At 41.6% G+C, this 125,205-nt stretch overlaps 4 protein-coding genes across 20 annotated transcripts; 2 read left to right on the top strand and 2 right to left on the bottom strand.

Moving 5' to 3' along the window:
• Positions 1 to 5,423: 5,423 nt before the first annotated feature.
• Positions 5,424 to 14,268, bottom strand: spata2l (spermatogenesis associated 2-like). 10 transcript variants are annotated; one of them, XM_034227092.1, is made up of 6 exons: positions 14,011 to 14,268; positions 13,086 to 13,197; positions 12,342 to 12,797; positions 11,075 to 11,431; positions 7,745 to 8,029; positions 5,424 to 6,849 (listed from the first exon to the last, which is right to left on the bottom strand). In XM_034227092.1, exons 4-6 carry the CDS (start codon positions 11,417 to 11,419, stop codon positions 5,869 to 5,871), a joined length of 1,611 nt encoding a protein of 536 aa, XP_034082983.1. In that variant the 5' UTR covers positions 11,420 to 11,431; positions 12,342 to 12,797; positions 13,086 to 13,197; positions 14,011 to 14,268; the 3' UTR covers positions 5,424 to 5,868. The 10 variants fall into 10 exon arrangements, with proteins under 10 accessions (XP_034082983.1, XP_034082984.1, XP_034082985.1 ...); XM_034227093.1 differs by having other exon boundaries at positions 12,342 to 12,630; XM_034227094.1 differs by lacking the exon at positions 14,011 to 14,268 and adding an exon at positions 13,590 to 13,986.
• A 212-nt stretch (positions 14,269 to 14,480) lies between these two features.
• si:dkey-238o13.4 (uncharacterized protein LOC560780 homolog) lies at positions 14,481 to 19,462 on the top strand. Its single transcript, XM_034227098.1, has 6 exons — positions 14,481 to 14,780; positions 15,773 to 15,880; positions 17,089 to 17,228; positions 17,316 to 17,412; positions 18,196 to 18,320; positions 19,020 to 19,462. Exons 1-6 carry the CDS (start codon positions 14,696 to 14,698, stop codon positions 19,194 to 19,196), a joined length of 732 nt encoding a protein of 243 aa, XP_034082989.1. The 5' UTR covers positions 14,481 to 14,695; the 3' UTR covers positions 19,197 to 19,462.
• A 9,222-nt stretch (positions 19,463 to 28,684) lies between these two features.
• On the bottom strand, positions 28,685 to 90,148 carry vps9d1 (VPS9 domain containing 1). 7 transcript variants are annotated; one of them, XM_034227050.1, is made up of 18 exons: positions 90,064 to 90,108; positions 89,494 to 89,646; positions 78,007 to 78,079; positions 73,217 to 73,408; positions 72,878 to 73,049; positions 72,246 to 72,357; positions 64,838 to 64,900; positions 64,670 to 64,722; positions 64,191 to 64,273; positions 61,520 to 61,598; positions 56,719 to 56,864; positions 55,088 to 55,432; positions 51,820 to 51,949; positions 46,845 to 47,050; positions 42,075 to 42,159; positions 38,717 to 38,821; positions 30,891 to 31,001; positions 28,685 to 30,422 (listed from the first exon to the last, which is right to left on the bottom strand). In XM_034227050.1, the coding sequence occupies exons 2-17, from the start codon at positions 89,638 to 89,640 to the stop codon at positions 30,896 to 30,898; spliced, it is 2,097 nt and encodes a 698-aa protein (XP_034082941.1). In that variant the 5' UTR covers positions 89,641 to 89,646; positions 90,064 to 90,108; the 3' UTR covers positions 28,685 to 30,422; positions 30,891 to 30,895. The 7 variants fall into 7 exon arrangements, 6 of the variants coding, with proteins under 6 accessions (XP_034082941.1, XP_034082940.1, XP_034082945.1 ...); XM_034227049.1 differs by lacking the exon at positions 64,191 to 64,273 and adding an exon at positions 61,158 to 61,243 and having other exon boundaries at positions 90,064 to 90,102; XR_004570093.1 differs by lacking the exons at positions 28,685 to 30,422; positions 64,191 to 64,273 and adding exons at positions 44,989 to 45,043; positions 61,158 to 61,243 and having other exon boundaries at positions 30,969 to 31,001; positions 90,064 to 90,107.
• LOC117553214 (probable global transcription activator SNF2L1) lies at positions 79,583 to 83,369 on the top strand. Of its 2 annotated transcripts, XM_034227056.1 has the most exons (8): positions 79,583 to 79,771; positions 80,229 to 80,298; positions 80,380 to 80,492; positions 80,677 to 80,775; positions 81,281 to 81,381; positions 81,564 to 81,696; positions 81,834 to 81,988; positions 83,168 to 83,369. In XM_034227056.1, the coding sequence occupies exons 5-8, from the start codon at positions 81,289 to 81,291 to the stop codon at positions 83,330 to 83,332; spliced, it is 546 nt and encodes a 181-aa protein (XP_034082947.1). In that variant the 5' UTR covers positions 79,583 to 79,771; positions 80,229 to 80,298; positions 80,380 to 80,492; positions 80,677 to 80,775; positions 81,281 to 81,288; the 3' UTR covers positions 83,333 to 83,369. The 2 variants fall into 2 exon arrangements, with proteins under 2 accessions (XP_034082947.1, XP_034082948.1); XM_034227057.1 differs by lacking the exon at positions 80,677 to 80,775.
• Positions 90,149 to 125,205: the final 35,057 nt, after the last annotated feature.

The following is a 125,205-nucleotide window of genomic DNA, read 5'->3' as shown; positions in this document are numbered from 1 at the left end:
ACTAACATAAAATACACATTCTGGTACTCTCTTGAGAAGATAAATAAATAAATCTATTACAACACGACATATTTAAAAAAATGAATGCCATTTTAGTTTTTTGTTACTTTGTTCTGAAAGCTGAACCTGCTGCTCCTCACAGAGAAGAGGGAAGAGGCTGTGTGAATAAAGACAGCCCACACACCTATCAATCATCAAACCGTGTGGTCTTATTTCATTACGTGTTGATTTCTATCAACACGTAATGTTGTATCGATGTATATATAGATGTACACACTACAGCAAAAGTATTCTCCGTGGGGTTAACAACACACCACGCCGTTATCGTGATTCTGATTGGCCAGAAGACATTATCAAAGATGTGCTATTGCGAAGACGATCACTATGTGACAAAAGTTTTCAAAACCGTTTCTAGTCTTCGGTATTTCCAGACAAGTGGCTACTGAAATCAATCTGAGTAACTGCTGTCTGTGCAATTTACTCCGCGCGAGTTGGCGGACTTTATTTTTCTTACTTTAAAGGTCCCATGTCATGCTTTTCCGGTTATTACCCGTCCCCTTGTGTGTTATGAAGGTTTTTATGCATGTAAACGGTGTGCACAGTCAAACCCCTCAAAGTACACCCTGTAGCGAGTACAACTCTAACACAGAAAATACCTCCCCAAAACGCCTCGTTGGAGATACGTCATTGTCCATTTGATTCTTCCGGGTACGCATGATGTCATCCGTACCCGGAACGAAATGGACCAATCCGTGGAGCCGTTACGTTACGTCCGCGGAGCCGTTACGTTAAGCCCCCGCTGATTGGTCCAAATTGACCAATCCACGGACTTCCTCACACACTCAGTGCAGGCAGCTCTGCTGATTTCTCCTCCCTGGCTGCAGGCTGATAACAGACAGTTGGGATCGCGGCGAAATTCTCTCTGCAGACCCATTCTCTCTGCAGACCCGTTCTCTCTGCAGACCCATTCTCTCTGCAGACCCATTCTCACAGCGTTTATCAACCTTTTTCTTACTCAATATCAAGCCACACTTATTGTTTTTACTTCGGCTGTGACTTTGTGTGTGCTCAGGATGAGTTTGGCTGTGTTTCGCTGTGTATCGTTAAACAAGGAAATCACACCTCCACGGAGCTCAGCGTCCCGACCAATCGGAGCACACTGGGCTCACAGGGGGGGGGGGGGGGGGCAAGAGCTGCAATGAGCCGTTTAGTGGAGAGAGTGAATACTGCTGAATACACATACTTTACAGAGATGCTGTATGCGAAACCAATGTGAGTTTGGAAAATTGCACAGAATCTATTCTAGTAGACCTCAACAATGGAATTATGATCAGTGCAAATGGCCATGACATGGGACCTTTAACATAATTTTTCATGGTGGGGCTAAGCCATTTCTTGGTATGGCTGTAGCCTACCCCAGCCATAACCTGGCGCCGCCACTGGCAGCGGTGCAACTCTCCCGTCATCGATACATACAAGATGTTTGTGGAAAATTAATGCAACTCTGGACAGAAATTAATGTTGTAACATTGCAGAAGCTTATCGAAATGATGCCACGCCGACTGCGTGCCGTACTCAAAGCTAAAGGCGGTCCAACATAAGAAGGGCAGTGTACAGGCCCGGCTCCAGGATGAAATTAGTGAGGGGGCTGTTAAAAAATCAGAGGGGGTGATTTTTTTTCACAACCACGAAAAATACTGGCAATGTAATGAATTGACACACCGAGCTTTTTTCCTTCTCACTGCTCTACAATCTCTTTTCTTCTTTATTTTTATTCTGGATTTACCCCTCTCGTTCTGTTCTTTTCCTCTGATCTTTAATAATAGATAGTAGATAGTTGATAGATAGATGGCTGCACTTTGGTTAACAGACTAACATTGATTTCCTCAATTTATAAATTGACAGGCTCTGTAATTATACCATAACCTTTTCTCCTCTATCCCTTAACTCGTCTTCCTATACAGATTGATTTACCTCTAGTCAGGTCAGGATTAAAGAAACATTAATCTGGTTGATTTTTTATTTTCAGGATTGAATGTTCAAACCAAGGCCTAAAACCTGGCATTTCAGAATAAAGTGACTAATATATAAACCAAATGTAATATTGGATCAAATACTACACCAAATGGACAGACACAGATTAAAAATAAAAAATAAAGTCCCCTGGTTTGTCTCTAGAGTCTAACTACCATGAGAAAAATAAAATCAATGTTCCAAAATCCGTCACTAGATGTCGCTCATTGTACCAATACGGTTGATATAATACACAACATATTATTATTCTAGTAAAAGGCAGTAGCGTGGCGTGGGAAAAAAATGAGGGGAAGCCAATAATACGTCCTTTCTTTTGGGTCGGCGGGGTGTGGTGGTCAATATAATAACGTAACCAGATGAGTGATTACAGCACCCGGTATCATTTTACACACATTTGTATCATACAGATGCAGGACTTACACACCCCTGTTATCTAACCGACAGGTCCGCACGCACTCTCCAGCCCAAACTCTAATAAGCATTCATTCACAAACTAAATCAGGAGACCTTTAACGTTTTACGTCCTATTCGCTCCTTTATTCCTCGCTGTACACAGCTCCAGTTTGGGCATCGGCCTGTCATCAGATTGTATTTGTTGTTGCTGCTGTAGCGGAAGTTTAGTACAATTATTTTTGAGTAAATACTCCAAATCTTCACCCTCCATAATTGCACTTGCTTCAGTTGCTTGCTACTTTCTAACGGCGGTGAGAGTGGTGCAGTGACACTATCTATCTTCTATCGATTCGATTTATGATTCGAAACTTATAAAAGTAGGGTAGACATGTGGATATTATCCGACTGAACACAACGTGCATTTAACTAACAGGTTCGTTTTCCACTGACCTTATTTCGAGCTATTTTCCAAAATCCTATGGAGAAATCCCATTGCTTTTTTGTCGAGGGAACCTGAGCGCAGCTTACTTCCGGGTTTTAGGATGCGTCACTGCAACACTAAGTTGATGCGATTTGATTGGATTGTGAGGCAAGGGAAGCCAGCCGCCTCTGGCTTCCCTTGGCATGGCCCTGACTAATCACAGGTTGGCAGGGGCATGACGTGAGCCTCATCTGATTGGTCAATCTCTCAATTTTTTTCACCAAGGGAAGCCAATTTCGGCTAGCCTCCTCTCGCAACAGAGAGTGCAATCTACTGTTTCACCATAACATCTAGAGGGGCGCTGTTTCACTCTTTGTAAAATACTCAATGAGAATGGGGGAGAGACGGGCCGGCAGCAACACACAGCAACGAATTTCCGAAACTAAACGAAGTGTTTTTATTTATTTATTAAAATTATAACTACACTCCGAAAAAACAGGGGAAGCCTGGCTTCCCTTGGCCTCCAGGAGAAAACGCCACTGGTAAAAGGGCTCGCTTTGGCAAAAACCTGATCCATACAAGCAGCCCTAAATAATAACAAGTAACCATCATGTGTGGTGATATCTGCAGTTGTCTGTCTTATTTTTTGTTGATGTCATATTGTTTTCACCAGGGCCGGCCCTTGGCATAGGCAGTATAGGCGAATGCCAAGGGCGCATCATCCCATCGGGAGCGCCGAAAATTGGGGAGAAAAATTACATCATGTATTTTTAACTGCCCGGATTATAACAGACAAAGACTCATTCTGAAAACTGCACTGGAACAACATAACATCAAGGACATGGATTTCAAGTCAATATACGAAAGTAAATCAAGAAATGAAGTAAACGAGCTGATCTTCAAGTTCCTCAAAAACACTGGTCTGAGGGCAAGGATTTAATATAAACATTTAATAAATCAACAGTAGGTGGCGATATATGCTCCAAGTGGAAGCGATTCGCCATTAAAAAAAAAGAAGAAGAAGAAGTAGTAGAAGAAGAAATACGCTAACGCTACAAACAGGCACAACACAGTGGCCGTTTCTCAATCTCGAGGATACTGGCTTCCAAGCCAATATTTCAAAGATGCTAAGTCATCGAGTGCCGCCGAAGGACTGTTCCAATCTCCAGCATACTTCCACCGAGGCCGCATTGTGGGGATTTTAAGGACGCGAAGTCTACCCATGTGCATCCTCGAAATTTCCCCCAAACGAAGGATGCGGCCTTGGTGGAATTCCAAGTATGCTGGAGATTGGAACAGTCCTTCGGCGGCACTCGATGACGTAGCATCCTTGAAATATTGGCTTGGAAGCCAGAATCCTTGAGATTGAGAAACGGTCAGGTAGACTTTGCGTCCTTAAAATCCCCACAATGCTTTGCGCACGCACCAATTTCAAAAACCCTTGCGGAGAATGGCTGAACCGAAGCAGCACACATTTAAATGTAAGTATGTAGTGGCGTAGAACATGTGTTGGTAAATATGTTACTTTGTTACATTTGTTTGTTATCATCAAAAATGTGTTCCGTGAAAGTAAAGCAAGTTCATAATTAGATAGACATCGTGAGGTATTTATTTTCGGTACAGTTTATGTTGAAACCGTTAGAGTGGCACACTTGTTAGCCTGTTCCATTCTTCTTCATTTTCCGAAGCCGTGGCTTGGAAGCATACTTGCTTCGTTTCGGAAGGAAGTGACTTGGAAGTATGCGACAACCAAGCCAGCATCCTCGAGATTGAGAAACGACCTGTTACTCTGTTTTTACTGACATATAACATTTGATTTCACCTTGCTCTATTTTTTTTAACGCACGTTCAAAAACGGGAACATTTTCAGGAGTTTCAACCGGGTACCAGCCACGGAAAACAGGGACTTTTTGGTCACCCATCCGACTGTGTTTACAGCTAAGCACACACGCTAACATGAAGACAACAAGCTCACTTGGGGTTGAGGCTTTTTTACACGTTGCTTGACTGCTTGCCCACATATCTGATCCAAACATAGTAACGTGTATTGGGGGAAATAATTATTTAAAGTTATTTAATAATTGTGACATTTATTGTACTTTTTGATGGATGAATGATGCTCAAAGTGAGGGGGGAAAGAATACAACTGAGGGGGCAATTCCCCCTTTTGCCCCCTCGTGGCGCCGGGCCCGGCCGTGTACAAGCCTTTTAAAACAAAAATGTCCAGTGTATATCTTTATTTATCTATATATTGACTTGTGGTTAATCACAGTAAAATACAATTGTGTCCACACTTGGTACTTTACCAGAGGCAAACATCACGAGGCAAAACTCAAAGTGATAAGCCAACCTAATAAGAATGTAACCATTAAGAACTGTCTCTTGTCAACGTCTTCCAAACAGGTTGCCTGTCTCTTAACAATCTGGCGGGAATTGTAGTCTTTTGTCGCTACTTTGGGGGCAGATAGCCAAATACTCAGCAGGACTAAAATAATAAGTTTTGGGTTGTTTTCAATGTAATAAAGAAAGGGCTTGATGAGTGTATTTAATGAGTCAATACAATTACTTGAGCCAGTACTTTTTCAGAGTTTTATTGGTACATAACTCCACTTTCACCAAAGTGAGTTCCTCTTGTATCATAAAAACATCACACACAGACAACTGGCTCATTGACCTTTTTTGTGTCCTGTGCAGGAAGCATACATGTAAAAGCAGACATTCTTGTGCTTGACACTTAATTACATTAGGGGACCCAAGAGCACAAACTATATCACAACTTCATATTTGACAATATACAACACTTCCAAAATGGCGATTATGGTTCATATGGCACTAACTGGATGATCGAGTGATGAGTCTCAGAGAGAAGACCATAATACAAAAACAGACACACTCAATACTACATGTCGGTTCTGTGTCAAGGCAACATTTTGATTTGAATTCTGTTTACAGTATGCAGATTTAAGGCACTGTGATTTTGCTAATTGTGCCTGATAAGTGCAATACTTTTCAAATACAAATCACACAGAAGATGATTGGTCAAAGGTTTGGCCACAATCACAGGTTACAGGATTTCTGTACCAGCAATCGCTACAATACTCATTTCCACAATATCTGCAGAGAACCAGAGGCTTCCTGTAGCAGGTCCTCCCACAGGAGCACACGCCCAGGGGCCGCAGGTCGTGATCTCTCCGGCAATACTCTATCCCTTTGCAGGAACCAGAGTGAAAGACCCTGCAGCTGAGACACAGGAACTGGGGGTCCGGCTTGGCCATGTCGCAGCAGTCATGGTAGGTGATCCGATGAAGAGGTTGACTTATTGATTTATGCTCATCACGCAGAGCTAAGACGGACATGGCTGCGTTGCTGCTGAGAGTTAGCGATGCGCTCATATCACTCACTCTGAGGCTCTGTCCCTGGGGAGACGAAGCTCTCAATTCTTCCACTTGGTGCTTCTTCCTGATGCAGAGCTCAAGCATGTTGCAGTCAATGTCGTGCAAGGCATTGCATTCAGTGCAGACTTTAGGACAGAGATGAGCCGATTGGAGGCAGAGGCAGCTGTGGTCGGTTTCAGCCTCGCTGTGACGGTAACCACTCATGTCTAACTGCAGACTGCGGGACTGGGAGTCCACTCTGTCAAACCGGGGCTCTCTGCAGGGACGTCGGCCCTCCCTCCCGCAGGCTGAGGAGCTCCTGGGAGGGCCCGCCTCCAGGGGGGAGGTCTTGCTCAGCTGGCAGTTGAGTGTAGAGATGCAGACCTGCTCTTTGGCAGAAAGAGAGGTGGCAGACAAGGACGCCACTCCGTTGCTGTGTGTTTTGACAGCGGGGGGGGGGGCACTGCTTTGAGTCACCCAGGTTAAAGAACGGGGACTCTCTTCGTCAATGAGAACCGTCTCCCTTCGCCCCCCTTTAACGTACTCATCCGTGTAGAGATCTATCTCCCCTTCTCCATCAAACGGCTGATTGACATCCAGGGTCTTCTTGGTGTTGTCCAGGGCAACCTGTTGGGATGCATGTCAAATTAATCCTCAGTGTGAACATTTTTACTGTTTTCCAGGAATAGAACGAGATGATGGTTTAGCAAAGTATAATATCAGCACAGCTGCTCAGTAAATAAGGTTCAAAGATGTGTATATGACGCAAAAATGTAGTGTGAATGCTTAGCTCTGAAGCTAATATTACTACAATGGTGGAATTAAACTAAGTTCATTAAGTTAAATAATGTACTAAAGCATACTTTTTAAGTACTGGTAGTTTAATTATTTCCATATTATGGGACCCAAAGCACTTACTCCACTTCATCTCAGAGGGAAAAATTATACTTTCAACTCTACATTTATCTGACAGCTCCTGACCTGACCTGTTACTTGCCGATTTTGATAATCAAAACAATATATAATCAAAAAATAAATGTTGTATGTACTATTACAGATTAAGCTAGCCTGCGGTAAATACAATAATTAAAATTAGCTTCACATTAAGCAGCTGCAATATTTAAGAGATGAAAACATCAATCCATCCATAACAAATATTTAATAGTATGTGATGTGGCTTTTATTATTCATCATAACATAATTATTAATCAACTTAAAGATCACATTACTCAAATCTGTTTTTCAGCTCTTCGTTTAAACTACATGATGGCATTAAAGAGTTCTGTGGCAGCACTTGTCCATTAAAAGGAATATTTGACTACCTGAAAAAACTCAAATATGACCCATCTCTGGAAATTGGGGGAACTACTCCAACATAAATACAATGTCTGTCAGCGCAGCATGAGATTGGTTGAACAGCAAGAGAGGACAGATTCCATCTCCACCAGAGAGCTGAACGACTCCATTAGAAAATAAAGACCTCACCCCAAAAAAATATAGATTTTAGAGACAGCAAACATACCTGTAGGCTGCGTCCCCTCTGCCTCTCCCTCACCACCCCCAGCTCCCACTGGGCCTCCCCAGCGTGCCGCCCCAGAGCCGCCAGCAGGAGGCGACACTCGCAGCGGGCCAGGAAGAAGGCGCAGGACAGAGCCAGGAGGCGGTCCAGGGAGGCAGCGGAGACCCGGGCCAGGCGCAGCTGCTCTGCGCGGGGGCTGGGCTGGTACCCCAGCAGCCCGAACAGCTCCTCTATCTGAGGAAGGGACAGCACCGGCCTGATGTAGTGGGTGAACAGACCGGAATACATCTGGGACACGAGACAAGAAGAAAATTAGTTTTTTTTGCACAACTGTTATTTGATTGATATACCCGCTTATGTTTATATGTGATGTCTACATTTCTACTGCTGCAGTATATTGGTCTTTTAGAGAAGATTCTCATTTATTCAGAATATTTTATATTGTGTATTTTGTGATTCATGTCTTTTCTACTGTAGACATGGATATATTTGCTGTTTATATTTTATTTTTATTTTATTATGTTTAGACTTTATTCCATCTCTTAAATATTTTAATGCCTGAACACATTGCTGCTGTAACAAAGGAATCAATAAAGTATCTATCAATCTATCTTCATCTGGCATGCGAAAAGACGAGTGCCATTAAAGACTTTACTCTTGTCAGCGTTGAAAAGACATTGGGTCAGCGTTGAATAGAAGGGTGCAGTGATTTGTGTAGGCCATCCCAGATGTTAGCATCACAAAACCAATGGGACTTCTCCTTTGGATTTTGGAATATTGCAACATATAAGATCTTTGGCAAACACACCTTTACTATGATCCTTACACATTTTGTTCAGCAGGATAATCTCCACAAATTAAAACCACTTTATGATATTTTAGGCATAAATTACATTACATTACATTTAGCTGACGCTTTTATCCAAAGCGACTTGCAATAAGTGCGTTCGACCAACAAAATACAAACTTGAAGAAAACAGAATCATATAAGTACAACAGGTTTCAAAGAGCAAAAACATTTCAAGTGCTACTCAACTGGCTTTAGATAAGCCAGCCCTTTATTAGTATATAAGTGCTTTGTTAATACACTGAACAAAAATATAAATGCAACACTTTTGTTTTTGCTGCCATTTTTCATGAGATGAACTCAAAGATCTAAAACATTTTCTATATACACAAAATAACCATTTCTCTCAAATATTGTTCACAAATCTGAAAAAATCTGTGATAGTGAGCACTTCTCCTTTGCCGAGATAATCCATCCCACCTCACAGGTGTGGCATATCAAGATGCTGATTAGACAGCATGATTATTGCACAGGTGTGCCTTAGGCTGGCCACAATAAAAGGCCACTCTGAAATGTTCAGTTTTATCACACAGCACAATGCCACAGATGTCGCAAGTTTTGAGGGAGCGTGCAATTGGCATGCTGACAGCAGGAATGTCCACCAGAGCTGTTGCCCCTGAATTGAATGTTCATTTCTCTACCATAAGCCGTCTCCAAAGGCGTTTCAGAGAATTTGGCAGTACATCCAACCGGCCTCACAACCGCAGACCACGTGTAACCACACCAGCCCAGGACCTCCACATCCAGCATGTTCACCTCCAAGATCGTCTGAGACCAGCCACTCGGACAGCTGCTGCAACAATCGGTTTGCATAACCAAAGAATTTCTGCACAAACTGTCAGAAACCGTCTCAGGGAAGCTCATCTGCATGCTCGTCGTCCTCATCGGGGTCTCGACCTGACTCCGGTTCGTCGTCGTAACCGACTTGAGTGGGCAAATGCTCACATTCGATGGCGTCTGGCACGTTGGAGAGGTGTTCTCTTCACGGATGAATCCCGGTTTTCACTGTTCAGGGCAGATGGCAGACAGCGTGTGTGGCGTCGTGTGGGTGAGCGGTTTTCTGATGTCAATGTTGTGAATCGAGTGGCCCATGGTGGTGGTGGGGTTATGGTATGGGCAGGCGTATGTTATGGACGACGAACACAGGTGCATTTTATTGATGGCCTTGTGAATGCACAGAGATACCGTGACGAGATCCTGAGGCCCATTGTTGTGCCATTCATCCACGACCATCACCTCATGTTGCAGCATGATAATGCACGGCCCCATGTTGCAAGGATCTCTACACAATTCCTGGAGGCTGAAAACATCCCAGTTCTTGCATGGCCAGCATACTCACCGGACATGTCACCCATTGAGCATGTTTGGGATGCTCTGGATCGGCGTATACGACAGCGTGTTCCAGTTCCTGCCAATATCCAGCAACTTGGCACAGCCATTGAAGAGGAGTGGACCAACATTCCACAGGCCACAATCAACAACCTGACCAACTCTATGCCAAGGAGATGTGTTGCACTGCGTGAGGCAAATGGTGGTCACACCAGATACTGACTGGTTTTCGGACCCCCCCAGAGCCCCCCAATAAAGCAAAAATGCACGTTTCAGAGTGGCCTTTTATTGTGGCCAGCCTAAGGCACACCTGTGCAATAATCATGCTGTCTAATCAGCATCTTGATATGCCACACCTGTGAGGTGGGATGGATTATCTCGGCAAAGGAGAAGTGCTCACTATCACAGATTTTTTCAGATTTGTTTACAATATTTGAGAGAAATGGTTATTTTGTGTATATAGAAAATGTTTTAGATCTTTGAGTTCATCTCATGAAAAATGGGAGCAAAAACAAAAGTGTTGCATTTATATTTTTGTTCAGTGTAGTTCTATCGCTCGAGGTGGAGTCGAAAGAGATGAGTTTTCAGTCTGCCCCGGAAGGTGTGTAAGCTTTCTGCTTTCCTGATTTCAATGGGGAGCTCCTTCCACCATTTTGGAGCCAGGACAGCAAACCCACGTGTTTTTGCTGATGGGAACGCGGGTGCAGAAGCATATGTAAATGACATAGTCAGAAGCAAAAAGCTAACATTAGCCTATAAAAGGAACTACAGCATGGTCACATGACTTCAAAGCACAACTGCTAAAGCTAAAGGGGGCTAATGTTCAGCGTGATGGCTTATTGAGTCATTCTTTAGCAACCGTTGTTTTTAAGACATAAAAGACATTCACCACTAGGGTATTTACTGACATATTTTATGTCACAGAAAAAAACGTCAATCTCTTCAGCTTGTGTTAATCACAGACCTTATTTCAGGCATCTAAAAAAACACCTACAAATATCGGTTGAGTTCTCACACGAGGTGCTAAAATGCTTACTCATTTCATGGCTTTAGGACTCATTCCTGCACCACTGTATACATAATCAGAGTTGGTGGGACATTTTAAGAAACAAATGCAGAAATTAACTACATGACTCCATTGTTTCCTCAGATCTAACCTTGACTACTTTGTACTCGGCCCTCCAGTGACCGAGGTACAGGTTCAGGGCCGCTTGCTCCAGGACCTCGAAGGCTTTGGACAGGCCCTTCAGCCCTGCTCTGGCTCTGAGTCGTGCCGCCCCGCCTGCTGGTGCTGCTGTGAGCGACTCCTCCATCACCTTCAGCGGGTCCACCCCCAGGCAGTGTGTCTCCTGAGCCTCTCCGTCCTTCAGCAGGGCCTCCACCTGCCTCCACAGGTCCTCGTCTCCACAGGCCAGGCTGGAGCCTTGACCCACGATCTGCTGCTCCAAACTCTGATCATAGATGCTCACCAGGTCTCCGGCTCGCTGTCTGGAGAGGCTCATCTCTTTTATCAGCTGAGAGGGAGACACACAGGACATTGAAATTAAAGATGAAACTCTGGCACGTTCTCTCTTCTTAAGCAAAATAACTGTTTCTACATAATTAGCTAAAAGTGATCCAAACTATTGTTTTAAAGTGGTTTGATTTTTTAATTTATCTTTCTAAATTCTACAAGTTACCTAAAACTTTATTTCAGATTCAGAATACTTTATTATCCATTTCATTTACAAAAAATGGAAATGTGTCTTTGAACCTAGCAAATAAGATAAAATGACACACAGTACAACATATTACATTACATGTCACTTGTTAGACGCTTTTATAATCCCACAGGAGCAATTTGGGGTGAAGTGTCTCAGGGACACAACGACATGCTGACTGCAGTGGGGTTTGAACCTGTGACCATCTGATCCGAACACCAACGCACAACCCACTGAGCCACACACCTCCCGTACATACAATTCATACACACAAATAAAGCGGAGTTGCATCATAAAGTGACATGGAGGCATTCTTAATAGGAGTGGTTTGTTATTCCAGTAGCTTGGGTCCATTACAAGATCAGATGTATTACAAATGTATAATTGACTATACATTCAAAGTGGGTGATGGTGTTGGTGGCAGAATCTCCAAAGAAGGATCCTTAGGATTTAAAATCTGAATCAGAATATGCCTTAGGGGAAATGTACATTGTTACGGCACAAAGAAGATAGACAATACAAATAAAACACTATTAGATAAATGGGCATGCAGAAAAAATATGAAATGTACAATAGGAAAAATATAAAAGTCATTTGAATGTACAAGTTACAGTCAAGTAGATTCTACTAATTTACAAACTGCACATAAGTGTTATTGCACAACAGTGGCGTCGTAGTCTTGTTGTAGTCAACTTGTGTGAGTGTGTGTGGGGGGGGGGTCTACCAGGGGCCATGCTGGTTGTAAAGTCGGACCGCTGCAGGAAGCAAGGACCTGCTGTATCCGCGGTGCAGCAGCCTGTCACTGAAGGAGCTGCAGTGAGGACAGGGTGTCCTGGGGGGGTGGGGACACACATTGTCCAGCAGTCCATTCTTGTAGAGAATAGTGAAGTAAATCGTCCAGTCCAGTTTATTGTTCAGATGAACACCCAGGTACTTGTAAGATTCCACAGTCTCTGTCCACTCCCTGCTCCCTGGATGTTCACTGGTGTCGGGTGGCACCAGACTGGTCAAATCTGTTAAAGAAAATGTTCAGGTTGTTTGCCTACTGATGGTCCCCCTGGACCTGAGAGTCTGGCTCTTTGTAGCCAGAGATGGTCTTCAGGCCTCCAGACTGCTGACTCTGCTGCTCCTCCACCAGATCTACTTACTACAGACATGCTGCATCAGAGCTCTGCAGTGCCTAGAAGGATGCACCCAGTCACAACACACACATCACCTTCACACACTGCATACTACTGATGGTGTAGTAACCACAGTAGCAATATATGTTTACTACAACCATGATTAACAGCAGAAGCACCTTCAGTACAGAACGGGTTAATGACCGCCCCACCCTGAAACAATCAGGTTTGTTCAAAAGGACAAACTTCAGGATTTCAGGAAAATGTAGCATGAATGCTAACTCTCACACTTTATCTCATCATATTCATTTTCTTCTGAATGAATTCATGTGTGCCCTGATCCTCACCTGTCTTTTGGTTTGTCTCCCCGGTGTGCCATGTGTACAAGTGTGTAAACATGGAGCTCCTCTAAAATAAGAAGTATGTATTGTTCAGTGTTGGGAGGATTACTCAGTCATTCTGGAGTAAAGGAAAAATATGTCAAAAAAGTACTGAGCGAGTTTAGTTATAAGGTTAATTATTTTTAGCGTGTAAACACGTATTACAAAACCGAAAGTAAAAGTTATGACATCTTGGCCCAAGTGAAAGTGAAAAATAATGTAAACATATTTTGTTTGTAATTAACCAACTACAGTGTTGATTATCGTCGCTTAAACCTACAGAAATAGCTCGCAGACAGTACGTGGCTCCATGACAACGAGTGATAATAATCTATAATGGACTGTCAGCACGTTAGCATTAGCTCAAGCTGTTTCCACTGAGACTAGCTAGTTTGCTAAGTCACCTGTAGCTTTTGCGTTTCAGTGTTTTTTTAAATTGCGAGACAATTAAATGAATTTGTAATAAAATACCGTTTTGTTACAGAAATGCTAGCTGCTCTTCAATTCCGTTGACATACAATCCACCAAACAGCGAAAGGTCGACATTAATAAGACTGTTTCCACCGCCAACCACTGTGTTTAATGATTGGAGAAAGACCCCGGAAGTAACAGCGAAAAGTTAAATTACCATTTGAATTAGAGTTTCATCTTGTTTTAGAAATATGCCGAATTAAAGGCGTACTGTTTTTGATTTGGAAACAGTTTTGTCCATGGTTGAAAATGTATGTGTTTCTGTCAAAACGCAAGTCAACATTAAATGACTAAAATTAGGATTGACATTTCACACCGAGAGAGATACTTACTAGCGAGGAGCTAAGCTAACGTTAGCTGGCCACTGAAACCTGATCCAAGTATAAGCTTTGATTGACACATTAGATTCACACACACTCACCTGTGTCTGGTTAACAGGCTAGGTAACTAAAACATTTCCGGACTCAGCGGTCGGTGTGCAGCTGACTGTTGCTGCTGTTGATTGTATAGATAGAACAAAGTAAACATTGTCACGTGGCACGGATTTTCCCAGACGGGTGCGTCTGGTAGTATTACCGGGGCGGGCCGGCCGGGCGGGGAAGAGTAGTTCTGCAGTGGAAGGATTTCTTTGAACTTTGAGGGGTCAAAATTAAACTATTTCACAGAAAATTGACTAAAATTAAACTCTGAGCGTTGCAAAATTAAACTATAAAAAAAAATTGACTCAAATTAATTAAAAAAGTAACTAATTTAGTTGGCATGTTATATTGTAATAAGCGCATCCTCCACTAGATGGCAGCATTTCATATGTTAAGCGCCATACTGGCCTCTGCATGAACCGGTTGCCCTGTCGTTATCAACAGTGTATTTATACACAGTGGTTTTAATAAGCGAGGCACCCACACACTGTCCCGGGTGAAGTGGGGATCATCTTTTGTTTATCTGCAGGCGGGGCATCAATGACACCGATAGAAGGGCGGAACTGTGGCCCCTGTCTGTAGTTTAAAGCTACCAGGGTTGGCCAAGATGCTTTGCACAAGTCCCCAGCTTCAGTCCAGCACTCACGCAGACAGTCATCCTCCAAAGGCCCGTCAGCTGCAGCCAGCATGTCGAACTCGGAGAGGGTTGTGTTGGCTCTGGGAGGAGCGGGCACCGTGGGCTCCGGGATTGTTAAAGCCTTGCTGGACAAAGGTAAACTGGACTTGGAGAAGCAAAGAAAACCCCTGTCTCCTGCTAGGAGGATATACAGTACAGGGAATATTCTCATTATTCTCTTTGAAGAAGATGGGTATATCTCTCACATACACATGTATTTGGAGACTGTCTAAAGAGTTTTACGCGCAGATGACTGTCTCGCTGTTTTTCCGCAGGGGTAATTTCAATCCTATTAACTGCAGAGTAGATATTTTATAACAATTTTCCTACTTAATGCGCGTTTTCAGATTTGTTTAATGACTCACTATTCATTTGATGTTGAAGGCGCGTTTGCCTGTGTACAGTTGTTCATTGTGGGCAGTGCACTGCTACATCCAAACGCTGTACATTCGGGTGCGCAGTGTACAGGTCCGATAGTAACACTTTAAATAATATTCATAAATGTGTTTAATTAAGTGGGTTTCGTAAGTTTAATATAACTTGTTTTTGACTTTTCTTCTGTGCATCTCATTTCTGCTGGTGCCTCTGATCAACAGATTCCTTTCCAACGCTTTTATATTTTCTGATCTAAACTCGGAACTCTGCACTGTTTTTATTTATTTTGTATTCAATGTCATGGTTGGACGTGGTTAAGAGTTATTTCGGATCTTCCTCCTTAATTAGAGGTTGTTTATGTCCCCTACCATACTATCTGTGTTTTTATTTATTGGACCATTGAAAGAGACAGGGCAGCACTCTGTGATGAGAGTGCATTAGTTAGGGATTTACATTGCACCTCTACAGCTTTACTGTTTGGTAGTTACCATCTGCTCTGTCACCCTCTGATGGCCTTGATAAACAGATCTGCACAAACAGGCCTGCTATGTTAATGTTCCTTTTCATGTGAAAGGGATTAGTACCACTGTACGTGTTAAAGGTACTTGTGTATGTCTGTCTGAACTTAATGTAGTGTGTGTGTGTGTGTGTGTGTGTGTGTGTGTGTGTGTGTGTGTGTGTGTGTGTGTGTGTTTGTGTGTGTGTGTGAGTAGGTTTCAAAGTGGCAGTGATCTCCAGGGAAAGCAGTCGGCTGGAGAGGCTCCAATCATTCGTCTCTCCCAGCACTAAGGAGAACCTCACCACTCTGGTGGGGGATGTGGGTAAGCTGGGTTAGCAGGGCCGGTCCTAGACTCTGGGGGGTCCGCAACAAGATTCCCATGGCTTTTTTATCTTGACTTTTTTTGAGAGCGTTGCACGTATGACAGTTACAGCCGACTGTCATGTCTAATGGTATCTGGCTGTCTTACGATAGCTGTTGATGTCTATACCACATTTTATTTTAGTCCGACATTTTGATCTGAGCCACAAATGGTAACCGGCTGGTGGTGCTAGAGACAAATGGTACCCATATTTGTTTGGAGAATTTAGTTTTGATCGAAATGTGATAGACTGACCGTAAGTCACCTGTCACTGCATGGAAAAACATGACAAGGTGGAAATCAGTAGGCTCTTTGGCTGAAACGCTATGATGCTAAATCAGGGCCAAATCGTTACAGAGACAGTTAGTTGTAGTGACTATAATGCATGTATATATAATGTCTTCAGTGATCCCATTAATATATGTTCTCAAAGCATATGGAAGTAGCATATCACATGACTTGGTTAAACACGTGGAGACAAGTCATTGTGGATTGCTTGAATTTAATAAACTGAATATTATTATCGTGCTATCCTTCAACAGTGTTATTTTGTTATCAATGTTTCTTTGTTACAAAAACCAGACCTAGGGTTAGACCCTATGAACACGTCCACAGGTCTAACAGGAAACAGAATTATAGCTTTCCTGCTTTAGCGTCCTCCTGGCCGGGATTTGTTTAACCTGCAGGTCTGATTCTCAACGCTTAGATAACTTTAGATCAACATTATTTGTTGCGAATCAAATAATACGATATTTAATGCTAAAAGTTGTCATTTAGTTGTTTGTTGAAGAAAGCTTTCGGTGGCCATATTGGTAAGGCTTCATCCTCTTGGGTTCATAAATGTGCTTAAATGTTTTTGATGACCTGCTGTGAACATGTGACTGACAGTTTTCATCCTCTGTGGACCATGGAAGCTACATCCAGCTACATGTATCTTTTTCAGATGAGCTAACCTTTCATTGATTTATGAATATGTCTAGAGGAAACAGTGAACAAGGGGTTACCAAGAGTTATAAATCATACTCCAAATTTGAATGGTATGTTATAGCAGCTTCAAGCAAAAACAATCAATATCAGCCTGTGCAATCACTTGCAGTCTACATTGGTCTCAAATGTCTCCACCTGCAGGAGGGTCTCAGCTGACCTGGATCCTCTGTTCTGTGTTCCAGGCTCAGAGGGGGGGGTAGAGACGGTGAAGCAGGCGCTGCTGAAGGCGGTGGGGAAGGTGACAGATGTTGTGTCCTCTCTAGGCTTCAGCTGGTGGCAGGGAGGACCCCCCCACACACAGTCCCTCAAAGACCTGCACTGGGTATGCACACACACATAAACCTGACACCTGTTACATCCTGTCTATTCTGATTCTTGTCTGATTGTTTTTTGTTTGATCTCCCACCAGGTAGTTGAGACATTACTTTTCAGCACATTTGTGTCATGGAAGGCCTTCTTCCCCTTGGTAAGGGACGACTCCAACTCTACCTACACCTTCATCACAGGTGAATAGTCATTGGATTCACCGATAGATGATAGCAAACAACTCAAACTGGCCCTTTAGCTGATTACCTAGGGTCAGCAAGACAAATGCTATATTATTATAACATAATCAAGACGATGTGGCAAATGTGTTATTAAACTATTTTTAAAAAACCTTGATAATTCCAACGTTTACACAGTATTGTATCGAGCTGCTCATTGGAAGCAGCGGAGTGAATTAGGGCTGGAAAACAGAAACATTCAACTTAAAGATGCTAATTAGCTCAAACAAGTCGCTCAAACTATTTTTATTTTAAAATAATAATAATTGTGAAGCATTTACTTAGAAAATTAGCATATTCAAAATGTTATAACAGTTATTGCGGGTGAAGGCAGTCCAGACAGAAGGACCCGAGGGGGGCCAAACACGAGATACTTCCACAAACACAGTGCTGTTGTTAGGACCAATTGCAAATGCAATGGTGATTGCGACTGTTAGTGTTAGGGGGGGGTGAAATGCCCACCCCCCCCTTCTCTCTGTCCATGCAACAAAAAAAAGAGTTAATACAGTCAGGTAAAAACACCACTAAGCTCCAGGGAACACGCGCACCACCAATACATATTGAAATAAGAACACATGGTAAATGAAAAGAGACATCCTTACATATGATGTGGATACTACAAAATGTTCACTAACTGTTAACCAATTCAGGAGATGTTTTTAGGAGTGTGTTGTGCTCTTAGTTCCCAGCCGCACAGACCTGCCCTGGTGTCTGAGTGACTGCAGTGTGTTGATGTGTTCTCAGGGGGAGCGGGGGAGAAGCTGCTGATGCCTGGGACCGGCTTCCTGACCGTCGGCGCTGCCAGCACCCTGGCCTTCTGTCAGGTTCTGCGGGAGGAGTATCCTGAGGTGCCCTGCAAACTCAACCAGGTCAGACTCTCCCTGATCACACGCAAGACTTCTATAAAAGCTCAAAGCTAATGATATATTCACCTGACCTCCGTTTACAGTCTCAGATCTGCTGCAGCTCAGCATTGGATTGAAATGTCATCAAGTGGAGAGAGAGAGAACTATAGTCTTGTGTCACACGGGTCAATTCAATTGTTATATCAAATAACTGGCAAGTCAGCTGGTCTTAATTAAACTGACTAAGAAAAGTGTTCAGCTTTTTTATTTACATTCATTTTCTTTTATTATGTTTTGTAAAGTGGCTTAACAGCTTCAGATGCGATGTGAACTTTGAGCACTTTACATTCAGGAGAATGATTTGAATAAAGTGTGCCGTGTTGGTGTAACCTCTCTAAGGAAGGCTTATAATAAACCATCACAGCTGTGCCTGCACCCAGCTGCAGAAATTAAGCAGAATTTCGACATTCTGTAATCAGCACAGTTCCAAACGCTGTGTTTTGTGCAATGAGGAACAATTAGCCACAATGATAATATTAGCACATGAAGTCATTTTGCTTATCTGGATTACATGTGGAGTTGTTTAGAACCTGTCCTGTTGCACTTCCTGCTGCAGAGATGTCTCTGTGTCCCCATCAATTACTTAATGTCCCTCTTTCTCTCTATTCACCCATTCTCTCATGTGTCCTCCCCCCTCTCCTCACCTCTTCCTCCACCCTGCAGGTGAAGATCAATGCAGGTGTAGGCACTCCGGGGCGCATGGCCCCCGGGTTCCTGAACCACCTGGAGCTGGGCGAGGCTGTGGCCGCCCTCGTGGAAAGACGAAGCCCCTCCCACTCCGTGGTCACCGTCAACTGCCCGGCAGACCTAAAGACTGTGTGTCTGGAGAGGAGCCTTTAGACACAGAACCCCCCGTGAGATCAGCCGGTCCCCCGGTCTGAACTCTGCACCAACACAGTCACAGTGCTCCATTTCATTCCTTTCTTCAAAATCCATGCCCAGCGTTGTCTGTTGTTAGTGTATGCTGTATATTCATTTCTCTGTTCTCAGATGATGAGCATTTCCTTGCATGTGCTGTTGTGTTATGTTGGTTCAAAAAAAGCTAAGTATTTGTAATATTTACTTCTCATTCTTTCCTGCTTTTGTATAAACATTATCACACTTGTTCTGTCTTTTGCATTGTTGGAATACATGATACCCAATGTAATGCTGCCATTTCTCCATGGGTCAACAAAACATCATTTTGATATACAACTAAACCTCTTATCAACTGTTCTAAAGAGAAGAGGGTGTTAGCTTGAATTGAAGTCATTAATGATGCATGCTTTGTTCTGTATAAGCAAATAAGCAACAATCCAGGAAGAACAAGACTGTTAGCCAGTAAACATTTAGTAAATAGTGCAGGTTGTTAACCCGAGCATCAATGGCCTCTGTTTAATAAAGAGGGAAATGACATGTAACAAGGAAGCTCTTAGTGGTGCAACAAGGAAGCTCTTAGTGGTGGGTGCAACAAGGAAGCTCTTAGTGGTGTAACAAGGAAGCTCTAGTGGTGCAACAAGGAAGCTCTTAGTGGTGCAACAAGGAAGCTCTTAGTGGTGCAACAAGGAAGCTCTTAGTGGTGCAACAAGGAATCTCTTAGTGGTGTAACAAGGAAGCTCGTAGTGGTGCAACAAGGAAGCTCTTAGTGGTGCAACAAGGGGCAGCTCTTAGGTGGTGCAACAAAGGAAGCTTTAGTGGTGCAACAAGGAAGCTCTTAGTGGTGCAACAAGGAAGCTCTTAGTGGTGCAACAAGGAAGCTCTTAGTGGTGCAACAAGAAAGCTCTTAGTGGTGCAACAAGAAAGCTCTTAGTGGTGCAACAAGGAAGCTCTTAGTGGTGCAACAAGGAAGCTCTTAGTGGTGCAACAAGGAAGCTCTTAGTGGTGCAACAAGAAAGCTCTTAGTGGTGCAACAAAGGAAGCTCTTAGTGGTGCAACAAGGAAGCTCTTAGTGGTGCAACAAGGAAGCTCTTAGTGGTGCAACAAGGAAGCTCTTAGTGGTGTAACAAGGAAGCTCTTAGTGGTGCAACAAGGAAGCTCTTAGTGGTGCAACAAGGAAGCTCTTAGTGGTGCAACAAGGAAGCTCTTAGTGGTGCAACAAGGAAGCTCTTAGTGGTGCAACAAGGAAGCTCTTAGTGGTGCAACAAGGAAGCTCTTAGTGGTGCAACAAGGAAGCTCTTAGTGGTGCAACAAGGAAGCTCTTAGTGGTGCAACAAGGAAGCTCTTAGTGGTGCAACAAGGAAGCTCTTAGTGGTGTAACAAGGAAGCTCTTAGTGGTGCAACAAGGAAGCTCTTAGTGGTGCAACAAGGAAGCTCTTAGTGGTGCAACAAGGAAGCTCTTAGTGGTGCAACAAGGAAGCTCTTAGTGGTGCAACAAGGAAGCTCTTAGTGGTGCAACAAGGAAGCTCTTAGTGGTGCAACAAGGAAGCTCTTAGTGGTGCAACAAGAAAGCTCTTAGTGGTGCAACAAGGAAGCTCTTCGTGGTGCAACAAGGAAGCTCTTAGTGGTGCACAAGGAAGCTCCTTAGTGGTGTAACAAGGAAGCTCTAGTGGTGCAACAAGGAAGCTCTTAGTGGTGCAACAAGGAAGCTCTTAGTGGTGCAACAAGGAAGGCTCTTAGTGGTGCCACAAGGAAGCTCTTAGTGGTGCAACAAGGAAGCTCTTAGTGGTGCACAAGAAGCTCTTAGTGGTGGCAACAAGAAAGCTCTTAGTGGTGCAACAAGGAAGCTCTTAGTGGTGCACAAAAAGCTCTTAGGGGGCAACAAGGAAGCTCTTAGTGGTGTAACAAGGAAGCTCTTAGTGGTGCAACAAGGAGCTCTTAGTGGTGTGCAACAAGGAAGCTCTTAGTGGTGCAACAAGGAAGCTCTTAGTGGTGCAACAAGGAAGCTCTTAGTGTGTGCAACAAGGAAGCTCTTAGTGGTGCAACAAGGAAGCTCTTAGTGGTGCAACAAGGAAGCTCTAGTGGTGCAACAAGAAAGCTCTTAGTGTGCAACAAGGAAGCTCTAGTGGTGCAACAAGAAGCTCTTAGTTGGTGCAACAAGGAAGCTCTTAGTGGTGCAACAAGGAAGCTCTTAGTGGTTGCAAACAAGGAAGCTCTTAGTGGTTGCAACAAGGAAGCTCTTAGTGGTGCAACAAGGAAGCTCTTAGTGGTGCAACAAGGAAGCTCTTAGTGGTGCAACAAGGAAGCTCTTAGTGGTGCAACAAGGAAGCTCTTAGTGGTGCAACAAGGAAGCTCTTAGTGGTGCAACAAGGAAGCTCTTAGTGGGTGCAACAAGGAAGCTCTTAGTGGTGCAACAAGGAAGCTCTTAGTGGTGCAACAAGGAAGCTCTTAGTGGTGCAACAAGGAAGCTCTTAGTGGTGCAACAAGGAAGCTCTTAGTGGTGCAACAAGGAAGCTCTTAGTGGTGCAACAAGGAACTCTTAGTGGTGCAACAAGGAAGCTCTTAGTGGTGCAACAAGGAAGCTCTTAGTGGTGCAACAAGGAAGCTCTTAGTGGTGCAACAAGGAAGCTCTTAGTGGTGCAACAAGGAAGCTCTTAGTGTGCAACAAGGAAGCTCTTAGTGGTGCAACAAGGAAGCTCTTAGTGGTGTAACAAGGAAGCTCTTAGTGGTGCAACAAGGAAGCTCTTAGTGGTGCAACAAGGAAGCTCTTAGTGGTGCAACAAGGAAGCTCTTAGTGGTGCAACAAGGAAGCTCTTAGTGGTGCAACAAGGAAGCTCTTAGTGGTGCAACAAGGAAGCTCTTAGTGGTGCAACAAGGAAGCTCTTAGTGGTGCAACAAGGAAGCTCTTAGTGGTGCAACAAGGAAGCTCTTAGTGGTGCAACAAGGAAGCTCTTAGTGGTGCAACAAGGAAGCTCTTAGTGGTGCAACAAGGAAGCTCTTAGTGGTGCAACAAGGAAGCTCTTAGTGGTGCAACAAGGAAGCTCTTAGTGGTGCAACAAGGAAGCTCTTAGTGGTGCAACAAGGAAGCTCTTAGTGGTGCAACAAGGAAGCTCTTAGTGGTGCAACAAGGAAGCTCTTAGTGGTGCAACAAGGAAGCTCTTAGTGGTGCAACAAGGAAGCTCTTAGTGGTGCAACAAGGAAGCTCTAGGTGCAACAAGGAAGCTCTTAGTGGTGCAACAAGAAGCTCTTAGTGGTGCAACAAGGAAGCTCTTAGTGGTGCAACAAGGAAGCTCTTAGTGGTGCAACAAGGAAGCTCTTAGTGGTGCAACAAGGAAGCTCTTAGTGGTGCAACAAGGAAGCTCTTAGTGGTGCAACAAGGAAGCTCTTAGTGGTGCAACAAGGAAGCTCTTAGTGGTGCAACAAGGAAGCTCTTAGTGGTGCAACAAGGAAGCTCTTAGTGGTGCAACAAGGAAGCTCTTAGTGGTGCAACAAGGAAGCTCTTAGTGGTGCAACAAGAAGCTCTTAGTGGTGCAACAAGAAGCTCTTAGTGGTGCAACAAGGAAGCTCTTAGTGGTGAACAAGGAAGCTCTTAGTGGTGCAACAAGGAAAGCTCTTAGTGGTGCAACAAGGAAGCTCTTAGTGGTGCAACAAGGAAGCTCTTAGTGGTGCAACAAGGAAGCTCTTAGTGGTGCAACAAGAAAGCTCTTAGTGGTGCAACAAGGAAGCTCTTAGTGGTGCAACAAGGAAGCTCTTAGTGTGCAACAAGGAAGCTCTTAGTGGTGCAACAAGGAAGCTCTTAGTGGTGCAACAAGAAAGCTCTTAGTGGTGTAACAAGGAAGCTCTTAGTGGTGCAACAAGGAAGCTCTTAGTGGTGCAACAAGGAAGCTCTTAGTGGTGCAACAGGGCACTTTCATTCTTGAACATAAATGTGCAACATGGTCAAAGAATGATAGAGATACGACATTTACAAAATGGTCGGTACCATTCAACATGTTGAAGTAGTTTGTGGAAAGTATTAAAGTACCTCAAATTCCAAATACTTTCTCACCTGGACAATGCATGAAGGGGTGCGATTGTGTCCGTTTTAGAAAATGATATAAATAGTCAAATGAGGTTCCCCATATTCCATTGTTTGTTGGAAATGTTTCCTAAACAGACTCTGAATAGTGAGTCATTGGCATGATGAGCACCCTGTTAGGACCTGTTTCATCAAATACATGCAGACTTTGTTCTGGTAGTTTCTGTCAGTAACACACAACCCAACAAAGGCTTCTCCTTTCATTTCTACTGTGACGTCACCAGGGCTTTTCTGTCAAGTTGAAATATTTGTGATTTGAAGCGCTCTCAGTGCAGCACAGATAACACACTAGGTGCTCTGCTGTTTCTCAAGGCGTCTGCATACGATGACTGCGCCCTGACCTCATTGCAAACTATGATCAAAAGATGCTGAGGCCCTGACATGTGTTTATGTGGACAGTGAAGCTGATATGAAAGGAATGCAGACAATACAGAGCATGAGGTTGATCCCTCAGTGCGGTTTGACACGTACAATGTACACAAAGTTCATCCCCTTTGCGTGACACCGTCTTGTTCATGAGCACCAGCCCTGACCCCCTATAGGACCCCCAGCCCTGACCCCCTATAGGACCCTTTATCTAAGGCCAGCATGCCCCTTAGATCAACTGAACAGAAGTTTGGAGGTCCCAGCAGACTGCAGGATCAGAGGGGCTTTGTTGTCTGTTTGCAGTCCACTTAATGCATACGTGCTTCAACAACAACAACAACAACAACAACAACAACAACAACAGTGTAGATCTGTCATTGTAATGCCTGCACTGAAGCTGCATTTGGCCCCTCATGGGAGGGTGACTGGGATCAGACAGATCAGAGCAGAAAAACAACAGTAGGAGTAGTGTAGGGGTTTTTGTTTTGGACTTGTCCGCTGACGGCTCAATTAGGCCAAATTATAATTAAAACGGGAGGGCCCCACTTCCTCTTCATCTCCTCCTCTTCCTCCCTTTCTCTATCCCTGTAAAGGACGGAAACGGTGTAACACACAAACTGACACTTTCACCCTCTGACTCATCTCATTCTAATAGGAAAAGAAAACTGGCTTTTGTTTAAGAGCCAATTAGGGGCCACAGCTCATAATGGAGCGGGAGACAGTCAGAGAGGAAATGTGCACGAGCGATTAAATGAAATGAGAGCAAATTGGGTGAAACAGTGACTTTCATGTTGTCAAAATATAATGTGCAATTGAGATTTTCTTTTATCACAAGCAGCTTTGCTCTAGAGAGGAAGATGTTGGTCTGTCGCTCCGTGAGTTCCGAGAGATGGCTAATAGGAGCGTAATGTTACATAGTGATGTCCCTGTTACAGAAGTAAACAAAGGAATCAAATGGAGGCGTTCCAGACTCCTTCTGGAGGGAACACAGGGATTGTAGCCTTTGCAGACCAATTACATGCACGGAAACCTATAGCACACACTACAGGAGAGGGAAGACAGGCCTCTCATTTAATAGGATCATGCCACAACAGCAAACATTCATGGTGACCCCTTGACTTTCCTGGCGTCATGTCTTGAAACATTTGAAGGATTGTCTGAACATGTTTGGGTTAGATATTCTTGTTTCCCTCAGAAGGATTTTGTATCACTGGTTACACTCTGACTCATCATAAAGTGCAACCATTATCCAAAGACGTAGGGGCCCATCCTTTGGTTTATTACCAAATACCTGCAAAACTGACATCAGTCCAAAACTCTACTTTGTTAACTGCTCCTCAGATTTAGATTATAAACTGGAGTGACTGAGACGAAAGGGATTCAAATGTTAAGAAGAATAATACAGCCTCTGTTCTTGGCAGTAAGACGCTGTGCCTCACTGTGTGTGTGTGTGTGTGTGTGTGTGTGTGTGTGTGTGTGTGTGTGTGTGTGTGTGTGTGTGTGGTCCCTGGTGAGATATCAACTTTCCCTGGCCCACAGTCACTACGAGTTATGAAGCTCAGCCTTAGTTTGATCAGGAAGGCTACCTTTATGTTAATTCTACTTTCAACAGCCTCTCCTTCTTAAGATAGGCTATATAATATCATGAATGGGTCTTATCACCAAAGACCATACACGTAAATACACCTTTATCAAAACGTTGTCTCTCCTGATTACAATAGCGTTTTGTAAAAAGAGGATAGATAAATGATCACCACATGAATGCAGTATTTAGGAACAGCTGCTTGCACACTTGTTGCTTTGGTAATGATTGATACACACTCCAGAGGCTTGAGTTGTGTGGCAGCCAGCTTTGAGGTCAGGGAAGCAGAGTCAGAACTCTTCAGTCACGCTATCTCTGAGAGGGTGTTCCCCATCTGACCCTGCAGTAAAACACTCTAGTAAACACAGTCGTATGCCAGCATGTCACACAGAGTAGTCAATTATGAACTAATTGGTTCAAAATGTGGTCTTGTTAAGGGTTTAGGGCAAACTGGTGAACGAACATTCTACCACACCATGTTTGGAGGAAACAGCACTCGTTCCTTTCCTCCAATATGAAGCTACAGCTAGCATGGGATTAGCTTAGCCTAGCAGCTAGCCTGGGTTTGTCCAAAGGAAAAATACAGGTGCAGCTACCAACACCACTCACAATTTAACATGTCAAACCTGATCTGTTTATTACTTAAAGAAACCCACAGTGAGAGAACAACAATGTCTTAATTTGCAAGCTTTCGAGAAGTTGGCACTGGAGTGAACCAAGCTAGCTGTTTCCCCGGCCCAGTCTTCATGGTAACTGTGTGCTGGCTGTAGCTTCATATTCAGAACACAGACACTACCTTACTCTCAGCAGAAAATAGAATAAAACATTTTAAAATTCCAAACTTTTTTCCTTTACCTCAAATCTCCCTCTGCATGCTACAATATGGGACCTGTGTCACAATACCACCTTTTTGTGAGCTTTTTTCAACAGATCATAATGAGAACACTTTTTCTGTGCTTTGCAAATAGTAACAGTTCTATTGGCAACTTAATGATAATGGAATAAGAGTTTAGGGAAGACGTCTACAAACAATTTGTTTCCCAACAAGTTAATAATCTCATTTCAAGCTGACTCTTACCTGCATTCAACCAAATCCCGCTCAAACAGGGCTGACCAACAATACTACCCAAACCTCAAACTGATATCAGATAGCTCCCTATACCAACATCTTGTCCATTACAGATTCTGCAACTATGCAATGTGTTTGAAGAGATTACTCACCTGCTATATTCCATTTTACCGGATGATAACTGTCAGTATGCAACACAGTCTCACGGCATTTCGTGTTATAGTCACAAAATGAATCTATTGATTCGTGTTCACCAATACGATTTCGCCATTTTTTTCGTGTCACACAGAACGATTTTAAAAGCAATGTAAATAATAACAAATTAGAAGGAAAAACAGATTTAAAAAAAACAGATTTCAGTATTCTGACACAGAACGATTTTAAAAGCAATGTATTTCTATTGGTAGGATGTTTTGTGCCTGCACCAAATAATAACAATTTAGAAGGAAAAAAAGATGACAAAAAATACAGATTTCAGTAGATTCTGAGGCTCTTTGCCCCATTTCTTTTCCTCGCAGACGGCAAAAAAACTCAGACATTATACAATTTAAAATAAAATGGATAGGGTTAGGCTTAGGGTAAGATATTGAGTAAGAACATGTGTTTATGAATCACACAGCTTCTGGTATTCCAAGACCCGACCGGACAAAAAGACGTGGTGCAGACACGAAACATACAATAGAAATACATTGCTTTTAAAATCGTTCTGTGTGACACGAAAAAAAGGGGTAAATCGTGTTGGTGAACACGAATCAATAGATTAAATGTTGTGACTATAACACAAAATGCCGTGAGACTGGGTTGCAGAATGATGATGGGTGCGGCAGCTAGACCATTCTCCAGCACTGACACAGCGTTGTGGAGAGAGGTCTGGCTCTACAAGATTACTCATGAACCAAGGCACTCGGACACTTTTTTTAATACTTAGATTGCATTTTGTTAGTGCTTGGATGTGTTTAAGATATATGTCACTACAAAATGTAGTCATATTATAGTGTAGGCTATACTGTACCATGCTTGGTGTTGAAACCTAAGGCAAGAGGCAATCACCTCACTGACCTGAAATGGACACAAGGAACTCTGAAAGTACAGTTCAGTTGGTTTGGGAGCGACAAGGTAAGTGAACTGGAAAGAGAGAAAAAGAACACTCAGTGCGACAGGAACATTGAGAGAAAGGAGCCCAGGCCCGGGGAGGATGATGACATGCTGGGTGGTGTTGTGGCTCTTGGTGATGTTCTGACTGATTCAGAGTGGCATGTTGTTTTTTCTTCACGTTCACAGGCTTCTGCTGCTATTCCTCCATGTGCCCATCAGTGCCTCCTGTATCCTCCAGGGATCAAAACCTGACAGCCGAGGAAAACACAACAAAGTAAAACATGTCACACCAGATCCTGTTACCCCAGGGTGTGAAGAGGCAGGGCCCGTCTCTTCTTTAAGTGTTGAACTGTTTCCTCTCAGTAAAGAGCATCCTAATGATTTCCTGTCCAAATGCTTATCTTCTGTCTGTTGCTAACCGAACAGAGTCTGAAGCTTCTGTCTTTGTTGTCAACTAGAAGTTATCAAACCTGAGGAAGAAAGATTATTTATTATTTATGAAAGAGCTAGCAAAACATTCAAAAAAAATGTAGAATCCAGTTATCAGCTATTTTATTTTTTTCTGGTTTGCATAGGCCGTGTTTCCACATAACGTACATATTTTACGTATCCTTCATTAAAGGATTCTTGAGAATACATTTTAAATATATACATGGTTAAAGCTGCAGAAGGTGCAGTTATTTAGTGAGGAGTAAACACGAGGCACATATTGCATCGGGTGGTAAATTGGCTACTTATGAATTAGCAGTTAACAGATTAGTACATTTCTGCCAGCATTCCTTTCTTGTTTTTAGCAACAGGTTGCCTCAAGCTGTAATATGTTCTTCATTCTTAGAAGGCAATAGTTGTCAACCATCAATCTAGTTCTTGTATGGAAGAAGAGTCAAATGATGGACCCAACGCCTCCTTTTTTAAGCCTGATGAAGAAAGTCTGGGTTGACTGACAGATGATTACCACCTTTGTAGTAGCGGTAATCAAGAATAACCCCCCCCTGCCTGAAACGCATCCACTGGACTCCTTGGTTTACTTCTGACACAGTGACATCACTATGTAACACTTGCACTCCAGCTAACCAATCAGAGCAGACTGGGCTCTGGTTTCAGACAGAGGGTGAAAAGAGGTGCTGCAGCACAGGCAGTATGAGAACAATAAAGAGCTTTGTGAACATTAAAGCATGAGACATATCTAAATATGAATATGAACCTGAAGACGATTAAGACCTCTTTAAAGCTTCTTTGCTGCTGAGGGAAGTCAGATATCTAGATAGACTACAACACATTCATTTATTTAAATAATTATCTTTATTGACCCATCTCTCAAACACACATTCATCAGTCATTCTTACATTCCCAGCCTTTCACAGTAAACTGTTATATAATAACAAACGTTTTCAAAAACAATGCCAACATGTACATTACATCAATGAAGTGGATTCATCCACTTTGCAAAAATGTTAGTCATTTTAATTATAATTACATAAAGATGTGTTACATAGACATACTTTTTTTTTTTGGCGTTAAGTCACAAAAAGTAGTTACTAAAACCAAAACAGTTCTGAGGACATCTTTTCACATCTGTTGGGCCCATGCAGAAATAAAACAAATTCAATTCAATTCAAGCAAGCCAACAAACCAAACTAAATAAAAGGACAATTTATAAAACTCCAGTTTTTTAAGCCGTTACACTGGATGCCAGTCCGCTTCAGGTGTGTCTTCAAAACAACCAAACAATATTTTTGCAGATTTTAGCCGCCAATTTATTAAGCATTTAGTACATTTTATATCACTGCCATCAACTACCATGATTACAGCTATCTAGAGGCACCACAACAGCACACTTGGTACTCATTTTGAAGTTTCAAATGCATTAATGCAACCACAACTCAAGCTGATTGGTGCACTTCAAACCAATGTCTGCCTGGACTGGACAAAAGCACACTAGAGAAAAAACATCATGTTTTGGGAACAGTCCATCGAATAAACGTGATTCGTCAGTAACGGACTACAACTATGCATGTTTTTAAAAGCAATGAGTTTGAAGGACATCATTGCATTTTAAAAATGTTGAATACCACTAAAGAACTCGTCACGTCCAATCAACATGACACCATCTGTTTAATACCATACAGCTACAGTTTGAAAAGTGCCCCAAGATCGATGGATAATCCATTTCCAATTATTAAGCGTGCCAATTCGGTGTAGATGTCGAGGTAGTTGGGAAATGGGTGAGAAGCTGTGACAATGAGTTTACCGTTTACCTTATCTCTGGAGGGTTTGTTGATTTTTAAACTTGGCATTAAAAAGATAGACGTTTTGTGGCAAGGCTTGCAACACACACACTGACAGAGTGCAACTGCATTATACCTTCAGTCACTACCACCTAACCCTCACCCTAATGTAAATGAAAGGTTAACCAACATGGTGACTGTTGACATACACTATACACTGTTCTCCCTGTGCTCCTCCAGTGTGTTAGATCTCTTTCTCCAGTAGATCTAGTCAAAACTCAGCCATCATCGAGGTTAGCCTCACCCCAAGTGCATCAAATACATTTCTTATTTTATAGTCTTAAAGATCTAGTTGAGTCTGAGTCTGCGCCATGTCTTAAAAGTTAAGGATTCAAATAGGCATTGTCGTCTTCAAGTGGCTTTCCTAAAACATTGAAATGCTATAACTGAAGCACATGTGGTTGGCTTCCTTATTCAGGGAAGACAAAAAATAATTAGCATGGAATATAGTTTACCAATATATTCTGTCCGCATTCATATAATCAATGGCTACACTTCCAAAGGTTCCCTAAGAGGATTCCAATCTCTCCCACATTCAGTCCCTTTGACTATCCAGTGCTAGCTCTTGCAGCAGTGCGGCAGGATGAAGACAAAGCCCAGCCTGTGATTAAATAATCAGCTCCTAGGCACTGGTTGAGTCAGTGGGAGAACATGCAGGGAGCTGCAGGTTCAGCTGCTCTCTCTGCAGAGCAGCAGGGCATGCTGGGAGGGTGATCTCTCGGACTGCAGCAGCCTACAACAAAAAAGGGAAAATATTACTGGGAGGATAAAGCAAGTTGCAGCCTACATTGTTATCTTCTTCTGGGTTTGTTTTTGACGCCATCAGTCGCAGCAAGAATGGACAGTGAAAATGAGCTTTTGACCGTATATTGGCATCATACCAGCAACATGTAATATCTTTATCTGTAGAATGTCACAGACAGAAAGACAGAATACCTTATTTTGGTAACATAAGGCTCTTTGCTAATATATTGTCGGGAGTGCGTTGTAGAAAGGGTAGCATCAGCCACACACTCATCCCTAAAGGTACAATCTGACTATACATCATCACGACAGATAGACATTTGAAGTGATGTTTCTGGCTTCCTGACATACACAAGTTCAACATTCACTATGTGGTCGACTAAATCTTAAAACACAGAATTTTGTTATTAATCAAACATTAAAATAAAGTGTTAAAAGGTCAAGTGTTCATCAGCACCTTTCTCATACGAGTTTGTGTGCAGGGAGTTGTCCTGGTTGCAGTGACTCGACGTAGGCCAAGGCACTCTGCATGGAGGTCAGGCAGTATCCTTCCTCTCCTATCAAGTAGCTGAAAAAGATAAGTCAACATTAGTTGATTATAAGAAATCTGCAAGTCAGAGAAAGAAACGTTGTGATTTGAATGCATGTACGTTTGAGGTAAAAAAGATAGCAGCACATAAACTGAAAGCAATTGAATTTTACCAGACCTAAAAAAAAGACGAGACTCGACTGCCCAAAACATTTCTAAAAATCCAAGAACAGATTAGAGAATTTATTCATTTAGCTGAATTTACTTCATCAACATTTTCCCACAGTGAGGAAAGGACATCTCTTCTTGAACCTTAAACTATTACTTTGTGGAATGGATCTGCTTGTTTTTTGGAGCCGGTATAAATGAATTAAAAATGTTGGGCAGCATGATGTATGGAGGGCTGATACGTGAGAAGAACTAGTGATTGAGGAGATCTGTGCAGAGAGAGGAGAGGAGACAGGAGGGGGGGTGCATGTCAACTCTGGACGACCTTTGAATAACAAGAGCGTACCACAAGATCGACTGTAGACAGGAAGAAGACAGTGAGAGGTAGAGAAAATAAATTCCTTGTTAACTGAGTTCTGGATATTGAGAGTAAAATAATGTGGTGCACAATACCAACATATGTGTGCTGAAGTTTAATAACAAACATGCTACTACATACCTTAACAAGCAACCACTAAGAATCTTAGCTGATGACATCTTCATTTGATAACAGGTTTAGGTATTGCACTTGAAGGACTTTTGTCTCACTGTTTGACTTTGTGCAATACCCACTTTTCTTCTGTGCTTTTTTCTCACTGGTTTGAAGTGGATGTGACTTCCATACACCGATCAGGGTTTACTAACATTTCAATCAGAATACAGTTTGTAGGTTAAGTTACTGTCAGTGAAATCTGATCAAACAACAGCCACACAGTTATGATGAAGCAGATCAGTTCAGTTTCTCACTGTTAAGCTGCATTCAAATGATACCGTTAGACAATGCCGTTGTGTTTCTATGGAGAGTGGTGCTGCCCACCCAGGCTGAAGTGCTACCCTTTGTGCAGCTCAAAAGCCGCCAGGAAGTGCTGCCGATGCTGAAGCTAATTTTCATAGTGGGGAAGAGACGTCCGTAGATCAGCAAATATATATTTTTTTACTTAAAGGTGGGGTAGGTAAGTTTGAGAAACCGGCTCGAGATACACTTTGTGTTATATTCCATGGAATGCTCTTAACATCCCGATAGCAATGAATATCTGAAGTGCTTTGACAACAAATCCATACAAAAAAAACGTCATCTGTGGAAGCCGTAGTGCTGTAAAAAGCACGACCAATCATCTGAGCCGGCCCAGCTAAAGTAACTGGATGGCCTACCTGCCTGTCAGCCTTCCATCTGTGCACAAACTTATCTCGTGCCCTCATTGGTCATGTGCGCCTTGGAGCAGGGGCTCTGTGTGGAAGTGGCAGATTTTTTCCGGCTGTGTATTTTCAAATTCTAGCGCACTCGAGCTGGTTTCTCCAAAATTACCTACCCCACCACTACTCAGTACGAATACTTTTTTGCCTTTATTTTAATTATTAGGGTCTAAGAGTTGTAAAATGAGCTTAAAGCTGAGCACAAGGGAAAACTCAAGTGCGCCCTCTCTATGGGACCACATACAGGAAAATTTGCTCTCCAGAGGCAGGGCCATTTTGTCTTCATGCTCCACTGAGCAACTCATAGAAATGACCAAGGCTCCGCCTCAAAGGCCCTCGCTGACTATTTCAAGCGGTGAACGACACCAAGGGTAGCGCTCAAAGTTTGAATTATTTTAACTTAGACCAAGTTACAGCTGACATTTCGACCCGCAACCAATCAGAAAATGTAGGTAGCGGCGCAGGCGAGGCAACCATAGAAATGTAACTTAAAGTGGACCTATCATTCTATATTTGAACAATATATTGTAGGGCCATACCTATATAAAGTATATAAATATAGTTTTTTTTTCAAAATACCAAACAGATCCTGCATTTCAGCCATGCCTCATTTCGCTCTATTTGCTCTTTCCAGCCCTGTTTTTGCAGAGGCTGATTCTGTGACGTAGCTTTAATGCAAATGAGCTGACCACGCCCCCCTGCAGGAGAGGGGGAGCGTGCTCTGATCAGCTGCTGGGCTGTCAGAAGAGGGGGAGGAAAAGAGATCTCCGTCCTCCGTGTTTTATTCTTATATGATTATATTGAGTCATTATTCATTTGTTTTAAAGCTCAATAAATAACAAAGAAGACCTTTGACCGGCACTTTTCTAATTTTGTCCGGAAGATTTAAACTTTAACGGACATATTGACCGGCGAAAAAAAATCTAACTGAAACTCTGCCGCACGGTCCCCTCGTCCCTTGGAAGAGGCGGAGAGGTGGGTGTTTGTCATCTGCTGGTGGACTACCGATTGCATTGAATTACAGCAGCAGGAGCAAACGCTTGCCTCGGGGAGGGAGAAAAAGAGCCACAGCTGTTTTTGTGGCAGACTACAGCGCCACTTACAGGCCTGGCATATGTACTACAGCACTCCAGTGCTTTCGAACGGCAATGCAGTGTGCGAAAAAGTACACGTCCCTCCGTCCGGGACGTGTTATTTACAATATCGGACAAGTAGATCTTTCAATTGACTTGTCCGGCGGACAAGTGACGTTTTTCGCCCTAATTTATTGACAAATTATTGATAAATTCAGTTTACAAAAGGCAGAAGTCATTCGCAAATTATACGTGTCCGCCATTGTTAGTTTAGAAATGTTAGTTTCGGTTCTGCTTGTCGATTCCTAAGGAAATGCATCTCGCCGTTTTCTGTACAGTTAGACGGGGTAGGGGCGGGAAGTGTAGCACAGTGGCAGGGTTGGGAAGCAAAGCTTGGTTCCGAGTAGGAACAAATAACAATTGTCCAGTACCGGGATTAATAAGAGTTGTGAGCACAGGAGGCGAGGCCGAGCCCGCGGACCGCAGCTCTCTCTCTCTATGCTCCGGATCATCTGATCGCTGCACGGTGCAGCTCAGCGTCTCTCTCTCTCTTTCTACACACAGCGGATCGGCTGCCCGTTTAACAGCCTCATCTTTGTCAAACTTTCTTATGTTCTTTCTCTAACACGTAATGAAGGTTATTAAGCGTTTTAGCTCCTGTGTTGTTAATATTGACCACCATTTCCTTTATGAAGTGAAGCAACCTCCCTGTCTGTGTCCTCGCGCTGTCCTCACATCCCCGGACCCCCAGACTCGGAGGAGCACAGGGATGTCAGTATTGTTTATGAAGCAGGGTATAGAAAGTAGCTACATTATTGAAATGAAAATACTATTTATTTACTTTTACAAACAGTGAGTAGCTGGGCAGCTGCAGCATGTGTATTGCAGGACATGTGTAAGCGTGCAAGCGTCTTTGAGTTGTAGAAAAGCGCTAGGCCTATAGGCTATAAATATAATGTATTATTATTAGGTTATGTCCTATGTGTTGGACATGTGTGGTTGGATTCTGTCTCACAGGCAGGTTGCAGTGTAACATCAGAGGACACTGGGCCAATTGTACATTCTCAAGCTGCACCACTTAGAACTAACTAAACAATGCAGAGATTATTTTTATATAATTGTATTCAATAACCGTAAGAAATTAAACAGTATGAAGTGATTTGTAAATAGGAATACAGATTTGACTTAATGTTTTCATAAATATATTTTTCTCCCAGTTTGTCATGGGACTTATTTTTACCCTCTCAAAGAACCGGAATCGAGAACCGAAAATAACCGGAATCGAAAAGCAGAACCGGAATCGTTAAAATCCAAACGATACCCAACCCTATGTGTGATGCAGTAAAATCTTACCGCTCACTTACGTTAGCGGTGTCGTAAAAACCGTGGGAAAATGTAAAATACGATGACCAAGAAGAAGATTCCAGTGGCCCCAATTTTTGTCCATTCTGGACAAGTGAAAAATGTATTCGGACAAGTAAATTGCCAAACTCACTTGTCCATGGACAAGTACTCTCTAAAAACTTTGTCTCACACTGCAATGGCCGTGGCCCAACCTCCCATTCCCCTGATAGGTGGAGAGTTGGCCATATAGACGGAGCTCCTCGTTCCTGACGTCAGAGAATTTTCAAATCTGTATCAGTCTGTATCAGATCCGTTGCAGCCCCGTTTTTAGAGATTTGGGTACGGAGGAAAAGAGAGGGTTGTGTTTTCTGACACTTGGTGAGTTCCCCGACACACCGGGGACACATATTCATGTATAAAAGACGTACAGAAGTGCATTTTGCATGATAGGTCCCCTTTAACTGGCTGTTTTCTGCCAAATCTTGCGATGGGCATAGAGCAAATCACATATAATCTAAATGCAGCCTTAAACATTGATAACTGTGGATTTTGTCCAGTATTTGTTTTATTTTATTTTGACTTCCTCAAGCTTCTGATGGATCGCACTGTAGAAAGCACAGTGTGATCCGATAATGAAGTAGCTGCAATAATGCCAAGAACAACAGTATTTACATTTTTTGTTAAAAGGACAACTTCTGGTATGAAACATAACAATTATTAAAAAAATCTCAAAAAGTTTGACTGATAGCCGACACAGCCAATAGTTTAAAGACTCCGTTATCTCATTGACTGACTTTGGAATACCAGAGCGTATCCACCCTCTTCAGCCCGGTGGCCAGTCTCCGTTCCTCTTGAGCCCTTCCAACCCACTGAACTATATAAACATCTAGTGGGACTTTATTTGTATTTTTATAGAGAAGCAAAACCAAATCCCAAATATCCTGACATTCCTTTGGCCACTGCCAATCTAACCAGCTGGCTTTTACAGTCCCTGTTTTTACTGCAGTGAGTAGACCTCCTGGGTGTGGTCCCAACTCACACGCAACAATAAAGTATCTCAAGACCACCTGCACTCCCCTACTGTGCAAAGCCCCGCTTACTTTCTTATATGCTTTATATGTGTTCAATTTTAGGTTGGCAATGTTGTCTTAAGACCACAAAACTTTTCTAAAGAGTGTGTCGCGCTTCACATCCGAAGAGTAAGATGTTATCTAGAAATTGGATATTGCACTTTCAAGAGCCATGTAATCAGACATCACAGGGGGATAACTATGTACATGCATACTTACTTACTTTTTGAGAAGGATTAAGATACAAATAGAAAAGTCTTAAATATTGTATCGGTACTTCTTTATTATCATCACAATTCTAAAATACAATATAAAAATGTATTGAAAATGTATAACAAATATTTACTGAGCAAGACATTTTAAAGTTGAAAAATAAAGTTGTCAATTCTCTCTTGTAAATAAATCTGTTTATTGTGATGGAACTACACTGATGGTGTGCAAAAAGCCTTTGAAAGAAATGCTTTATTACTAGCAGTGACAGGGATGGCTGTTTAGTTGTGTTGACCTTGATAGTCTGTGTGTGTCTGTGGACAGATTTTTGTCACAAAACTTAACATACACTATATAGACAAAAGTATTGGGACACTCCTCTTAATCATTGAATTCAGGTGTTTCATTCAGTCCCATTGCCACATGTGGATCAAATCAAGCACCTAGCCATGAAGTCTGTCTTTACAAACATTTGTGAAAGAATGGGTGGTTCTAAAGGGCTCACTGAATTATAACGTGGTACTGTAATAGGATGCCACCATTGCAACAAGTAAGTACGTGAAATGTCTTCTCTCCTAGATATTCCACGATAAACTGTAAGTGGTATTATTGCAAGGTGGAAACATTTAGGAACCACAGCAACTCAGCCACGAAGTGGCAGACCACATAAAGTGGCAGACCACATAAAGTGGTAAAGCCTTTTGTGTTCCAGCATGACTGCCCCACAAAGCAAGGTCCATAAAGGCATGGTTGGATGAGTTTGGTGTGGAAGAACTGGCCCGCACAGAGCCCTGACCCCCACCCCATTGGACACCTTTGTAATGAACTAGAACGGAGAGCCAGGCCCTCCTGTCCAACATCAGTGTCTGATGTCTACAAACCCTTCCCAGACGAGTGGAAGCTGTTATACTGCAAAAAGGGGACCAACTTCATTCCTAAGAATTTGGAATGGGATGTCATAAAAGCTCCTGTAGGTGTAATGTGTAGGTGGTCCAATACTTTTGTCTATATAGTGTATGTGCAGTTAAGATCAAAAATGATGTCTCCACCAGCTCCTTTTCAAACACCCGTCTATCGATCTGTGCTTACACTGCTTTACTAAAGTCTGTCTGCCAAACAGTTTATTTACGGTAAGCGTTTTTATTGAAAATAGTTACAGCCAAAAGACGACATGTTACAGCAGAGGTAGTGATAAGTCTGTGTGGGTTTGCTACGACTCACAGTTATCCCTCTCACATTCCACAGTCATTTGACTCCTTAATCGTAGTAGTGCAGAGCCTGTTTTAGAAGTACTTGTTCCTCTGCTCCTCTGGATAGATAAGAACTAATTAACTGTATTGTTCAGGGGCCACAAGTTTAGAAAACCCAGGGACAGACATTCCCCTAAACTGTTATTCTGAGGGGGTAGATTGACCCACTACTAGACCCTTCTTCAGCCTTATGACCACCTACTTGTTTGCTAGTTTGTGTTTATTGGGTAGCATTTTCGATATGCACCTTGATTATAGCACATATTTTTCATCATAGGATGAGAAAGCTCAAGATCTACGCTCCTCACCATGGACGCTTGGTCAAGTTTTAAACTGTAGGACCAATGGCGGGGGTCATCACTCAATACAAAATAATGTAAGACATTTTTTGCACTTCTTCAGCTTCAGAATCAGCCATGTTATTAACAATTCTGTCAATAACACATTTCACAAATAGATTTGTGTATCTGTCTATATTTGGAAAGTTCAGATATAATTATGTGAGGAAAAGGTGCTCAAATCAGGACCAAACAACAATCACCTTTAAAAGGTCCCCTATTATAGTCTTTTACAATGATATACTATAGGCCTCAGCTATAAAACATGTCTCTGAAGTATTTGGCTGAAACACCAAACAGATCGGTGTAGCATCCCATAAACCACTCCGTTTTCAGCCATGTTCAAAAAGTGCTGATTCTCTGTCTGTAGCTTTAAATGAGCTGCTGTTGGCCACGCCCCTCTGCAAAGTGATTGGTTCAAAACTAAAAATGGTGCTCTAGGAGGAGATTCAGGTGATAAGGTGGGCAGGTGTTACCTTGTTTGGTGTTGGCTAATGGTTACACAAGCTAACAAACTGTGGTGACATCATAAAGTGGCCAATCTGATCAGCTCATTTTCAGACAGGTTTTTATAGAAATGGATCAGGATATATTGTCCTGGAACTTTCTGAATCCCTTAACAGAGGGGACACATGTTTATGTATAAAAGACATGAAAAAGTGGATTTTGCATAATAGGTGACCTTTAAAAAAATAAATGCTGTGTCGTGTCAAAGCAGTCTCAGTGAAAAGAATGTAACCCTCGATGGACTCCTTTTCCCTTCCTGCCATTACACATCCATGACAAAAACGATTTGTATCTTTTCTCAGTTTTCCACATTTTTGTCATAAAATCCTATCATCAATCAGAGCTGTTACACTGATGATTATTGTGCAGGCTGGCTACAATTTGTATCAGGTTAACTTTAGGAACATTCCCTCTAAGTAACAGGCCATTTGGAAACTTTTTCGACATGGGGAAGGGTATCGTGCACACATACACATTTCTTCAAAATCGTGACAAATCTGTTATGAAATATTTGCTGCAAACAAAATACATTTTCCATTGTTTGTCATCATGATGACTCACCCTTCATGAATGAACTCCTCCAGAGCAGCACACTCAGACACCAGCTGAGGACACTGGCAGCGCAGAGCCACAAAGGACAGGATGGGCAGCAGGTCATCTGCACCGCTGTTCACCAAAGGAAGGAAGGTGGCGTTGAGATCAAGTCAAATAAGTAAATAAATACAGCACAAAGTCAAATAAAAATGGTGACATTGAAAGAGTATGATTGCATGTGCTCCCCAGAGGTCTGAATGGAAACTAAATAAAAAGAGTTCTAAATGGTTTGCGTGTTCAGGGATGGGAATGATAAAGCTTTTTTCTCCCTCTATGATCTGATGGGAGGTCAAATTGCAGCCTTGGAGATGATGAGGGCCTGATAGCATTCTCCCTGTGTGCAGACACTGACCATTTGTTTATCAGGACTCACACGCAGGGCCAACTGCTTGCTTGCTAGTTTGCGTGAGAAGGTAGGTTTCTGGCCCTCCACTGACCTGGCCGCATGCAACTGGATACTCTCCTCCTGCAGGATTGTGGAGGCGTGGACAGCCTCTTGTAACCACTGAGACCTCACATACACAATCCCAAGCCTGAATTATAATGTTGTGAGTTCACTACAGTAAACGCAGACACTGATCCCCTCACACTGAAACTGGTGTCTCTGCATTCCAAGGATACAATGCACTCTCCCCACATGCATGAACGCTGATTTTAATGAGAAGATTAGGCTCCATTATGGGTAATGGAATTCATTTCATATTAGTGAAACCAGTACAAAAAAATGCAAAAAAGCGTAGAGGGAAAAAGGATACAGAGGAAAATGTAGCAGCACAATAGAAAAGAGAAAGAAAGGGTTGTAGACAAAAGAACACAATAGAACAAATGAGCTCCCAGTTGGTCAAGGACAAAGAACTGAAAAGAAATGGAAATGCTGTTGAAGGAATTAAAGAGGGCAGTGAGTACAATACAACAAATGTGTGTGTGTGAAACTAAAGTGAAAAGGCAGCAGCAAAAAAAACAAAACAATGCTAAGCGCAGGTATGCAATACAAAGCAGTGGGCTGTACCCGAATATTCGACTATTCGTTCGTTGGCCAACTATCGGGTTTCAATTTCATTATTCGGATATTCGGTTTTTTTTCAAAAAAATGTTTTTCCCCCCCCTAAATGTATGCTATCAATAAAGGCGAATTGCCATATTCTTATACTATATTTATACTTTTGAATTGCACTGTTAAAATGCGGAAATATATACAATCTCAGCCTGTGCTCCTGACATCGCGTTCACTCACAGTTACGAACGCAAACGGCATGCTTCACACACCTGAACACAAAATGCCGAAGACTCCAGCTGTGTGGGACCATTTTAAATTGGACGACGGTAAGAAGAAGGCAGTGTGCCAAATATGCGACAAGAAACTGGCCGGTGGCACAACAACTCTGAAAAGTCACCGGATGCTGTAAGTACTAGCCTAGCTTAGCTTAGCTGTTGTCAAGTTGCCATGATGAAGCTGCTTTATCCGCCGTTTAAACAGTAACGTTACACATGATAAAATCGTGCACTTACTTTGCTTGGAAAATAGTTGCAAGCAAGCAACCGAATTGTTTTTTTATATTAGTTTTTCAATTTTATCCGAATAGTGAAAATAATAGGAGCAATGTGGGAACATCTGGGGCTAAGGCAATTATTGGCATACAGTTCGTTCATTTATTTTTCGTTCTTCATTTATTTAAATACTGTTGACTGTATCGGTAACAAGTGTTACCCTGTTAGGCCTACTGTTACGGCTATGTTATTAAAAGTAGTGTTGTTATAACAGAAATATGTGTTTTGTATCTTCAGGTTGTAAAACGTTAGACGGAATTTGGAACCGGATTTGGTCCCCGGGCGCTGCGCTGCGGCTGGGTTACATGCAAGAGGACACATTTAGTTTGAATGTATGCGAGTACTGAGACAATAAATAAATATACATCGTAATAGTATGCTCTTTCTGCGCTTCTGCTTAACAGCGTGTTGTCAGGTGTTATGAAAAAATGTTGAAATGTTTTATTTTTATTAATTAGAGCTGCCAGTGGCCACAGCTAGATATGCCATTATGAAATGATGAGCTAGTAGCTGTTCCTGTAATAAAGCTGCAATTTGTTTTACCAAAGATAATCAAGGCTATATCCTGAGATGTCAGACTCTTGGTTTCAACAAAATAAACGTGAACAAAATAAATGATTCATTCAGATCCCTTCCAGGGTTTGACCATGTCTTAGTCATGCTTCCAGGTAACAAAACAAATTCCATGATTCACTTTTGATTTGTTGTACCAGCACGTTGTGACCAAGTTACACCAGAGTACACAGAATAATCCCTTAACGTCACAACCTTTTGGGAGACAAACCTTCGAGGAGTCATGCCCGGTCAACTCTACTTTTATTCTGCCGTCTCTGATCACTTCACAGATATTCCAACACAAGCAGACAGATATGGAGCAGGAGACATAGCCAGTCTCAAAACTTTAAGGGTTGCTATACACACACACACACACAAGATTTTACAAGCCTTAATGATAAGTTATTATACACACATATTATATGCTGTTTTGTTAGTGACATCCTATTGGTTAATTGTTGAATGCCCTGTTCAAAAATAATCTGACTCATAAAGACTGGCTTTCCAAACAACCCAGTAAAAGCTTCTATTTTAGATTTCCATCCACTTTATGAAAGTAGCTCTACATTTGTTTACAATCATAATTATCAGAGGATAATATGAAGCCACAAACAGAAGAGCCACAATGGAACAAACATAAATGGATGCTGAAGACAAAGTTAAAGCCAAACTGTGTGCTGTCCACAATGTGTGCTACAACCCACTGAGCCTTTGTCAAACCCTCTGTGGATCATCACAGATTTCACAAAAAACTCTCAAGTATTTTTTTCCTGGGTCTGCTCCAAACCCAGACAGGTCGACCCAATTTTAGGCCTGGCAAGGAAGAGGCATTCTATAGGGGGACAACAGAGCCAGGAGAGCCCCTGTTGTGCCGGGCCTAACGGCGCACTGATGAGACCTGACAGGGCTGCTACCCAGGCAGAGATCCGTGTTTGGGTTCTTGCACTGAACAGTCATTCCCTCCCCAGCATCAGCATGGAGTCCATGGAGAAAGGGCTCTTATTTTGAAGTTTAATGATGAGTTTGAATAACGAATAACAGAATAGAACACACCTGAGAAACTACACTGTTCTGTATAATCTTATTAGATAAATCCTTACACTGTTGTATTGTATCGGTTTAAATATCATATTTAAAGTGTGCCCCTCAGTCCCTCAGAGTGTATTTGTATTTGCTTCAGAGACAAAGAGTTTGCTGTTATTGCAGCTGATGGATTACTCACATGGCAGCTGTTTTTGGTGTGGAGTCCACATCATGAAGACACCTGTAGTCCTCAGCGCAGGCACAGATCAGCCGTAATGTCCTAACTGTAAAACAAAAATCGCACAAGAAAAAAAGTGTATTAATATAATCACAATATGCAGATCCAAAAAGTAAAGCCCATATTTCCGCGATAACTATCAGGTGATGCTCATCATCAGTAAACCAGTGAAATCAAGTTCCAATGACATGTCATTTACATTACAGGATAAACTGAGACTTTATTCTAAACACGACTGAAACTGGAAATCAGGTCATGGTAAAGATACCCATTTACTTATTTGTAGTTTCCTTCCACTGAGGCTATAGTTTAGAGCAGGGGTCTGAACTAAAAGTCAACGAGGTCCAGTTAGAGAAAATCTCCCCATGCAAAGGTCCAGAACATCAAAATGTCTAACTTGCTTTATGAATTAGTGTGATATATATTGAAGTAGCTGCAGCTTTATCAACGTCTGCATGTAATCAACAACTGACTGCCAATCAAATAAAGAAAGTAATTCATAAACAACAATACTTATTGTCCATGAACATTGAACTATACAGATATACAGTAAATACTGTGGATATGTGTAATGTTCCTCTCGGGCTGCATTTACAAATAAAATAGAGGAAATAAATAAAATAGCATTTGAAAATATGTGCATCTTAAAAGTGCTTAATTTTAGATAAATAAAATAAAGTGTAGCAGCAGCTTGAGTTTCCCTTTTTCTTTGTTAACCGTTTCACCGTTTTAAAGTTTATCTTTCTTTCTCTCTTATATTGCAGTCCCTCACTCACTTTGTTTTATTCAGTGTGAGAATTGAGCTCGAGCTTGTCCTGCCAGGAGTTTAGATCTGGGCTGACATGGAGTCAGGGCCATTCTCACACACATGCAGGTGCTCATTGGTTACAGTGATGCAAACACAGGTAGGTGAAAAAAGAGAGAACTATTCGAAGCAGGAAAAAAACAGCGTAATACCATCTGACAAAGGCCTGTGCTATAATGCTTCAATTAACTGGCTATTCTTTATAATATACTCAGATCAATAGGAGACAGAGATGTTAAGTTATAAATCAAGGGTTTGTATTATTTACAGAAAGGGTGGGGAACCTTTTTCCTTTACATTTTTACAACATCCTCCGAGGGTCGTACAAATGATCGAACTCAACCTCTGCTTAAAAAAACTAAAATCACAGCCCATTCATTTCGCCTTTCTTTCATGCTGTGCAAAGAAAAAGCAACCTCTGAATCCAGATATCTCACCATGACTCACGCATGCATGCATGTGCACGGTGTGGCATGACCACCACAACACAAGATGTGTGCAAATGTATTTAGTATCCTATCCATGTGAACATGATTTAAGTGTGGGGGGACCTAACCTCCTCTAGGGGGGTCCGGGGGCATTTGTTTTTTAAATGTTGAAGTTAAAAGCATCAATCTGGTGCACTTTGAGAGCAACATTAAGAGATCTATGGATACATCTCAACACCCATATGAAACAGAACTGTAAGCAGATTTTTCTTTTTGGATATTTTACAAATCACTCCCCTTTTAAACTCTATTCTTGTTATTTTTTAACAACTTTTTTGTTACTGTCATATAGTATTTTATACCTGTTTTTCATGTAGTCTCTACTGTCTCATTAATAACTATAATGATCATATCAAGGTGTGCCTTAAGCTCCTCACTGAGCTGAGGTTATTTGAGCCTCTCAGGAGAGAGCTCTCTTCCACCTGGTTGTAGAAAAGCTCTTTAAATTCGTTAGCATAGCTAGCTAACCAGATGCTAATAACAACAGATCGCCACTGTGCTTACAACTAAAGAAAGACACAGCCACGAAAACACTGCGGCATGTGTACGGCTACTGCTCCTTATGGGTACTGCAATATTTGAAGGGCTGGAGCGGCGTTCCGGTGCTCTCTGTCAGCACTCCTTTCAGACGAGACATATACCACGTGAAGACCATGGTGAAGACACGTTACGCTCGTGTTGTGTTCAAGGAACCTGTCCTTGGCCAGGAAAAACAGGTACTCGCTTGTTTAATTATTTTTGCGGTCTAGTCAGTCGGACGGACCATCCCACCCCCCCCACCAAAAAAAAAATGTATTTATTGAATTATCCAATATCAACGTAAGAGCTTGTGCCTCTTCGGGGGGTGCTAACACTTAACCATAAAGTTATCGTTTACTTTCTCTGTCTTTATATGTAGATATGACTTTTTCTCCATTAATCTCTGTCACGTTGTTTCCAAAGCAACAACAACTTCCTGTGAACAGCGCTAACTCTCCTTCAAAATAAAAGCATGTCCATACAAAATAGGAAGCCAAGCCAAATTACACTTAAGACATACACAACTGCAACAAAAGTAACACACACAATGCAATATCCTTTTCAATTTCAAAGAACACACATTGGGTTGTATACATTAACAAATAACTATAAAACAACAATACTGTAGAACAGGGGTACTCAAACTTGTTTGTTAAAGGTCCACTTGGGAATTTAATACAAGGTCACTGGTCCGGATCAATGCCAGTAAAGTCCCCCCCCCGGAGCGGAGCAACGAAACCGAAATTAAGAAGCAGTTTTGGCGTGCTATGCATGGGGCCCCCTTGAGGGGGTTTCCCGACATGTCATTGCAGTAGATTAATAGGTGTTTCATGTTGTCGTTGCTGTGGACCTTCTTAATCTTTTTTTTTTTTTTTTTTTTTTTTAATATTTTGAAATTGTTATGTTTATTCTGGTTTGTATCTTTTATTTTAAATGTATTTATTTATTTTATGTTTTGTGAGCTGTGTGAATTTATATTGTATGTATCTCTCTATACAGCAATTTGGTCTGGAGGTTTTAAAGTGCTATATAAATAAAGTTGAGTTGGATTGGATTAATCTACCTTATTTGGGGGCCCCCTTCTGGTCCAAGCACTTGCCTGTCGGTAAACGGCGCCCCTGTATACACACACACATTCAATACATACATACAGTATGATGGCTTGAACTAGTGGGAGAAATGGCACTGTTTGTCTGTAGCCAATGCCTTGAACCTCGGCAAAAATGGCATTAGAAGCATTAGAAAGTCAAGGTAAACTTGCGGTCTGCAATGCGTGTCACGCTCGCGCACACAAGTAAATATATATGCACGTTCATTCTCACAATGCGTCAGACACAAGAAAATATACATTAAAGGGGACCTATCATGCAAAATGCACTTTGTGATGTCTTTTATACATAAATATGTGTCCCCGGTGTGTCGGGGAACTCACGAAGCGTCAGAAAATAAAACCCTCTCTCTTTTCCTCCGTACCCAAATCTTTTAAAAACAGGGGTAAAACTAGCGGATACAGATTTGCTGCCGATCTGACATCAAATCGGCAGCAGACCCACAGAAAATTGCTATCAGAAACAATGCCTGACGTGTTTTGGACGTAATCTCGTCTTTGTTTACATTAGCAAGCCTCGCTAACACTCAGAGCTAACCTGTACTGTAGAGCACATTAAAATGCAGGAAATAAAAAAAGGAACTCACCTTGTGATAAACCCTCAAGAGAAAAAGCATTTGAGCGCCATACTGTTTCAGAAATAATCTTTGATGTGGTTTAGAACAGGATGGTAGCAGAATTTAACTTTATCTCCGGTAGAATTCTGATCAGGCATTAGCTCCGCCTCCTCTTTTTTTCTTTTCAAGCTAAGGACCCAAAATCTACAATATGTTTCCAATATAGCATGATAGGTCCACTTTAATTTACATCAGAATCAGAAAATCTTTTTTTGTTTTTTTTAAATGTTTATAAATGGGACACAGGGTTCGGTCCGGATTGATTTGCAGTTCGGTCCGAATCCGGACCTTGAGAAGCCCTGCTGTAGAATAACAAAAAGAATGCCGTGAATAAACCGAAATACACGCGTCGAAGCGGTTCGCTGCTGATTACTACGAATATCCGCTGCTGATTACTACCGAATATCCGGAGCCCGAAAAATAGTATTCGGGACAGCCCTACAGGCTTCCTGAGGGAATCACATAGTTCATCTAAGAGTTTAACACTGCATAGAGAAGAACTTGCTGCTATATTCTGGTATACAAATATGTAGACATGTCGACTAATGTCAAATCTACCTTATATCAAAGATATCATTTTAAAGGTTTTGCAAAATTGACGCTTGACAATTATAACATATTGAGCTTACTTGTAGGGAGTAGCAGTTTGATGCTGCAGGATGTAACTCCACTGACAAAAAAATCCTACTTCCAAAACAAACATTTTATACTAACTTGCTTGTGTGAACTAAATGTTACACTTTGTAATACCTTCTGAGGCAGGCATGTCAAACACAAGGCCCGCGGGCCAAATCCGGCCTACCATCTAATTTTATCGCAACATTCACACGATTCAAATATATTTTTTAAAGTTTGTCAAGGCATTTCTGCCATCACTGTCTTATGTCACTGATTGTATGAATATAATGAATGACATGCTGATAGTAACACAAAAGGGTCCAGGACAAGGGGTTTTCGTCACATTTTAAACAAAGTCTTGTCATAAGATTACAAAATTATTATAGCCAAATTGAGATGATAAATACAGATCCTGATTTACTTTGCAACATCTGAAAGAAAACAACCTGAGAGAAAACACACAGTCCACATGGTGTCTGGCCTCTTTCGGGCTGAATAGAACCATCAGGTGAGAAGCTATCTGTCCTGAAAGTCAGCCTTGGGTGAGGGAGAATAAAACAACACAATGTGACTCACCAATGCATTCCAACTTCCTCTGTGGACAGCAGTCTTTGAGCAGGAGCTTCAGTTCCTGCACAGCAGACTCATATGGGTAGGAACCTTGCTGGGCGTCAGAGTCTTCGGGGAATAGTTTGGAAGGAACACCAACATCTCCAGGTGAAACATCCTGGTACAGCTTCATACTCATCTCAAAGGCCTGCTCCCTTTCTCTGTAGACCCTCCTGAGAAGGAAAGAAAAGAGCTAACTACACTGAGAAAATGTGGGGAAACATTTCAACAATGTATTCAAGTGAGGCTGCCAGGCTTTTTGGAGGATGAATGGTATTTGCGATTAAGTAGGCATTACATAATCTTTCAATTGTACAGAGTTCATTGTTATGCATTCCACATTTTACTGTTAGCAAGATAAGAAATCATCAATGGTAATTTATTCACAGAACATTTAAAAAAAAACAAATATGGTGATGGTGCAGAAGTCTATTTGTAATGGCTTGAGCATTTCAATTTAACAATTTGACAGTGTTCCTGGGGGGAAGCCTGATGGGATTGTCATATTTGCAGTGCCACCATCAACTCATATTAGTTGGTCTGGGTAAGGGACTGGGAGTGAAGGAATATGGGAACCTCCCACTTGTTAGGTCAATGTTTCTTTCAATTGGAGCTGCAGAGACGTTGCAGGGGGGCATTTGACAGGGGGAACTTAGGTCAAATCGTTTTTAGTTTTTTGACAAAGGAGTAACTAAATTATTTATTCATTACTAAATTACAATGCAAAATACTAAACTGAAACATTGTTAATAACATTTCTTACGCCTGTGCTTTTCCTATCATAACAAATCTCAATAAATGACAGTCCACGAAGATGTATCCGAGAATTAAAAGGATATGAAAAAATGTAGGGCAAGGTGTACAACATTTTGACATGGGTCAGTTACTTTACACTTTTGGTCTACACACTGTGAAACCAGGGTTGCGGTCGGATAATCCAAAACTCAGCTCCTAAATTCTAACCCTATCTCCTATTCCTTGACCTCTGAGTGAAACGTCACGGGGTTAAGGGATAGTGGATAGGAGAATTCAAAAGGACTTAGGAGAAGAGACTGCGGTACTTTAGAGAATCCGAATGCACTTTCACTATCCAACGTGTTTATGATGCACCAGCGGACGTCATTGTGTGCGTCTGCTGCTGTGGGGAAACTATGGAAACTACAGTTTTCTATACAGCGGACTACAACATGGATGTTTAATAAGAACGAGGGACTACTGTAAACTCATCTAGAGACTCTGCACCGTGCTCTGATGCTGTTGTTTTATGCTTTATGAACGTGGACAACAGAGAAACATATTCTTCATGACCAAAGTTGGAATTGAAATAAAAAAGGAAAGTGAAACTTATGCTCGTCACCCTCTCCCTCCAACGTTCATATTTCTCTTTTTGATTATAATACTGATGAACGTTCAGAAAAAAGCACTTTGGCAACTTACCACATAAGTTTTAAAATGCTTAATAAGCACCGTAACTTTCATGATATCATTTCTCCGTCATAATCGGTTGTTTCCGTGAACGGCCGACTGTTGAGTGACGGCAAATGCTGCGGCTGCAATGCATTGTGGGGCAGCATTTTCTCCTCCTTTCGGTGAAGGAGGTCCAGTGGTTCCTAAGCTAAAGGAGGTTATAAAGGGAGTTTGAAACCTCCTTTCCTTTCATTTGGAGAATTGGAACGACACTTATCATGGCTGCCAGTGAGGGACTTCCGGGTCATTTCACTCCGTTAGGAAGGTTCCTAAGCTAAATGCAGGGTTCTTACACCTTTTCCAAAGTCAAATTCAAGCACTTTTCAAGCATTTTCAAGGTGCATTTTCCAGCTTTTCAAGCATCTTACAGCTGTTGTAAATTACATATTTATATACATATACTCAAATGATTATTTCCCTACCTCACATTAAATCAGATGTTCTTTATGCTATAAACAACCAAATGTGTGTTTCGTGATAGCCTTCTACTTGAGGATGAAACATTAAAGAAAAGAAAAGTAAGTTTAATATTTCAAAATGAGTGATCTGTACGTAGACTGGGCCTCCCATACAACCTGGCTGAGCCAATATACAACAATCAGCCAAATAACTTTTCAATACATTATTGATTACTATTTTTGAGGTACTTTTAGGTTGGCAGTAAACATAAGTCAGAGGTACATGGTGTACTTTTACTCCACTACATGTATTTAATCCCTTTAGTTACTTCACAGATCTGGATGAATGATGTGAAATATAATCAAGTGTTAAATCAGACTTTAGTTCCACCTGGAGTAAATCCAGTACTTCTACTTTAACTCAAGTACAAGACCTGAGTACTTCTACTTGTAATCAAGTACAAGACCTGAGTACTTCTACTTTTACTCAAGAACAAGATCTGAGTACTTTTACTCAAGTACAAGATCTGAGTACTTCTACTTTTACTCAAGTACAAGATCTGAGTACTTCTACTTTTACTGAAGTACAAGATCTGAGTACTTCTACTTTTACTGAAGTACAAGATCTGAGTACTTCTACTTTTACTCAAGTACAAGATCTGAGTACTTCTACTTTTACTCTAGTACAAGACCTGAGTACTTCTACTTTTACTCAAGAACAAGATCTGAGTACTTCTACTTAAGTACAAGATCTGAGTACTTCTACTTTACTCAGTACAAGATCTGAGTACTTCTACTTTTACTGAAGGTATAAGATCTGAGTACTTCTACTTTTACTCAAGTACAAGATCATCTGAGTACTTGTACTTTTACTCAAGTACAAGATCTGAGTACTTCTACTTTTACTCAAGTACAAGATCATCTGAGTACTCGTACTTTTACTCAAGTACAAGACCTGAGTACTTATTCCACCTCTGGTAGCGTATTAGTCTGAATTGTAGAAAAAAATCACAAAATCACACAGAGCTGCATAAAAATAGACTCACAATGGTAACAAGTGGAAAATAATATTTACAAATGTGTACAATGATTTGTAGGTAATTTTGACTACTCAAGACACCTGACTTATACATCTTCAAAGGAAGACTGTGTTCATTCTACAATTACATGGGATTAAAGCAAAATGTAGTTTTACTTGTATAAATGTAAAAAAAAAATGTGTCTTCGGGTCAATGTGACTGATTTCGATAGATCAAGTCACATTTGGTTTAGGCACGAAACATACTACCAGTAGAAATACATTGCTTTCAAAATCGCTCTGTGTCGAATCAATAGATTTATATTTTGTGACTATAACACGAAATGCCGTGAGAGCTTCATCCTCTGAACACCACAGGATGGCGACTGACATAAACATAGGTACGCTCCTCTGAAATGATCGTCCCCTGCAATTATTATTATCCCTCATCGAGTTCGCTATTCAGCTCGCTAACGTTAGCTTAAACAAACGTAACATGCAACGTTAGCCTAATATAAAATGCTCTACTACGGCGTACCTTTCATGTGGCTCGTCAGCGCAGACTCTCGCATCGTTATTTTTGCAAACTTTGCAGGAGGCTACTCGTGGGCTTGACCCTCGTCTTAGCCATGGCTTGTATTTGTCTTCTGCTAGCTAACGCTCGTTGAAACTGCAACCTCCTGGCACACAGTCATCTCTCACTCATCAGAATGCCCAGGTCACACGTAACACAAACACTTGCAGGTCGCACGCATAGCGCGGGAAGGCCGCAGCGGAGCTGTTTTATGTAGAAGCGAAGCAATTCTTTTCTTTTAATCTAAAAAGCGAACTATTCAGTCAGACAGCAATTTATTGTAAAAGTAAAGCATTTACATTTTCAAGCACTTTATCTCAATTTCAAGCACCATTCCCAAAATGCAAGCACTTTCCCAACCTTGAAAACACCACGTCAAATTTCAAGCATTTTCAAGGATTTCAAGCACCCGTACGAACCCTGTAAATGGACTATTCGACTTCAGCCCTGGAGGTCCTCTTTCAGTAAAGTAATGCAGAACACATCATAACACATTCCAAAATGGTATAGAAAAGTTTCATGGTGTTGTGTGAAGAGGTACATGTACATTTAGCAGACGTCAGAAATGGTCGCACAAATAACAACTGATCATTTAAAAAACGATTTGAAGTTAAAACCAGCAATAAAGCTAAAGGAAAAGCTGACATACTTAGAGCAGCACTGCCACATGCTGGTCATGACCAACACTGTATATCCAGGAAACAATTGATGTCAACTTTAATTTTTGATTAAGATTATATTAATAAACCTTAACCACTAATGCCTGGAGCCTGACATTTTCTTTTTTACGGTTAAGACGTTTTTTTTATAATACAAACCGCATAGCCTGCGACTTGTTCAATTCAACATAACCAAACCTCAAACAAAAAGTAAATCAATGCATTAACATTCCATGAGCATTTCCTCTGCTGTATGCTGCCGTCTTGCGCATGCAAGCTAATTCAATTCAGATTATGTATACCGCTATATAACAATTCACAAAGCAAGTTATTATCAGCTCATAGCTGGCAGAAGATATTATTTCTGTAAAGGATTTTGTTTGTTTGTTAACCCAAACCTAAGATAAATAAAGATTTTACGTAGAGTGGTTTTCCAAGATAAATTTGGCAAACTGCTGAATCAGATAAGTCGTTGTGATGTTTGTGATTGGCACTTATTCATACTTCAATCAAGCAGAGCCAACTGAAGCACTGCATATTCATTTTGCAAAAGCATTAAGAAACATTTATTGCTAATAAAATAACTAAATGTAAAACTTCAAGGCACTGCGGCAGGAATTCCTGCTACCAACACCCAGTTTGTAATATTGCAAATGCAATTGCCATTAGCGGGCCATAATAAGTAACATGCATTACCTGATATGGGATCGATAGTGATAATAATTAAATTAAAATGTTCAAGGTCATCTTAATGGATGAATATGTTTAAGTTAACAAGGATTTTAGTTGAGGATGGTTTATTAAGGCAGTATTTAGGCTATAGTACCTGAAGAGAGCCACCAGCGCGCTCCAGAGTGGCGTGAAGAAGGCTTCCTCTATGCTGGCCAGGCACAGGTCTTTAGAGTTGGCTGTGTTGAGGCACTCAAAGGAGAGCAAACACAGGGACAGAAGTTGATCTGAAACAAATAAAGAAGACCCCCCAAAAAACTATTATCCAAACAATTTGACACTGACTGATGTCAACATCAACTAAAAATTGTTGCTTAAAATCAACATAAGACACTTTCTATGCTTGAAAAAGAAACCGTACACTATTGCAATACTACAATGTACAAGTGTTGTCCACCGCTTTACGGTACGTCCACACAGCAGCTTTTCAAAAATCTCAAAAATCTTGGAGCTGGGCGTGTCTGAAAGCTTGGGGATTTTTTGCGAGCAATGCGACCAACAACTAATCACATGAATCTCCCACCCCCGACATACAAAGCAAAAACCCCCAGGGATTTTATGCGAGCAATATATATATATATATATAAACTCCCCAAACAGGCGAAAACCTACCAGTTTCACCCACTGTCTCTGCCACCTCCCTCCTATGCCTGGTTCCTCCGGTTTGTATCCCGTTAATAGTTCTGGTCGTAAAGAACCGGGTGATTTGCTACCGTAATTTCTCGTTTGGAATATGAGGAAATGAACTGCGGTCTGGTTCTCCCTGCTTACACGCGGTTTGATTGGCTAGCGCTTCTACTGTCAGATTTGCATAAACGGGATTTGATTGGCTGACGCTTCCAGCTCAGCTTCAAAGTTGAACATTGCTCAACTTTTGAATCCTGAAAATCCTGGAAATCCTTGGAAATCTTCGCTTCGCTCCCCCACAATGCAGTTTGGCGAAAAGCGAGGCAAAGTGACGTCATCCCCAATTCAAAGTCAATGGGCAGAGAAGCGTTGGAAGATTTGTTTTAAAGCTGCTGTGTGGACGTACCGTAACAGTCAAAACTCCTCCACCAGTTGAGAATCTGCTGAAGGATTGTAAGTCAACCTTTTTGAGAGACTCTATGAATCAGCCTACCATAACAACATATTAAGACTGGCCAACAACATCATCTCTGACCCCAACCGTGTCCTGAACAGCAAATATGAAGTGTTGCCATCAAATCAGAGATACAAGGTCCTAGGGCTGTGCGATTATGGCAAAAATCATAATCACGATTATTTGGGTCAATAATTGATATCACGATTATTTTGACAATTATTCATTGACCATTTATTGAACTTTAAAACAAATAATATTTTACCAATAAACAAGATCAACAAATATGTTGGAGCGCACTTCCAAAACCATACTAAACATATATTAATATGATAAATAAAAATAAATTAGACCAAAATAAATTAAATCCAATATGTTGCAGTGCACGGTCACAACCCTACTGAATAACTCCTTAACATATAGCCAACATTTTGGTTAAAACATATTCAACATATTCCACTCAGTTAAACGTTGAAGGCTGGCCAACCGTCATGGTCCAGAAGTAACAGGAAATAAATGTTGAACTACAATTTAAGACCAAATAAAAATGTTTTGGCCACCATGGCAAATGCTGGTAGGACTGCTCGTGTCATCTCTTAAAGATTTTTTGCAAGAAACACCAGCCTGTTTACATGGTCTGCTTTCAGAGATGAGCGCAGGCAGGGGACGATATTGCCACCTGTACTGAAGACCCTCTCTGAAGAGGAACTTGTGGCAGTGCTGCCACATATGACACAGGAAAAAAAGAAAAGACTCTGAACTCTTTCTTTGCCATTATATAAAAATAGTGTTGCTACAAAAGTATAAATTAGGCTTACTAATAAGACAACTCAGATCTGAAGCTACATAGTAATCTGCTGCAACAGTGCAATAAAAAAGACAAAAATTAATAGAATCAAACCCTTTTTTTGTTGCATTTTAGTAGATTATAAAAATAAATGCCTTTAAAATAGGATGCAAGCAACACTAGTTTCTTAACCTGAATTGATAATAGACTATAATCAATTTAAACAGAACAGATCTGAATGTTTGCATTCTTATACCATTTTGTACAATAATTATCATGAATATGTTCAAACAAACTCAAACTTACAGCTGATTAATAACGGTATCTAACTTGAGTTTTTATTATATCAAAAACCTGTTGAAATGCTGCTGTTATTTTTACTGTCCCCAAAAGCGCGTCGGCAGCCTCCAGGAATGCTTCTTTCACAACTTCGCCGTCTTGAAAGACTTCATGTGTTTCCGCAAGAACGTGACTGACACGATAAGATGCTCTGGTAGCAGCCTTGCTTTTGTTGTTGGGCCTGGTGAAAATGGACTGCTGTGCATTTAGCTGTCCTTTCAGGTCCCTCCCCTTTTGGGAGGGTAGGGCAGGGAGGGAATTCCGTCTCGTAGTGTTTGTGCACTGTTTTGAAATGCCGCTCCTAAATGACCCTTCTTCGATAAAGCCACGCTCGCATTGCAGATGAGACAGATGCACTTTGAATTGGAATAGATACAAAAATAATCATCCTCCCACTCGGAGTGAAAATTATATATTTTGGGCTTTTTTGCTTCTGCCATAATTGCGGTCTTGTGTGTGTGCGGACTGTCACTCCTGTTGACACGGATAACGTCAGCGAAATAGTGCCCACTGCCCTGCCCACCAGCCACGCCCCGACACATGGGGTCACGCCGGCCAATTACAAAGCTTTGATGCGTTCAAGTGCATTATTCTGGCACAGGAAGATTATGTTACAGGACATTAACGATAAAACAGAATATTGTTGTTCTATTTTTAGACACATCTCGCGATCGACTGGGCATCTCCCCGCGACCCTTCTTTTTAACTAGTTGCTGCTCTTGTTCCGACATCTTCGCTTGCGCTGAACACTCACAACACATGTCACTCCCACGTGGCCGAGTGGGCTTTTAGGGAGGGGCGAAAGCGCACCCAGCAAAATAATCGTATTTTGTCAATTATGCTGTTTTCCTAATCGTCGCAAGCCATAATCGTAATCGTGATTAAAATACGATTAATTGCACAGCCCTACAAGGTCCTATGATTTCATGAGGTCAGACTGAAGCATTAAATACACAGTTATGTGTTATGTTGGACGGTCTTGAGCATGTTTCATTTCAGTGATTGTGAAGTTATGTTAAATGTCTGTTTCCATGTATCTTGTCTTAAATGTTTGTCCTTGATGATGTTGCAAATGCAGCTGCTGTGAGGCAAGAATACAAATGTTGGACTCAATGACAGAGTATTATCGTATCGGACATGGTCTATATTTGTGCTCACCGATTGCAATATGAATGTCTTTGACTACAGCCTTCAGATGTTCTGTCAGCGCTCTCATCTCCAGCTCCTGGAGGCTGCCCTCGTCCTGCTCCGGCTGCAGCGACGGATCACAGGTCCCCTCCGAGTCCTCTGTGCTGCTGTGGAGCGGGGCCCAGTCCAGCTGGGTCAGGAACTGCTCCAGATCTTCAAACGAGTTCTCCCGATCCACCGTCACCTGTGAGTGAAGCTCCTCCTCTACCTCATCCTCATCATTGGTGGAGTGGTCGTGAGAGAGTGAGGGGGAGAGGGAGGTGGCCGTACTGAAGCTCTGGCCGCCAACACTGCTGCCTCTGGTCGTCTTCTTCTCTGTGTGATCAATAACATTTCAGAAATGTATTAATGCTAATGTAGCACCCCCTAGTGATGTTGATGCAGTGGCGAGCCGTGACTTTTATACCTAGGCCCTCTGACCCCCACCCCTTCCCTCGAAAAAAAAGAGTTATTACGTCACAGCGTATACTTCAGCGGAATATCAAAACAACGGCCTGGGATGCAAAACGCATCAATAACTCTACCACACAAAACAACACCTGTAAATAATCCAATTTGTGTTCTTTGAAATTGAAAAGGATATTGCATTGTGTTTGATACTTTCGTTGCAGTTGTATGTCTTAAGTGTAATTTGGCATGCTTTTATTTTGAAGGTGAGTTTACGCTGTTGACAGGAAGTTGTTGTTGCTATGGAAACAAGAAAAGCTTCACAGCGGGCGGAACTTGTCATAAAGTTCTCGATAATAAAGCCCACCCATTTAGAGGGAAGATATGATTGGTCAATTGTACTGTCATTTGACATTACTCTCTCGTTCAGTTACTGTAGCTGGCCCTCTGTGAATTTACAGCAGGACCACCAATCAGCTCCTATCTTCACAGTAACTCGCAGAGACCTTTATATACAGTCTATGGCAGATATGAGCTTTTTTCATTTAACCCTTCACATTCAAACAGAAACTGCATAGGCATATTCGAAGGATTTATTTCTTTGGAAATGTTATTTAAAACTTTTTTTTAATGTTTTTAAATATTATTTTGTAGAATATCTTAGGCCCTCAGAGAAGTCCTAGAGGGCCCTGACGGCTCGCCACTGCTCAAAATACAAGATAAGAAACATGTTCAACCGTGCAACAAAATATAAATAGTCCTAAAATTATTTTTATTTTATTTCCTTCTTATTTTTGTCTAAACTCAAGGGAGCCAGAGTAGAGGGCTTAAAGAGCCGCATGCGGCTCGAGAGCCGCGGGTTGCCGACCCCTGACCTGGCTGCTATCACACTACTTAATACATGCTCCACTTGTTTTTGTTTTGTTTTGTTTTTTAAATACTGTTACTGGTCCTTGATGTGTATTTTTGTAAATTGTAATTTGTGTAATTTCTATTTTTATCTTTAATATATTATGCATGCCTGTTAAATATTATTTTGCGCCCTTTACTTTTGCTGTAACAATGTAAATGTCTCCTCTGTGGGACGAATCAAGGTATTCTGATCTACTGGCTTGGTTTCACTGACACAATTTTATTTAGGTACAAAATCATCAGTCCGTAAATGAAACAGACATAAACTGAGGAACCTCACAAACCGCTGGTACTGGCCCTACCTGGGTGAAGAAGGTGAGTGCTGCGAGAAGGTGTCAGCGGGCGTGGAGGACTCTGGACGAGACCTTTACTGACGATGGGGTAGAGTCTGTTGTAAACCCGGTACTGGTGTTTCCTTAGCAAATTCACCACTGGGTGGTCAGCCCGGCTGAGGACACAGAACAAATGCTATTTCAACATCATCAAAATATTACATTTCCTGTTACCAAGCATGATGACATTATCCCATAACCATTCTAATTCCTCCTATTTATATACAGGGGCGGTTCTAGGGGGGGGGGGGGCAGTGCCCCCCTAACACTGCCTTTGGACCCCCTGAAAATGAAGAAAAAAAAAAAAAAAAGTTTATGATTAAACGATTTCTTGGCTGACGGAATAGGTGGAACTAACGATATTTGTAATTCTAGTCGGACCCATTAGAGCAGGGGTGGGGAACCTCCGGTCCCCGGGCCATATATGGCCCGCGAGACCATTTGGTACGAGGTAATTTATAAACACACGCAAAAAATAAAATATTAAAGAAATCTAGACCGCAAAAAAATTAAACAAGCGAGTGCCTGTTTTTTCTGGCCAAGGTCAGGGTCCTTGAACACAACACGAGCCTAACGTGTCATCACGTGGTATACGTCTCGTCTGACCGTTCTTATTATACATCCATGCGTCTGACAGGCGTGCAGTTCTGCCGGAGAGCACCAGAACGCCACTCCGGCACTTCCACAAATTGCAGTAGGCTACCCATAAGGAGCCGTACACATGCCGCAGTTATTGCGTGGCTGTGATTTCAGTTGAAAGCCCAGTGGCGATCTGTTCATCTGTCATACTGTCATACAGTCAATAACTTTGTTGTTATTAGCATCTGGTTAGCTAGCTATGCTAACAAATATAAGAAGTTCTCCAACCAGTGAGGTAAAGGCACATCTTTATATGATCATTATAATTATACAAAAATAAGAGAATAAAGTAAACAGGTATAAAATACTATATGACAGTACAAAAAAGTTGTTATTAATAAACAAGAATACAGTTTGAAAGGAGAGTGATTTGTAAAATATCCATAAATTAAAATAAATCTGCTTACAGTTCTGTTTATGGGTGTTGAGAGATGTATCCATAGATCTCCTCATGTTGCTCTCAAAGTGCACCAGATTGATGCTTTTCACTTCAATATTTAAAATAAAATGTGGGTTCCCCCCCGCCCCACTTAAATCATGTTCACATGGATAGGAAACTAAATACATTTGCACACATCTTGTGTCCAATATCTTTCTGTTTTGGTGGTCATGCCACAACCGTGCACGTGCATGCATTCTGACATTTTTGTGATTTTAGTATTTTTAAGCAGAGGTCAATCATTTGTACGGCCCTCGGAGGATGTTGAAAAAATTGAAATGGCCCTTGAGAGGAAAAAGGTTCCCCACCCCTGATTTAGAGAGAACACACTAGAGATGTCCCGATCCGATCACGTGATCGGGGATCGGAGCCGATCACGTGATTTTTAAAAGATCGGAATCGGGAGAAAGAGATCGGGGATCCTTAAAAAAAACATTTTATTTAATGTTACAAAACAAAAATGACCATGTTCACCTCTTAAAGTCATCCTGAGGCCTTATTTTTTGTTTAAAATTACACAACATCATGTATGTGTTGCTTCTTTTGGGCTTGTTTTCAGACCTGGTTGCTTATTTCTGTCAAATCTGGCAACAGAGTGGGCGCAGTGTCTAATAGTAGCAGTAAGCTAAAGAGAGGCTACGTTCAGCTGGTGACTCGGGAGTCGGGACAGAGCAAATGTTAGGAGTTTGGAAGTATTATAAAATTGAAAGCGAAGGCAGTGTAACAGCCAGATGCAATGTTTGCAAGAAGGAGGTTCCGCGTGGTGGAAAGAACAGAGCTACGTTCAACACGACCAATCTGATACGATTGTTTGTTTTCTCATTTTTTTCCCCGTTGTTTTTTCAAATTGAATTGATTGAAATCTCCAATATCAACGTAAGAGCTTGTGCCTCTTCGGGGGGTGCTAACACTTAACCATAAACGTTATCGTTTACTTTCTCCATCTTTATATGTAGATATTACTTTTCTCCGTCACGTTGTTTCCAAAGCAACAACAACTTCCTGTCAACAGCGCTACCTTTCCTTCAAAATAAAAGCATGTCCACAAATAGGAAGCCAAGACAAATTACACTTAAGACATATACAACTGCAACGAAAGTAACAAACACAATGCGATATCCTTTTCAATTTTAAAGAACACAAATTGGGTTACATTAACAAATAACTATAAAACAACAATACTGTAGAATAATAAAAAGAAGTGGTTTGCTGCTGATTACTATTGAATTGTGTTACTCCAGTAAGATGGAAATATAATACTTTGTTTATTCATGTTATGTTAAGCTGCTGTTGTTCATTGCATTATTACTAGACTAGTTAGTCTTAAGGCTAGAATTCTGCACTAAGCCACATTTTTATTTTATTCTATTATTTGTGACTGAATGTGAACTTGTGAAGCTCGTCAAGCTACCTCTTTCCAGTAGAGTTATTTTTGTTTTGTTACTGCACTATCTGCACTCAATTTGTTTACATGGTTATTTTGTGGTGGACCACTGATAAGCTTTATTTTGTTTTGATCCAATGCTGCACAACTGACCTGATCCAATGCTGCTGTGAAAAAAAGAAGCTATATCCATGTTGGATAGAATGGATAGTTGGGTACTGTCATTTAAATTAAAAAAATAACCTTAAGGGACAACTTGAATGCTTTTTTCCTTTTTTTTTTTTTAATGCATTGCATAAAGATCGGATCGGGAAAAATCGGTATCGGCAGATTGTCAAAATCAAATGATCGGAATCGGATCGGGAGCAAAAAAAGGTGATCGGGACATCCCTAGAACACACCTTTATCTATTTCATATAGTTGTAAAAAATAAAGTAAGAAATCATTCCAATGTGTACTATAAGACAGTAACAACAATTAAAAACAGTTTAAATGGGGAGTGATTAGTAAAATATGCATAAATAAAAAGAAAGAATGCTAACTAGGTAACATAGGATAAGAATAAACAAGTTTAAATGATTTGTTATTGGTTGTGATCATATTCTAAAGATGTTTGGATTATTGAAAAGTATACAGCTCCCTTTCATCTGAGTGTTGAGAGCTGTATCCATTAATTCATGTTGCTCTCAAAGTGCACCAGATTGATGCATTTCACTTCAACATTTAAAAAAAACATCTTCGCGGGGGTGAATGCCCCAGGACCCCCCTAGAGGATGTGAGGTCCACCCCCCAAATAAAGCAGGTTAAAATAATTAAATTGCATACATTTTCTTTTAGTAAACACTGAAAACGGGTCCCACAGACCCAAACAGCACACAAAGGTTAAAGGTCAGCATATAATAATGTTAAAATGTGCTAAATATATACACTGTAAAAAACAACAAAAGAGGAGTGAAAGTAGCTCACGACTTGTTTTATATTTTGAAAGTACCTCTCATCCTAAAAAAGGTTGGAGACCCCTGCATTAGAGCGTAAAAACTGTAACTATAAGTATCTAAAATAAATATGTGTAATGAAACAAATACCAATAACTGTATTGCATTGTTTTCTTATGCGCAATTACTTCATACTGTCTTTGTCTTTTTCGTCCTGCATTTATTGGGCCCCCCTCAGAAAATAATTGGCCCCAGCCTGGCCCCCCCCAGTCAAATTGGTCTAGAACCGCCACTGTTTATATATACAATTGTATAGATCGTAAGCATTTTATTATTACTTATTGTTAAGCTTGACAGCATCGAGAGAGACGGTAAAAAACAAGTTATGTGTATACATACTTATCTCGGTTATATCATTAATTGATTTGAGCGTGTAGCCTATGGTAACTCTTGTGTCAAACTAGGTGGAAGCCTGTCTAAAGATAACAAAGGAGAAACAAACACCTCTGAGCCGTCAAGTATTGACAGGCCTGACGCAATACAACTAAGACAGAGCTAACCTTTTGAAAAATCTGTTGGTGTGATGGCGCAACAAAAGCCATTATTAAGGCCCGTTTATAAATATAAGCTAAAAGTTTAAATAAGATGAATGTACAAGCATGTGCAGTATTCCTGTTTTATGGTCACATGGGGAGTTTGAACACCAGACGAAGCACCAAACTGTAATTGCACAGTTGAGCAACCTGTGATCCAAGTTTTTCATCCATTACATAACTACACAGTTGTGTATATGATATGAAATTAAACCTTTTGAATCTTGACTATAGATCAAGTTTTTTAATTGTCATAGTAACAAAGATATTATGCAATGTTTGTAAGAACAAGGACTTTCAGGGACTTCCAATGCTCAGCAATAAAACACATATCCTGTCATTCTATGCACTAAACCACAAGTATTACTTGTGAAAAATAATCAAATTAAACTTCAAATGCACATGTTGCATTCAGATACCTGAGTAGGTAGGAGACTAGACCTGATACTAATGTGACATCATCAGGATTTTTCTTCATGTTGGCTTTCCACAGTTTAGGCCAATCCTGTAGAACACACAAACATCTATAAATGACTTGAAGACAACCATATCTATAATTTCATCAACTATGCTCATTACTGGATACATGTTAGCCCAACTCAGCAACATCAAATGTATCCATTCGTTCTTAATTGATTCATTTTTGTTTGAAGTTGTGCAACAACATAGTATGAGAAGCATAAAGTTATTTTAAGCATTTTTGTATAATTAGACACTAAATATTTCTCGAGACAACTGCCATTAGTTTTGATACATGTGTGGCGATTACTTGCAAACTTACATGGTCCTGCTCATATTCCAGTACATTGGTATAGAGAATGCGCTGCTCTTGTTCCTCTGCCCCAGATGCTGAAAATCTCCTGTAATGAAAATATGAAATGACATTCACACTTGCACGCAAACCTGTTGTATTTTTTTTTTTGACAGCCTTGACTACTGAATTAAACATAAATATAAGTGTGGGGCATGCAGATTCACCAACTGATCTGTTTTTTGCTAAAATCACCAGGTACAGTATACAGTAATGTGAAGGTGTAACATTTTTGAGTGTTTCTTTTTTGTAAATAGCAAAAGTAATTAGTTGATAATTAATTTAGTTGGACGCTACATTTTCCCGGAAATTATTGCGATAAACGATAAGATTGTCGGCACCGTTGTAAGACCATTTTAGACCACTGACATAATGATAATATATAATAATAATTCAAGTACATCCTTTCAAACAGAACTTTTGATTGAACATTCAACATTGCAAATGAAATGTGAAATAATATTCAAATATATAAATTATACATAATAAATAAAACAAAAACGTAATTATAGAAAACTAATTAAATCACACACAACCAAAACAATAAATTAAATAGACTTGGGCTGGAAAACATATATATATTTAATAAATAAATAAATATGAGCACACATTGTCTCACAAGCCAAAAAAAAACTCATTTTAAAACAACAGTCAAATGTACAGTCCACTGTCCATACAAAGACTCAGATGCCTCAACAGACCTTATCCAAATCTGTAATTCAAAGATTTCGAGCAAGGAACAGCAACATGTTTGCATTGTCGGGCAAATGCATCTTTGATTGATGTTATAAACTACAGGCCTGTCTCTCTACTCCCGTTCCTGTCTAAATCACTTGAACGCGCTGTCTTTAAACAACTCTCCTGTTATCTCAATCAGAACAACCTTCTGGATCCGCACCAGTCTGGTTTTCAAGGCAGGTCACTCCACAGAACTGCTCTCATTGCTGTCACGGAGGAACTGCACACTGCCAAAACAGCATCCCTCTCCTCTGTCATCATCCTGTTGGACCTGTCTGCTGCATTCGACACGGTGAATCATCAGATCCTCCTTCGCACTTTCCCTCCTCACCTCATACCTCAAAGACCGTACCTACAGGGTAACTTGGAGAGGGTCTGAGTCCAACCCTTGTCAATTAACTACAGGGGTCCCTCAGGGCTCTGTTCTTGGTCCCCTCCTCTTCTCCCTGTACACAAACTCGCTCGGATCAGTCATTAGCCCGCATGGTTTTTCACACCACTGCTACGCTGACGACACCCAATTAATTCTGTCCTTTCCCCGCTCAGAGACCCAGGTCGTCGCACGCATCTCTGCTTGTCTAGCTGACATCTCTCAGTGGATGTCTGCTCATCACCTCAAGCTCAACCTTGACAAGACTGAGCTGCTCTTCCTTCCGGGAAAAGATTGTCCCACTCTTGACCTAACAATCAACATCGGCACCTCAGTTGTTTCCCCGACTCAGACTGCTAGGAATCTGGGTGTGACCCTAGATAACAACCTGTCCTTCACTGCAAACATTGCTGCTACAACCCATTGCTGCAGATACACGCTTTACAACATCAGGAAGATACGTCCCCAGCTGACCCAGAAAGCGACTCAGGTTTTGGTCCAGGCTCTCGTCATCTCACGCCTAGACTACTGCAACTCCCTCCTGGCTGGTCTACCTGCATGTGCCATCCGACCTCTGCAGCTCACCCAGAATGCAGCGGCTCGTCTGGTCTTCAACCTTCCTAAATTTTCCCACACCACTCCGCTCCTCCGCTCCCTTCACTGGCTTCCGGTAACTGCTAGAATCCACTTCAAGACACTGGTACTTGCTTACCATGCTGCGAATGGATCTGGCCCTTCGTACATCCAGGACATGGTTAAACCGTACACCCCAGCGCGTGCACTACGCTCTGCATCAGCCAAACGACTCGCTGCACCCTCGCTGCGAGGGGGACCCAAGTTCCCATCAGCAAAAACACGTGGGTTTGCTGTCCTGGCTCCAAGATGGTGGAATGAGCTCCCCATTGACATCAGGACGGCAGATAGCTTGCACATCTTTCGGCGCAAACTGAAAACTCATCTCTTTCGACTCCACTTTGAGCGTTAGAACTATTAACAAAGCACTTATATACTAATAAAGGACTGGCTTACCTAAAGCCAGTTGAGTAGCACTTGAAAGGTTTGGCTCTATGAAACCTGATGTACTTATATGATTCTGTTTCCTTCAAGGTTGTGTCTTCCTGGTCGAATGTAGTTATTGTAAGTCGCTTTGGATAAAAGCGTCAGCTAAATGTAATGTAATGTAATGATTGTAAACTGTCAGGAAGGTGGGGGCTCTCCATCTCCAGCTGCCGTGTTTGCTCTCAGCTGGGAAAACGGAATGGGTAGGTTGTGTTTCAGGTGCAGTTAAAAAGGTTGGTCGTATTGCTAGCTTTTGGTGCTACCTTTTTAAAACAAATGCGACACACCGCCTGGCTCATTCAAGTCAGTAGGTTCGCCTCGTTGATTTGGCTTAAATCCAAAATATTCCCACACCGGAGATGTCGAGTTAGGTTTTGCAATCAATTCCATTTAACTTCCCTCGAGTAAGTCACACATTGTCTCCTGCTTGTCTCTATATTATTCATTTGGCTGCTGCACGCGGAGTGTCCTGACCTGGCTGTGGGTGAGCCCCGTCCCTCACAGCGCGCCTGGTCGGCAGACACAGCACGCCGGGCCGGTAGAGTGGCCGGTCACATCTTATGTAAACAAACACGCATGTAAACGGCAATTTATCGAGGTCAGAAAAGTTATAGAGTTCAATTTTATTTATCGTACGATAAGTCAATTAATTGCTAATCGCGACAGGCCTACCCAAGAGTAGACCATCTTTGAAACATTGTGGCTCATTGTGATCATTTTCCAAGAATGTATTGAGTGCATAAACCTTCAACACAATAACAAAAAACAAACAGTCTATTTATTTAGTGTGCAGTATTTGTAGACTAGATACATGTCCACTAAGCAAACATTCAAGTCTAATTTAACTAACTTTGAGTACCTTTGTCAATACATCTTTTTTTTAAGTAGTTGAAGAATGAAGGCAGAAGCTAAAACTGAATAAAGTGTATGTGTGTTTGAGAATAGTGGGGTACCTGTTGGCCTCTTCCTGCAGTCTTAGTCTTCTCTCCTCCATCTTCCGCTGGAGCTAATGTCAAAACAAGCATTAAGGGTACCTCCATCCATCATAGTTCTTACAAGGATCAGCTATACAGGATTATGTTTTTAAAACAGAGGTATCTTTGTATACATCACAAGGATACAGCATCCTGCCTGGCTTTGGCTATGATGAGGTTCTCCATCATCTGCCGCTGGAGAGACAGCGTCTGCATTGGAGAAGAGGAAATTACTTAAATGCATCACACAAATAAACACGTAAATATTTTGTTAAGCTGAATCAATATGTTTTTTATTTTAAAATTAGAACAAGATGTCAGTCAGTAAACTCCAACAAACTGAGGTAAAAGAAAAAGGAAGGCCGTGTAATGTGAAGCCAGTTCCAGTTCTATTTATAACTACACATTATATTAAAAAAAGTGAGTGATGCTTTACAATCTGCACAGCACCAGGGATAGGAAAAACACACAGGTAAAAAGCCTATAAAGTATACTGTCAACCATTACAGCAAGACAGCAATAAGTACAAGCTATGACCAGAGTTTGCATCACCAAGAAGGTTTCCAAACGTCCAAACACCAACAAGATACTGGGAATTCTGTCATACAGTTACAGTGAACCAACAGCAGCAGCTCAGTGCTGTTCTCTCCTGACCGTGGAGTCACACAACTTCATTAAACTTCAACCACTTTTACCCGAGTAGTGTACTTAAGTAAACATTTGAGGTGATTGTACTTTCCCGAAGTATTTAAATTTCATACTTCAACTCTATTGTACTCTTTTCTCCAATACATGAGTGGTGCCGTGAAAAACCCGGAAGTAAGCTGCGCTCGGATTCCCTCGACAAAAAAGCAATGGGATTTCTCCATAGGATTTTGGAAAATAGCTCGAAATAAGGTCTGTGGAAAACGAACCTGTTAGTTAAATGCACGTTTTGTTCAGCCGGATAATATCCACATGTCTACCCTACTTTGATAATTTTCTAATCATAAATCTATCGATTACATTATAAATTCAGATTTTGCCACACAACATTTAGGAACAACTGTTAAAATATGATTATTTGGTATAGATTAAACCATCCAACATTATAATTGAGTGACTAAAATCACGAGTAGGACATTTTACATTTTAAAATTAAAAAGCTTAAAAAGTATTTTACAGTCCTAGCTTCTTAAATGTGAAGATGTGCTGCTTTCGATTTAAAATATTTCAATATTTTTTGTGCAATAGTATTTTTACTCGTGATACTTCAAGTACATTTTCCTAATCGTACAGTACTTATTTTACTTAAAGGTGGGGTAGGTAATTTTGGAGAAACCAGCTCGAGTGCGCTAGAATTTGAAAATACACAACCGGAAAAAATCTGCCACTTCCTCACAGAGCCCCTCCTCCAACACACACGAACACGCACATGACCAATGAGGGCACGAGATAAATTTGTGCACAGATGGAAGGCTGACAGGCAGGTAGGCCATCCAGTTATTTGGTCGTGCTTTTTACAGTACTACAGCTTCCACAGATGACATTTTTGTATGGATTTGTTGTCAAAGCACTTAAGATATTCATTGATACCGATACCAGTCACCTCTGTGGAAACATTGGTATAACTGCCTTTTTTAATTTATATTTGAGTGTTGTATGTTTTTGTAATAATGGACCAAGAGTCTCTTTAAATAAAAGATGATGATGGATGATTGCTATCGGGATGTTAAGAGCATTCCATGGAATATAACAAAAAGTGTATCTCGAGCCGGTTTCTCAAAACTTACCTACCCCGCCTTTAAGTACCATTTTCGAGTAGAAGTAAAACATCTGAATACTATTTACACCATTTTCGCTATATGAAAACGTTTTTAAAAAAGCTCGTAATGAATATTGTTTTGTGCTCTTTGAACTACTTTTATGAACGTTACTTCTCTAAAAAGGTGATTTTTTTTAGGCACGCGCAGAACAACCACACTTCAAAGGGTTCGGTGTTTCCTGCGTGGCGCCGTTAGCTCGTTAGCTGATGTGACTTTACCTTTACAAACACCTTTAGTTTCCTCCAGTAAACATGCAGCTCCACTTGATGCATTTTCGGAATCTGAATAAAAAGTTATCATTCATTTAAAAAACTTCCATAGAACACAACGAATGAAGCGTTGCAGCGTAACAAATTATCTCTCTCGCTTACCATATTTTCTATGACTGGAGAGATAGGAATAAGAGTAGAGGGAGTTCAGCTCTACAGCTTAGAAAGTGTTGTCTAGCCTTAAATACCCCATGTAGTACAGGGCTCTGCACACAGCACACTCCCCTTCACCTAATCAACAAGACGCGGCAGCCTGACGTAGATACCAAACCGGAAGTACCAATCCAAAATAAAAGCACACACGATGTCGCTTAAAATATTGAAACACCATTATTTTAAACACTTTAGTAGTCTGATGTTGAGTATTTTTTTTTAAAAGAAAAAACGGGTCAAACGAAACAACTTCAGAATGAGGACATTTAAATAAACTTTAATGGTGATGGATTTGTTACAAACTAATTTTATTTTGGGGAACATTTCACATCACAAGAAGAACTGGACAGACTAAACCAAAATTAGCAAATGTGTACTTAGAATGATTTCAGTATGGCACCACTATTACAAATATTAAAAATAAGAATTTTCTTTGTATTTTTTTATCCTGTATTTGTACCGGTTTACCCCTGATGTCAATCATTTGTGTGTATATTTGTTTGGTGTACATATATATTTTCTTAAATAAAGAGAAAAAAAAATATTGGAACACACATGCAATAATTGTTTTTCAAGCTATATGACCTGCATCCAAAATTAGAAAATAATTCAAGTGAGAAATCATGTGACGTGACTAATTAAATCTTCACACATGTATTCAGCACCGCACACACACTGTGAAATGTAGACACTGCATTTAACCCATCATAGTTTTGGAGCAGTGCACAGCTATACACAGAGCCCAGGGAGCAGTGTAAGGAGGACACCTGGCCTTGCTCATTGGTACCTCAGCAGTTCCCATGAGGTGAACTGTCACCTCTCAATGTACCAGTCCACATTCCGTATTTGGTCCTTATGCCAAAGACTGAGCTCCTGCTGCCATTTATCTAAGACGTCTTGTGATTTTATAACAAAAACAGTGGCTTTAGGTGACATTGCTACTGTATCACTGACTGATGACAACCTGAAGACCAATACCAGGTGACACATCGTAGTGATATGATGTTTCCTGCCTTCACAGGTTGAGGAGAATTACCTGAACACTTTATTAGATCACTGACTGACATTTGAGATACTGAGAGCCACACAGCATACACTGGGAATGTCATCCAAATCTGGGTAAGAGAAAGTCAGGTTTAAAGAAACCTTTGAAATGGGAGAGACTTTATGATGTATTATGTTCAGTCTCAAAATGTAGTCTCCAAGGGGTGAAGGTCCTAACCTGGGACATAGTTACTGTTTTTTCTTAGGATGATGAAAACAAATCAAGGAATCATAAGCATATTAAATCTTCAGTAATAGTATCTCTCTTACACATTTAATTTACTAAATGAATCACATGTATTGCGTCTCGATTACACAATGACTGCATCCATTCAGAAAAGTGCACTCGGTGCACTAAAACGTTTGTTATCATATCATTGACACGCTTTGTGCCTTTGTCGAACTGCTCATTTAACCTAAACGAATACTGTAGGATCTCTGAACCTCACATGTTAAAACAGGCAGTACATGCTGTGACATGAGAAGATGTACTATGTCTGAATGGATTCTGTGAGGTCAGAAACAGATTCAGTATTACACACATTACAGGCAATAACATGTCACCCTGGTTCAAAGTCTAAAACATCTGCCGGTCATCTGCCGGTCTTTAGAAAGTACGTTTAAATTACAGACAGGCACCCGTTCAGACGGCACTAGTATTGTTGAGGTCCAGTTTAAACATGTTGGCCCCTCCCTGCAGGGACACGTAGGTGCCCGATGATCACATGAGTCAGGAAGAAACCTAATCATTATCAGAAATAAGGAAAAAATAGATATTTTACCTATTGTGTAAGTTTAAAATAAATTAACTAATTGAATGCGATGAGATAAAAACTAGATAAAGTTACCTCTTAGCCTTTGGTAGTTTGTGTCTCTCTATTCTTTCTCTGGAATTGCATAATAAATATCCCTACATTCTCACACGTTTTTTATAAACTTTGAAAAACAAATGTTCTTAACATTTTTGATATTTGGACTGAGTGGCAGATATAACTCTGTTTTGGAAGTTTTGTGCATGGCACAGTACAGTGTTTGGAAAAAAGGTATTTACGTTTCCGAAATAGGAGGAGGTCATGTGTTAAGGTACATTTTAATAACTCCAAACACAGTGCAACTAGAACCATAATACATAATTGAAAATGGTCTGTGTTTACAAAAAGCACTTTTCCGATCTCAATTTCAAACCTTTATTTATCCAGGTGTATCCCATTGAGATCATTGATCTCTTTTTCAAGGGAGACCTGCTCAAGTAGGTTCCACATGAAACATAACAAGAACAACAAAAGGACATCTTACAGCATCATTACAGGGATTACAATAATTATCCACATAAACAGGTACCAATAGCTTCCGATTGAGTAGCATCCAACCGAGCTTTAAAAACATTTAGTGGCACCAGATTGTTCAGTTTCCATTTCAATTGCAGACTATTCCAAGACAGAGGAGCTGCGCATCTAAAAGCTGTCTTCCCTAAGACAGTCCTAGCAGTTGGCACATTTAATAAAACCACAGCATTCGATCTTAGGCAGTAGCCACTTACACTTTTCCGTGAGATCAGGGAGCAGATATAAGATGGAAGTTTCCCTAACATGGCTTTATATATAAAAATGTACCAGTGACTGAGCCTCCGTACAGTTAGTGAAAGCAAACCAGCCCTTGCATACAGGGTACAGTGATGGGTTAATGCTTTACAGTTAGTAACACATCTCAGTGCACTGTGATACGCAGCATCTAACTTGACCAGGCAATTGGCAGGTGCATTCATATACATCAAATCACCATAGTCCAGCACAGGTAAAAAGGTCACAGTGACTAGCCTTTTCCTGGCCTCAAGCGAGAAACAGGACTTGTTCCTGTAGAAGAAACCCAGCCTAACCCTCAGCTTTTTAAGCAGGTTATTGACATGAAGTTTAAAAGTGAGACAATCATCAAGCCAGATACCAAGGTATTTGTAACAGGTAACCACTTCAAGTTTTATTCCTTGTGTAGTTACAATATCTAAAACAGGCTCTGGTGTCTTTTTAGCTTTAGAAAAGAGCATTACCTTGGTTTTCTCAACATTTAAAAGAAGCTTTAGTTCAGAGAGCTGAGTCTGAATAATGTTAAAAACAACCTGTAATTTAACACCAGCCTCCTTAATGGAGGGACCTGCACAGTACATCACGGTATCGTCCGCATACAAATGTAAAGTAGCTTCATCCACATTTTCACCTAAGCTGTTGATGTAGATGGAGAATAAAAGTGGACCTAAAACATTAGTGATGTTTAACCACTCAGAGAGGTAGTCTACAAACCACCCACTGCATGGCTGGACATGCCTATACTGAGTAGCCTCTGCTTTAAGATGCAATGATCAACGGTGTCAAACGCTTTTGAAAGGTCAACAAATAGAGCTGCACAACTCTGCTTATTGTCTAAAATACTCGTAATATCATTTACCACTTTCATTGTGGCAGTGATGGTGCTATGTTGCTTTCTGAAGCCTGACTGATGTTTAGACAGGATGTCATGTGTACATAAAAACACCTTTACCTGTTCACTCACTAGGCGTTCAAGAACCTTGGCCAGAACTGACAATTTAGAGATGGGTCTATAGTTATTTAATAAGGTGGCCTCCCCTCCTTTTAGCAAAGGCAGGACATACGCTGACTTCCACCATTTTGGAATTGTGTTCGTGCTGAGGGAGAGGTTAAAAAGAGTAGTGAGAGGTGGATCAATACAATCTGCAGCTATCTTTAAAAAGAAAGGTTCTACGTTGTCCGGGCCAGCCAGTTTCTTAGGATCTAACTTGGTTAAAGCTTCACGAACAACATCAACAGTAAAAGGGGTAAAACTAAAAGGGTTTTCCAACACACGTTTTTCAGAGTCACCGACTGTGGTGTTCACAGAAGCAGAATTAGTGACAGAATCAAACAGAGAACCACAGGACACAAAATGCTCATTAAAGCAATTTAGCATAGTAACCCTGTCTGATATAGTGCCAGATGCTGTGGTAATGCACGGAGGTAGCTCATTACGGATATCGCCGGTGGATATCGATTTTATGTTTCTCTCATGTAGGAGAATAGATAATTCAGCAGAAAACCAAGGATGGTCTCGTCCCTTTACTCTAAATGTACGCAGGGGTGCATGTCTATCAATGATCTCCATAAAACCAAGATAAAAATAAGACCATGCAGTTTCTACATCAGCACACAGATCGATTTTACCCCAATCAAAATCAAACAGATCATGCACAAAACCCTGCTACACAAAATGTTTGATGTCTCTCTTACTGATAATGCGAGGTTTAACCTTTTGGACCTTAGTGTTCCTAATTGTGGCTACAACACAGTGGTCACTCAGATCATTCGCAAATACTCCCACAGATGAATATTTATGGGGAACATTAGTTAGAATGAGATCAATTAGGGAGGATTTATTAGTTTTTAAAATCCTCTGACACAGAAGTTAACCAGTCCCAATTAAAATCACCAAGCAGCACTATTTCCTTGTAGTCTAGTTGAGATAAAAGTTTTGCCAAAGAAGATAAAGAGTCCTTGACAGCTGAGGGGGGTCTGTAGCAGCCCACCACCATGACCTGTTGACCCTTTGCTACTTCGATATTTAAAGCTAAACATTCTAGTTGTTTACTAATAGATTTGGAAACCATCTTGGTTACACAAAACTTATTTTTCACATAAATGGCAACGCCACCACCTGGGAAAAAAACCTCCCACAGCACAGGTGCACAGGTAAACCTCCTCTCCACGCCGACGGAAGAGAGGCAGCCCTCGCTCTGATCGACGAGTGAGGAGGAGTCTTTAAGACTCCTTAAAGTGCTACCTACACACACACACACACACACACCACACACACACACACACACACACACACACACACACACACACACACACACACACACCACACACCACACACACACACACCACACACACACACACACACACACACACACACACACACACACACACACACACACACACACACACACCACACACACACACACACACACACACACACACACACACACACACACACACACACACACACACACACACACACACACACACACACACACACACACACACACACACACACACACACACACACAACACACACACACACCACACACACACACACACACACACACACACACACACACACACACACACACACACACACCACAACACACACACACACACACACACACACACACACACACACACCACACACACACACACACACACACACACACACACACACACACACACACACACAACTTACCAAAGACGTCTTCTGGTAGGCCTTGCCAGGGGGGAGCCTTGCCAGACGAGCTTCATAATTGGCTTTCAACTTCTGGTTCAAACGTGATGCTTCTTCAATGGGTGTCAGCTCCCTGCAGTACACACATACACACACAGGCAAACACACACACAAAATACAATTAAGCTAAATGTTACCTGTTGGGTGTGTCAAAGGAAAATATAAATATTTCTGCACATCCTACAAAAAAAAGGCTCATGAAACCAACAATAACATCCACATACAGCACAACAGGATTTTGCCTGTTCAATGTTATATATTTTGTCACTTTTCAATTCCCTCGATATCCTAAGACAAAGAGAGACATTGAACGAGGATGGCTGTGAGAGAGAGCGACCATGGAAACCGTATTAAGGACTTAAATGTTTGTAATTCCGAACCCAGGTTTAAAGTGACTTTAAGTGAATTTAAGAGTCATTGTGAGTGCAAGAATGTGTTTGATGTTTCAACCTGGTAGCTCAACTCAGAACATTGTGATCTCAATGGAAACTAGAGGTAACTGGTTCTTGTTATCCCTGCTGTGTTGTTCACGTCAGAGCTTATCTGTCATTGGATGGAGCAATATTTGCCCTTGTGATAAAAACCGGCCCTACTTTTTGCTTATGTCCTGTGACTGCACTGTTTGTAGTCTCTGGAAGACTTCAGGAGGCAGAAAAGAGGAGAGCTCCCCGGTTCCATCTGACAACACCCTGTAGTGACCCGTCTTTGTCGGGCTGGTTGTTTTATGCCCTGTGTCAACAGGAGTATCAGATGAGGGGGCTGTGACTGCAGGAGGGAAACAGAGAGACAAAAGGTGGTGATTGGCTTAGAAACAAATCATGTGCAAACACATTGGCTTATTTTGATTTGTGACCTCTGGGGCAGGCTCTTAGTTAGCAGTGATTGAACTGTATGATAATAAAAGAAAGGTCCTGATTGGATGATGCACTCACCAGGGTTAGCAGTGGTGTCTGTGAGGACAGCAGTCTGGTTGGGCTCTGATTGGCCAGGGGAAGAGGAAAAGGGAGCGGAGCCGGAGGCAGAGAGGTCAGCTCTCTTCCCTATGAAAGACTTGACTCGCTCTAGACATTGTTCAGCCAACCTCAACATGCGCCCCACCTCCACTGCTACCACCTCCCCGTCATCTGAGGATGGGACAGAAAGGAAGACAGAGAACGTCACTCCTCGATGATTGATCAAATAATAATAATAATAAGGTCATCACATGGTTTCCAATTAATCAACCAAATGTTTGTTTATGTAGCCGCAATATCACAACTTACACATTTGTCACAGGGGCTTAACAGTTTGTACACAACACCCTCTCTCCTTAGACCCTTGCAGCGCACAAGGAAAAATTCCATAATAATAATGGGGAAGAAACCTCGGGGAGAGCAACAGGACGACTGCCTCTGACGGCCTCTGACTCCCAAAATGGGGTAGGTGTGTCAGGGCCTTTAGATGTGGAGAGGGTGTGGGCCTTCACAGGAGAGGAGCTTGATAGATAAAGGCTCTGAGATCTGATTACATTCAGTGCTAGCAAACAACTACTGTATTCAAGCTGATTAGCTCATGTCTGATTAGAATGATTACTTCATGGGTTCTGCTTAATAGGCAGTTAAGTTGATCCAATCCTCCTCCCACATCTTCCCCCCTTTTAATATATGTGTAAACCATAAATGATGTTGCTAGATTATAAGGCACATTCAGCTGAAACTAATCCAGTTCAATTCAGCACTGCAATAAATCAGACTTGTTGTGCTTCAGTTAAGTTAAGTTCTGGTTGAAACAATTAGAGCATTCTTGATTCAACGAAATTATCATTTTAGAGGCTGCAGTTTGTGGATTGTATTGTTCCTCTGCCACCTCTCTGTATAGAGTTTAACAGAACCACACATTACATCCTGCAAAATCTAGCTCATTAAGTTGAATCAACAACGCTCAGTTTCATCAAGATAACGGTGAGTTCACGTGTGCATCTATGAATATGTACGTGCTTACACTTTGTTCATTAGCACATTTTTCTTTCTTTCTTAAAGACAGCTAGATAATTAAGGAAAACAATCAAATTTAGCAGTGATTGTTCACCTATGTTAAATGCATCATACCATTGTAGAATAGAATAGAATAGAATACTTTAATGTCATTATACATGTACAATGAGACAATAAATGCTTCTCCCTTCTGCCTGTTTGAAATGTATTATGTTGTTGAAGTTCGTAGTGGTTGCCACTCGAGGCCGGTAAAGGACTGAGAATTGGTGATGCCTGTTTAATGCTACTTCTAGAGTGAACAACATGTTTCTAATTGAATGAAATATGAATGTGTCCATCCAAGTTAAATCATCTTTAAAAAATCAATTGGATATTAAGTATACAATCCACAGCATATCATATCTCACCATGTGGTCTGACCAATCATATTTACAGGCTCTACTTTCTGAAGACCTTCTAAAGCAGTGGTTCTCAAATGGGGGTACGCGGACCCCTAGGGGTACGTTGGAGTATTGCAGGGGGTACGTGAGATTTATTTTTATGTTAATGAAAAAAAAAAAAAAGTTTGAGCAGTGTGGGTTTTATATTAACAGAGTTACACATGTTTCAAAACGCGAAGTGTAATAACTGCAGTGGCCTTCCTGTCACTGAGAATAACAAAGATCCTCAGTGAAGCACAAGCCCATTAGTGATGGGTCGTTCGCGAACGATTCATTCTTTTTGAACGAATCTTTGAAGTGAACGAGATGAACTGATTCCTCCCACAAAAAGATTTGTTTGTTTGAGTCGCCGCCTTCCGCCAAAAGCTAAAGAGAAGCTGTTCGCGAACGACGAACTTAAAGAACTGGCGGAAACAGTTTTTTAGCTACAGTTCTTTTATCTTATATCCCTTTCTTTCAAGAGGAATACTGGATGTTCCATCTACACAGAGTTGGACTCAGTTAGACAAGACAACTACCACAAATACAATGAAGCACTTTACTGTTGGACTCAGTACTAGTTGGACTTCTACCACAAGTAGGCTACTATGAAGTTATTTTACTGTGTACTTTTTCAGTTATTCTCTGTCAAACTCCTGTGGCAGAAAATCATTTTATCTCTCATCAAATATAGCAGAAAACAGCTCTCATCTGAGCTCCCACACACACACACACACACACACACACACACACACACACACACACACACACACCACACACACACACACACACACACACACACACACACACACACACACCACACACACACACACACACACACACACACACACACACACACACACACACACACACACACACACACACACACACACACACACACACACACACACACACACACACACACACACACACACACACACACACACACACACACACACACACACACACACACACACACACACACACACACACACACACACACACACACACACACACACACATCCTCCTCAACCTGTCCGCCATAAATGCCTCAGAGGACGGATACCTGAACCGTAGCGTCCAGCTAGCTTAGTCGCTCGCTTAGCGATAAATACACACAGCGTTGTATTCTCCTCCCCCTGTCGGCCCTAAAAGCTTCAGAGGGCGGATAGCTGGGCTCCGTAGCGTCCCACTAGCTTAGCCGCGAGCTAAAGGTAAATATAGATGGATACATAGTGTAAGAGAATATTTTAATCTGATCTTGATTATAGAGTTTCTTATTGTTTCTTAGAATCTGTGATACTGCAAACATCTGTTTGTAAGTATGAGTCAAAAACTCCTCTGTAGGTTGAGGTCACAGGTCAAACGCTTCTCCTATATCCGTGGGGGAAGGGTCCAGGCCTGCCTGCATTTCCTTGAGACAAGTAGATTATTGTCTCACATCTGCTATTGATTAGGTAAACGCGGGCTTCTGTGAGCCCGCCTCTCCTCATGTTGATGCGTGTTGGGGCTATTCGGGGGCAGAGATGATTCGGTGGAGACACAGGAGGGTGTGAAACCGAGTGACCTCCCGGCCGTATTTTGCTGTACTGTGTTCAATAAACTCTCAGTGCTTTGGCTAACGACGTTCCAGACTCCTTCATTCTACCTCAACATTGCAACAACAGAAGTTTAACTTCACAATCTAAAAGCTTCAGAGGGCGGATAGCTGGGCTCCGTAGCGTCCCACTAGCTTAGCCGCTAGCTAAAGGTAAACATAGATGGGTACATAGAATATGAATAAATCGTCACCGATGTAGAGGATATATTTTTGTATTCACTTTGAACTCGGCCAAATGGAGTTTAATGCTTTGGGATTTAAGTTAGGCCACATAGTACGTGCATGGGTTTGAAAGTATAACGTGCTAGCCTGCTGTAATACATCGTATAGTCAGGCACACATTTATGAGATTTAACAATAGCCAATTATATTTCTTAAATAATATGTAGCCTATTCCCAGAGCATAATTCATGGGGCAACAAGGTGAGGTGTAAAATGTGTTTTAATATTATACATTTTACGCCAGCAAACTTCTTGTACGGACTTCGGCAGTAGTGAAGACTCACTGAACGAATTAAGTACAAAGACGAATCGTTCGCGAACGTGCAAATCACCAGAAGTCGTTCGCGAACCGGTGAACGAATCAGTGAACGAATCTTTAAAGTGAACTGAATCAAAAGATTCGTGTCCCCGAAGGGAATCGAAATGCCCATCACTAAAGCCCATGTTTCTCACAAAATTGTAAGTACAACTTATTAAAAAGATCAGTTCAATGCAACTAATGTCGTCTTAGTGTTATTGCATGATGTTAAAATTGGTTTGCCATGAATTTAGTGATGGATTCTAAACATTTGAAATTTAGCATTTAAGTGTTTCTCAGTTACAAGGTTGTTGTTTTAATAAATCAGACACCGATGGTGCAGCGCTGTACTGTACCTCTTTATATAGGCATTTCTTCCCTAATAAATTGTTTTTGTGCTGAACTTGGCTGAATTTTTTTTTCAAAGGGGGTACATTATTGAAAGAAGTTTGAGAATCACTGCTCTAAAGCACGGAGGTCAAACATACGGCCCAATAGCCAAAACCGGCCCGCCAGAGGGTCCAATCTGGCCCACTGGATGACTTAGCAAAGTATACAAATTTGAGAAGACATTAACTGCAATTTTCCCAACTTTTATGTTTTTTGTATACATTTACAAGGCAGTGAATAAGTGAATCTTCTTCCTAAATAGATACCCTTTTAGTTTGTATGGTGTGTCAGGATTACTACGCAGATGTGGAAATTAATGTAAAATAATTACATTTGTAAAAAGATAGTTCATAAAATGTGAACATTTTCTGAATGTACTTTTTTTGCACTAAAACAAAGGTAACCATTTGGAGTGGTCATTATTCCAGTATAGGTTATTAAGCTATGATTGTACTGTTCAGGTCTACTTGAGATCAAATGTGGCCCCTAAGCTATAAGCTTTAGTGAGCTTTCAATACAAGTCTATTTCACAGCCTCTATGTATGCAATAGTTCTGACAGTACATCCTCATAATGAGGCAGGTTAAATGTTTCCATATTCTGATGAAGACCACCAAAAGTTAAAGTTTTTAACTTGAAAAGTTGCACTTTTTGAACGCCAATTGGAGAATGATAAATAATTAATAGAACCCTTTCAAACTTACTCAAAGACACCTTACATAGCAAAAGCAGAATGCAAAAGGTTAGATATGTATTCCAAAGATTCTCAATATATATATTTATAATCAGTCATAGACGGTATGTCACTATTCAGAGCTCACTTTGTGATCCAGCTTCCTCCAAAAGTGCATGTGATATGAAGTTGATCGTCCGGAGGTATTCACAGTAAGCTTCCTGCAAAAAGACCAAACACACGTAGTATGGTAAAGCTGAGAATGCGCAATAAAAGAGGATAGAAGCTCCAACTCCAGCTCAATACATACAATGCATTTCAGGTGTAGTTTTTATAAAGACAATAGTTTATAAAAGTTATCTTTGTTAGACATACTCGCATATCAACAAATGAAATATTCCAGACAAAACAGATTTGTATAGAGGCAATGGGCATAATAGTCAGTATTACATTTGATTCCACACCCAAGAGGTATTATTAAATGGGAATGATTAGAATTGGCTGAACTGTTATTTTCACATTGTTTTCACCTTATAGTGGTGTGATGAAGTTTTGTAATGTCTATTACCAATTGTTTGTTGTGTAAGTGTTGCTTGTTAGACTGTCTCAATACCAGCTTTTCTAAACACACTGATTATTTGTGTCCATTTCAGCAGCATTTTTCTGCATTTTAAAAGTAAATTCAACACTAGAACTTTTCTTTAATGCACATGTCATGACTTTAGTGTTTTTGCCAGTTCTTTAAGTTCTTAATTGTCTCTGAAGTGCGGCCTGCCACTTGTTTCAATGATAAACTGGTGACCTGTCCAGGGTGCACACTGCTTACTGCCTGCTCCCATGATGGGATAGCATCTGAAACAGTGTGTATGATGGATGGATAGTCATTCTTTTAAAGTACGGGTCTCTTTTCTAATGATATTCCATTTAGTGTTTTTGGTCTAAAGACATCAACAACATCTAATCTTTCTCTAGAAATCATTGTTGTATGTTGTACTACCAGTATTATACTGTAACTAACTACTGAATTCAATCAAGACTACTCTTCAAAATAAACTGTTAATATGTAAGTAAGTGCTTCATATGAAGGTAGACTGTTTTATGGTTACTAGACACACACTTTTTTAAACACAAACACTTATATACTGTACAGTACTATCACCACTCCCAAACTTTGTTTAGAATGAGCTCACTCCTCTCTTCACAAGATGGTTGTTTTTGTTGGCCTGCTGAACTTAAAATACATCTTTTTAAAAACTTGATTTATTTTTGTTTTAAGCCTCGTGGGTATGGAATGCCATTTAAGCCAAAATTAAATAAATACATAAATAATTAAATAAATACATATATATAAATATGCCTATGAAATAAATCCTGAAATAAATAAATGAGGCAATAAATATGTATACATGTACATTTAAATACACATTTATTTATTTCATGGGACTTTTATTTCATAATGACACATTTATTTATTTCAAGAGACTCGTATTTCATAATGACATATTTATTTATTTCAGATGACATGTATTTCATAATGACGCATTTATTTATTTCAGATGACATGTATTTCATAATGACGCATTTATTTATTTCATGTGACTTGTATTTCATGATGAGACATTTCCATTCCTTATATGCAAATGAACGTGGCGTGGTTAGCTCACAGATCCAGACCAAAGCAACAGCACCACAACACTGACTCAATAGCTTTTGTTTTACACTCCAGTACTCTTAAGTGGTTTGCAAACTGCCAATAAACCAAACCGGTTCAAGAACCATTCTTGTGCTTTTCTGGTGCTTAACTGGTTCTTCTCTGGTCTTATCTGGTCCGCCCAATGCTGCTCTTCTGAGAGCAACCGCTCTGACCGCTCTCTCTAGTCTCTACTGGGAAACAGCTAAAAGTCCTTCTGGAGGTAAGCAACGCTACACAATTACACCCAGTCTGAGAGTAAAAGATGTCTCGAAGGTTCATTTTGCTTTCTTACAACGTTAAGTTAATGTTAACGTAACCTTAAGTTTGCTAGGAGGCTATCGTTACGAGCTAGCTGTCTTAGCTAACAACAGTTAGCAGCTAACGTTTTCTGCAGTTTGTGTTGTCCCTGAAAAACGTGATGTAGTTATTTAAGGGTATGTTAAATTAACGTTTTTTTACAAGTTGAGAGAGTTAAGTTGTGTACATGAGTTGGGTCCAACATATACCTTGAGTAATGTTACTTTGCTGCTAAAAATGAAACATCATTATCAGATGAGGACATCACCAAAGTGTGTGAGCCTGTCAGGGGATTTGATCTGTTCTCTGCATGTCTTAAACACTGCTCTGGTATTACTTATCTTGTAAAATGTAAGTCTCCCGCTCTTGTCATCGTTCAGGCTTTGCATTTGAACTCCTATGACTGGTTGCGGACTTGAAGGGAACGCCTTCCTGACATCCAGGAAAAAGGTGAGATTCTAATACATTTGAATGCCAAAAGCAAGTTATTGTTTTTAACTTTTTAAATATGACTGTTTTGGGGCATTTCAGTTTTATTGGACAGGCAGTAGAGATCTACTGGAAACAGTGGAGAGGGAGGAGATGATATGCAGCATACGGCCCAGCCGGATGGTTGCTGCTCCGTGTGGAACGTGTCCTATCAGGTAAAGCACTTTGGTACCCAGTTATTTATGGTATTGAGTTTGAATTTAGCCTTTGGAGTGTAATTTCCAACAGTGCATTGTAAAGACTGAAAAAACAGCCTCAAGTTAAAGCTTGACATGATTTGGTCTTTTACTTAAGATGTTTGTCCTCCTGTGTTGTCTTATTTCCTTATCTTTCTTTCAGGTGTAACATCTACCAATGGTTGTACATAACAGAGACCTCCTCCACCTCTTTGCTGTCTTACTAGTCAATCCTTCTGATCAGGTCCTTTCCTAAATAGTGGTAAGTTTTACAGTTCAGTGTACGTTAATTTATCAACTTAATGCTTTACCGCTGTTGAATAAATCCTATATTGCTAGTCATTTTATTAAAACTACGATTTGTAAACTTTTTGATTCCAATTACAATAATCTTTTTGTTATAATTGTAAAACATATCTTAACATCCATCAGCAATCAATACAACAAATCATCCAACACTAAATAGAAGAAATCTGGACCTATTTCTTTTTATACAGCAGCATGTGTTGGGACTGCTCATTGATGTCATCAAGAGCCATTGAGGCTACCTTTTGTAGTCGGCCTCTTAGAATGTTTAGCATTTCTTTGTCTCTTAACATTCCTATAATAATTAGTTTTTTTATTGTTGATATTGTTTTGTTCTTTATTTTTGTTGTGAGAATCACTTTGCAATTATTGTGTAAGTGCTATATAAATAGTTATACTAATATTATTGTTGTTACTATTATTAATAATGTCTTCTTTGTTTTCTTTATTCATCGCTGCAGAAAGGATCATGCCAGCCCACATCAAACACCTGATCAAGAGCACTGCTGCAGACACCTGTGTGATATTCCACTCTGACTGGAACCCTCAAAATGACCTGCAGGTACGATATATATATCTGCTCTGTCCGTCCTAAAGATAGTTCAATAGGGCTACAACAACAACAGTCTTTCCGTTTATTCCCTCGGTTCTTTAAGTGTATATTTTCCCATTTAATGCTTAAAATCGTTGAACAGCAGCTGCACATGATGCTCTTTTGACCCCTCTTTTCATTTTTTATTTCAGGCTCAAGCTCGGTGTCATCGTTTTGGCCAGTCTAAGGCGGTGAAGGTGTACCATCTGATCACTAGAAACTATGAGAGGGAAATGCTGGATAAAGCTAGTCTGAAGCTCGGGCTGGACCGTCAACAACAACGGGGTGAGAAAAAGAAAATCTGTCATATTTCTAGATGCCAAGTCATCTTTGGGTCAGTCGCTGTTGCCGTACGCTTAGTTTATTTTCAAAAAGAGTTTTCTAAATCCACTTGTGTAAATGTCTCTCTGCGTCGCCTTTAGCCGGTCCAGCAGTTCTCCAAGAAGGAGATCGAGGACCTGCTGAGGAAAGGAGCCTACGCCACCATCATGGACGAGAACGACGAAGGCAATCGCTTCTGCTAGGAGGACATCGACCAGATCCTGCAGCGAAGAGCCACCATCATCACCATCACCAGGTATGTTCTTAGCAGCATTAGCCACTTGCTCTTTGTGAGACACCAAGTACTTGGTTATTTGAAATGTAATATTGATGATGTAATAATTAAAACTAGGGATGGGTACCGAGCCCCAGTATTAACGGGGCCCCGGGGCTGAATTATTAAAGACCGTGGTACCGTTAACGTCCAACGTTATCGATATTTTTATCGGTACGGGAGACATTTAAAAAATAGATGTCATATGTATTATATCTTAATAAACATTATATCGCAGTCTTACTGCAACTCCGTTTCTAATATGCAATAAGACTACAAAGTGCGTCTATGATTTATTTTCACACACACACACACACGTTACCCGTCTTGAGCATGGATGTATAATAAGAACTGGATACAGCGTCGGAGGAGGGGTCTCGTTCTTTCCTATGAGAGCTGCTCATTGGCGCATGAAGTCAAAATGGCCCAACTTTTGAGAGAGCGAAACGTCACAGATTACCCGTCATGCCTGGCTGTCAGAGCAGAAGAACCCGTTTGTGCGCTCACAGAGCATGCGCCCCTTAAGCCCCGCCCCCCGAGCACACACTCTCGGCTCACTAGAAAGAATGGAGAGAGAATAAATCTAGATTCGGCTTTTAGTGCATTTCACAACTTTAAGGACTTAATGATTCTAGGGCTATACAATAGTTCATACTGGGTAGTTTATTTAGTTTAAAAAAAATTATCCACCGAGTTACAGACGTCTCTTTCCCCATGTTAGTCAATGGGAAAAAGTATTTCTGGGCCGGTCGACGTCACAGACGAATATTTTCCTCAGAGTCCGGCACACTTCCTGGGGGCTTGTTCTTGAGGTGGAAAATGCTCGTTGCCAAAAGTGCAATAAGAATTTAGCATGTAAGGGCGGTAACACAAGCTATTTGTCTAAACATTTATCAAAAGTGCTCCACATTCAGACGGAGGAATGCACCGGGGTCGACTGTCTTTCTAGTAGCTCTGTAGCCCCATCCACGAGTAACGTTTCCACGTCAGGTGTTATGTATGCTAGCAGCAACACACGGAGTTAACTACATTATACAAACATGGGTTAATGATTAGAGGAAACTGAGTTATTTATTTTGTTAAAGTTTCAGCTATTCTGTTTACAATTCTATCACATAATTGAATACGATTTGTTAAAACATTGTTGTTTCTTATTTTCAGTTTGCTTCAAGCAGTGGCTGTACGAGAAAGACGTGGAGGACCAAGAAATGCTGGAACCGGAAGACCGGAAGATACATAACAGAGAAGATAATGGATATTAACAAGAAAAAGAAAACAAATGTTTATAATTTCTTTGTTGCGGTTTACATTTTGAATTATATTTGAATCAAATGCATCTATTTTAGATGATATATTTATTTAGATGTAGGTTTTTTTTGTAATATTATTGTATTAAGTATAATTTATTAAATAAAAATACTGTTATGAACACTATACAATGTCTTTATTTTGATAGTTACCAGAATACATTGTATATTTAATACTAACATAAACTGGTGATAGATAAATGCTGGTCTGCTGGTATGCCAGCAGACAAATATTTATTAAGACGGTATGGCTGGGGTCGGCTACACCCATACCAAGAAATGGCTTAGCCCCACCATGAAAAATGATGTTAAAGTAAGCAAAATAAAGTCCGCCAACTCGCGCAGAGAATTGCACAGACAGCAGTTAGTAAGATTGATTTCAGTAGCCACTTGTCTGGAAATACAGAAGACCAGAAACGGTTTTGAAAACTTTTGTCACGTAGTGATCGTCTTCTCAATAGAACATCTTTGATAATGTCTTCTGGCCAATCAGAATCAAGATAACGGCGTGGTGTTGTTGCAGGAAGTCCCGACGGAGAATACTTTTGCTGTAGTACAGGGGTGCACATAACTGGTACTCAGGTTATGTGCGTAATCTGAAATGCGTACCGTCACTTGTGTCACAAAGCGCATTTGCGTACCGACGTACTTGTGAAGCTTTTCCAGAAGGCGGTTAGATCACCGGACGACAGAGTCGGTCTCCGTGTGCACAGACAGGGCTGCTGTTAACGTCGGTCTGTACAACGGAATTGTGCCAAAACTACGCCAACCGGCGGCGGAGGGACACTCCCCCCCTTCACTGGAGAACTGCGCTAAAACAGCTGATCACAACGTTCACACTGGTCACGTGGTCACGAAGTACTCCACTAGCCGCCGCCCCCCCACCCCCCGTCGACTTTCCTGAAGTACTCCCCCGTTGATAGAAATCAACACGTAATGAATTAAGACCCCGCGGTTTGATGATTGATAGGTGCTCTCTTTCATTTTGACACGCAGAAAAATGTTACAATAAACATGTTAAATGGATATATCCGCCTTCTTTCATTTATCTTTCCATTCCCACAACAATATACATAAAGAAATGACATATTTTGGACATAGTTCGAATGGTGATTAATCATGATTAATACATTTTTAAGCTGTGATTAATCTGATTAAAAATTGTAATCGTTTGACAGCCCTAATTTATTTATTTTTGGATTAGATCATAGATACGTCCATGAGTTAAGAGATGGAATGATATCATGATTCACACTCATGTACAGTAGGTGGCGGTATGCACCTTAAAGTTGTTTGCAATCCGCCAAAAAACCGAGAGAAGAAGAAGTCAACTGGTTTGCCAACGGACAATTTACACCGAAGAAGAAGCGAACATTTCTGGCGGGTGAAATTTAGAGTATCAGATTACATGCGATGTCTGACTCTGAGAATTTAGTAGTTTGCCTTATAGTCCTTCTCCTCCATTTTCTTCCTCTTCTCGAGTAGTCAGTGTGGTGCTGTTGCTTTGGTCTGGGTCTCTGGACCTGTGAGCTAACCACGCCCTGTTCATTTGCATATAAGGAATGGAAATGTCTCATTATGAAATACAAGTCACCTGAAATAAATAAATATGTCATTATGAAATACAAGTCATCTGAAATAAATAAATATGTATTTAAATGTACATGTATACATATTTATTGCCTCATTTATTTATTTCAGAATTTATTTCATAGGCATATTTATTTATATATATGTATTTATTTAATTTTGGGTTAAATGGCATTCCATACATGGGGTGACACATGGTAATACAGACAGGTCAGCCACTGTAGCTTAATATCAGAATCAGAATTCCTTTATTATATATTATTTGTATAAACATTTTTAACAGTTTTGAGCTGCCATAAAAAGTGAATATGCTTTTAAAGAAACAACCATATTGCAGAGCTCCACAATACTATTCAGTTGTTGAATAGGGATAAATAGAAACAAGAGCAGTAGGACAAAACTCCAGACTCAACTTTATGACTAGCTTACACCAATATCTCTCATGAGAAACACAACGCATACTGCTGTTATATCACTGTTGAAATACAAGGGCAGTTTAATGTTTGGGACAGCAGGGGCCTATACTACGAAGCTGGTTCAACCTAACCTGGATATGTTTGAGTTAGCCGGTTGGCCTAATCCAAAACATACGCGCTCTCGCTAAACTGTACAACGACGCTGGTTATCAAGTGGATCGCTCAAGCCAGCCGTGTCCTATCTAGTTAGGTGCACGTTCACATGAAAGGGGTGGTATTTGGAGCATTCGACCAATCACAAACATGGAGAAGCGTACTGACAGCGCAGCGTCATACTTCCTGAATGAAAAGTGAACTTTAATATTAGACATATGAAGAAGTTAAACTTTAAACATCCATGACTTAAACACTTTATCCATCCATGACTTAAACACTTTATCCAGGATCAAAGCCACAGAGCTGCACCTGCAAGGTGAAAACAGCTGGTAACAGAACAAGTGTTTGAATGCGTACATTAACAGGTTTATGATATCACTGCCCGTCTAAAACACGATCTGACTTTAATTACATTTGACTCGAGTGTTTCGTCAACTTAATGTGTTGCTTAAAATAATACTTCTGCATACAGTATGTGACACTGTAGCCTAAGTGTTGCACGGCCAGATACGGCTCAAGAAGCTGACTCAGATAAGGAGATATATGATACATTATGAAGTGATATGATGTGATATGAATGATAATGGGACACATCGACGTCTGCACTCAGTGTACTTATGTTGTGGCAGATATTTAAGTAAGCTTTCTTAACGCTAATATTATAATAGTCAGATTGCTCTGAAGATGGGAGGTGATATTCTATTCATTTTCACGTTCACACAGTCGGTGATTTTTGCCGGTGTTCCGGATTAACTGGTTCCCTGATCAACTGGTTGACAGATGTGGAGGCGTGGCCTTCGACTGAAATACACATTTCGATCGCTTCTTCTGTCGTTTTCATAAATCTTTTGGTATATTTGGCTGGATAGGAACACTTTGATGCACATTCAGTACCAGTGTGTGAGGTTGTGGTTACGATGGCGATATCCGGACGCGAACAGCGAGGACTACAAAAAGAAAAACGAGTTGACTGGGGATGTATGTTCAAAACATTGCGAGCTCCAATAAATCCTTAAAACCAGCTATTGTTGCCAGACTTATTACAGAATATCGTTCTTAATGTGATACCAAGTCCAACTGAGACCTGTGTACACCTTCAGACAGCCTCCCAGTGAAGCACATGTTCTTTACTCAGAGTTTGAAAGCAGCGTGGAGAAGTCTTCAGCTGTGTTAAACTGTGATCCTCTCAGGTAAACTGTGATTCGCTCAGGTTAAACTGTGTTACGACTTCTGTGGCTATCTACCAGCGATCATGTTTAATATGAAAGACACACACATATACATCCCTTATAAAAACGGCATTCTGCAGCACTCATCCAGATAACATGCTGTTAACTCGTTTTGCAAAGATAGCAGCAGAAATATCATTGCTGCATGTGCAGGGATATTAGACTTTAAAATGCTGATGGGTCATTAATGTTGGTGTCGGCAAACAATATTAGGAATCCTTTATTCAAACCACATAATATTCAGTGTCCATCGACATGAAAATAACAAAAAAGTTCATGCTGGACTCAAACCCGAGTCCCAACAGCAAAAGTCACTCCAGCCCTGCGCGTTATGAGTGCGCCACGGATCAACACGATACCACGGTAAAACTAACACTTATCACAACATAATGTGGGCTCGCAGGCTGATAAACTAGGATATCTGATCTCGTGGGTCTTAATAGGCGCTTTCAGAGTGCGGTACTTTTCCCACAAAGGTTCATGTGAACTCTTTTATCGCGTTCACACCAAAAAGAGCCGGTACTAAAATTAGTTCATGAGAACCTTTTTACCCCCACGAAAGTCCCTGATAGAGAGCAGAGAGCTGCTAGAGAGCAGGGACTTTCGAGCGGCTCTCTTGTGAGAAAAGAGCTACATTTCTGATTGGCTGGAAGGATTGCAAACCACGCCCCGTAAAACTCCCAAAAAGTTTTGTGAAGCCGCCATTTTATTATCCTCGCATTAGCATTATTAGCATTAGCCCAGCGCAGAAACACAGAGAGACTAATTTATGGCAACACAAAATAAAACATGGGAGCGGTGGAGATGAGGAGGTGTCGGCGTTCTGGCGATTTACTCGGAAGGCTTCAGTAGAAGCTGCTGGGACTCCCAGCAGCTTCTACTGAAGCCAGTCCCCAACTCCGGGGACTTCCGGCCGGGGACTTTGGGCGGCAGTATACGCCGTGAAGTGGTTTGCGGCCTGCCAGTAAACCCAAAGCAGAAGAAGAACAAGTGACGTCAGCGGCTTCATTTGCCTAATCCACCCCCAGGGACTTTTTCCAGTGTGAACGCGATCTGTACTTAGTTCATGAGAACTAAAGAGTTCTCATGAACTAAGTTCACATGAACCTTTGTGGGAAAAGTACCGCAGTGTGAAAGCGCCTATTGAGGCTTGATACAGACCTCAGTCAGAATACTATATTATAATATGTATATTATATGGCTTAAAGTGTACATACATTCGCTCACATTATAAATGATGGTCGGGTTGCATTTTTCTGGAACTTTTTAACAAGGTCAATCTAAAATATTATAGTGTGGTAGTTCAATACGTCGTGTTGATCTGTGGCGCACTCATAACGCGCAGGGCTGGAGTGACTTTTGCTGTTGGGACTCGGGTTTGAGTCCAGCATGAACTTTTTTGTTATTTTCATGTCGATGGACACTGAATATTATGTGGTTTGAATAAAGGATTCCTAATATTGTTTGCCGACACCAACATTAATGACCCATCAGCATTTTAAAGTCTAATATCCCTGCACATGCAGCAATGACATTTCTGCTGCTATCTTTGCAAAACGAGTTAACAGCATGTTATCTGGATGAGTGCTGCAGAATGCCGTTTTTATAAGGGATGTATATGTGTGTGTCTTTCATATTAAACATGATTGCTGGTAGATGGCCACAGAAGTCGTAACACAGTTTAACCTGAGCGAATCACAGTTGACCTGAGAGGATCACAACTTAACACAGCTGAAGACTTCTCCACGCTGCTTTCAAACTCTGAGTAAAGAACATGTGCTTCACTGGGAGGCTGTCTGAAGGTGTACACAGGTCTCAGATGGACTTGGTATCACATTAAGAACGATATTCAGTAATAAGTCTGGCAACAATAGCTGGTTTTAAGGATTTATTGGAGCTTGCAATGTTTTGAACAGACATCCCCAGTCAACTCGTTTTTCTTTTTGTAGTCCTCGCTGTTCGCGTCCGGATATCGCCATCGTAACCACAACCTCACACACTGGTACTGAATGTGCATCAAAGTGTTCCTTTCCAGCCAAATATACCAAAAGATTTATATAAACGACAGAAGAAGCGATCGAAATGTGTATTTCAGTCGAAGGCCACGCCTCCACATCTGTCAACCAGTTGATCGAGGAACCAGTTAATCCGGAACACCGGCCGTCTTTCCTGCAATGGAAGATTTTCTGTATTTCCTTTCTCCTGTAATATGACTTGATCGCTTTAAACTCCACACACTGAGCTCTGATTGGTCAGCAGGCGGTGCTTTCACTGAGTTGATCTCTTAGCCTGCAACCTAACCTGGTCCCGACCAGGTTAGCCGCTAAGCATAAGTTACCATGGAGATCTAGCCTGCTAAAAAGAGAACCAGCTTCGTAGGACCGGAAAGCCGGAGTTTTCCCTGAATTTAGCCGGCTAAGCGAAAATCCTGCTTCGTAGTATACCCCCCAGTTCATGTGTATCTGCCTTTACACTCTATACACACACACACGTTTGATTACCAAGTTGTATGTTATGTTATAAAAAAGTGTCAAAGGGCTAGTACTTTTGGAATAACAAACCAACTACTTCTCACAAACGATGTTAGTGATATTGTATCTAGCCTTTATATTAAACGGCTGTGCTCTGAGTGGCTCGTGCTGCTCAGCCCAGTGTTGACCATCTATGGTGTTGACCTTAGCTAGCTAACGGTTCCGCCCCTTCCGTCTGTTTACATCCCTACACTGAGTTTCCTGCGGGTTTAAACCTTCGTGTTGCTGCTGCTGCTGTCAGGCTGTTTAGCACTTTACCTTGTGTTTGTTCTCTCCGTCCAGCTGTATTGCTAGTTTTGCCATTTTCATAGCATTTTGAAGGGGCTTAGCACCACTGTCAGCTGTAGCCATGGTTAGCCCGGATCCTCTTCTTTTCCTCCTCTCCGTCTTCTTCTTCTGTTTCATGGCGGGCTACAAACCAACGTTTAAATGTGCATGCCGCCCCCTAGTGTACCGGAGTGTGTAACTTCAAGACTGAAAGATAATTTCTCTAAATTATTAAATTAAAGAAAAAATTCAAATAAACGATGCTATATTCTAGAAATTGAACCTGTATTATTCCAATATGAAAATAAAGCCCTTTGACCTGAAGCAGTTTCTCCCCAATCTCTAACAATCCTTGCAGTGGCGTTTTTATATGTACAAAAGTGGTGGGGCACGAACAAAATAGAATAGTTTATAGCTTCTGGTGCTTTTTTAAACACGGGGGGGGGGGAAGGAAAACACAAGACACTCATCACCGAGGTCACAATATCAATCGATCCAGCAGAGCAATAGCCTATAGGCAAAACACAGACGATCAACAGAAGATATATAAAATGAACTTACCAAAGCTGAAGTGGATGGTCAACTTCATTCACTAGGCTTGTTTGAGACGCGTGCGGCTCGCCTCGAAAGTAGACGAGAATAGCCGATCGCAGCCGGGGGAGGTCTCAAAAAGCTCGCCTGAAGTCGGACAGCTCGGAGTCGGCTTCGTCTTCTTCTTCTTCTTCTCTCGGTTTTTTGGCGGATTGCAAACAACTTTAAGGTGCATACCGCCACCTCCGGAGTCAGCTTGACTCGGTTTGCATTTATAAAGAATGCACACATGTGTTTAATCGTTAATGTCTGATTATGTACTAAGTAAATACATTTGTTCCTGCTCAAGATTAGATTCAACTTTATTGTTATTGCACAGATTACAGGTACTGAGACAACGAAATGCACTTTAGCTTCTAACCAGGTGCAACAAGCAGTAAAGTGAAAAGTAATGTACACAATCTACAGAATAAAATATAGAATGAATTGAATGATGAATAAACAGTGAGGGCTATGAATACACTAGATATCAGCCTGTGAGCAGTATGAACAGTGTGTATGAATATGCTAAGATATATAAAGTATGAAAACGGTAAGCAGTGCAAGTATAGTATAAAATATATAGATATTAATGTCATGATGATAAATATTGTGGAACAATGATGAAAAATGGGAATGGATGTGGCGACGTAAAACTGACACAAAACAACAACAAACTTTTGCCGAGCCAATTGGAGAGTTTCATCAGCAGCACGGGGTAAAAACCACCAATGAGCGCTCAGCTCGAGATACCAGCGAGTCGTTTCCCATCAAGCATTTCGCTTCTGCAGCCCGTGGAGAGGAACTGCGCCGACTCGCCGCGCCTCGCTCTTACGGCCCGTCCACACAGCGGCGTGTGCGTTGAAGCTTCCAACGCTTCTGCCCATTCACTTTGAATGGGGTGACGTCACTTTTAGCCGAACTGCATTTTGGGAAGCGACGTGGAGCGTTGCTGGCGTAGCTGGCGTCAAAAGTTGAGCAATGTTCAACTTTTGACGCCTCGACGGAGGCGTCAGCCAATGAAATCCCGTTTATTCAAATCTGCCAGTACAATCGCTAGCCAATCAAACCGCGTGTATGCTGGGAGAGACTACGCAGGTCATTTCCTCATATTCAAAAAAATTGAGGGAAAATTCATTGTAGCGGTAGTGAATCACCCGGTGCTGTATGATCAGTCTCTGTTCATCTACCGGGATACAAACCGGAGAAGCGAGGCATGGAGGGAGGTGGCAGAGACAGTGGGTGAAACTGGTAGGTTTTCGCCTGTTTGGGGATTTTATATCCAGTTTACTTCGTTTTAACATTGCTATTGCTTTGTATGTCGGGGGCGGGAGATTCATGTGATTGGTTGTTGGTCGTGTTGCTCGCAAAAAATCCCCAAGCTTCAGATACGCCCACCTCCAAGCGTCAACGCACGCTGCTGTGTGGACGCTCCGTTACGGCCCGTCCACACAGCGGCGTGCGTTGAAGCTTCCAACGCTTCTGCCCATTCACTTTGAATGGGGTGACGTCACTTTTAGCCGAACTGCATTTTGGGAAGCGACGTGGAGCGTTGCTGGCGTAGCTGGCGTCAAAAGTTGAGCAATGTTCAACTTTTGACGCCTCGACGGAGACGTCAGCCAATGAAATCCCGTTTATTCAAATCTGCCAGTACAATCGCATAGCCAATCAAACCGCGTGTATGCTGGGAGAGACTACGCAGGTCATTTCCTCATATTCCAAAAAATTGAGGGGAAATTCATTGTAGCGGTAGTGAATCACCCGGTGCTGTATGATCAGTCTCTGTTCATCTACCGGGATACAAACCGGAGGAGCGAGGCATGGAGGGAGGAGGCAGAGACAGTGGGTGAAACTGGTAGGTTTTCGCCTGTTTGGGGATTTTATATCCAGTTTACTTCGTTTTAAACATTGCTATTGCTTTGTATGTCGGGGGCGGGAGATTCATGTGATTGGTTGTTGGTCGTGTTGCTCGCAAAAAATCCCCAAGCTTCAGATACGCCCACCTCCAAGCGTCAACGCACGCTGCTGTGTGGACGCTCCGTTAAGGCTGCGGGCGTCTTTGTCCCGCAAGATTTCAACGTCTCATGTAGGCGAGCCTCCAGAGCAAGTCGGACAAAATGACTAACCATCATGCAACGCACTAGCAAGACGTTGATCGCAATTGTGCAGGTCTGCGCAGGTCTCGCTTGTCTCAAACAAGCCTAATAGGCTTGTTTGAGACAAGCGAGACCTGCGCAGTTGCGATCAACGTCTTGCTAGTGCGTTGCATGATGGTTAGTCATTTTGTCATATTACTGACGTTAGATTAACGTCCTTGTAGCTTATTATTGCACTAAGAAGCTTATTGCACTGTGTGTATATATATATATATATATATATATATGGTGCAATAACTCTTTCATGCTAAATGAAGCTCTGTTGGATATCACTAGATCCTGTTACAGCCTAATATAAGTACATAACGATTGATGTGCACATTAGCATAATTACTAGCTAGCCGCTAGCTGCTAACTGCCGCCTCATTAATATCAAATCCATCATAATAACAATGCATTACCATGCTGTCATGAACGCACGGTGCTGTTACGTGTACGCAAATTGACGTGCTTGATGTGAACGAGCATTTTGGTTAAAGTTGCGCATGCGCTATGAGCGCACATACGGGTACTTCTCAGGCATGCCGGGTAATCTGTGACGTTTCACTCTCTCAAAAGTTGGGCCATCATGCGCTAATGAGCAACTCTCATAGGAATGAATGAGGCCCCGCCTCCCACGCTGTATCCAGTTCTTATTATACATCCATGCTCCCCGCCCCCACCACTCTTAACAACGTTAACAGACAGCAGAGTAGTGGGAGCCAGTTGGTCAATCCCCGACCCGTATTGCGCATGCGCAGATCGCAGATCTAAGATCCAAGATCCAAGATCCAGTAGAAATGATAAAAAAGTAAAAGTCTGCTGCTTATTGTTCTACTAGGCCAAAATAGAGTCAAAGAGTATATGAGAGTGAGAGTGTGTTAATGAATATATTTGGCAGTTTGGAGTAAGTCTGTAGATTTGTTTGTGTGTGTGTGTTTCATGTATAGGCCTCTCACGGTAATTCATTTTGTTGGATACATTTTCCCGGAAATTATTGCGATAAACGATAATATTGTCGGCACCGTTGTATGACCATTTTAGACCACTGACATAATGATAATATATAATAATAATTCAAGTACATCCTTTCAAACTGCTAGTCACATCCTCATGTAAATGGAAATTTATCGAGTTCATTTTTATTTATCGTACGATAAGTCAATTAATTGCTTATTGCGACAGGCACACAATAAAACAGTGGAAACAAACATGTGTTTGACTTTCATTAGTGAATGAAACTTTGTGCCATTTATAGTCTGTGTCCAATATTGTGTATTTGTATATATTGTATATATATCCTATATGCTAAGGTCCCGCTGCTGACACAATAGCAGTCATTTAGTGCGCATAGGATATTTAACTGAAAATACTAGGGAAATGTTTACTCAGAATTTTTCTTCCACACTTGCCCCTGCTAACATCTCAGTAAATGAGCTAGTAGATCATTTTAATTCAAAAATTTAAAATGTTATAGATGCCATTGGTCCAACTAAGGTAAAGGAAGTGACTGGGAAGAAAATATCTCCATGGAGAAAGGCCATGACCGTGAGAGCAGAAAAAAGAGAGTGTTGAAAAGCTGAACGTAGGTGGCGAAAGACAAATCTCCAGGTTCACTTTGAAATCTATAAAGAGAGACTTGGCCTTTATAATTTGGAATTGAAAAACTTACGACAGTCTTTCTTCTCTGACATCATTACCAAAAACAAAAACAATGCACGTGCCTTGTTTGCTACCGTCGACAGACTAACTAACCCCCCAGTGTCAGTAGCCTCTGAATTTCTATCCACCAGGGCATGCAATGATTTTGCCTCCTTCTTCACTGACAAAATTCAGAAAATCAGACAAGCAGTCAGTGCCTCTGCATCAGGTACAGCAAATGTGTTGTCCCTATGTCCACCTAATATCAATTCAAACACCATGACACAATTCCATCAGATTAATGATAAAAACCTAGAGGACATTATTCAACTTCTGAAATCCTCCTCCTGCGGCCTTGATATTATTCCAACAGGATTTTTCAAAGATATTTTTTGTTGCATTGCCTCAGATCTACTTCATATAGTAAACCAATCTCTTCACTCAGGTATTTTTACACAGGCCCTGAAAACTTCAGTCATTAAACCGCTCTTAAAAAAGAATAATCTAGAATGCTTCAGTAATGAACAATTACAGGCCCATATCAAACCTGCCATTTCTAGGTAAAATCATTGAAAAAGTTGTTTTTCAACAGTTGAGTAATTTCTTGCATTTAAATTAGGGCTGTCAAACGATTAACATTTTTAATCAGATTAATCACAGTTTAAAAATTAATTAATCATGATTAATCACCATTCGAACTATGTCCAAAATATGCCATTTCTTTATGTATATTGTTGTGGGAATGGAAAGATAAATGAAAGAAGGCGGATATATCCATTTAACATACAGTATCTATGTTTATTATAACATTTTTTTGCGTGTCAAAATGAAAGACAACCCACACACCTATCAATCATCAAACCGTGGGGTCTTAATTCATTACGTGTTGATTTCTATCAACGGGGGAGTACTTCAGGAAAGTCGACAGAGGGGGGGGGGGGCGGCGGCGGCGGCTAGTGGAGTACTTCGTGAGAGTGTGAACGTTGTGATCAGCTGTTTTAGCGCAGTTCTCCAGTGAAGGGGGGGAGTCTCCCTCCGCAGCCGGTTGGCGTAGTTTTGGCACAATTCCGTTGTACAGACCGACGTTAACAGCAGCCCTGTCTGTGCACACGGAGACCGACTCTGTCGTCCGGTGATCTAACAGCCTTCTGGAAAAGCTTCACAAGTACGTCGGTACGCAAATGCGCTTTGTGACACAAGTGACGGTACGCATTTCAGATTACGCACATAACCTGCGTACCAGTTATGTGCACCCCTGTACTACAGCAAAAGTATTCTCCGTCGGGACTTCCTGCAACACCACCACGCCGTTATCAAAGATGTTCTATTGAGAAGACGATCACTACGTGACAAAAGTTTTCAAAACCGTGGCTACTGAAATCAATCTTACTAACTACTGTCTGTGCAATTTACTCCACGCGAGTTGGCAGACTTTATTTTGCTTACTTTAACATCATTTTTCATGGTGGGGCTAAGCCATTTCTTGGTATGGGTGTAGCCTACCCCAGCCATACCCTGGCGCTGCCACTGGTGGCACGTATGGGGCGGGCCATTCTGCACATGCGTTAAATGCGTTAAATATTTTAACGCAATTAATTCAAAAAATTAATTACCGCCGTTAACGCGATAATTTTGACAGCACTAATTTAAATAGTTGTTTCGATGTGTTCCAGTCAGGCTTCCGTCCAAACCACAGCACTGAGACTGCTCTTGTAAAGGTCTTCAATGACATCCACTTAAACACAGACAGTGGCAGAACTTCAGTGTTAGTATTATTAGATCTCAGTGCTGCGTTTGACACTGTTGACCACAACATATTACTCGACCGACTAGAAAACTGGGTGGGACTTTCGGAAACAGTTCTAAATTGGTTTGAATCCTACTTAAAGGACAGAAACAACTTTGTTTCTATAGGTAAATACACATCTGAGTTGACAAATATGACATGTGGGGTACCTCAAGGCTCCATCTTGGGGCCTCTTCTCTTTAACATCTACATGCTACCACTGGCTCAGATAATGAAAAACAACAAAATAAGTTGCCATAGCTATGCAGATGACACACACATTTACGTAACAATTTCACCAGGAGACTATGCTCCAATTCAAACACTGAGTAAGTGCATTGAACAAATCAATGACTGGATGTGTCAGAACTTTCTCCAATTAAACAAAGATAAAACTGAGGTAATGGTTTTTGGAGCCAAGGCAGAACGTATAAAAGTTAGCGCTGAGCTTCAGTCTGCAATGTTCAAAACAACAGATAAAGCCAGAAATCTAGGTGTAGTCATGGACTCTGACCTGAGTTTCAACAGTCACATTAAAACAGTTACTAAATCAGCCTACTATCACCTAAAGAATATATCTAGGATTAAAAGACTAATGTCACAGCAGGATTTGGAAAAACTTGTCCATGCTTTTATCTTCAGTAGACTCGACTACTGCAATGGTGTCTTCAGAGGTCTCACTAAAAAATCTATTAGAAAGCTGCAGCTAATTCAGAACGCTGCTGCTCGAGTCCTCACTAACACTAAGAAAGTGGATCACATCACTCCTGTTCTGAGGTCTTTACACTGGCTTCCTGTGTGTAAAAGAATAGATTTCAAAATACTGCTGCTGGTTTATAAAGCACTGAATGGTTTAGGCCCAAAATACATTTCTGACCTACTGCTAAATTATGAACCATCCAGATCTCTCAGGTCTTCAGGGACTGGTCAGCTTTCTGTCCCCAGAGTCAGAACTAAACATGGTAAAGCAGCGTTCAGTTATTATGCTCCAAATATCTGGAACAAACTCCCAGAAAACTGCAGATCCGCTGCAACTCTGACTACTTTTAGGGTGCGTTCACACCTGCCTTGTATAGTCCGGTTGAATCGAACCCTGGTGCGTTTAGCCGCTTGGTGCGGTTAATTTGGGTCGGTGTGAACACAATCTGAGACCTCTTAAGTGAACTAAACAACCGGACTCTGGTCCGCTAAAATAGGTGGTCTCGGAGCGCTTGCTAGTGAACTCTGGAGCGGTTCATTGCTGGTGTGAACGCAATCCGCACCAAAACATAGGAAGCGTAGTATTTACGTGTCACAAGAACGCGGATATCTTCAAAATCTTTAGCGAAAGACTCTTTCAAGACATCCGCGGTTGTTTGGTTAAGTAAAAATTCTCCGTCAACTAGGCCTACATAAAAATAATGAATGAATGTTTATTTATATAGCCCAATATCACAAATGTTACACTTGTCTCAGTGGACTTCACAGTTTGTACAGAATATCAGTATGACAAAACGACATCCTCTATCCTTAAACCCTCACATCGTACAAGGAAAAACTTTAGAAGAAAACCCACAGTTTAAAGGGGGAAATGGGAGAAACCTCAGGGAGAGCAACAGAGGAGGGATCCCTCTCCCAGGACGGACAGACGTGCAATAGATGCCGTGTGTAAATTGAAAAGATAATACATTTGCAACATAGGTAGGTAGTCCAAATGTTTGGAAATGCATGTGTCAGTAAGAACACCTGTCGTCGGTGAAACGCCCCTCCTTACTGCAGAACGTCTCTCATTGTGTATGTGCTATAATGTTTTTTAACGGACGTTGTCTGATTTATATAATCATATGCGCCGGCCGCTAGTGTCTGTTGATCTCCAGATTAACAGCAGCATGATAATAACCTGCCGAAAGTGCCGATGCTCCATGGCGGAGGCTCCGGTAGAAATTGCCGGGATTTGCGTTTTTACCCCCTTAATGTCTGACCAATGGTTGAACAGCATTTCCGTGCACATGACTTGTGTTTAAAGTTTATAGTCCGTTTGAGTTTTGCCCGTGTGAACGCAAACCGAACCTTCTGAAAAATGAAACAATGTAACAAACTGTGGTCTGGTGCGCACCAGAGAGCGGACTATTAGGTGTGAATGCACCCTAAAATCCAGGCTAAAGACTTTTCTTTTTGCCGCTGCTTTTAATTGAACTATTCACATCTTAAACTGCACTGTAACTTTTATCCATGTATTTTTTCTTTTAATGTTTATTTTATTATCTTTTCTTTTTAATGACTGATTTTAAATGCCATTTTCTTAATGTCTTTCGTTTTTTGTAAAGCACTTTGAATTGCCTTGTGTTGAAAGGTGCTATATAAATAAACTTGCCTTGCCTATGTGTAATTAAACCCATGATATCAAAATCTCACTCCAGCCAGGTACCCAAAGTTGGCAACCCTGATATATATAATCTATCTATATGGCGCTGGCTAAGATAAGATAACTTTAACAAGATGCCTGTGTGCTTAGTACCAGGTTGTTATCATACCAGCAATGGGTCTTGCTCGTTCTTTCGCTTCCCATCTGATGAAAGGACCAGGAGTGGCTGAATCAAGTTAGCTACCTAGCTAGTAGCTAGCACGTTAGTTAGCATTACAGCCTTGTCATTTTTATTAGCCTTAATATTAAGTAACATTAAGTAACCCAAAATGTTAAACAGTAAGAGTAGTAGTCATATTTCGTGAACCCTTCGAAGAGTAGCCTACTGTCACCGGTGTGATCATTCTATAATACACCATTTAAGCCCGGGGGAGAAATGCTAACGCTAGCATCGGCGATCGCCGATCTTTTCTACTTCATGCTAACTGCACAAATGGTTGACATTAAACATTAAAAAGACCAGGCAGTTCAGAGAAAATCAAAGGAAGGCAGCTTTGCATGACATTCTTCTGGACTTCGCCACTCTATCGCGCTGCTCTCCTCTTCACATCTAAAGTCTTCGCGGCACTTACAGCCAATCAGTTCTCTGAATTATGAGATGAGAGGCGAAGTCCCTCCCTTTCCGGTGGACCTCCATGGGCAACCCAGTCTCACGGCATTTCGTGTTCACCAACACGATTTGTAATCTATTGATTCGTGTTCACCAACACGATTTGCCCCTTTTTTTCGTGTTGCACAGCACGATTTTAAAAGCAATAGGCTTGTTTGAGACAAGCTAGACCTGCGCAATTTCGATCAACGTCTTGCTCGTGCGTTGCATGATGGTTAGTCATTTTGTCCGACTTGCTCTGGATGCTCGCCTACATGAGACGTTGAAATCTCGCGGGACAAAGACACCCGCAGCCTTGAGAGCGAGGCGCGGCAAGGCGGCGCAGTTCCTCTCCACGGGCTGCGGAAGCGAAATGCTTGATGGGAAACGACTCGCTGGTATCTCGAGCTGAGCACTCATTGGTGGTTTTTACCACGTGCTGCTGATGAAACGCTCCGATTGGCTGGGCAAAAGTTTGTTGTTGTTTTGTGTCAGTTTTACGTCGCCACTTCCATTCACATTTTTCATCATTGTTCCACAATATTTATCATCATGAAATTAATATCCATATATTGTATACTATACTTGCATTGCTTACCGTTTTCATACTTTATATATCTTAGCATATTCATACACACTGTGCATACTGCTCACAGGCTGATATCTAGTGTATTCATACCCCTCACTGTTTATTCATCATTCAATTCATTCTATATTTTATTCTGTCTATTGTGTACATTACTTTTCACTTTACTGCTTGTTGCACCTGGTTAGAAGCTAAACTGCATTTCGTTGTCTCAGTACCTGTAATATGTGCAATAACAATAAAGTTGAATCTAATCTTGAGCAGGAACAAATGTATTTACTTAGTACATATCTGACATTAACGATTAAACACATGTGTGCATTCTTTATAAATGCAAACCGAGTCAAGCCGACTCCGGAGGCAGCAGTATGCACCTTCAAGCTGTTTGCAATCCGCCAAAAAACCGAGAGAAGAAGAAGACGAAGCCGACTCCGAGCTGTCCGACTTCAGGCAAGCTTTTTGAGATCTCCCCCGGCTGCGATCGGCTATTCTCGTTTACTTTCGAGGCGAGCCGCAACGCGTCTCAAACAAGCCTAATGTATTTCTACTGCCTGCAGCACGTTTTTTTCTCCGGTCGGGTCGAGGAAGACCGGAAGCTGTGTGGTTCATAAAAACATGTTCTTACTCAATATCAAGCCACAGTTATTGCTTTTATTTTAAATCGTATAATTTCGGACTTTTGTTGCCGTCTGTGAGGAAAATAAATGGGGCTCAGAGCCTCAGGATACTGAAATCTGTATTTTTAAAATCTTTTTTTCCTTCTAATTTGTTATTCTTTTCAAAATAACACACTGTTATTTACTCACCAATAACACACAATTATCCTTGCTTTTATTTATTAATTAATTAATTCCATAATCTCGGGCTTTTTTGGCGTCCAGGAACTGAATTTCAAAATAAAAATAACTGGAAACAGACGTAGGCATTTCGAGCGATTACCCAAGATCCTCAGCTATGGTTTTAAGCTCGCTTATTGGATGTTTTAGCCGCAATGCATGCTGGGATTTGGTGTTTATATGATATGAAATCCGGAAAACATTTTAAAATAATACTTAATTCCGAGCGCTCTTGCTTTTCTCTTTGAAAGTCATCACATAACGACATTGTAATACACGGTTCGGCTGCATTGTATATTACAGATCTGCCGTAGGTCTTTATTTATAGAGCCCTGATGAGAAGACCTTTGGAAAAACTGAGAAAATGCCGCCGAAACTGAATACTTGACGTGGATCATAAATATATTCAACAATTAAACAACATCTTCCATTTATCTTCACACAATACGTCTCCTTGCAGTATCAACACTAATTCGGCTGACTTTTACATTTGATCTAATTCACAGATAGGTTATATTTACACCATAACGGTGCACAGCTGATATAAAAGGACTGTAGTTTTTAAAGATATTACTGATTTTCTTTGAATGTAAGAATGTAAATACTGAGTCTGAAATAATATATCAATATGCTGTAAAATTATGTGAAAGCATGCATAAAACTACACATTTTCAGATGTTGGACGAAAACAAAAGTGTCCTACACTAATAATACAAAGTTATTATGGCTGTGTGTACCTTGTGTGCACCGTCTAGTGGTTAAAGCACGTTATTGAATTATTGTGTTTTATTTGATTAAAAAAATATTAAGAGTACATACTTTCATAGGGGGAAAGTATAAATATAGAATATAAAAAATCAAGAAGATACTATAAGTGATCTCTACAATAAAACAGTTTAGTGCAGAATGTACAAAGATATTAATAGGAGGAGGTGCAAAACAGAAAAACGAATTAACCTTTATTTAAACATTAAATAACAGATTAAGGTCTTCTTTTAAATAATAAAAAAACTTTGGGGGTATCTATCTACAGATAAATATTAAGCCTGACAAAGTACTTAACATCTAATATTATTACAATGCATTTAGCTGACGCTTTTATCCAAAGCGACTTACAATAAGTACATTCGACCAGGAAGACACAACCTTGAAGAAAACAGAATCATATAAGTACATCAGGTTTCATAGAGCCAAACATTTCAAGTGCTACTCAACTGGCTTTAGGTAAGCCAGTCCTTTATTAGTATAAAAGTGCTTCGTTAATAGTTCTAACGCTCGAAGTGGAGTCGAAAGAGATGAGTTTTCAGTTTGCGCCGGAAGATGTGCAAGCTATCTGCCGTCCTGATGTCAATGGGGAGCTCATTCCACCATCTTGGAGCCAGGACAGCAAACCCACGTGTTTTCGCCGATGGGAACTTGGGTCCCCCTCGCAGCGAGGGCGCAACGAGTCGTTTGGCTGATGCAGAGCGTAGTGCACGCGCTGGGGTGTACGGTTTAACCATGTCCTGGATGTAGGAAGGGCCAGATCCATTCGCAGCATGGTAAGCAAGTACCAGTGTCTTGAAGTGGATTCTAGCAGTTACCGGAAGCCAGTGAAGGGAGCGGAGGAGCGGAGTGGTGTGGGAGAATTTAGGAAGGTTGAAGACCAGACGAGCCGCTGCATTCTGGATGAGCTGCAGAGGTCGGATGGCACATGCAGGTAGACCAGCCAGGAGGGAGTTGCAGTAGTCTAGGCGTGAGATGACGAGAGCCTGGACCAGAACCTGAGTCGCTTTCTGAGTCAGCTGGGGACGTATCTTCCTGATGTTGTAAAGCGTGTATCTGCAGCAACGGGTTGTAGCAGCGATGTTTGCAGTGAAGGACAGGTTGTTATCTAGGGTCACACCCAGATTCCTTGCAGTCTGAGTCGGGGAAACAACTGAGGTGCCGATGTTGATTGTTAGGTCAAGAGTGGGACAATCTTTTCCCGGGAGGAAGAGCAGCTCAGTCTTGTCAAGGTTGAGCTTGAGGTGGTGAGCAGACATCCACTGAGAGATGTCAGCTAGACAAGCAGAGATGCGTGCGACGACCTGGGTCTCTGAGCGTGGAAAGGACAGAATTAATTGGGTGTCATCAGCGTAGCAGTGGTAAGAAAAACCATGCGGGCTAATGACTGATCCGAGCGAGTTTGTGTACAGGGAGAAGAGGAGGGGACCAAGAACAGAGCCCTGAGGGACCCCCGTAGTTAATTGACAAGGGTCGGACTCAGACCCTCTCCAAGTCACCCTGTAGGTACGGTCTTTCAGGTATGAGGTGAGGAGGGAAAGTGCAGAGCCTGAAACTCCAAGTTTTTGGAGAGTGCGAAGGAGGATCTGATGATTCACCGTGTCGAATGCAGCAGACAGGTCCAACAGGATGATGACAGAGGAGAGGGATGCAGTTTTGGCAGTGTGCAGTTCCTCCGTGACAGCAATGAGAGCAGTTTCTGTGGAGTGACCTGCCTTGAAACCAGACTGGTGCGGATCCAGAAGGTTGTTCTGATTGAGATAACAGGAGAGTTGTTTAAAGACAGCGCGTTCAAGTGATTTAGACAGGAACGGGAGGAGAGAGACAGGCCTGTAGTTTATAACATCAGACGGGTTGAGAGTGGGTTTCTTTAGGAGAGGGTTTACTCTTGCCTCCTTGAGACTGTTTGGAAAGTGACCAGAAGTTAGAGAAGTGTTGATGAAATGGGTGAGAAACGGTAGAATATCAGGAGCGATAGTCTGAAGGAGGTTTGAAGGGATAGGGTCCAGAGGACAGGTGGTAGGGCGGGCAGAGGTAATGAGGGTAAGAACCTCACTTGGAGAGAGAGGGGAAAAGGAGGTAAGTGTGTTGGTGGAAGGAGGGTCTGGTGACCCAGCGGTGAGTAAAGGTGAGTCAGAAAAAGAAGAGCGAATATCATCAACCTTTTTTCCAAAGTGGGTAACAAAGTCGCTTGACAGAAGTGAGGAGGGTCCAAGAGGGTGGAGAAGATGGAAAATAGTTTTTTAGGATTGGAATAGGAAGATTGGATCTTATCTTGAAAGAAAGTGCTTTTTGCCTGAGAGATCGAAGCAGAGAAAGAGGAGAGGAGAGCTTGATAGGTTAGGAGGTCGTCACGGTGTTTGGATTTCCACCATTTCTGCTCTGCTGCCCTAAGGACGATTCTATTAGCACGCAGTGCATCATTTAGCCAGGGAGCAGGAGGGGACTGACGAGCCTGCCAAGATGTGAGAGGACAGAGCGAGTCCAGAGTGGATGAGAGAGTAGAGAGGAGAGTTTCTGCAGCAGAGTTTGGAGGCAGGAGATGGAACAAATCAGAGGAAGGGAGGGCTGAGAGCACCGACGAGGCAAAGGTAGAGGGGGAGAGGGAGCTTTCCTGCAATGTTAACTATGTTGAAGCACTTATTTTAACTGATATTATACATATGAATTATACTCTTATGTATGTAGATAGAATAAGAAATGTGCAGAATATGACAGTTTAATGGTGGAGGTACACACATATTGATAGATGTCTTGTAATGCACTGTTGACGAACCTGTGACCCAAGTGTTTCATTCATTGCATAACTACACCGTAGTTGTGTATATGATATGTCAATACACCTTTGAAAATCTTGAAAGGGATGTGCAAAATAGCCATAATATACAGTCTTTAATTAACTATTAGTAGAGAATAACGAGTAATGAATATACTTTATTACTCGTTTCCATTCATGTCAATTGCAGATACATGTTTAGTCTTCTCAAGCACCAACTATCAAATATCTCTCCTGATTGTTGGCACTTGACTATCACCTTACCTGAATTTTACTCAGGTGTAACTAAAGTCTGATTTAAGGGTTGTTTATATTTCACATAATTAATCAGAATCTGCAAAGTAACTCAAATAAATGCAGTGGAGTAAAAATACCAGGTTAACCTCTGAATTGTAGTGGAGTAGAATTACAAAGTAACAATGAGCTGTCATGTGGGTATTAATGCTGCGCATTATGGACACAAGCGATTTTCACCCATTTATTAATTATATGTTTTACATGTGATAACACCAATGTGTTTAATACTGGCAACTTCTAATTGTGGGAAAAACGAAAACGTTCAGTAGAGACGTCCCATAGAACATTTTGTGAAACACAATAGCCAGCATGTGTAGTTCTGGGGGGGGCGTTCGATTCCAGTTTTGGATAGTCTGGCGTGGTTTCGTTCCCTTTCACACAGCTGTTTGACGCTCTGCGTAACCTTACGGGGACTGTAGTCCTAAACGATAGCTGGGGATTATGGGTAGTGTAGTGTCTTCGGCCATCCTAAACTCAGAAATGTTGACAATCGCAATGATGCTCGAAATGTCCCTTATAGGCCTACGTCTGTTTCCGGTTATTTTTATTTTGAAATTCAGTTCCTGACGGACGCCAAAAAAGCCCGAGATTATGGAATTAAACCAATAAATAAAAGCAAGGATAATTGTGTGTTATTGGTGAGTAAATCACAGTGTGTTATTTTGAAAAGAATATCGAATTAGAAGTAAAACATTTTTTAAAAATACAGATTTCCGTATTCTGAGGCTCTGAGCCCCATTTATTTTCCTCACAGACGGCAACAAAAGTCCGAAATTATACGATTTCAAATAAAAGCAATAACTGTGGCTTGATATTGAGTAAGAACATGTTTTTATGAACCACACAGCTTCCGGTCTTCCTCGACCCGACCGGAGAAAAAGACGTGCTGCAGGCAGTAGAAATACATTGCTTTTAAAATCGTGCTGTGCAACACGAAAAAAAAAGGGGCAAATCGTGTTGGTGAACACGAATCAATAGATTAAAAATCGTGTTGGTGAACACGAAATGCCGTGAGACTGGGTTGCCATGGGACCTTATTTCGGAAGAATTATGTATTGAGGTCAATGGCGAGAGAAAAGTTATCTTTCGATCCCGTTTGATTTGTGCCACGAATTACACATGATGTTTTTCAATTTAAAAGATAATTTTGCAAGTTAAAAAAAAATGTTTTGCCGAAAAACTGTGAAGTAAGACTTTTTTTGTTTGAAACCGCTCAATGAACTACATCTCTGGTCTCGCACAACAACACACGTCACCAAGATGGCCGTGACTACTGTCTTGCCAAAAAAGGGATTGACTACCCTCACTATCACCACAAAGAAACACGTCCAGAAGAATGTCATCCAAAGCTGCATGCATGCCTTCCTTCGATTCTCCCTGCTGCCTGTGTTGGGTTCAGAATTCCAGAAAAGACAGACAACTTCTAAGTTTCACTATTTATTGTAAAGAGAGCAAAATATATATATTACTTGGCCAAGGACTCATCACGTCTTGGAAATCACAGGCAGCAAAGCTGTAATCTGTAACCACCAAATCCGTAAAGAGCCTCGAACCTCGTGCGACAATACATTTGATCACACAGGGCGTTGTCCGTACATTTATGATTGGTCAAGACTAGATGAAGAGATACCGCGGTTTAGACTTGTATGGAAGCAAACAAGAGACAGAAGTATTTGAATTTTATTAGACACCGAATTTATAGCATTGAAAATAATTACTTTGAAAATCATGTATCTGAATTCGACGTCAACATTTTCGGTGTATAAAATTCGACGTCTAAAATTGCGATGCAGCATCATCCAGCTACTCAGACAGGATAAGCAATCGAACCTGAATGCAATCAAACCGACTTCTGGCCTATCAGAGCACGGCTTTGTCAGTCATGGGATCACAACAACCCGGGAGAAAAATTACGGAGAACAGTGGGGCTCGGGTAAGTAGTCAGCAGAGTTGGGTGTACTGTAATAATATTACTTTTGTCGGTAACGAGTAGTGTAACGCGCTACTTTTATAATTCAGTAATCAGTTACTAACATTGCCCCGACACGCGTTACTTCGTTACTTACTAAAATCAGTCATAATCAAAACTCAACAAACACCTGCAAAGAACACATGCTAAGGTGAAGCTAACGCGCAGCTATTTGTTGTTTGTTTATATCAAGTAGTCTGTTCTTCTTCTCTGTTTTCCGGTTGTTGCCTGTTTTGAATGACGAATACACACTACCGCCGCATGCTGGTAAGGGGAGTTATTGCCACTCACGCATGCGCAGTTCGTACGTGCTCGGCAGAAGTCTTTGCGGTGTGCTCCAGTCTGGTTCCAGTGCAACACATGGCCAAGACGCAGGAGAACACGCCGACGCAACAGCGTGAGCAGAGATAGACTGCGCAAAATATACAGATAGCAGGAGACAGAGGACAGCCATGGTCAGATATGAAAACATTCAGGATCTGGATCAGTCTTATGCGACAATGGAAACTGAACGAAAGAGAACATTTGAAACTTTAGCAGTCTGCGTGATCTGCCTGCAGGGAGGGGCGGGACGGCCCTGCGAGTAAAGTAACGAGTAAAGTAACGAGTTACTTTAAGTAGAGAGTAACGAAGTAGTGTAATATATTACTTTTTTAAAAAGTAATATGTAATATATTACTTTTTTTTAGTAACGACCCCATCTCTGGTAGTCTGTTTGTGCTCTTTATTTTACAAGCAGTGAGGGCTCGACAGCATTTGTATCTTACATTAGCTAGCTAAATGAGTGAAGTAGCCTTGTGCCTTGCTGTTAGCAAGCTCTGTAGTTATCATTAATTGAAGTGAATCACAAAGTTACCGTGTCCTTTTGTGTGTGTGGGGGGGGTCACGGTTTGCAAAGTAACGTTACGATCACTTCGGTTAAATAAATCAAGTAGACCATGCTACACTATACAAATACTCTCTTACAAAAGCCCTGCATTTAAACATGTTAATGTTACTTTAGTAAAAGTATGCTAGTATAATTAGGAAAGTGTTGTTAAAGTATTTAAAGTAGACACAAGTTATACTATTATATTATATCATTTGTTTTATTGTTATTACCGATGCAAGAGTTGACTAAACTGTTGTAGTTGGAGCTCATTTTGAATAATGAGCTAACTAATGATTACTTTCATAATGGTTTAATGTGCTGACTATTTTCTACATTAATAGATGAAGGTCTGGTTTGTTCAAACTCTCAAAATAGTAGGACATGCTGTCATAATTACCCAGAGTCCGAAGTGACACCTTTACAATGTTAAAACTATTAGATCAATGTAGAGATGTAAAAACAAAAATATTCAAGATAGTGTAGTGGAAAAGTGATAATGTTTTAAAAACATGTTACTAAAACAAAATCTCTTGTTTTGGACTGACAGTAATGATTCAAGAAATAGTAGATACATAAATACACACACATCAATCTGTGTGCATTTGTTGTGGATGGAACACAACAAATGGTGCTCTCACCTGTGATGCCTCCTCCAAACATTATAACCACACTGTATCATTCAAACTATAAGTAACAGTTCTAGCTACTTGACTTTAGACAAACAATTCAAAAGACAAAATCAATACAATTTATTGAAAGACCAATCTTTATTTTACGGTGCCTCTCCTTTGGTTTGTATTATTAAACCCTGTCAATCTAAAAAACTGAGCAACTCAACAGTTAACTTTATATTTCTTATTGTCCAAAGCATCTATTACACTATTTGTTCCCCTCTCATATTCACAGGATGGGTGATTAGAGACTTTGGGGGAAACCTCAGCTTTATGAACGTCCTGTCTGTTGCTTTGGCCAGAGAGGGCTGAGGGTCTTTCCCTGCGAGGAGGACCAGGCCTGAGGGAGGAGGACCAGGCCTGAGGGAGGAGGACCTGCACCAGCTGCACCTACAGAACTTAGCCCATGCTGGGCATAGCTGTTACCACCTGCACAGGCCTAGCCTGTCAATTAACAGATTAACATTTAGTGTAACTTATGTATATTATTTCGTTTTTATTTAAAAAAAAAAAATGGTGATGGTTCATGCTTGATAATCCGTGTATCTACCGTCCAATTGTTTTTCTTTATTAAACAAGTAAACGGAAGAGCGTCTGAGAGGCGTTTTTGCTTTTTACCTTACTAAATGATCATTGGAGCGAGGGGCGGAACTCACGGAAGTGATTTCAAAACAAAAGCACTCGTGTGCTTGGAACGGTGATAATATTATAAACAAGGTGAATTTAGCGATCACAACGAAAACGGCCAAGACACATATTGAGCCCAGAAAATGAATGATATTAAGGGCTGTATTTATAATAGGCCTCTGTCTAAAATGGACAACATTGTTAGGAGATTTAAACTACAGCGATTCTGCACTGCGGTCACCTCAGCCGTCTCTCGAGTTTGTTTTTTCAATTCAGATACTCTTAATTTTTTGTCCTGCTATATTTGATGATCGATAGCGATACAAATGTTTGTTATCATAAGTTCTTTATAAAACTGATACTGTTGGACTCGGTACTAGTTTGACTGCTACCAGAAATAAAATGAAGTACTTTTACGGTCTACTTAGTGAATAACCCTCTTCCAGAGTCCCCTCCATAGCAGGCTACATAATCATAGTACATAATGACATTTTCTGCTATCTTTGATGAGTGATAAAAAGACAATTTTACCATTAGTTCTTAATGATATTGATACTGCTTGACTCAGTAGTCTTACACCTACCACAATACAATGAAGTACTTCTAGTGTGTTGTTTAAAAAAAAGATCATCTGTCAATGTCCCCTCCTGAGAACAAAATCAAGCCACTTCTGTTAAGTTTGATGAGGGAAAAAATGATTTTTGCCATTAGTTCTTTGTGAGTTTGACACTGTTGGACTCAGTACTAGTGAAACTACTCCCACAAGTACTTTGAAGTACTTTTACTATGTACTTTTCCAGTAATCCTCTGTCAATGTCCCCTCCTGAGTACAATAATGCATGTTTTTCTGCTATTTTTAATAAGCATTAAAAAGCCTTTCTTCCTGAGACTGACAGTATTGGACACTCCACCATGTCAATACGTTTCTCTTTTTGTAGTGTATTGGTCTTTTGTAGAGGTTTTTCATTGCCAGCTAAAATATTGCCTATGGGACAGCAAATTGGTCAGAACCAGCCCTGGTGTCATCCCCACAGTACCCCCCATTTGAAACATGTTCCCACGACTATGGATGCCTAAGTCCATGAGTAGGAAATATAATCTACGTATTCGTCCAGTATTGGATCTTCTAAAGTTTCACCATCCCGGAATAAAACAATAAATCTATGTAGGTTATTGGGTTATTTTTCAATATTTGGCAGATGGGACAAAAAAGGGAGGTGTAGCTCAACAGGAACCTTTGATCTTGGGTTGGGTAACATTGACTCTGTAAACACGACTCTTAAAGTATGTGGGTCACACTGCAGCTTTTCTAAGTAAAATACTTTGATAAATGGTAGTTTTAAACACTTTCGCCTTTTTACTTCTGATGCTAACTGATGTGATTCCCATGGTCCTCTGAAGTGGCTGAATTACTTTAAATATAGTGTATGTATTCAGGTTTACAATACACGTCCTATTCTTCATAAAGCAGGAGGCTAGGACACCCACAACCAATTACTAAGAACATCTATGTAAGGAGGTCTTTTTAGGTTTAAACAATAATATGATATATGAGGATTGGACTCTCCCTCCACATTATTGTAGAAACAGCTTATTTTATCCGTTAGCGCAACAGAAGCTAAAAACAAGCAGTATTAACCAGTACATGAAGTAAAGTAAAAATAATCCATTAGTCCTCTCCAGTCAGACTGAGAGGCTGATAACTACAGCTCAGTGAGGTAAAAGACTGAGGGTTTAGATCAGGGGTCCCCAAACTTTTTCCTGTGAGGGCCACATAACTTTTCCCTTCTCTGATGGGGGCCGGGTCAGTTTGTAACAGAAAAAGTGTGACGATCGCATGGGTGTCTAAACGTAAACATTTATTGTTTTCTAGAAAGCCACACATAACCAAATATTAATAACCCTTTCCGGGATCTTCACAGAAAAAAAGTCAGGAAATAAATAATAACACTATTAATGAAATAAATAACACTATTTATGAAATAAATAATAACCAAATAACCCTCTCTGGGTTCTTCACAGAAAAAAAGTCCATTGAAAATTACTGTAACTTTCTGTTGTGCCGTGCACAATCTTAACAGGTAAAAGTTTAGCTTAGTTGTCAGAGCAGAATCTTTCAAAAATAAACGTGGATTTACGTAAAAAAAACTATTTTTTCGGGGTTCGGGTGTTTTGTTTGATTTTAAACAAACAAAGTCTTGGCTTTCAGAATATGAAACTTTTATTTCCAATTTATTTATTTCTCACTCGCAATCTGCTCTTCCGCAGCGCCGCCCCCCCCCTCACTCCGCTGAAATTATGAATGTAAGAGTATAGTAATCATAGATAACACTGCAGGGTCCGTTACAGTTTATTTTCATCTGATTTCAATTAAACAAAGTCTTGGCTTTCAGAATATTAAACTTGTTTCGGCAAATTCAGATGATAAATACAACTTTGAAGCTTCGGCATAATTACAAGCGGAGAAACGGAGTAACTTGATGTCACAGCAGGCATAACAACAGCCGGTGTTTCTCGTGAGTGTTTTCCCCGGGAAACAAACACAATACACACAAACGCAAAATTACACAAGCACACACACTCGCACACACACACACTCGCGAGCTTCCCCTCCAAACGAAAATATCTTCCCTCGGTAGTATTTTGATCATTTGCTCTGCTAATAATCAATCAGATCGATGGATTCCAGAGAAGAGGAAACTTTAAAGGCCTTTTTCTCAAAATGATGACTCGGTGACAGTCATTATATAATGTGACATATTTCGCTTAATATTTGAAGTACAAAAACAATCCTGATATCATTAGAAAGCTAGGAATATCCTCTTTCCAACAGTGTATACAACTCAAAAGGTGTCTTCGGGTCAATGCGACTGATTTCGATAGAGCAGGTCACAACATTTTGACAGGGGCTAGTCTAGGATTCGCGTGGCCAGACTAAAAAAATAAATAAAAAAAATAAAAACAATTTTTTTCTTTTTAAATAAATCATAATGCGTCTCTGGTATTGTTCAGGGGGCCGGGCCAAATGTGGAGGCGGGCCGTACCCGGCCCGCGGGCCTTAGTTTGGGGACCACTGGTTTAGATAGTTCACTTTAGTCTAAGTTATCTCAATGGGTCTCAAACGTTTTGATCACAATTTATGTAAACAAATATTTCCAAGGCACTCCTTTATAATTATTAGGATAAATAAAAACAGGTTTTAAATCATTTAAATGTATACTATAGGACAGTAATCCAAAAATATCGTTTAAAACTGGAGAGATTAAAAAAGAGGCATACATAAATAAATGTTAACTGGTCAAATAAGATATAAATCAACAACAAATGTGTTGGACAGAGTGTTTTAAGAGGATATGGTGGACATATTATCAGCAATACTTCCAGTCAGTACTCCAGCAGCAGCATTTTTACACCTTGGAAAGTCTTTAGAGTCTGGCCTGGATAGCTGGTCACAAATATCCTTCAGCACACTGACACACTCTGGTTGGCCTCTTATGATGTTGCTGTCTTTTAATATATAATTATTTCTCTGCCGCTAGTTCGTTCCTCGCAGATTCTTCATTCTCATCAGCCTCATCCTTCCATCAGTCCCAATCAACGCATCAGCCTCCAGCACACTTCCAGTGTCTGACTCCATATGATATTGTCCTGATGCTGTAAGGGTGATGCCCCATGATCCCAACAAGGACCTCATATTATGTCTGTCATTAATGTTACATCACCCATTATAACAATTTTCTTTCCATTTTTTCTCTTCTCTTAACTGAATAGTCCTGTCTTTAAGTATATAATACAATGTAAAGTCCTTTTCCTGCACCATTTTAAGGCTTCAAAACAGGCATTTTTACTGTATGTGTTTGGAGAAATAACACAATCAATGGCCCAGAATTGTACTTTATAAACTCTGGATCTTTTGGTGCTTGAAGAAATACAGACTGGCTATGCCGGCCAGGTTATATATGCCTTTTTCGGAGCCCTTTTTTTCAATATTTATTAAAATGTCACTAGTTATTTAAACAAACCACTATCTGAGGATAATACAAGCAACCATAAAACGCCCTTTATCTAGAGAGCCATTGAAGCCCATGAAGAATTGATCCTTCCACAAATCTTTTCATCTGCTGTATTAATAAAGTTGCCACGTGTTTTCAAATTCAAGTTAAGGCACTATCTGTGCAGAACATTACAAATATTCTTCATTTGCAGTATTTTATTTTAAAAGTGTTCAGAAAGACTGCATCAATGATATGCTAGCAATACATCTATATATCTATATAATATCAATATTGTTAACTTCAACCAAAGTCAATATAAATAGTGGGCAAAAATGGGTTAATTGCCATGCATGTGGTGTTTGATATAGTTCACGTTGAATTTCAACTACTTTAGGCAGAAAAACGTATATTGACTAAAACTTTTTTTACAATTTACTATAATTTAGGTTTTCGTGAGAAATCATTTCAGAGTAAACTTTCTTTTCATTTTATATTTAAATTCAAAATGTTGGCACACAACATTATTAATGTATACATTTTTATCATTTAAAAAACAATTATGAATCCATTTATTGTGTTTCCTTGTGGCTGGGGAAAATATCCAGCAGTTCAACATGCAAATGTTCTTTTACAAGTAAGTATAAGTATAACATGGAGAAAGAAATAAAATACGTTCCACGACTGATGGAAGAATCTGCGAGGAATGAACTAGGAGTAGAGAAATAGTTCTTAAAAGACAGCATTGTCATAAGAGGCCAACAAGAGTCAGGGTGTGTCACTTTGCTGAAGGCCAGTCTCTAAAGACTTTCCAAGGTGTAAAAATGCTGCTGCCAGAGTACTGACTGGAAGTATTGCTGATAATATGTCCACCATATCCTCTTAAAATACTCTGTCCAACAATATCAGTCTCATGAAGAAAGGTTTTTTAACACTTATTAAAAATAGCAGAGAAACATGCATTCTTGTACTCAGGAGGGGACATTGATAGAGGAGTACAGGAAAAGTACACAGTAAGGCTACTGTGGTGACACCATGTGGGACCATAATTCACCTTGCTTATTGTGTTGCCACACGGACCCTTTAGTGGGGAACACCTGTAGCTTTAGCTGCCATTCCTGCTAGCTCATCAGGCAGAGCAGTGCATGTGTTAACCTCTCTGATATTAATGGATAATAAAGATTGGAACTCCATTCTTAATACACCGCCTCCGACTCTCTTTTCACGGCACTACACTGGTGATCCTGACTTTTCCGAGAAAGTTTCCGGAAAATTAACGAACATGGCTGAGCGCAATGTTTTCATAAAGCTGCCGGAATTCTGGGAGCACGCCGCGGAGGCATGGTTCGCACACGTGGAGGCACATTTCGCCTGCCGACAGGTCCGTGACGGGGACCTGAAATACTACCATGTGGTAGCAGCGCTGGGGAGCTCCACGTCGTCCAGGTTGGTGGGATTTATCACAGACCCCCGACACCATGGCAAATATGAGGCGATTAAGGCCCTTCTCCTTAAGACATTTAGCTTATCTGCTAAGGAGAGGGCCCGCCAGTTACTTGACATTCAAGGCCTAGGAGACAGCAAGCCTTCCCAGCTAATGGAGAAAATGCTAAATCTGCTAGGGGGGGGAATATCCCCGGATTTTATTCACGGAGATTTTCCTGCGTCACTTGCTGCCCCGGGTCCAGACGGCGCTGGCCAACACGCCTGTCACGGAGCCTTGGCTGAGGAAGCGGATAATTTTTTCCTGGCTACACAACAGCCCGGTGCAGAGACGTTAGCCGCGACGCGCAGCGGCCCATCTGCAGTCAAGAAAGCGTGGCGGAGGCAGGACACGGCTGTATCGAGCCGGCGTGGAGACACCGGGGAGTGCTTTTATCACGAACGTTTCGGGACAATGGCAAATAAATGCATCGCCCCGTGCAGCTACAAACCCCCGGGAAACGGAGGGGCCGGCACTCAGTAGTGGCCCTGAGCGTCGGCGGCACGTGCAGGCTCCTCTTCGTCAGCGACAGCATTTCGGGGAGCCTGTTTCTGTGTGACACGGGCGCTCAACGGAGCGTAGTTCCAACGTCGAGTGAAGATGTCACCCGGGGTGGGCACGGACCGCGATTGACGACGGCTAACGGCGGTCTCATTCGCACGTACGGCGTGAGGCCTATGTGTTTGTGCATCGGAGGACAGCGTTTCAGCTGGGATTTTGTGACAGCGGACATTTATTTTCCCCTCCTCGGAGCAGATTTTTTGTGTGCTCATGGACTCTTAGTGGACGTTAAGAATAGGCGTTTGGTTGATGCCTTAACGTTTTCTTCCCTCGTGTGCACACTTGGCAGCGCAGCATATGACGGGCTGTCGGGCTCGCTGTCAGGGGCAGACACGTTTCTCAGACTGTTGGCCGAGTTCCCAGACCTGTCGCTGCCCACCTTGGGCGGGGATTACCGCCGACTCAACGACGCCACTACGCCTGACCGCAATCCGGTGCCGCACATTCAGGACTTTTCGGCGCATCTGGCCGGTACGGGGGTGTTTTCCAAGGTGGACCTGGTGCGTGGATACCACCAGATGCCCTTGCACCCTCTGGACATACCCAAGACAGCAGTGATAACGCCTTTTGGACTTTTTGAGTTCCTGCGGATGCCTTTTGGACTCAAGAATGCCGCTCAGACGTTCCAGCGCCTGATGGATTCGGTGCTGCGGGACCTGCCGTTTGTGTTTGTCTACCTCGACGACATACTCGTCGCCAGCGCTTCAGTGCAGGAGCACCTGTCCCACCTCCGAGCCCTTTTCACGCGGCTCAATGAACACGGATTAATCATCAATCCTGCAAAGTGCCAGTTCGGGGTATCTGACATTGATTTCCTGGGGCACCGCTGCCGGCGAAGGTGGAGGCTGTTGCGGCTTTTCCTCGCCCGCTCACAGCCCGGTCGCTCCGTGAGTTTCTGGGGATGGTGACCTTCTACCACCGTTTCATCGCCCGGGCCGCACACATCATGCGGCCGCTGTATGAAGCATTGAAGGGCAAGACCCCCGTCCAGGCGATCAACTGGACGGCAGAGGCGGAAGTCGCTTTTGCTGAGGTCAAGACTGCATTGGCTAAGGCGGCTTTGCTGGCACACCCATCATCTACGGCTCCCATCTACGGCTCCCATCTCCATCACCACGGATGCGTCGGACTACGCGGTCGGCGCAGTGCACGAGCAGTGGGTGGAGGGCGCTTGGCAGCCGCTCGCCTTTTTCAGCCGCCAGCTGACGCCCAGAGAACACAGATACAACGCTTTTGACCGTGAGCTCCTGGGTCTTTATTTGGCCGTGCGGCACTTCCGTTCTATGCTGGAAGGCCGGGAGTTTACGGCGTTTGTCGACCATAAGCCGCTCACCTTCGCCATGTCTAAAGTTGCGGAGCCTTGGTCGGCACGTCAGCAGCGGCAGCTTTCCTACATCTCGGAGTTCACCACAGACATTCTGCATGTGGCTGGCAAGTCGAACCTGGTTGCAGATTGCCTCTCCAGAGTCGTCATCGGAGCCGTCCATTTGGGCCTGGACTATACTCGCATGGCGGCAGACCAGGTCACAGACCCCGGCGTCCAGGCTCTGAAGGTGGAGGGCGCGGGGCTGCGCTTGGAGGACGTGGTGTTCGGCGACGCGGGCGTTACCCTCCTGTGTGACGTCTCCACAGGCCTGTCGCGGCCAGTCGTTCCCGCCAGCTGGAGGCGCTCTATGTTCGAGGCAGTGCACGGACTGTCACACCCCGGCATTAAGCCTTCGGTGCGCTTGGTGGCCGCGAAGTTCGTCTGGCATGGGCTGAAAAAGGACGTGAGGACTTGGGCTGGTGAGTGCGTGGCTTGTCAGCGCACTAAGGTGCACCGCCACACGAAGGCCCCTTTGGAGCATTTCCTGGTGCCTGAGAGGAGGTTTGACCACGTCAACATCGACCTGGTTGGTCCATTGCCCTCCTCTCAGGGCTTTTCCTACCTCCTCACCATGGTGGACAGGACGACCCGTTGGCCGGAGGCGGTCCCGCTCGTTTCGACGTCGGCCGCGGACGTTGCCCGGGCCTTCATTGCAACGTGGGTGTGTCGTTTTGGCACCCCGTCGGACATTTCCTCAGACAGGGGCTCTCAGTTCACGTCCGAACTCTGGAACGCCATGGCAGGCGGTTTGGGGGTTAAGCTGCACAGGACTACCGCTTACCACCCTCAGGCTAACGGCCTCTGCGAGCGCTTCCATCGCTCCATGAAGGCGGCCCTCAAAGCCTCTGGGTGATGCTGGGCCTGAGGACTGCGCCTAAAGAAGACCTGCAGTGCTCTACGGCTGAGATGGTCTATGGGCAGCCATTGAGAGTTCCAGGGGATTTCCTCCCTAACGCATCGGCTCCCTGGTCGGCGTCGGCCCAGCAGGCTTTCCTGCAGGACGCCGCTGAGGCCTTTGCTCCGATCCCTACTACTCAGCACGGTACTCAGGTGTCCCAGGTTCCCGCAGAGCTCCGCTCGGCGGAGCACGTGTTCATCCGGCACGATGCGCACAGAGGCCCCCTGCAGCCCCCTTATGATGGGCCTTTCCGGGTCTTGGAGCACGGGGACAAGCACCTGGTGGTCGACCTGGGTGGCAAGGCCGAGCACGTCTCGGTGGACCGGGTGAAGGCTGCTCACCTGGACTTGGACCAGCCTGTGGTGCTGGCTCGACCTCCGCGACGGGGCCGCCCCCTGGCCTCGTCCCCTGTCACGGATTTAAGACCTGTTGTTCCGGTCCCTCCCCTTCCGGGGGCCGCACAGGCGGAAGTCACTTTTCCGACTCCCGTGCTCAGGAGTCGTGGGGGTCAGCGTGTCGTTCCTCCCCGCCATGCTGATTTTGTTTATGTGTGAATTCTGGGGGGGCTTGTGTGGTGACACCATGTGGGACCATAATTCACCTTGCTTATTGTGTTGCCACACGGACCCTTTAGTGGGGAACACCTGTAGCTTTAGCTGCCATTCCTGCTAGCTCATCAGGCAGAGCAGTTCATGTGTTAACCTCTCTGATATTAATGGATAATAAAGATTGGAACTCCATTCTTAATACACCGCCTCCGACTCTCTTTTCACGGCACTACACTACTTTATTTTATTTCTGGTAGAAGTCAAACTAGAACCGAGTCCAACAGTGTCAGTTTCCTTAAGAACTTGTGATAACAAAGTTTGTATCACTCGTCAAATATAGCAGGAATAATGAAGAGCAGCTGATTTGAAAAAACAAACTCGAGAGGCGGCTGAGTGACCGCAGTGCAGAACCGCTGTAAATCTCTAACAATGTTGTACATTTTAGACATAGGCTTATTATATTTACAGTCGTTAATAACATCCATTTTCTGGGCTCAATGTGTGTCTTGGCCGTTTTCGTTGTGATCGCTAAATTCCCCTTGTTTATAATAATTGAATTTATTAAACGAGTGCTTTTGTTTTGAAATCACTTCCGTGAGTTTCGCCCCGCCCCTCGCTCCAATGACCATTAGACCATTTAGTACGGCAAAAAGCAAAAAGGCCTCTCAAACGCTCTTCCGTTTACGTGTTTAATAAAGAAAAACAATTCTTTCACACACACATACGGGTTTTGGGCCGAGGGCGACACCGTACTTCCGGTATCCGCCATTTCACACGAGGTGCAAGCAGAATATCATAGTCTATTGCCTTAATCAATATAGTCAACTCTAAAATACCACATATATGCATTGGCATGATAATATTATTGTGACAAGTGGGGTATTCACCTGGTGTTTCCAGAAGATAGACGTAGATGCTGCCAACATCGACCGAAGGCCACTTTCGAGGATCGTTTTTCCATACATCTGCAGGCAGTCTGTAAGGCAAGGCAAGGCAAGGCAAGGCAAGGCAAGGCAAGTTTATTTATATAGCACTTTTCAACACAAGGCAATTCAAAGTGCTTTACAAAAAATGAAAGAGATTAAGAAAATGGCATTTAAAATCAGTCATTAAAAAGAAAAGCTAATAAAATAAACATTAAAAGAAAAAATACATGGATAAAAGTTACAGTGCTGTCAATTAAACATTAAAAGAAAAAAGTACATGGATAAAAGTTACAGTGCAGTCTAAGATATGAATAGTTCAATTAAAAGCAGCGACAAAAAAGAAAAGTCTTCAGCCTGGATTTAAAAGTAGTAAGAGTTGCAGCGGACCTGCAGGTTTCTGGGAGTTTGTTCCAGATATTTGGAGCATAATAACTGAACGCTGCTTTACCATGTTTAGTTCTGACTCTGGGGACAGAAAGCTGACCAGTCCCTGAAGACCTGAGAGATCTGGATGGTTCATACTTTAGCAGGAGGTCAGAAATGTATTTTGGGCCTAAACCATTCAGTGCTTTATAAACCAGCAGCAGTATTTTGAAATCTATTCTTTGACACACAGGAAGCCAGTGTAAAGACTTCAGAACTGGAGTGATGTGATCCACTTTCTTAGTGTTAGTGAGGACTCGAGCAGCAGCGTTCTGAATTAGCTGCAGCTTCCTAATAGATTTTTTAGTGAGACCTGTGAAGACACCATTGCAGTAGTCGAGTCTACTGAAGATAAAAGCATGGACAAGTTTTTCCAAATCCTGCTGTGACATTAGTCTTTTAATCCTATATATATTCTTTAGGTGATAGTAGGCTGATTTAGTAACAGTTTTAATGTGACTGTTGAAACTCAGGTCAGAGTCCATGACTACACCTAGATTTCTGGCTTTATCTGTTGTTTTGAACATTGCACACTGAAGCTCAGCACTAACTTTTATACGTTCTGCCTTGGCTCCAAAAACCATTACCTCAGTTTTATCTTTGTTTAATTGGAGAAAGTTCTGACACATCCAGTCATTGATTTGTTCAATGCACTTACTCAGTGTTTGAATTGGAGCATAGTCTCCTGGTGAAATTGTTACGTAAATTTGTGTGTCATCTGCATAGCTATGGTAACTTATTTTGTTGTTCTTCATTATCTGAGCCAGTGGTAGCATGTAGATGTTAAAGAGAAGAGGCCCCAAGATGGAGCCTTGAGGAACCCCACATGTCATATTTGTCAACTCAGATGTGTATTTACCTATAGAAACAAAGTTGTTTCTGTCCTTTAAGTAGGATTCAAACCAATTCAGAACTGTTTCCGAAAGTCCCACCCAGTTCTCCAGTCGTCTAGTAATATGCTGTGGTCAACAGTGTCAAACGCAGCACTGAGATCTAATAATACTAACACTGAAGTTCTGCCACTGTCTGTGTTTAAGTGGATGTCATTAAAGACCTTTACAAGAGCAGTCTCAGTGCTGTGGTTTGGACGAAAGCCTGACTGGAACACATCAAAACAGTTATTTAAATGCAAGAAATTACTCAACTGTTGAAAAACAACTTTTTCAATGATTTTACCTAGAAATGGGAGGTTTGATATGGGCCTGTAATTGTTCATTACTGAAGCATCTAGATTATTCTTTTTAAGAGCGGTTTAATGACTGCAGTTTTCAGGGCCTGTGGAAAAATACCTGAGTGAAGAGATTTGTTTACTATATGAAGTAGATCTGAGGCCATGCAAGGCAAAACATCTTTGAAAAATCCTGTTGGAATAATATCAAGGCAGCAGGAGGAGGATTTCAGAAGTTGAATAATGTCCTCTAGGTTTTTATCATTAATCTGATGGAATTGTGTCATGATGTCTGAATTGATGTTAAGTGGAGATAGGGACAACACATTTGCTGTTCCTGATGCAGAGGCACTGACTGCTTGTCTGATTTTCTGAATTTTGTCAGTGAAAAAGGAGGCAAAATCATTGCACGCCCTGGTGGATAGAAATTCAGAGGCTACTGACACTGGGGGATTAGTTAGTCTGTCGACGGTAGCAAACAAGGCACGTGCGTTGTTTTTGTTTTTGGTAATGATGTCAGAGAAGAACGATTGTCGTGCGTTTTTCAATTCCAAATTATAAAGGCCAAGTCTCTCTTTATAGATTTCAAAGTGAACCTGGAGATTTGTTTTTCGCCACCTGCGTTCAGCTTTTCGACATTCTCTTTTTTCTGTTTTCACGGTCATGGCCTTTCTCCATGGAGATATTTTCTTGCCAGACACTTCCTTTACCTTAGTTGGAGCAATGGCATCTATAACATTTTTAATTTTTGAATTAAAATGATCTACTAGCTCATTTACTGAGATGTTGGCAGGGGCAAGTGTGGAAGAGAAATTCTGAGTAAACATTTCCCTAGTATTTTCAGTTAAACATCGCTTTGTGGTTACCTCTTTTTGAACATTTTTGTGAACAGAAATAGAGCTCTCAAAGAAAACACAGGAATGGTCAGAGAGTGCAACATCAGTCACCACAACCTTAGAGATATTCAGACCCTTTGAGATAATTAAGTCCAGAGTGTGCCCCTTATTGTGCGTGGGCTCCGTCACATGCTGAGTCAGTCCATAGCTATCAAGAACACAAAACAGTTCTTTAGCCCCTCTGTCCTGGGGGTTGTCAACATGGATGTTAAAATCACCAACAATGACTAGACGGTCAAAGTCAATGCACACTATAGACAGCAGTTCAGTAAAGTCATCAGAAAAGCTTGCACAGTATTTGGGTGGTCTATAGATATTTAGGAACAGAGCTCGAGAGGAGCATTTCAGCCGAAGGGCCACATATTCAAAAGAATCAAAGTTTCCATACGATGTCTTCCTGCATTGAAGGGAATCATTGAACAGAATAGCAACTCCACCCCCTTTCTTATGCATTCTTTCCTGACTCATAAAACTAAAGTTGGGAGGGGTTGATTCGATAAGAACAGCTGCACTGTTATTTGTTCAATCCAAGTTTCTGTTAAAAACATAAAATCGAGATTGTGCTCAGTGATTAAATCATTGATTAAAAATGTTTTTCCTGCCAAAGACCTGACATTTAATAAAGCTAGTTTAAGTTTGTTAAACACACTATCAGTCATGTTTTTTGTAACAAGCTGTGGCTGACATGGAATCACTGCTAAATTAGATACACTCACACAAACGTTTGAGCGCTTCCTGTTTCTATGATTCACCGCTCTTAATCTATTACCTATCAACACAGATATCGGCAAAGCTACTGGCAGGCAGGGCCCCGACATGTCCTGGAAAGAGTTGAGAGTGCCATACGCCCTTGAGCCTGGACCCATCACATATCAGTAAGAGTTTGTTGTGTTTTGTACACACACATCCTTATCAGGCTTCGGAGACTGCAGAAGCCCCCTCGAAGGGAGGGGAGGTGGTCGACGTAGGCACGGTGATGGAGACGGGCTAGATGGTGCGGGGGTAGAGGACATGCTGCCAGGGGGGGGAGGTGGTTGACGTAGGCGCGGTGATGAGGACGGGGGAGATGGTGCGCGTCTCCGCGGTGATTTTGGTGGGCGTCGTTGAGGAGCGGGGGTAAAGGACATGGTGCCAGCCCTGCGTATCGCCTTCGTTTGGTCTTTGAACTCCAGGAAGGAATCGGTGCCAACCCTCTGTATCTCCTTTGTGTGTTCATCGATCTCCAGGAGGGTGGGCGAGGGTGAAAGGGTGAACGGAGTATCCTCAAAGGCGTTGACGGGGGGGGGGGGCAGTGGAGACTCCTCCATGTGTCTCATATGTCTCCCATAATCAGAACAATCCGTAAGGGCAATCCGACAACCCACACAGCTCTAGTTTACGCTGGTAACGACCTAGAGCACACCCCTTAAGTCCAGAGATGTAATCCGAAGACATGCAGCGATTTCTTCGGTCGTTAATTCAGAAAAAAAACCTAGTGCGCTCTGCCTGGTAACGTTAGTTAGCTGTTTATATTTGCACCTCCAGGATATTGGCACCTCCAGAAAAATGGCGTATTTATATATATATGGCGCGCGTTGCATTGTGGGTAGCTCGTGACGTCACTGTGTGTGAAATAATTGAACGGTAGATACACGGATTCGCCCCTCGCTCCAATGACCATTAGACCATTTAGTAAGGTAAAAAGCAAAAAGGCCTCTCAAACGCTCTTCCGTTTACGCGTTTAATAAAGAAAAACAATTGGACGGCAGATACACGGATTCTTGATAACTTTTAGTTCACATTTCAATAAATTGTATTTGTACTCCTTTTGTCTGTTATTCTTACTGAAAATGTTAAATGACACATTCACATCTGACTGAAGATTGGCACCATTTATTTGTGACGTTACAAACTCTGCGGTACAAGGCACAAGTATTGTGAAGCTCATAAAGTGAGGCAATTAGCCTTGATTAGCTGACTTTTTTTGTGCCAAACTTTATAGGCCTGACCATGGGCGTCGCAGCCATTATATGAGGGTGGGATAAGTCCCTCCCACTTTTTCAAATGATTAGTTTAGACCCCCCCACTTTTACTCTGTGGAAAGTCTGTGAATCGGTCTATCCACTAGCCGCACTTTGTAGAGCGCTGTGTTAGTGCTTCACTATCAAATCCATTCCACTTGCTTATTGAGAGAATGCCCAAATCAATTAAACTCCGTACCATGTTTTCACTGCTACTTTGCACCAAGGCAGATTCTGCCATAGTGCGCGCATGTTCAAGGAGTGTTGTCACAGTTGAACCGCTCAGATCTGTTGTATGAAGCGATGCCGGTAGTGGAGGTAAGGCACACACACCAAGTGTTCAGGACATTGTTAATACAGCGAAAATCAAAGCGGACGATCTCTTGGTTTGATATGTTTTCTCCCCCAGACAACATGGACATAAGAACATTTTTTTCAAAGAAGAGGAAAGTAAGTCATCAGCTGGTAGCAGTTAATCAGTTAACAGTGATGGCGGCGGCGTCGTCTCACTTCTGGAGAGGAGTTTCGTCTTTATGTCATGATGATAGAGAGATACAAATACTGAATAGTTTAGATGAGAAAAGGCATTGAAATGCCAGGTTACTAGTATTTATCATGTAAACAGGGAACATGAATAACCCGATCTCTCTGTGCTCATGTAAACACCATGATGTCCATGTAGAGACGCAGTCAGTGTGTTTTACTGGAGCCTCAGTTCGATAAGAGATTATTTCTTAGTTCTTTAAGGTACTCTCTCTCAAAATGGTAATGTACATTATGTTTTAATTATACATCTTATCATTCAGAAGCTTTTTGTGTGTGTTTATGTTTTACTGAGTGCTTATAGGCAATTTCCATCCAGTATTCAGTTAACTATTTATTTTCTGTGCACATTACATAGATATTCTACCTAAATTGGGACTTTGAGTCTTGAAAATATCCAATGTCACAGACTGGGACTTACTTTAGAGTCAGTTGTATTTACATTCAGTATGACTTGTTATGATTCAATGTGAAAGAGTATACTGCTCAATAAATAATGATCACTTCACCACCTCTCTTGACATCTAGGCGCTTGAGAGTGAGTCAGAGGCAGAACACAGGGACAGTGGAGAGAGGTCCATTGCTGAGGTGAGTGATGAAAGGGAAATGTGTTACGCTCAAAGAGCGCTTACAGGCTGAACCCTCAATACAAACACGGAAGGGAGGAGACGTGAGTATGGAAGCAAAAATAATTTAATTTCCAATTCAAAGTTCAAATAATACTGCTGTGGAATTAATAATCCGGATCGGGGAATTACTACGGGGGGGGGGGGGGGGGGGGGGGGGAGAGTGGAGGTCCGTAGTTGAAGATCCGGAGGATGTCGGAGAGAGCCGGCTGAAGCCGGGGTTCGGAGATTTGCAGTGGAACACGGGTGAGATGAGCTGGGGAATCAGAGTTGAATAGAGTGAGCAGGCTGGAGCTGGTAGTGAAGATAATCCGAGGTTTGCTGACGAGGTGGTGTTGGCTGGACGTGGCAGGCAGAGGAGTAGATGGATTCTGGGCAGAGAAATACAGGTTTAAGAATATAACTTTGACTTGGGAACTAGGTTAGCTTTCTAGCAATCAATACGTGTTACCAGTGTATCTTTGACGACGAACTGGTGAATACTGGATGAGGAAGCCGGGTATATAAGCAGGTGTGGGTGAGTAGATGAATCAGGAAGATGAGTAGCAGCTGCGGAGGTGAATTGACGGGAACTGAAAGTAGGTCAGCCACGCCCAGCCAGGAAGACAGACAGATACAAACAAACATGAAACAAAAAGAGAAGCAGAAGGAGGGAAAACTGCACATCCTTACAAAATGACAGTTTAGAGTAAATTGTGATGTGGACTCTCATCCCAGAATTTTAAGGAAATCAGTGGGGATATTGAACAGGAAGCATTTCAGTCAAGGGGCATCATATGACCAATATAGACAGACTCTCCACAACAATATCTCTCAATGCACTCAATATTTATTGTTGTATATAATGTACAAAAAATGGGCATTTAAACTGCTTTTTATTAATTCAAAGACGGCTCTGAATTAATAATCAAATATGTTTCCTTTTTTTACTACTGGATGAAATGACAAAATGTACCCATCATTTTCCTCATGCTAGTATAGCCTACATGAGACGTTGAAATCTCGCGGGACAAAGACGCCCGCAGCCTTGAGAGCGAGGCGAGGCGGCGCAGTTCCTCTCCACGGGCTGCGGAAGCGAAATGCTTGATGGGAAACGACTCGCTGGTATCTCGAGCTGAGCGCTCATTGGTGGTTTTTACCCCGTGCTGCTGATGAAACTCTCCAATTGGCTCGGCAAAAGTTTGTTGTTGTTTTGTGTCAGTTTTACGTCGCCACATCCATTCCCATTTTTCATCATTGTTCCACAATGTTTATCATCATGACATTAATATCTATATATTTTATACTATACTTTCAATGCTTACCGTTTTCATACTTTATATATCTTTGCATATTCATACACACTGTTCATACTGCTCACAGGCTGATATCTAGTGTATTCATACCCCTCACTGTTTATTCATCATTCAATTCATTCTATATGTTATTCTGTAGATTGTGTACATTACTTTTCACTTTACTGCTTGTTGCACCTGGTTAGAAGCTAAACTGCATTTCGTTGTCTCAGTACCTGTAATATGTGCAATAACAATAAAGTTGAATCTAATCTTGAGCAGGAACAAATGTATTTACTTAGTGTGAGAGAATATTTTAATCCGATCTGTGTATTTAGAGGTTCTCAGTCTTTCTGTAAAACTGTTAATCACAAAGTAATGCTTTTCGTTAAACCGCATATACTCCTGCCTGTAATGTGATCCTGCGTGTAACTTCTCAGGAAGACACAGGTCAAGAGGTCATCTGTCTTCCTGTG

This window comes from Gymnodraco acuticeps, unplaced genomic scaffold (assembly GCF_902827175.1).
Source record: "Gymnodraco acuticeps unplaced genomic scaffold, fGymAcu1.1, whole genome shotgun sequence".
Lineage (NCBI taxonomy): Eukaryota > Metazoa > Chordata > Actinopteri > Perciformes > Bathydraconidae > Gymnodraco > Gymnodraco acuticeps.
This window is presented reverse-complemented; position numbering and strand designations above follow the sequence as displayed.

What these genes read in the sequence shown, in the direction of transcription:
- si:dkey-238o13.4 (XM_034227098.1), top strand. Translation starts at nt 14,696, where the DNA reads ATGTCGAACTCGGAGAGGGTTGTGTTGGCTCTGGGAGGAGCGGGCACC. An exon ending in TAAAGCCTTGCTGGACAAAG is followed by an intron (nt 14,781 to 15,772) that starts GTAAACTGGACT and finishes GTGTGTGAGTAG; the next exon opens with GTTTCAAAGTGGCAGTGATC. An exon ending in TGCCCTGCAAACTCAACCAG is followed by an intron (nt 18,321 to 19,019) that starts GTCAGACTCTCC and finishes TCCACCCTGCAG; the next exon opens with GTGAAGATCAATGCAGGTGT.
- spata2l (XM_034227092.1), bottom strand. Translation starts at nt 11,419, where the DNA reads ATGAGCCTCTCCAGACAGCGAGCCGGAGACCTGGTGAGCATCTATGAT. An exon ending in CCGAGTACAAAGTAGTCAAG is followed by an intron (nt 8,030 to 11,074) that starts GTTAGATCTGAG and finishes CTCGTGTCCCAG; the next exon opens with ATGTATTCCGGTCTGTTCAC. An exon ending in AGAGGGGACGCAGCCTACAG is followed by an intron (nt 6,850 to 7,744) that starts GTATGTTTGCTG and finishes GCATCCCAACAG; the next exon opens with GTTGCCCTGGACAACACCAA.
- LOC117553214 (XM_034227057.1), top strand. Translation starts at nt 81,289, where the DNA reads ATGCCAGCCCACATCAAACACCTGATCAAGAGCACTGCTGCAGACACC. An exon ending in GGACCGTCAACAACAACGGG is followed by an intron (nt 81,697 to 81,833) that starts GTGAGAAAAAGA and finishes CGTCGCCTTTAG; the next exon opens with CCGGTCCAGCAGTTCTCCAA. An exon ending in ACCATCATCACCATCACCAG is followed by an intron (nt 81,989 to 83,167) that starts GTATGTTCTTAG and finishes TCTTATTTTCAG; the next exon opens with TTTGCTTCAAGCAGTGGCTG.
- vps9d1 (XM_034227049.1), bottom strand. Translation starts at nt 89,640, where the DNA reads ATGAAACAGAAGAAGAAGACGGAGAGGAGGAAAAGAAGAGGATCCGGG. An exon ending in CCAAAGCCAGGCAGGATGCT is followed by an intron (nt 64,723 to 64,837) that starts GTATCCTTGTGA and finishes TTTTGACATTAG; the next exon opens with CTCCAGCGGAAGATGGAGGA. An exon ending in GAGGAGTTCATTCATGAAGG is followed by an intron (nt 31,002 to 38,716) that starts GTGAGTCATCAT and finishes TATCTTTTTCAG; the next exon opens with CTACTTGATAGGAGAGGAAG.